Here is a 127,900-nt window from a genome sequence, read left to right on the forward strand (position 1 = left end):
TTATGGCACGTATGCCGCCTCTTTCTCGATGTCCCCATGCCCACAGAAAAATTGCCAAAGGATTGCGAATATTTTTTTTTATTCTGACACGTCTCTCGCCAACCACGCTGGAAGTTGTCTCAAGTGATGCTGTCTGCTGGACTAGTAGTTTGCGTCCAAGTTGCTACACCACCGCTAACTGGGAACGACACCAGGCGCTTTCATCGCCTTAGTTCCTGCGAAGTGCAGCAACCACGCCGACCGACTCTTCAGAAGCCGTACGCTGGTGCCAGCGCGCGTCATTGCGTAATCATGACCGAGCTTTTTCAGACTGTTTGCGCAACGTCTCCATAGAGAAACGTCGGTTGCCTGCATTACCCGGCCATGGCCGCATAATTAACCCTGCGACTTTCAATCGCGTTCTCTCCGCAGACCGAAAAGGTCAGTGACATGCACGAGGAGAGATATTTGACGGATTTTCCCCCGGATAAGCTGCACTGAACGGTGGCATGCCGAGTAAAGTGACGCTCTTGAGTGAGCTTGCAGAAAAGTTTCGGTCCTTCTACAAGCTTCGACGCAGTGGTGGCGCTGACCACCGGTCAGCCTGTCCAGAAGGTCAAGCTGCTAATTAGGCAACTCTTCAACCCCCGCCCTTTCCTGCACGCCATAACTTTCCGTTTTGCAGTGGACAGAAATCCCGCGCTCCTTGCTGTGTGCAAAGCGCGAGCAACGAATGGGGAAAGTGGGACGCTGCTAGATGCAGTTGAGCCGCAGAGTACACGAAGCTCGAAGATGCGGTAATAAGGTGCGGAATTAGGCACACAAAATACGATTTTCGTGAAACTCATGACAATCCAGCACCGGCTGGCTATGTTTGCTTGAAACTTTTGTCTCGAAGGAGAACTATTTCACGTTATTGTAGTCGCAGCGGGATTCCATACGGGTCCCGGAAGATTACTGAATAAGTAAGGGGCGATACAACAAAACTGGACTCCTCACATGTGGTTTTAATTTATACACAGGTGATTAGTTAGCCCCTAAAAAATGAAAAATGAAGCATAGGTACGATGTTCACATTGGTGCATACCCAAAATGCCTTCCAAACGGTATACAAATAACGCTGGTGTCCCTCGATTGAAGCTTCACCTACACGTCTGTGATTCCCACTGCAATATGGGGGGGGGGGGGGGTTGACGGGTAACACGACTCATTTCCACTCCTCGCACAAGTTTGCCGCTACATACGCTATATAACATGGGAGCGGCCATCTCGATGTTAGTACCTTTTGTGGAGGATGTCTTTAGTGTGGTTGAGTCGAATGAGCAAAGCTTTTCATTTTTACGATGGGATTGTTAGTGACCGGCACTCTTCGCAAATAATGTCTTCACTATTACAAACTGTTTGCGGCAACCCTGCAAGCTGCATTAGTGTGCAAAGCTTAGTGAGCACGCGCCCAGGTTCTCCGCCATGGGGCTCGCGTTGGGCGCTTTCTTTCTTTCATCGACTTACGCTTCCCGACATGTTCCGAGACATTGCCAGTCCCCTGCGGCGAAACTTATACTCGACAACGCCTGTAGAGTATCGGAGCGTGGGGAGCCACACAATCTCGCAATTCACAAATTATCTGACGTTCTGACGTTAGACGACCCCATCGCGGTTCGTCCGCTTCTCATTATAACAATTAACATGATGCGGATGCAATCCCCGCATGACGATTGCCAGTCGCGGCCGGCAAATACATACGATAGGTCTTGTGAATTTTTTTTTCCCTCGAACTTTGCTAGTATAACAGTGACTAACAAAAAAAAAATCTGTTTAGAATGAGCCATGGGTCTGGCCACCTACAACCGATTGAAAGGGAACAAAATACTGGTGCAAGTTTAGGAGGAAGGAAGACGGCCGTATAATTTAGAGAAAAAACGGACGCAGGTGGATACTAGCCCAAATAAAGAGGAAGTAGTGACGCTGGCGCAGATAATGTAATGTGTGGAGCAGGCAAACTGAGGCCTACTAGTGTAACAGAATGACAGAGTCCTTCATCCCGTAGTGTACGTAAAGTAGCCGAGAAATTATCAACTTGTCCCTCCCCTTACATTCGTTGCTTTAAAGACCTTCAAGCACGCATAGCGAGAACAATCATATGCTGTGCTATAAGGACTGAAGTTTTCAGCCTGATTAGTCGTGTATACCTGTACTTCATCTTTGTGCGGTGGCTGATTTTCATATGCCAAAGCAGTCAATACAGTAATGATCTACCAATATGAGCATGCTCGGTCGCAGAGGCATACAACCTGCGAAGTGCTGGACGAGCAAAATGCACAGACAGTCTTCAGACAAAAAAGTGATAAGGTGTCTGTTTCAATTTGTCTGCTCTTATTCCACAGCGAGTCTAGATACAAAAGTCGACAGTGTATCTATTTATTTTTTCTCTTTCTTACTCAATAGCCTGTCCATACGAAAGTCGACGTGTTGTTTTTTTTTTCAGCTACACTGTAAAAAATTTCGTTTTTTTTTACGGCAGATATGCCGTAAAATATGCCAAATCTATACCGTAAATTAGAAAGCAGTGCCACCACTGTTAAAAAGCTTCGAGAGCCTGGAGAGGGACGAAGAGAGAGGAGTTTAGAGAGAAGAAGGACGAGCTGCGCGGATGCTCATTGGCGCGCCGGCCGTTCGCGGCGCGCGAAACGCGCATGCGCAAAGGCATTAGCGCGCGCTGTAGAAGGCAAGACGCACGCTACAGCAACTTCGGCCCTCCCGACGCCGCGGCTTTCGAGCCAAGTGGAAATCGTACAAGTGCACACAAAGAAGAACGGTTGGTCGCCTTGTAAGTGCAGGTAGGTCGAGTCATTATGCACGGGTCAGTGGTGTTCTGCGAAGCGTATGCGATCTTGTTTGAGTGTTGAGCTAGCGGTTGAGCTTGCCAAGTCTGCGGTGTCGCCTGCGGAACGCTTCCGCACCACTCTTCGGCTTCGCCATGTTTGCTTTCTCCCGCTTTTGATTTAAACGGGTTTGGCACATTCATTGACTTGCGCACGTGGTAGTGCTGTTGCGAATTGTTCGCTATCCAGTCTGAGCACTACACGTGATGCAGTGCTCTTCGTCACTTTTGCATGCTTTCGTGAGCCCGCTGCCGCCTTTGTTGTGAGCGTTGTGGCCTTGTTCGCAGATCGCGGCGCGGCGGCGGAAGCGGGCGTTGCAGCGCCATTGGGGAAGTCGAGGTGGTTCACGTTGCGGCTTCCTCAACTATGTTTCTCTTCTCCGCCCGTCACCGCAAGAACTCTGGACGTTCTCTCTTTGGTGTGCGTCGCCACGGACTGTGTGCGACGCATTTGCAGCCATGTCTCATTGTAAGACAGGTTGATTTGATTTGAGGACACACCGCTTTCTCCCTGCATAATAGCAGCAGGTACTTACGTGCATTCAACGTATATTTGGCATTTCGTTGGCTATAAATGGTGTCAAAAAGCTTCAATTTTTATTGGATAAAGAAGTTATAATGTAGCAGCCGTATAGCCCCGAGTGTTTTGATGATTTACCTTAACGAATTACATGAGGCACTTGCAGTTATGGGCTGACCTATTACACTGCCATGCTACAGAAAGCAGGCCGTAGTGATGATTTCACCGTTGTACAGGCCTCTTTTATTTACGGAACGGCAGACCAATAAAATTTGGTGTTCACAGTCTAGTTATTGAGAAAAGAAGTCAATATAATGCGAAATCAACGTTAAGACGATGTAATAAACTAAAGTATGTAACTTTTGTTCTGTGTTTTATACCAAGTATAGTGATCGGAAAATTAGGGCTAGTTATTGTTTTAGACTGGCGCATTTTTGGAAATATCTAACGCAAGCACCTAGTTCGAAATATTAGGCTGGAAATGTTTGTGCCAAGTACATCAGCACTGCATATGGTTCTACAACTGAGGCCTCCATATACAAGGGTTTACAAACCAATATGGAATGTTGGTATACTTGAAGCCGATATTTCAAGGCAAGTGTTTTAAACCGCATGCTCTCTCTCTTGAATTTTACAAATATTGACTTACAATAAATATTCACTGGGACCATTTCTATAGTTTCCACATAAGCCGTGAAACCTGTGATGAAAAATATAACTAATGACTTCCTGTGAATATCCTATGCTGACGGTATGTTAGTGTCTCATTATGTTAACGACAGAGCTTACTACACAACAGCGAAAATTAATATTTAGTACTCGGTTTTCTCAGGACAGTTCAGCAACAAAATGCAGCCAATATGTGTTATTATTCCCTTTAAACAGTGATCTTCGTGTGCACCATGTAGGGAAGTATGAGCATGCTATATAGTTAATTTGACTGAAAACAAGTGAAAGAGCATACATTTGATCACTGAGCCTGTTTTTTTTTTTTGCTCTATGCAAAATTTCTGTTGCTGAATTGCAGTTTTAATGTTCTTCCACATATTTTATATAGCAGTTCCATGGGTTACGCAGTCTGCCAACTACATGGACATATCCTTAATATTCAGTTCATTTTCGGGTTGCTTTCTGTTATTCTGTATGCTGCCAGAGAGCCAGTATCTGCATTTTTTATGTGCCAGCAGTCTTCACAAGTAACTAGCAATGGCTTGTAAACCGCTAACTGTATGCAAATGAGTCATAGTCAAGTTTTAAAAAAATTGGGTCAAATTTGTCGCAAATTTATGTCTTTGAATAGGTATGCATATGGTAGACGCTCTTTTTGTTCGAGGATGCCTATAGTTTCACTTTTCTTTATTTAAATACTCTTGATAACTTTGCCCAAAATAGTTTTCAAAAGCCATTTATAGTTTCTTTCCTGCAACACTATTTTGTGGTTTAAAGAAAACTAAAGACCTGTTGGTTTAGGAACAAGTGGCACACAACACTCAGTGAAAATTAGAAAGTGCCCTAGAACGTAACTTTTGGAATGCATATACTTTGCATACGACTGGTAAAGAACAGTTGATGCAGCAGTCCGCCCTATCATCTAAAAGTGACAAGTACTCTTTTCATTTTGTTTAGGTGATGACATCTGGATGCCTGAAGAGTACCTATTGCTTGTTGATGGCCATGTTGTGGCAGCAGCAAAGATGTTCAAGCAAGCATTCCGCATGCTGTTTGCAGCTTACTGCTGCTTCCACATTTGTTATGCAGAGAAGGCGTCATGCACACTTGAATTCATACAAAGGTATATTTGATTTTCTGTTTATGCTTGTATTTGTTTTACATCATGCGCATTAATAGCATATATTATACTGGCCTTAAAAGAACGAAACTGTATACAAGCACCTTTAACAGTGCTGTGGATGTTGTAAATTCAGTGTCCTAGCTTGATAAAAGAAATTGACGGTAGTTGGCAGCAGGAACCAGCAGACATTGCTTCTGTGTAATCAAAAATAACACTGGACGATTTGAAGCTTAGTCCACTTTTTTCAGCTTCATAGTACACGTCTGTAAAGCTGAAAAATGTTGATGCCTAAGTTTCAAATTACACAAAAGTAATGCGTTCCGTTTCCTGCTGCGAGCTACCATCAATTATTGGAGTTATTTGGAAGGTCAAGCTGCTCCCATATTTATAGCAGCGAGATTTATATTCAGTTTGCAAGCCCCCAAGGTAATAAGCAGGTCTAAAATATCCATAGGTAAAATGTGTTCACATTAAAGAATAAAAGCACTTTAGAGATTTGTTGCATCTAAAAGCAAAACCCATCTGTGGCTTTTTTCTATGATGAAAGTCAGTCAGACCTCCCACGTGCACCTTACACCAGATGCACCTGTATGATAAAAGTCAAAAGTCACATCTCCTGGGTGTTAGGTAGAGAAACGGTGCACGAAAATCGGGGACAAGACGAGAAGTACACAGCAGGCGTTGTCGGTTACTAGATTTTTTTGCGCTGTTTCCTATTCAACTTTCTCATAAAACAACTTGTCCAACTTTGAATCCTTTCGTAGGCTGGTGTTCTTTAAAACAAAAAAATGTATTATTTGTATGTCATGCTTGAAATCAGCGTGAGCTGTGGCATTAAAAATATTCCAGATTATCCGAATCATTTCTTTATTGCCGTTATATATAGGCTTTATTGCAATTTTGCCTGCCTTCTCTTTAATGGGGGGGGGGGGCGGCATTTAGGGCATTTTCGGCATAAACCCAGACCGTGGACGGAAGGGCAAAAAAGGAAATGTGGCGGTCAGCAAGAAAGTTCTTGCCTTGGTGCAGCGCATTACTGAGTGTGAATGGAATGTCCAGGTAAGTCTGCCCCATATACCTGCCTTCTCTGTTTTGTGCTTTGAAAATATGTTATAAGTCATTCTACCTTTCATAAAATGCAAACCTCTCTTTTCAAGAGCACTCACATTCTGTGTAAGCACCTCTTTATAGCATTTGGAAGCCCACTGAGTCATTTTTTTTTTACTTTGCCCCACAGCATGGACTAGTTGACCACCCGCAGGGATACTTTTTCGTCTGCCAAGCAGCCCAGAACCTTACAATGCGAACTACAGAAATGGTTCCCTTTCACCAAGTCATCTACACAAGAAATAATTGTAAAGCTACATGAAGTGCAATAAAGTGTTTTGAAATATTTGTTGTTCATTATAAAACATCACTGGATGTTTCCCAGTGTAAAGTTTTCATTCTGTATCAGTGGTGCTTCAAAACGTGAGCTGGCCATTACAATAAGTTAAGCTCCTCGCTTACTTTATTTGTATTTGATCCGTTGACAGGGCTGATATTTTGTAGCGATGCCTTTTCTGATTCTGTACTTTTTCGTGCTTGGCCATTGGTCAGAGCGACGGTGTGCCCTCATTATCAATAGGATCAGACAGCCATTTGTGGTGGATTATAAGAATAGCAAAGAATAAGGCATCGCTACAAAATAGTGGCCAGGAGTATGGTGCCCCTAATTACCTGCAAATTACTGGCAGCTGTCTCAGTATATTGCATATTTCCTCTGATGCGGTATTTGCACTGCATTGGTGCTTAGTTGTGTTGCAGCCTATTTCAGCTTCAGTCAGTAAGTGCGATATATCTTGTTGCAGGAAGGGGAGAGTTCCGCATCCCGACAACCCTGACTAGAACATTCAGATTTGGAACAGTCAGACCGCGTGAAACAAGCGATTAAAAGTACAGAATGCGAATATATTGTTTTTAAGGGACAGTATGTTCAATATTGAAATTAAAGGTGCAGTTGTGCAGCGTCTAGCTTCATTTTCGCCGGCGGAATTGATGCCGTAATGGTGGTATTTAATAGCAAAGTAAAACAACTGACGAGTGATTTTCAGCAGGAACTGTAAAATTTACTGGCCGTACCCGTAAAAAAAATTACGGGTCTGCGTTGTTTTTACTGGAAAGGTGTGAATTTCACGAGCAAGGCCCGTGACTAAGAATAACTGTGATCCGTAATTTTTACGGGAACAAGTTGGCAGCCAAAACTGACGGTCGAATTCCCGTAAAAACAACGGACAATTTTTTACAGTGTACTCCCAGTTTATGTATTGCCTGTCGACAAAAGTTGATAAGGTGTATATTTGTTTTTGCCTATTCTTAATCTAATAATTCCATGTAGCAAAATCTTCAATTGTCTGTTTCTTTTGTGTGTTTTCAGGCTGTACAGAAGAGTTGTTCAGTTTTTCTTTTTAAGTCCATTGCCATTTTATAAAATATGTAGAGACAAAAGCTGCTAAGGTGACCATCACATTTGGTCATCTAATTACATGGCCTTTAAATATTATTTTACCAGCCAATTAAGTGTTTAGGGTCTGCTCGCAGAGTGTCGTCGAGGATTGTACTGGTTTTCGACATGCAACCTCTGGTGCACGAGTCATCATGGTGCATTCACATGCGGGCGAACACTGAGCGGAGTGTTGTTAGAGCGACGCCATCCTTGACGCTGCAGATATATCAAACTTCATTTACCCGAGAAAACAGTGCCAATTATTTCATGCGTCGTCCGGCACGTAGGCTAATAACATGCCAACTGAGAGCAACATTCTAGTTCACCCACGGGCTTTAGCATCGCAAATTGTGGAACCACGCGCTGGTGTACACCGTGTTGCACGGCTGACAAACAACGGCTTCCACAGGCGAGAAAGGAGTTTGTGGCAGTTGTAATGCCTAGCACTGAGGCGTTCGTGGGGACGTCTTCTGCGTTGTTTCGCTCTTCAAGATCAGAGGATGTGCGCTGCAGATTGATTACGTGGATTCCACCCATTGTTTGAATAATGGATCAAACTGAGGCGTGACAGCGCGTAAATGGGCAGCAGCTGGGCAATCTTTAGCTTTCTATTCTGGCAAAAAATGTTGTAGTTAGGCTGGTAGTGCCGAGTAGGGGTGCGATAGCTGGCGCATTATTATTTGTAGTATGCTTCGCGCTGCTTCTTGCGGCATCGGTTAATATAAACATTCTCGGATGTGCACCAATAATGTTTTTTGGGGAAGAAGAAAAATTGGCTGCCAGCACGTTCTCTAACTTAGTCAAATAATTGTGGCCTCGGGACATCAAACCCCATATTCAAGGTGCTGTCTTGCTGTCTCATTCGCCCTGTGCGTTTTCTGGCGGCGGGATGATGGACAGTGCGTCGTGCAGGTTTTTTGATTCTGACGAAACCAAACTACGTATCGTATCTTTTCCTGCCTTTCATTTGATGGCAAAAAACATACTTTGCGTGCTACTTACATCAGGTCGCTGAGAGGACAAACCACTCACAGAAGGTATTGGGGCCATAGATTCGACCATTATCGGCATAGAAAGCAACGAGAGCAGTGCTGCGCGTCTTAAAGATGAGCGGGCTCCGCGGCAGGCTTTTGATTGCGCGGTGAATGCTTTTGAGTGTGTGACCGCATTACTTGTATGTTACCTCATCTCTTTCTCCTTTCCTTTTTCCTCTCGCTTTCTCCTCCCCTATTGTAGGCTAGTGAACCAGCTTCAACCAGGCTAATCTACCTGCCTTTCCCTTCCGCTTCCTCTCTGGCACACATAACGGAGAACGAGCCGGTCTCTACGACGCCAGCAGAAATTCACGCTAAATACTGTCGTCCCTGTTAGAGGGAAAAGGCTGCTGCTATTCTGGTGACTGCCTCGCTCCATTAACGACCGAACCTGCCGCAACAACTATACCATCAAATTGTGCCTGCAAATGTTTCGTGACCTGAACGCAGAAAGGCAGTACGACACCATAAAGGCGCAATTCGTCGAAGAAAGGAACGCAGGAAATATGTAAAATATTAAGTTTCTGCTTAACTAAGTGTCGTGTAAATGCCTTGCCTAATTTTATTTTTTCGTTGGTGAATCACTGACGTACCCACCTATAGAAGCATGTTTCGTATTTTAGGTATGTAATACGTAAAAGCAGCAGAGAAAGAGACAATTGCACACGTTTATTAGTATGCTTCTTTCCTCTAAGAAAACATCTTTTCTCATAAAATTCTAGAACCTTGAATTCTAGGCTAGCAGTGTGCTGCTTAAAACAGGAGAAAGATTGGTGGAAAATATTGACTACGGGAAGCGATAGCTTCGTAGTGTAAACATGCTGAGATGTCCAATTGTATATGTGATGCTAGTGTGTCCCTAACGTCAACGACAAGACGATGGCGGCGACGATGACATACGGAAGGGGGCTTTACGACGAAGAAATGACGATGACAGGCTTCTTTCATATAATGCAGTCAGTATTGGCCGGCTGCCCCTTTTTCGCGGCGTGGCGGCGATGCTCTATTCGGACCCTGCCTTGTTTCTTCCTCTCTTGTACTTTCTGGCGCGTGAGGGTTCTCTTGGGTGCCATTTTAATTGATTTTTACATGCGCTATTTTCGAATGTTAAAGCGCCGCTATATTAGAACGTCCGCTAAGCAATGATCGTGTCTGTACTGCTTTATTTCAATATCTCAATCACAACATGTGCCCTAAGGAGAATAATTCATTTGCGAATCGATGCAATCAGCTACATGGAGTATTGCAATTTTTCATGCGCGTAATTTACACCTCTTTCAGAAATCCCCCTGGAAAGGAGCAGCAGTCCTATGTCAACCAAAGGCGATAAATAAAGAAACCTCTTCGAGCTCCGAAAAAGAAAGAAAGAAAGAAAGAAAAAAAGAAAGAAAGAAAGAAAGAAAGAAAGAAAGAAAGAAAGAAAGAAAGAAAGAAAGAAAGAAAGAAAGAACAGGTTGCACATGCAATCCAGTGCACAGGCGTCAAGGTAACCTCAAACGTACAAATGATACATTCACATTGCATCTCTAGAAGGAAAGGATAGGGAAACAAAAGACCATCTCTGAAACAAACCCAATTTCAAGAGAACTTGTGATTGGTCACGTTGGTCATTTGCGACCATCCATATACCAACTCGCCCAGCTCAGAATTCATCTGATGCAAATCCCAAGTTCTTGAGTGAGCGTGCATCGAGCAGCCATTAACTCGAAGCTCTTGAACTGTCGTGTAACGCGACTCTAGACGCAGCAGTTGCAGTGTCAAATACGGACAAACGATGACTCCGTCTTTAAAGAAGCGCTTGTTCTTGTAGCGCAGCGCGTTAAGCGGTCGCCCTCCAACTTCACCGCCCTCTAACTCCACCGAATAAGAAGTGCCGTTTTCGATCTCTACTGAATTGCAGCGCGTGTGCATAATCCCATCACAAGAAAAGGAGGGGGACGGCGGGGCTTAGGCGAACAGCCACGGCACAATGGTACGCGGAACAATGTGACGGAATCAATGCCAAGGCACGCGTCGAGTGAGGAGGCTTCGGTGAACAACAAAGGATCTTCGGTCGAATTCTTAGGATCGCGGACAAATGTCTTCCTGTCTTCGCTGCAGCACTCGACAATCTCGTTGGACCAGAATAGGTGGCGCGGAGGGATCAGCAAATGAACCAGACCGAGAAAAAGGAAGATACTAAAATACAGGCTCTGCGGCGACACGTTCCGCGGCTGTGCTTAATTTCTTTTTTTTTCTTTTCAGCAAAGCTTGACTGATAGAAATCACGTTAACTTGAACGGTGGCTCGCGGTTGAGCGAAGCCGTTGCCTTTTTTTTTTGTACATGCACTAAAGACAGTACGATTGCAGCATCACTGTAGTGACCGCTGTCTAACTTAAGCGATTAAAGATAGGGAATCGCAGCTTATCCCACTCACGCAACACAAAAAGGGCATGATAAGTCGAGAATCCGGCACGTTATATACCTGAAGACTAGGGGCCGAATCTTATAACGGTTCGCTAGGAGAATGCCAGCAAACTTGAGAGTAGGAAAAATCAAGAGGCAGACAAAGACAAAGAGACAGGAAGGTGGCTGGACTAACAACTGAACTTCATTCATGAAAACGACGTCCCCTAAGTCCGTACTGAACATGCGCAGGCACACCCAAATAAAAACAAAACACAAAAATCACGGTCACCACCTTATCTATACACGTCGACAGCTATCAAGAAATAAAAGCTCTTTCTTGGTTAGGAACACAGATGGCGCGCTTACACACTTCTCGGGGTTTGTTGTCCTACCGAATACTTCGTTTACTAAGAAAGCCAAAGAAGCTTTGGGCAAAAACTTCAATAATAATAATATTTGGGGTTTTACGTGCCAAAACCACTTTCTGATTATGAGGCACGCCGTAGTGGAGGACTCCGGAAATTTCGACCACCTGGGGTTCTTTAACGTGCACCTAAATCTAAGTACACGGGTGTTTTCGCATTTCGCCCCCATCGAAATGCGGCCGCCGTGGCCGGGATTCGATCCCGCGACCTCGTGCTCAGCAGCCTAACACCATAGCCACTGAGCAACCGCGGCGGGTAAAACTTCAAGGCTGTGTGCGTAAAACCAGAAAAAGTGAAAAGAAGTGCCTTGGAGCTGCTGAAAAGGCTTAACCTGGAGTTGTTAGAAAAGACTGTTAAGAAGAGCAAGGGTGATGTATTTTCCGCTTTTTTCACTGTAAAAACGCACAAGCCTGACTACCCCATCAGAACCATAGGGACAGAAGAAGGCTCATGGCAGAAGCCTGTTGGAAGGTTCTTGCAACGTTCCTTGAATGCCCTTGCCACGAAGGACCCATTCGGCATTGACAGTTCAAGGGTAGTGATCGATGCTTTGAGATCGGGTGTGCTAACAGTGAACACGGCCTTTTCTGTGGACATTGAAGAACTGTATTATTCTATTCCGCATGAAGAACTTTTTGTAGCAGTGCGGGAAGCTATCGAATGCCAAGGAGAGATTTCTTTTCAAGGTAGTTGTGGTCTCTCGACTGAGACTTTTATGGAACTGTTACTTTTTTACTTGTCGGCAACTTTTGGTAAATTTGATGGCAAGATGTTTTTGCAGAAGAATGGTATCTGTATAGGGTCAAGTGTTGCGCCAGTTCTGTGCGGTATTTTCTTAGCGAAATTCGACAAGTCTTTGTCAGACGCCATTGCCGATTATCGTGTTGCCCGGGCGTTCAGGTATGTTGACGATTTCGTGGTTCTCTTAAATATCGGACGAAGTGATTGTCTCCCTGATATCATTTGCAGTATTTTATCAGTTTTTCAGCATTGCTATCGGCATCTTAGTTTCACCCACGAGGCACCACAAGAAAATTCCATCAAATTTTTAGATTTGACTCTAACCTTTCACACTCGAGGTCACATTTGCTGGGCTTATAGTCCAAGAAGTAAAAAGACGTTGCTACCGTACCAATCCACTCACTCGAAACTGCTCAAGCGTGGCATAGCCTCTTTGTGCTTGTCCAATGCGGTGGAAAAGAGTTGTAGGCATCTAATGCAAGACAGTGCCGCCCAACAAGAAAGGAGACTGTTAGCGGCAGGCTATCCAAAGACTTTGATCACTGCAGTGGCTGAATCTGTGTACAAGCGTTTGAAAAAGAAAAAAAAGGGAGGATTGCGATGTGCGAGACAATATAAAAAAGAACTTGGTGGTCATGCCGTATGCACGTACATGGCATTTCTCATAGATTGAAAAAGGTTGCGGCAAGAAACGACGTCAGGTTGGTTTGTTCTGCGCCTTGCAAGCTTGCAAAACTTTGCAGCAGGGTATCAGAGCACAGTTCGCGAAAGAGTACGTGCAATACCAAGCATGTCGTGAAGCACCGCACGTGCGAGACATGTGTAGTGTACAGGATCCCTTTGACATGTGGTAAAGATTATATAGGCCAAACCGGTCGCTGTGTCAATGATTGCATGCGTGAGCATGCATATCCAATACCCACAGGCACAGGAGGTAATCTTCCGCTGCATTGTAAGGAGTGCGGTTGTAATCCTATCTTCAATGACGCTTCAATCTTGGTGAAGGCTAAGACTCAGCAGGAAAGAGAACTGATTGAAGCCTATCGCATCTATAAACTTGGCCCCGAGAAATGTGTAAGTGCGCCATCTGTGTTCCTAACCAAGAAAGAGCTTTTATTTCTTGATAGCTGTCGACGTGTATAGATAAGGTGGTGACCGTGTTTTTGTGTTTTTGTTTTTGTTTGGGTGTGCCTGCGCATGTTCAGTACGGACTTGGGGGACGTCGTTTTCATGAATAAAGTTCAGTTGTTAGTCCAGCCACCTTCCTGTCTCTTTGTCTTTGTCTGCCTCTTGATTTTTCCTACTCTCAAGTTTGCTGGCATTCTCCTAGCATAACCATGTACCAACTAGACCAACAAGCCATTCTCATGAACTCATTTTCTTGTTCCTTGGGCTTTTTCCTACATTGTTTTCCTTCTTCAGTCCTTACTAGCGTGTGTGTGGACGGCATAGTTTACTACACGATAAAGGCACGATACCTTTCCAAGTGCATCAAGAACAGTGTTCCACCAGGTGATGTGATTGCGCTATTCGGTGCACTTCCGCCTTCGGAGGGACACTGGAAGAGGATTTTGAAGATTCTAATCTCGGACACATGGAGACAAGTCAGGCACTGGCAAGACTGGCTCAGGTTGACGTGCCTTCAAGGTCAAGATTCCTGTTTGGGACCACCTAGGTTGCGTCAACACATCCACCGAGCTGGATTATTGGTTGAAGCCTTTTGGCGTGACGTGCGTCATCTTGTTCCGAAGCGGAGCAAGGTGAACCCGGGTACTGGACGCGTCTTCTACCTCGACGACGCTTCCGTTCCAGCTGGAGTGCACGACCTACTGGTCAGGGGACCCAAGTTCGCCTTGGCACCGAGCTTGCGTGGTCACCAGCTTCTAGCCACTGTCCGGGAGATATTACGAAAAGAGCCTTCAGAGGAGAAGGAAAGGTGCATATCAGAGGGTATCGAACAACTCCAGTATTCAGGACCGTCCCGTGGTCCCACGGAAAAGCTGATGCGGCCTGTTGTACGTTTCTGCGTGGACAATGACCTTGGACTTCTGCAGTCCGATAAGGAAGGTGGGTTTGTTGTCCTCCCGAATACTTCGTTTACTAAGAAAGCCAAAGAAGCTTTGAGCAAAAACTTCAAGGCTCTGTGCGTAAAACCAGAAAAAGTGAAAAGAAGTGCCTTGGAGCTGCTGAAAAGGCTTAACCTGGAGTTGTTAGAAAAGACTGTTAAGAAGAGCAAGGGTGATGTATTTTCCGCTTTTTTCACTGTAAAAACGCACAAGCCTGACTACCCCATGAGAACCATAGTGAGAGAAGAAGGCTCATGGCAGAAGCCTGTTGGAAGGTTCTTGCAACGTCCCTTGAATGCCCTTGCCACTAAGGACCCATTCGGCATTGGCAGTTCAAGGGTAGTGATCGATGCTTTGAGATCGGGTGTGCTAACAGCGAACACGGCCTTTTCTGTGGACATTGAAGAACTGTATTATTCTATTCCGCATGAAGAACTTTTTGTGGCAGTGCGGGAAGCTATCGAATGCCAAGGAGAGATTTCTTTTCAAGGTAGTTGTGGTCTCTCGACTGAGACTTTTATGGAACTGTTACTTTTTTACTTGTCGGCAACTTTTGGTAAATTTGATGGCAAGATGTTTTTGCAGAAGAATGGTATCTGTATAGGGTCAAGTGTTGCGCCAGTTCTGTGCGGTATTTTCTTAGCGAAATTCGACAAGTCTTTGTCAGACGCCATTGCCGATTACCGTGTTGCCCGGGCATTCAGGTATGTTGACGATTTCGTGGTTCTCTTAAATATCGGACAAAGTGATTGTCTCCCTGATATCATTTGCAGTATTTTATCAGTTTTTCAGCATTGCTCTCGGCATCTTAGTTTCACCCACGAGGCACCACAAGAAAATTCCATCAAATTTTTAGATTTCACTCTAACCTTTCACACTCGAGGTCACAATTGCTGGGCTTATAGTCCAAGAAGTAAAAAGACGTTGCTACCGTACCAATACGCTCACTCGAAACTGGTGAAGCGTGGCATAGCCTCATTGTGCTTGTCGAATGCGGTGGAAAAGAGTTGTAGGCATCTAATGCAAGACAGTGCCGCCCAACAAGAAAGGAGACTGTTAGCGGCAGGCTATCCAAAGACTTTGATCACTGTAGTGGCTGAATCTGTGTGCAAGCGTTTGAAAAAGGAAAAAAGGGAGGATTGCGATGTGCGCGACAAAATAAAAAAGAACTTGGTTAATAATAATATTTGGGGTTTTACGTGCCAAAACCACTTTCTGATTATGAGGCACGCCGTAGTGGAGGACTCCGGAAATTTTGACCACCTGGGGTTCTTTAACGTGCACCTAAATCTAAGTACACGGGTGTTTTCGCATTTCGCCCCCATCGAAATGCGGCCGCCATGGCCGGGATTCGATCCCGCGACCTCGTGCTCAGCCGCCCAACACCATAGCCACTGAGCAACCACGGTGGGCAAAAGAACTTGGTTGTCATGCCGTATGTACATGGCATTTCTCATAGATTGAAAAAGGTTGAGGCAAGAAATGACATCAGGTTGGTTTGTTCTGCTCCTTGCAAGCTTGCAAAACTTTGCAGCAGGGTATCACAGCACAGTTCGCGAAAGAGTACGTGCAATACCAAGCATGTCGTGCAGCACCGCACGTGCGACACATGTGTAGTGTACAGTATCCCTCTGAGATGTAGAGATTATATAGGCCAAACCGGTCGCTGTGTCGATGATCGCATGCGTGAGCATGCAAATCTAATACCCACAGGCACAGGAGGTAATCTTCCGCTGCATTGTAAGGAGTGCGGTTGTAATCCTATCTTCGATGGCGCTTCAATCTTGGCGAAGGCTAAGACTCAGCAGGGAAGAGAACTGATTGAAGCCTATCGCATCTATAAACTTGGCCCCGAGAAGTGTGTAAGCGCGCCATCTGTGTTCCTAACCAAGAAAGAGCTTTTATTTCTTGATAGTTGTAGACGTGTATAGATAAGGTGGTGACCGTGTTTTTGTGTTTTTGTTTGGGTGTGCCTGCGCATGCTCAGTACGGAATTGGGGGACGTCGTTTTCATGAATAAAGTTCAGTTGTTAGTCCAGCCACCTTCCTGTCTCTTTGTCTTTGTCTGCCTCTTGATTTTTCCTACTCTCAAGTTTGCTGGCATTCTCCTAGCATAACCATGTACCAACTAGCCCAACAAGCCACTCTCATGAACTTATAACGTTCGGTTGGGGAACCGTTCCGTTGGCCTCACCTGATTGGCCAAAATTTTGATTACCTCACAGGTCATCAGAGGCAGTGGGCGGTATCGCAATTTTCGAATACGTCACGCATCTGTCAATCATCTTCAAAGCGAACCGGTCGTAGGAATCGGCGAAGGGGTAGTCCGCTTTGGGTTCCGTTGGTGTGGCTTGGCTGTTGGCTCGTGACCCTGGCCGCGCGCGCTGGTCACGCGTTCCAGGAGACACGAGGGCGTCGCGCGCGTGTGCGTTGGTTGCTTCAGAGGCTATTGCCTTCGTCGTCTGCTTGGCGTTGCTCTTTCGGTGTCGACCACGGCTGGAAATGCGATACGCTTTCGAAGAAGTGACGGATAATGAGTTGCACCGCCCTTGCTGGCTTTCTAAGTAGACCTTTTGCAGGCTACGCTATCAAATGGAGGAGACTCGGGTGCGAGCGTACGAGTGGCCATTCCACGCAGAGGAAGGAATATTGCGCGCTGGGGTTCATTGCCACCGGCCTGCAGCTCCCAGAGCTCAGTCCGACGCGAAGCATTCGTCGGCATTGCCTAGATCTCTGCTGCCGGCATTGTCCACAATGTTGCTCTCGCAATTACTGGGTTGGCCGGTTGAAGGGCTGCGCCAGCTTTGCCGTGACCTCAGCTTCAAAGTCAATGCCAAGGAGATATTTGCATGTTGAGAACGAATTCCCAGTGCTATCGCCAGTGTGAATAGCTCGCAGATCACTGTTCAGCAGTCAAAAGGGTTTAACCTAGGCTCGTTCAGCGCTTCCTTCGTTCGGCTGATAGAACTATACAGTCAGGACGGGAAGGTATTGTAGAGCTCTCTTATTTGTCTGCCCTTTTTTCTCTATTTCGGTAGTGCCATACTTTGTTTCTCAATTTCACGGCACAGCGCGCACCGTCAGCACCACACTCTTCGATTTGACTTCGCGCAGGAAATGCAGGGCCCGTATACCGCAATGTTCGATTTAAGTTCCATTGCTTCTATCACGCGACGCGCCGTGGGGGAGATCGCAGGATGTTACGGACTTTGCACCGCTGCACCATGATTACGACTTTGTGGTCCCGAAGCGCTCGTCACCCGTTTCGTGACAGGGCGTTGGTAGCGAAGACTCCGAGCCAGGCGCCGATGAGAATAACAAAAGGGACCTTATACACTATATACAGGTCAATGTACAGGACAAGATCGGTTCGGCACTGGGGCCGAGAGCTCACACAAACGCGACTGTTCCCGCACGGCGACGTCCGGCGAAAACGCGTGACACATCTCACCCCAGTCGGGACCGACACTGTCTCACGGTGGGTCGGCGGATCCGGTTTTTCAGGCGGCGCGCCGCGTCTTTTATAATCCCCGAGGAGCCATTGTCACTCAAACGGCCCAATACAAAGTCAGCACTCGGCGGTCGTCCGAGAGGTCCAACCAGCGACCGCGCTGGCCACCCGGTTCAAAGTTCGCGCGCGCGGTGACCTCCATGCAAACGGAGGTGCGGCGCCGGGCTGTCTGGCACTCGCTGACACGTCTGAACACGTTGCCTGCCGATGCTTCTCCCGCAGGACACCGCTGCCTGACGGCTCAGCATCTTGACTTGTGAAGGGAGAATTTGGGCGCTCGCAGGATAAATTCTGCATCTTGCAGATTCGGAATCCGGGCTTGTGGTAATGGCACAACAGCATCCCCGCCCTCAGATAAGGCGCCGGGAAGACGAGCTGCCTCCACGTGGCTCGGCTGCCAGGCGCGCACGTTCGTCAGGCTCGTCCAAGTTCACGTCCAGTGTCGGGACGCCAGGTAACTTCACGTGCCCAGGTCCGACTCTCCAGGACAGGAGCTCTGCTCACCGCATTGTCGCCAAGGCACCTCGACCTGCTCCACTCGGATCGTTCCTAAGCCCTTGCTTCTCGCCACTGGTCCCGGTTGGTCGTTCTGCAGCTTGCAAAACCGACCGGCAAAAGGCAACACCCAACACGAACAAGTGCCCTCTGTCTCCCGTCAAACACCAGACAAGGCCATAATCCAAATCAACCTTACTAAATTGCTATCCCTCTTTTTGCTCCCGCTGCAACAAGAGGCAGGTGTACGATCTAGTACACAAGGCTCAAACAACCAGTTTTCAACTTAACACAACAAAATAGAAACAATTTATATTATTAATCAGCAATAATAATTACAAATGGAATGGTCCCCTTGAAATCACTTGGACCGAAAACATACCACTGAGGAAGCAAATGAGGTCATTCATTTTTCCCGGCGATATTTTCGCGGAATCCGAAGCTGCTTAAATTTGCGACCCTGCTTATCCGTGTAGCGGCGGTACAATAAGCCAGATTCCTTGTAAAATGAAACCCTCTTTTTTTTCACTCCCCGTTTGACGCTCTTCCTCAGATCGGCTAATGAACAGTCTTCCTGTTGCTCGCGAATCAGACTTTCTCTTTCAACTGCAGCCTGCTCCTGCCAGCTGGCGGAAACCGGAACGAGCGTGGAGCCCGCGTCGCCTAACTGCGGCGTCACGTCCATATAGCGGCTAGCACTGCACGCGTCACTCCCACTCACCTCCAGGACACGCTCGCTCAGGCCAGCCTCCGAGCTCTGCCTCTCCGGTGCCTGCTCGCCACTTAAGTTACCTTGATCAGTCCGTGTACCGCACCGCCTTTCGCTCCCCGACGGATAGTCAAGTTCCCTCGACAGCGGGCGCGCTTTGGATCGCGTGAGCGCCATGTACGCCACGTCGGCAAAGAATGATTTGCCCTGATCCTTCAGCAGCTGCTCCGAGTTATTTGAGAAGAGGTAGGAAAAGTGCTCCGGGAGGGCGGCAGACAAAGCGGCTTCTGTGTTAAGTTTCCCAAACTCTCCTTCAATGACAACCGTTGCGATCGGTAAACAGACACTCTCCTCCTCGGCCACTTGCCGTATCCTAGCGCACTCTCCCGTAAAATCACTCGAGGATACGAAAGACGGGTGGACAACGTCCATAGTTGCTGCAGAGTCCCGAAGAGCTCGGCACTCCTTACGTTTATCGTCAATTCCTGCACATAGGGCTCCAATCGTCGTACGTTTTTGTGCGTTTCCTGTATTGTTGCAAAAGCAATTCTCTCTGGGCAGCTTGCAGCGATGTGCCCTTGCTTTTTGCAATTGTAGCAGGTTAACGGTTTCCATTTTTCAAAAGAACGCGTCATATCGTTTCGGTGTTTCGGACCATCGTCATCATTCTGAGATGCATTCTGTCCTTCCCTTACAGTTTCTTTGGGAAGGGACTCGTCTTCCCGAAACTCGCGACGCGTGATTTGCTTCCGTTCGTCGGGCTTCCCGGAAAACCCATCTCTCCTATCTGCTTTTTCTACGCGCACTGCCTTGCTGTGCAAGCTGCGGCGGGTGTAATACTCTTCCGCTAACTCTGCTGCCTTGTTTAGCTTAACCTCCTTTAGCCTATGTTGCAGCCAGAGCCTGACATCCTCATCAATACAACGGTAGAACTGCTCCAACGCGATGCATTCGACGATTTTGTCGCGGTCGTCGTAAACCTCTTCGCCCTTCAGCCATTCCACCAGGTCGGCTTTTAGACGAAACGCGAAGTCAACATTCGACTCCTTGCCCTTTTTTGCATACCGGAACCTCTGCCGGAAAGCTTGGGGCGACAATTTGTACTTCCGCAGTAGCGCTTCCTTCACATCACTGTAGCTCTCAAACGCCTCTTTCGATAAGCAAGTTATTACGTCTGATGCCTCCCCAGGAAGCAAGGCTAACAGATTCTGTGCCTAAAGAGATAGCTCAATGCTATTCCGTTCGCACACGTGCTCAAATTTCACGAGGTATTTGGCCATATCCTCTCCGACGACAAAGGGTGGAAGTTGATCGCGTTTTCTTGGACCGTTAGAAGTGAGACTAGGCACCGGCGAGCTATTTCGGGTCTCCAACTCTTTCATTTTAAGCTCGTGCTTATGACGCTCTCTCCTTTCCTCCTTTTCCTCTTCGCGACGTTCCTTTTCTCTCCTTTCCTGCTCGCAACGTTCCTTCTCCCTCTTTTCCTCCTCGCGACGTTCCTTTCTTTCCTTTCCTGCTCGCAACGTTCCTTCTCCTCCCTTTCCCGACGTTCCTTTTTTTCCTTTCCTCCCTTTCCCGACGTTCATTGATATCCGCCCAGGCCTCTGCGGCTTCCTCAGCCGTTACGTCCCCAGTCCTCAAGACCTCAAGGATCGCATTCTTTCTTTTGGTTGAGCCCAACTCAATGCCCAACTCCTCACAAATTTCGAGAAGTTCCTTCACCTTGTACTTCTCCATCGCTCACACTGTCCTCCTGCTGTTTACCCTTTTTGAATATACCTGCCGTACGCTACTATAACACTACTAGTAAGACATATGCAAGTATTTCACACACTGCCCTGTTTACCCCCTCAGCATCCCCTGGTTTTCAAAGCACTCTTACTAGGCTTGAAACACACAAGGTTATCACAACGCAACACCAAATCCTTCCCTAAGCTACTATAACCTGTGTCAGAGAAAGTCTGGTGTTTGAGGTAAACTTCAGGCACTCACCGCGCCGAGGTAGCCGATGCCGGTCAATCCCACTGCTGCCACCACTGTTACGGACTTTCCACCGCTGCACCACGATTACGACTTTGTGGTCCCGTAGCGCTCGTCACCCGTTTCGTGACAGAGCGTTGGTAGCGAAGACTCCGAGCCAGGCGTCGATGAGAATAACAAAAGGGTCTTTATACACTATATACAGGTCATTGTACAGGACAAGATCGGATCCGTACTGGGGCCGAGAGCTCACACAAACGCGACTGTTCCCGCACGGCGACGTCCGGCGAAAACGCGTGACACATCTCACCCCAGTCGGGAGCGACACTGTCTCCCGGTGGGTCGGCGGATCCGGTTTTTCTGGCGGCGCGCCGCGTCTTTTATAATCCCCGAGGAGCCATTGTCACTCAAACAGCCCAATACAAAGTCAGCACTCAGCGGTCGTCCGAGAGGTCCAACCAGCGACCGCGCTGGCCACCCGGTTCAAAGTTCGCGCGCGCGGTGACCTCCATGCAAACGGAGGTGCAGCACCGGGCTGTCTGGCACTCGCTGACACGTCTGAACACGTTGCCTGCCGATGCTTCTCCCGCAGGACACCGCTGCCTGACGGCTCAGCATCTTGACTTGTGAAGGGAGAATTTGGGCGCTCGCAGGATAAATTCTGCATCTTGCAGATTCGGAATCCGGGCTTGTGGTAATGGCACAACAAGGGATAGCGGCAGCGGGCGGCGAGCGAGTCATGTCCAAGCCGATGACGAAGGGCGAAAAAAGAAGGAAATTTGATATAGTCGGCTAGTAAAGGTGTCCCTAAGAACCAGTTCACGGTTTTGTCGCGCTATCTATTTGAGAATTGCTGGTAGTGCGTTCCTGTGGCATGCATCGTGCGAGCTCCTGGTAGCAGACGACATAGCGTTGCGCTCTGCCCACTCCGTAGCCAACTTATTTACGCTTACGATACCGCCTGTGGGCTGAGAATGAAAAAGAATGACATTAATAAATTACTTCTGCATTGCGTAAACGCCCGGCACCACAAGTTTATACTTCAAAACTTGGCGTATAGTATTTAATTTATATTTTACATTTCTTTAGCAAGCAGAAACATTCTGCGATTCCTCGATTAGCTCGTCATATAGTGACGTACACTTCATAGGTGGCACCCTCTAATCTATTGGTCGCATCCTCCCCTTCTTGAACCACCGGCTTGGGAGGGGCACATCAAATGACGTAAGTGGCGAAGCGAACGGTTCGTATTCCGAACCGTTATAAGATTCGGCCCTAGGGCGCTGTTCTCGACACACATAGCGGCTGCACGGCCGCCGTTATCCGCCATGTTGCCTCTCTGATTGGCTGTGGAGAGCTCATGTACCTTGGAATTTGTGCCGGAAACAGAACTTTAGCAAAATACAATTTTGCGTTTTCATCAAGATGACGAAACGTGACGTGGAGCTGCAAATTTTATCGACTAATACATTTTTGGGTCCTTGGCAGCTATATAGCGACGTTAGCGCTTCAAAAAGAAAGTTAGCAGTAGCGTGCAGAAGCCAGTGCAATGCATCTGCAATTTGGCGAATATGTTGGGGCGATCCAAGATATGCGATATGCCAGCTTGCTGATTTACTGAAGGAATATGCTGTGGGGAGCGTCACAGAAAGGGCCGATTCGTAAACGTAAATTTGACGTTGCGTGACCTTGCGCAGGGCAGCAATTGCAGAGATTTGCCACCATAATTTGTGGTGTGACGAGCCGTGCCAATTATGCTAATGAGCAGCCATATGCAATGGCGGCCGAGAGGAATGCCTATCGCCACGTTTTCCCCGCCGTTTGGTGCCATGAAAATCTTTTGTTCATAACGCATGCTCATAGTATTTGCATCGCACTCGGGTGGTGTTGGCATTTGTGTTTTGGGCCATCATTTTTTAAAAGAACGCATTTATAGGAAATAATATTGGTTGAACAAAGGAAACTTTCTGCAACGTTGTCCACTTTTCACTGCTGCGTTTGTATTGTAATCAAGATTAATGCCTTTTCGCTAAATCAGAAGTTATGAAGCGGCGTCTTTTTAATTTATAAAAACGAATGTACAGGCTCGTCCACTCTTAGGGTGAACACGGCTCACCGTGGCCGCGCTCCGCGGGGCGCCAGTGCGTCCGGCGCGGCGGCGCATCGAAGCGAAGCGGCGCAGGCGCACACACACCTAGTGGAGGTGCTTCGCGTCGTCTCCTACAGAGCTGGAGCGCGCCGCTCTGGCTTTGCTGTAAAGTACACTTCGCTAGACCCAGGTGACTGAGCGACCGAGGCGGTGTGGCGGGAAGGCGCACTTCACTAACTGGAGCATTTTCCAGCTAGTTCGGTCTACAGCTTGTGAACAGCCTGCTTAATCAATATACATTAACAGAAACAAGCTTATCACCACAGAAATCACTTAGCATGTTTTTATAAGTGATGAGGGTTAAAATACAGTCATTTTTTCGGGCTCTTTATTAGGCTGGGGCGTAGAGGCGACGCTTGATAGTCGTGTCAGAGACGTCACCCAGCCAGAGGCTGTTCTTAATTTCCCGAGCGATAAAGGTCGCGTTGGCAGCAGCTGCCGCAACAATGGTCATGGTCCGGGCTTTACGGGGAGCATCCGCAATTCTTCCATCCTTCTTGTAAGCCTGGACTATTCGATTCACAGTTTTCAGTGGCCTTTTTGTCATCTACGATATAACGCGTTGAGAATAGTTTTGTAGGCACAGATCGACAATGCGTCGTCTTTCTTTTTGCGGTACCCGCGACATGGCTAGTCTCTGAAAGTGCACCGGGGAAATGAAATTATCCTGCACTGTTACAGCGTTTTTGTCGCCGAAGTGCCATTGACAACCAGCAACCGAACAAAATGCAATTCTTCATGCAAGTCGACGGAAATGCGTTTAATGAAAACATCTCTGGTGTCTTTCGATTTGACGAGTCATCCTAGAATATTTAACTCGTGAGCGGCCAGTCATTCAGTTGAGTAGCCGTTGGCTGCACCGCATCTTAATATTAAGCTAAGATGGGGTAGCATGACCTAAGCAAAACAAAATAAAAGGGGGGAAGGGGCGTCGGCGGTAGATCCGGCTGACGCCCATGATCAGTTAAAAAGTAGACTGGCCCGAACATAGCAATCTGGCTTGGGCCGGGCTTGGCTTTTACAAATGTCGAGCCCGTTGGCCGACCACCGGCATGCTGTCGGCAGGCCACACCGGGCCGGCCTCATGACCGCTGGTTTAATTATCGTGGCCACGTTCGTCCAACACACGGACCGGCCACTTCCCCACGACGGCAACAGCATCGCTTGTTCAAGGCAAGGGTTCCTGTGCCGTATTCATATTTGGGTTTTACCCACTCAGCCTCGCCACCCCCCTAACCCCTAAAAAAAGAGAAATCAGTTCCTCCTTTTCTACAAATTTATCCGATGCCCCCCTATATGGCGTAACGCAGAGGCAATGTGCCGCGTAGGGACGCATACCGCACAATTATATCCTAGTGAGAATATATATATGACCTATTCCGAGGAAGTACTGAAATGAAATACAAGCGAGTAACGACTTAAATTACGTCTTGCCGGGTAATTAAGCTGGAAAACAGACATGTAGATTATAGATTTTCCACTTCAATTACGCGGTCGGGCAAGGCCTGACTGTCGCAACGTGGGAGCGGCCCGCAGCGCGCTGAGTCGCGTACCTCAGGACCTTATTATTGTTTTGCATCCATTCATCCATTCATTCAATTACCTATTCAAAACGGACAGAAAGGGCATTCGCATGCGGCATGCATCGACTCCAAGGAGAAAAAAACAAACAACCAAATAAATGATGGCGCCACATGTTTCACTCCACCTAATCGAAGTAATGAAATAACTGACCAATGATTCCTCTAAATAAGAATGCGACTTCTCACGTAAAGTAGCCGTCAAATGACCGGCACCGCTTCGGCGATTTTAACCAATCTGTGACAACAAAAATATGATGTAGAAAGATGAAAAGGGGGAGTAAAACTGCCGCCAAATCAGTTGATATGCAGGGGAGAGCCCTTTCCAACATCGCGTAAAGCACTCCATGCACCCCTACCAGTGACATTAACACGTCAATAAGAAAGTCGCGAAGTAGCGGATGTCACTTCTTAGTTGCTGTCGAAGTAATATTATTGCCCTCCCTAATGGTAAAATTGGTGGCAAACATGATGATGCATGATTGAACAATCGTTCTCTAACTTTCTGTGGAATTTATTGCGGGTTTCGGTCGCTTTTTTAGGTCAATTAAGCAAATTTGTTCTAGCATCAAGACATGCGCGAAATGGCGCGCTAGGCTCATCACATGATGACTCCAACGAAGAAGAGCGCGCCTAATAGGTTTCTCGGTATGCACTACACCAAGTGCTGTGAGAGTAAAATAAAGTGGCACCAGCCTAATAAAGAGCGCGAAGAAATGACTGTATTTTTACCCTCATCACTTATTAAAAACATGCTAAGTGATTTGTGTGGTGATAAGCTTGTTTCTGTTAATGTATATTGATTAAGCAGGCTGTTCACAAGCTGTAGACCGAACCAGCTGGAAAATGTTCCAGTAAGTGAAGAGCGCCTTCCCGCCACGCCGCCTCGGTCGCTCAGTCACCTGGGTCTAGCGAAGTATACTTTACAGCAAAGCCAGAGCGGCGCGCTCCAGCGCTGTAGCAGACGACGCGAAGCGCCTCCCCTGGGTCCGTGTGCGCCTGCGCCGCTTCGCTTCGATGCGCCGCCGCTCCGGACGCACTGGCGCACCGCGGAGCGCGACCACGGTGAGCCGTGTTCAACCTGAGTGGACGCGCCTGTACATACGCCAAGCGGCGCCTTGAAGTTTCTTGCCGCGGTACGAGTAACCAGCGAAGTGAAAAAGAGATGGCAGCGCCGGTGCTTGCTTCACGCTAGCAGATATCTCTGGCGCGCGCAACGCTATCGGTGATACTCGGCCGTTTCTCAGCCAGCCGAGTCGGGATGAGTCGCTTGCGTTTCACGAGATAGCGATAACGTGGCCTTGGACGTGCGCTCATCAGCACTGTTCGATCGCGTATGTTGTCTCGAGGTAGAAAACAAGTGCGTTGGCACCAACGTACGATGACTCATTTCGTTCCCCGGGTACACACATCCTAGCTAGTGAAGCAGATGACGGATGCGAGTATTTTCGACGGGATAATGGTAAGCTTTCAGCTACCTGCTTTTTTTTTTTTACTGGGGAGGAAAGCTGCTTTGCTTTACCGAGGACCTGGATTTAGGTGCCTTCATTTCGGTTTCTTAGGCAAAACTTCAAGTTGGCGTCGCGTTATGAAAGCAAAACGGGGCCATCAGTGCCATTTTGTTCGAGTCTCCTCTACATCATGCATCGAAGAAAATGGCGGAATGTCCAGAATAGCGCCCATAAGCGCTGTAAAAGTGTTTACGTGATTAGGAGTGGTTGTAGCCGTACAGTTCCCCACAGAAATTACTTGAGCTGGCCCTGGCTCAATGGCGTTTACGAAAGGTGGAAATGTGGCGGTTCCGCCAGCATAGCTATGAAGTATTTTGCGTGCATTTCCATGAACTTCATCATTCTGGCCTCAAATGGCTTTGCGGTTTCGCAAGCTGATCAGTGGCAAGGAAAAATTGAGTCATAAATGCAACACTTAGCAGTGATTACGCGTGTGCGTAGAAAACTTCTCGTCATGCGTTTGTAAAAAAAAAAATATTGCTCGAACGTTACGAAATATATACGTAATAAATACCACCGCAGGAAGGTCTGAATCCAAAGTCCCGAAGATTACAGAAATCCTTATACTACACAGTGCTACCATGGTTAATAAATGATTCGAACACCAGAGTCCCCTCTAAAATAATTCTTGCACAAAACTATATGGTTCCACGAGATGTCTATAACTCGCTCCTTTGAAGTAATCAAGGAAAATCAAAAGCCTTTTGATGCACCTGCCCGCCATCGCAAGCAAAGAAAGAAGGAAACGTTCAAGAGCACAGCTGGTGCGAACATTTTGAATGCTCTTCTCAGGAGGCGGCCTTGCATGCTTAGAATTTGGATGTTCATCGCCTTAGTCCAACACGCGCACGTACACGATGAACCACTCGAGCGGTATTCGTATCAGCCGCTACAAAAAATTAACTATCCCAACATACATCTTTTATTTGCGTCCCCGTGATATATCTTCAGCTTTTATTGCATATATGAATTCTATAATATGAAGCTTGAAGGTCGATGGGAGTTGACAGGACGAGCACACCTTTTCGCAAGCCTGTTACAAAGAGCACGAGAACCTGGGGCACTATAACCTAAAACTATTCCAAACTTTTCTATTCCATTTCTGCTATCAGCCCTCCACGATTGGTCAAAAACTTTTTTCGACCACCCCCGCTTCACCTGTCTGTCACGCGACGTCACGAAAACCTCGATAGCTCCCCATCTGATATGATGTGTACGCACTCATTATGCATGATTTGACAGAAAAAAGAAAAACACTTATTTCTGATTCAACCCCTTTTCGCCATTAGCCCTCGGCTATTGGTAAAAAGTTTTCGGGCTGCACCCACATCACCTGCCTGTCACGCGACGTCACAAAACCGCACAAGCTCACTGCGTCAAAGTGACGTGTACGCGACAGAGATGCATTAATATGCCGAACAAAACTGAATTTTCTTCGGAATAGCCGCAGGCTGCCCCGTTCTGAAAGGAATAAAAGATGGCTGCCGCCGATCGCTGCGACGCTGGCTGCTCGCACCTGCCGGGGAGCATGGGTGTATTTGCGTGTAATAAAACTTCTTGCGTGGCCGTTCAGCACGTTCGGCACGTTTAGCACCTCATTCTGCCAACTCTTCTTTGCTGAGGGTCAGTTTTAGCGTCATTCTTAAGCTTCGGTTGCATGCCGCCGCGATTTTCGACCAGCCACCACAAGCAAAGTAAGGAAAAGCCAACCAATCGCAGGCGCCGGCACCACCCTCTTCATCCGGTTATTGATTTTCAGTGCACTGGCTCTGCCCCAGCGGATCCCTCTCTACTTGAGCGGTCTCCTCGCCTTTTGTCAGCCAATTAGATGCGACAAGCCGCTCAGTATAGGCAATGTTATTCGTTTTTCAAGCAAACAAAAGTGACCTCCTATGAACGAGGAGAGTGCTTGATTGGTCTGTACAGACAACCCTGCGGGTGACCGCCCGGTGCATGCGTCGGTGGCTACGCAAATTTGACGTCAGGAGATTGGAATAGAAACATATTGGAATAGTTTTACGTTATGGGCAACCAGCGCTGAAGCTTCGCGTGCCGACAGCAGCGCCGTAACACACAGCCTAGCGAGCGGTAGACACAGTTTCCAGTAGCACACGCAGTGATTTCGTGTCAGCAAATTCGCCGACTTTCTCGAGTCACACTTTTCACGGCTCCTCAAACGGCAGGGAACCGACGTGCTAGGACGTAGCAGCGCATGCGCCCTACGCAGCGCGCATGGCCTGGACAGAACTTAATTGGCTGGCCGCATCGGGCTAGGCAAACATTGATACAGGCGCACGTTTCTTATCGTTAAATATGTCGTGCCATCTTCGTAGCCTCCCTATCGGACGGTTTCAGCATATTTTAGTTACGCATGAAAAATGTCGTAGCGCCTCCTAGCCAGCGCTGGTTCCCCATAGGGCCCCTGTATACAAACAGCCAAGCTGGTCCAATTATACACAGTACCTTTAAAATTATAACTTTGCTATATATATAGAGCAACTACAAAGCGAAAATGCGCACCCGGAGCACTGTCCACGCAGACCCCACACGTGGTGCCTGCTTGAGGATCGCAGTCTCGATACTTGGGTGTCTGTAAATGAATTTACACATACAACGCAGCACATTTAACTCTCCTGTAGTGAATCATACGCCAATTTCAAAGAATCAAACGAAAGTACAAAATCCGGTAACTTTAGACAGTCATCCGATTCAGTAGCCATATCTTCAAAAACAGTTCCAGCGCTGTGGAACTGTTCGGAAAAGCAAGTACCAGCCAATTGTGACATTGGACATAACTTAAGCGAAGGCTTTTGGCCAATACCAACGAGTTCGTATGAACAAAGAGGTATGTAGATTCATTACCGGAAGACATTTACTGCGAGAATAGCAGGTTCTCAATGCCGACACCACCCTCTTAATATACAGAACCTTTAAAGTAAAACTAGCAGTAATTTTAATAATATGGCTATGCTATCCACGCAAATGTTCCTTGCACAGTTGCCTCATGCGCGTTATCAGACACTCTTCGTGAAAAAGTAGGGTCAATTAAGACACAATTAACACAAATGTTAAATTAACTTCTTTGTTCTCCTCGTTATGATATATATTTATAGTTGGTACTTAAAGAACATCGTCTTACAACTTTCGGATACTTCTGTAGAGCCCTTGTGTTCCGATATATTTGACCCAACATTCGGCCCACAATGCGCTAATTTCGCTTACAGAGCGCAAATGGTTTCCAACAAAACATTCTGACACGGACAGGAAGAGACAACGACACACGCTGTTTCGTCATCTCTTCTTGTCCGCGTCAGAACCTTCTGCAGGAAAACAATTGTGCTATGTGCAACCACCGAGCTCAGGAAAACACTATTCTGAACTTCGTTTACAGAGCCACGTGACCGTGGTGACAGATAGTCTTCCACGGGACCTCGCGTTCAGCCGCAAAACATCACAGTTACTGAGCAACCGCGTCAGATACACAGCAATCTTGCTTACTTGCTTGCTTCCATTACAAATTATGGCACCACCTTCTCCCAAACAACTTTTAACCATTCCGCATAATGCCGTCTTCACGCGCTGCAGTATTCCCTGCTGCTCTTTTAGAAATCAATGCACAGACTCTAACAATCTCAGAGTCTTCGTGGCACACAAATTTAATGCGCATATGTCGCATGGTATGGCTCAGTGCTTGAGGTGTCAGGCTCTCAATTGCACATTGCCGCAGGGGCATTTGACGCTTCCCAAGTGGCGGTGATGAGGAATGGTCAGTGTGAAGCTGCGAATGAGCAGTATGATCCCGATGGTGGCGTAACACAAAGCACGAATGAGTGGGCGCAATAAACTCTGCCTCTAGCTTTTAACTGTTGTCACAGTAAGAGCACTTTCTATGATTAAAGTAAATGTTCGAATATTTACTTTTAACAGCGGCGCAGTCTCATCACTTTCATATTGGAGATTTAACGTCGAGCTGTGGATGTTGTCCGTACGTGATGTATCAGTTCCGCGCGCCCCGGAAACAAAGAAACATCTACATGCGTTTGTAAAAAAAAAATATTGCTCGAACATTTTGAAATATAGGCGTAATAAATAATGCCGCAGACGGGTCTGAATCCGAAGTCACGAAAGTTAGACAAATCCTTACACTACACAGTGCTACCATGGTTAATGAATGATCGGAACACCAGAGTTTCCTCTAAAATAATTCTTGCACAAAACTCTATGGCTGCACGAGGTGTCTGTGACTCGCTCCTTTGCAGTAATTTTCCACTTGAAAATTTGCAGATTTCATGCCCGTCGACGCGATCGTAAGCCTGAATGCTATCTCCCGACAGTCTCTTAATGATTTCTTCTTCAAACTTGCCCCTGGACTAATCCATGAGGTTCGCGTGAACTCCTGGAAAAATGTCATTGCCTTGACACAACAGAGGATGGTGCAAACTGCTTGGTTTGTCTGAAAAGTTTGGTGTCCGCACGTGGTCCTACATACCACAGGATACACATATACCTGCTGGTGTCATAATTGATGCCGACTTGGATCTCAAAGATGACATATTTAAGAGCATGATCGTTTTCACGCCACCATGCAAAATAACTAGCGTTCGAAGGCTGGGCTCGTCAAAGTGTATGAAGATATATTTTGCCTGTGGGAAATTGCCTAGTCATATAAAGGCTGGATTTGTGCGCTATCCTGTTCGATCTTTCGTACCACGGCCTTTAAAATATAATAAGTGTTTTAAGATTGGTCATGTTCAGGGCCTTTGCACGAGATATCTGGTCTGTGCCAAATGCGGTGGGAATCACCATGTAGATTCCTGTGAAAGTCAGGCATATCGGTGCCCTTACTGTAACGGTGAACATTTGGCATCGGATCAAGGATGCCTCTCATTGAAGAATGAACTAAAAGCACTAAAAAAGAAAGCCAAAAAGAAGGCACTTGGAGATAAAGGCTTCCGTCGCCGTAGTGCTGCTCCAGCGACTGGAAAAGCAGCGCGTTCAAAGAATGACATACACAACGCATCGGAAAGTACGGTGGCAGACCTTCTGCCTCTCAGACCTATTGTGGCCAGCGCTGCTATCGAAATCGATGGAACAAGTCTCTACAAAGACTTCGCCACAGTGGAAGGCACCGCAAACGCGGTACCTAAAACCATTCTCAGCCAACGACGATGTGCAACTTGTCAATCTTCTGAAGATGCTTGTCAACGTCATTAGACCTCTAATCACCAGTCGCCAGACACCAGCAGCATCAGCAGCACATCTACTTTTGCAGGCCCTCGCTGCAGTCCTCGACGGTCTTCACTAGACGTATTACAGGAAACAATTTTAACAGTTGTCAGCAGCCTCGCCCATTTGTGCTGCAATGGAATGTCAGGTCGATGCCACCGCGGCACGCTGATCTATTTCTTCGACTCATCCCTACGAAGATTCCAGAAGACGTTATAGCGCTCCAGGAAACTAACGTAAGGAAAGACGAATGTTGATTGCCAGGCTTCCTAGGTGTCCACAGGAACACTCGATGCGCGGAACCAGCTTGTGGCTCTTTCCAGTGTGTGGACGCGTCGCATACGCGCAACGCTTCAAAAGCCTCAGTGTACGTATGTGCTGACTTGGAATTCGTGGTTCTTGACACAGACGGCATCTGTGACGATGACTTTGAGTGTGCAGCTGTTACCGTGAGCCTCAGAGGTGTGCCTATGACGGTGGCAAGCATATACAACAGGCCTACACGTTCTTCAGATACCTCACTACTTGAGTGCTTAGTGTCTCGGTGTGGTACATCGTTTGTGTTCTGCGGAGAATTTAATGCCCACCATCCGCGATGATGTAGCCGTCCCGAAAACAATCGTGGCGCAGAGACTAACGAGATCATTATTAAAAACAATCGGCAAATACTGAATGATGGTTCACCTACACTGATATATAGGGGAAAGAAGCATTATTCTATAGACCTTGCAATATCAACGACAGTTGTCTGCTTAGCCTGGTCACGGGAATCTGACCCGTGGGATTCAGATCACCTACTCATTTGATTAACACCAGCACATACTGCGGGCCGCCAGAATGTTGTTTACACAGTGACAAACTGGGACAAATTCCGTCAGCTGATCTCAGAGGCACCATCTCAAGACAGCCTGTTACAACTGATGAGTGAGTGTTTACGAGAAGCTACAGCAAAGCGACAACGCAGTATCGGCAAACCAAACACTGATCTAAAGCTTTTGCGGCTACGGGCATGTCGACGGCGTGCTTATAGGTGGGCACAGCGCTCTAAACGATGCACCGACTGGACTATGTATAATTGTATTGATGCAACCATTCGGCGGCATACAAGACAGCTTCGTCGCAAGAGATACCTAAGGCTTTTCAGCCTTATGAAGTTCATTGCATACTGGAAGCGGTTACGGAAGGGTATGACGCATACTGAAGGCTCTCCACACTCCTGAAATCTGCAAGAACTCTACGGCTGCATGGGGCATAGCGACTCGTCAGTGAGTAAAAATTCTAGCAGATACATTTGCAGACCTTTTCGTCACTCCTGTATCCAGTGAAACCGCAAATGGCGAGCTTCCGCCTTTGAAAAGTCAGAGTACCATAACTGCTTCCTACGGCCCAGCCTGCCAGACGGACGAGGCAGATTTCACTCTTGAGGAGCTGCGACACGCGCTGAGCCTCTGAGCCTCTCCAAACGCCACACGGATCCAGGATAGTGTGACGTATCAAGCATAGCGGAACGTTGATAAGAGTTTTCCTGACCGTATACTGGACGAGCATAATGAAGTATGGAGAACCGGTGTAATCCCTGCTTCATTAAAACTTCTTTCTGGGCGAGTTGGTGCATACTTGACATAAAAATTATTACAGCGCAATCACATGCAACCACAAAATATGAAGGACGGGACACAAGCGCTGACTGTCCACTAAATTTTATTGACGGAAGACGGATACATTATATAAGGGGAAAGCAGAAGTGAAGGGGGAAGGGAGTGATACAATCGGGGGAAAAGACATTGCGCTTCGATGAACGAACGTGCCAGCAGTAAACGGAATGAGGCTCAGAAAAAACAAGAAAACGAAAAACTAGAGAAACACTAGCAAAGGGTGAGGGATACTAACATACAATGAAGCTCTGGCGCAAAAAGCGATAGAGAAGGGGTGCTTACGCACTTGCTGCCATATTTGTGTATGTGGAACGCTTCCAGAGTGACGCGCTCCGTCGTGTGGGCACTCTTGCCGAGAATCTTCGTCTCTCCCAAACGAGCCTCGCATCCTGTGCATTCAATTACGTGCGCGACCAATTGTGCGTACTTGTCCTTTAAGTTGCTTAAATTTCGGGCATGTTCCCCCAAGCGTTCATTATTGCAGCGGCCGGTTTCGCCGACATAAGCCTTTCCACACTTCAAGGGAATGGCGTAGACCACTCCTGTGGAACACTTGATGAACGGCTTCTCATGTTTTAGCTGACAACCTCTTTTTTTAGAGTTGCAGAAGTGTGGGCATATCTGTGCCAGCTTGTTGGGTGCCGAAAAAACAACGGAAACCCCATGCCTGTTGGCTACCTTCTTGAGACTGTGCGAAGCCTTGTGCAGGTACGGCACAACCAAAGGCTTCTCGGTCTTCCGACGGTCATCTTTTCCTCGTGTTCCCAGTTTTAGCTTCTGAAGGAGGGTCTCAGACACCGCAATCAAGACCGAATGGCGGAACCCCGCCGCCACAAGTTGGCTGGCCTGATTCTCAAAACTTTTCTGCATCAGGTGCGGGCAGGACTTCTGAAGAGACGATTCCAAACAGTGCGACGCCATAGCTCTTTTTGCAGTTTTGGAATGCGCTGAATCATATGGTAGCAAGTGCTTTTTTGCGCTAGGGAAGTAGCCCCAGCAAACGTGCTTTTCATGAAAGGTTAGTCTGAGGTCTAAAAACTGTAAGACATCTGCGTCAGGTAGTTCGTGGGTAAAATTTAGCCCCAGTGCATGCTTCTCAAATGCGTTTAAAACTTCACCTACTGTAGAGAGGTAGGTGAAGGCCGTCTGCTACATTTGGTCGCGCACGTAACTGAATGTACAGGATGCGAGGCTCGCTTGGGAGAGACGAAGATTCTCGGCAAGAGTGCCGACGCGACGGCGCGCGTCAGTTTAGAAGCGTTCCACATACACAAATATGGCAGCAAGTGGGTAAGCACCCCTTCTGTATCGCTTTTTGCGGCAGAACTTCATTTTTTGGAAGCGACTGCATACTGATTTCATTGTATGTTAGTATCCCTAGCCTTTGCTAGTGTTTCTCTAGTTTTTTCGTTTTCTTGTTTTTTTCTGCGCCTCATTCTGTTGACTGCTGGCACGTTCGTTCATCGATGCGCAATGTCTTTTCCCCCGATTGTATCACTCCCTTGCCCCTTCACTTCTGCCTTTCCCTTTATATAATGTGTCCGTCTTCCGTCAATAAAATTTAGTTGACAGTCAGCGCTTGTGTCCCGTCCTTCATATTTTGTGGTTACATGTGTTTGCGCTGTAATAATTTACAGGGGGCTAATAACAACGGGACTACAGGTGAGAAAAAAAATACAGGTGTAGGTAGAAAAAAAATCTAAAATAATTTAAACCAAATTAACTGAATCTAATACGAAAAAAATGGTAGAAGCCACGCGAGGCAGCTAGGACAAGAATGCGACTGTGAAGAGGAGCGGAGTGTACTGAAGAGCCACTTGAAGCCACTATGTCGTGATGTATAGATAGATATCTTGCATTTGTGCTTTTGTGCATTTAGAATATAAGCACTGTATGTAGCCCGTGTCTACGAATTAGGGGTGGTTCTTCAGCACGCGCTGTTTTCGCGCGCTGTAGACGGGACGCCTCGAAACGATGATAATACGATCGGCTAATGGAAAATTTTGCGCCATCCTACACGCAACGCCATTATGGAAGTGCCGTTAGAGAATAAAATAATAATGTACTCTTTGAAAGGCGTGCCAAAGAGGCACACGCTGCCCGTTAATGAAATGAGCAGTGATCGAAGTGGACAAGTAATTACTTCTTGAGTTTCCAATCTAGTTATCTACAGGCAAGCACAGCCCGTAATCTAATTTTCGAATCTCATTCAAAGCGAATGCGAAGTATTACATGCAAAACAAGAGAAATAAGTAACGAAGAAAAAGTTTTAGCACACATTAGAAGTACAAACGCAATGGAGTACGTAGGTCTACCTCCTTCTCGCGTCCGCTTCGTATGTACACGCGCGACCATCATCACTCCGCGAGCTACCTAAACTGAGGCGTATAGGCTCCGAAGCGTCGATTTCATTTGGAACAGGGAGAACCTGGAGCTTGAAGCCGTTCGATATTCCTTTCTTGGTGCCTCGTGCCTTACCATCAACAACCAACAACATTTTCGTGAGCAATATATCTTTGATAGTAAACAGGCTTCTCACGTAACTGGTGCAAAGACCTGCAAAATTGTGGTGTGTTCCCTGATGATGAAACCAGTGCCGGCTAGTCTAAAGTAAACAAGCGCACACGGTATAATACAATTGAAAATTTACAAAAAAAAATTATGGTAGTTCTGAAAGAGCACGCAGTGAAAAGTAAAACTAAAGGGCAATCAAAAAAAGGAATTAAAAGGGGAAAACGCAGCTCCTTTGAAGTCTCGTGAATGGCTGAAATGGTCGGTATGGAGAGCGTTTCTTAACACGTAACTGGACCTTTGGAACTGCGATAAGCGTCACCTACGAGAGAACAACTTTCGTATCTGCGCATGTTCGGAGATAGTGGGATCACTGTAACGAGCAGCATATTATGCTGTAATAGCATTTTTTGCTGAAAATAACTCCCGCATTCACAAACGCACGTTGACTCGACAGGGGAGGAAGACTCGAGCGTTTTACTCGTGAATCTCAACATGGTCCCGCAGCTGCTGTTATGCCTCAACACGGCCAAGAGCATTAATTAGACGTTTACCACGAGGCAACCTCACCCATCCATCAGTGCCTATCTAGTAGTCAACGCACTGTTGACACCGACTGTTCACGGGTCCACAAAAGGCTGCTATATTACCTTACAGCCTGAACTAATGATGAAAAGGGCGAACATCGAATGCTACCATGGGAGCAGCTTGGACTTTGGATTACCAGCTACTAGGATTACCAGGATTACGGTCACCTATTCCACAATACCTGAGGTGGAGTGATACGGAACGATGCGCTATCATGGGCGGCCTATTGCGACCGATTCGACGATTGTGATTGGCTGCGATACAGATAATCAGAGTCCATAGTCGAGTCGCCTAGGAAAGACGACGGTATTAAAACCGGAGACGTTTCGTGCAGAGTAGCTGACGGGTCCTAATGTGAACTCAGACATTTAATATGCTCCTCAGTGGAGCGGGCTTCCGTATCTGGAGCCAGAGTAACTAATGCCAAATAAACCCTTTTTTCCTTCATTTCTACTATCGGAGGTAATCATCGACGGGGTTGGTGGATTCCTGGCCCAAACGCCACCTTGAGCCGCAACACTAGCTTGAATCGCTTCTCGAGTGCAGTCAGTACGTAAACATGGCTGCCTTGAGATCTGTTAATCGCCTCACCCGCTTCTTCCGGTGAACACCAGTTGCCTGCGTAACTTTTCTTTCGTTAACGATGCTGCGCATTTTCAAAGGCATCGTTTTACGGGCCGGTGCAATCCTCCGGAGCTCTTCGGCAGAGGAGTAATTCTACTGTAGCGCCGAGACAGATCGACCCTCCAGGCAAGAAGACTGCCCGCTAGTATAGTGATGTGTCGTCTTGTTCTGTGCATGAGCCAGTTGACGGCCTGCATACGGGTATTCTTCGTGCGACTTATAGCGGATGACAGTTCTCTTCCATGGGACTTGCAGAGGTTAAGCAATTGACCGTGGAACAAAACTCAGGGTAGCAGCGTGTCTTGTCCGATCCTGCAATAGGCCAAATGGGGAAGCAGACAACCACAATAGAGATGCTGAAAAATACAGTTTACAGAGCATTAGTACAATTACTTCAGAAAAGCTCAGATCAAAGATCAAAACTATGGCATATTCCTTAATGTGGACTTCCTCATACTAAAGTAGCTTCAGCACACCACTAAAGAGTAACGTTCTGGCAACGTAGGCTACAAGAAGTCTGCATTACAAAATTTCATCACTAAGAAATCTCACGTCTCAACTGTAACACATTTTGGCCAACTCATGACTTCACACAACAAAAGCGTGACTATGCTTTTCAAATCAAGAATATATGACTGTTGAAGAGAAATAAAATATGAATTTGTTTTCATAATGGCATAGATGTTTCATTTTTGTGATTCCCAATAGCGGGGTATCCATTTCGTTATATATTTTTTAATATGGTGAGACGTAACATCAATATTATTCACCAGTTTATGAAAATACGCACAGGCTAATTACAGGGCAGATTAGTCAAGTATTTCTGCAGCATCTAGATTCTTTCACAGAAGTGGGATGGGGCAATACCAATGCGCAGGCATCGTATCCATCCGCACTGTCATGCCTACCACAAGCGTCACTGTGCAGCACAGATGTTCAATTTTTCATCAACTGGTCTTTCCAAGGCCCACCTTCTCCAGCAGAATGCCATAAAAATGATGTACTCATAGCGTTCGTGCACAAAGTAAGGTCAGTGTACCTAAGCAACTGAAATGAAAAGACACATCCAGCTTTAGTGGACACGTACCAACTAGCGCCCCAAGCGGCCCCGGCACGAAGCTAGCGCGTTTTCAATGGAACGAGCGGGTTCTTCGCGAATAACAAAAGCTTGAGGTCGACTATGAAAAAAGGCAGGTGACAGACGTGTTCTGGAAGACAATGCACACGAGCCAAATGCAGTGGTTACTCTATGGCACGTAAGAATTTTGTTTCCACAGCGGTTAAAGATTTAGCAATGGATGCCTATAGGGAAACGACGAAAATTTGTACTCGATTTTTGAGGCGAGAACTGTCCCTGTTATTAAACTACAGCGTCTATCGTAATACCCAGTGCAGCGTATGTAGTCCGGAGACTCAGCTTCCGATTGATACCTATCCCGACTCTCCACACATGGCGTAACACTGTTCCCAAAAGCGTTTTTTTGTAACACTGTCGTGAAAATTCACCTGGTATCTATAAAAGGATGAGCGTACCACTGGGCGAAGCCTCTGAAGCCATCCTGGCAGGCTCGATACGTGTTTTTTTTCCTTTAGTCCTAAGTTATTTTTATTTGTTTTTCGCTGTGAGATTTGGGAGGCTCTGTAAGGAGCAGTGTTGACAGTTTCGATGATCCGTTGAAAGCAATAGCTAGCCTGGCACTCGAGTTTCTCGGATGGCGACTGAACCATTTAACTGCCGTTGACGAGACAACTGATATTGATTTGTTGCCATCCTTTTTAAAAGGGGGCGGTGACAAACAGTCATTTAGCCTGCTTGACTTAACCAGGTATGCTATATATGCCTTTCATTCTAGCATTTTTGTAGGCATCTCAACCTTTTTTTTTTCTCTTCCTCAAGAAACTTGCCCTCAAAACCAGCGTCCTTTGGTGCCGATGTAGAGCTAACTCGCTATGAATTTTGGGCGATTTTTGCACATGATGTGTGTGTTCAGTTTGTTGTGATATTAACAAACAAATAATCCCCAATGACTTCCGCGAGTTTTTAGTTCTTCCTTTCTTTTTTTACTTCTAAAAGTATTTTGTCGACTTTGTCCCGTCAGGCAGGGCGTTAATAATAAGTGCGCGTTACATATCCCAACGTTACTAGATTAGGTTCAGTTTTCAAACTCCTGTAACTGCGTTTCTCACATCTCGTGGCGTTGCTGTCGTCCTTTTCTCGGTCAGCACGGCTCGAATAGCGTGGCGAAAAAATCTCCGCGGCTTTCCACGTGGTTTGGCAGTGTGTGTATAGGCGTGTTTTGCTGCAGCCTCGGTGCTTTTTGCGAAACTCTAGCACGTGTTGGATGCCGTGTACATATTGAAGCGTTTACTGCCCGTATCATCAAAATTTATTTGGTGACGCGAATGCATGTTTAGCGCAGTCCCTGCAGCGAGAACGGGCCTTGATTGTGCAAGCAAGGTTACCTCGCAAGCGAGCAAAACTCATGTAGGTTTGGACATTGCACTTGTACATGTGGTGCTGTGATGAAAGAAAATAGTGCTAGCTTAATTTCTTTCGTGCTGAAATAAAGTGCTGAGAGTGTGTAAAAAAAATGAAGCCGTTGCCGAGTGGTAGAATCGCGCGCACCTTAAGTCGTGGTGGACGCGGTTCGATTTCCGGTTCGCACTTTTTTTTTAAGCCGCATAGGACCTAGTTTTGTAGTCTTTCACTAGATGGCAGAAACACAAAACCCAACATTTGCTTTCGGGTATGGTTTCTCAGCGGCGCAGTTTTTTTTTTAAAAAGCTGCATAGGACATAGTTTTATAGTCTCCCACCAGGCAGCAGAAACACAAAACTCATGATTTGTTTTCGGTTCCGGTTTTCCAGTGGTTCTCTTTAAAATATTATGTTTTCACTTTTTCCTTCCTAAAACATAGCAGTGTCGTGTTCATTTGATAAGTCATCGCATTTAGGAAGATTTGATTCATTGGACATCATAAATAGAAGCTTGCGCATAGCTTTGTGTTAGGAAAAAAAAAAACTTTCGTGCTTTGTAGCGTGGCACTTGGGAGAACAAAATGCCTATTCTTATTGCGTTCTTTTGGATGGTGCGTTTTCTTCGACTTTCGCCTGTCCTTAATGGCACATACTCCGAGCGAATCAGGTCCACCTGGGCCACAATGCCATCCGGTGGCCAGTGACATTCCTATGCAACATTCGTAGGGAACAAAGGGTCTGCTAAGCTGAGTCGCTACCCGAACGTTAATTATTTCTAAAGATTCATCCAAGTAAGAAATGCACCAAGTAGGAAAAGGTGTGCAGCGTGTGTATTAATAGCTGCTGTTAATGTGTTCCCTACAGCCAAGTGGTGTGAATCCGTAGGTGTGGCCGTAAAAAAACCATTTGAATAAATGTCCCGTGGTGTGCCTGCCCCGGTCACTCTACAGAGAAGCTAGCTTGGCTAGCCGTCAGTATTTAGGATCAACATATGGCGTTGCTCATTCGGTGCAGTTGCTTTTAAAGCGCAGCATTCTTTGGCGAGTACCCCAGTAATTTAGTAGCAAAGTCGTGCAAAATCGTGTCTGTAACGCCAAAAACCTTAACGCATTTCACCACATGAATACATAGGTCATTATACAAAGGGTTGGGGTGGCCAACTTGAAATTGGCAGTGGCATCAGCATAAATTTGGGTGAGATACAGGGATGGGCCAAGTTGAATTTGGTAGCTATATAGGAGTGGCCCAACCTAAATTTGGGGTGAGATGGTAATGAGCCAAGGTGAATTTTAGGCGGATATGGGGTGGCCCAACCTAAATTTGAGGTGACATCATCATCATCATCATCATTATCATCATCATCATCAGCCTGGTTACGCCCACTGCAGGGCAAAGGCCTCTCCCATGCTTCTCCAACAACCCCGGTCATGTACTAATTGTGGCCATGCCGCCCCTGCAAACTTCTTAATCTCATCCGCCCACCTAACTTTCTGCCGACCCCTGCTACGCTTCCCTTCCCTTGGGATCCAGTCCGTAACCCTTAATGACCATCGGTTATCTTCCCTCCTCATTACATGTCCTGCCCATGCCCATTTCTTTTTCTTGATTTCAACTAAGATGTCATTCACTCGCGTTTGTTCCCTCACCCAATCTGCTCTTTTCTTATCCCTTAACGTTACACCTATCATTCTTCTTTGCATAGCTCGTTGCGTCGTCCTCAATTTGAGTAGAACCTTTTTCGTAAGACTCCAGGTTTCTGCCCCGTAGGTGAGTACTGGTAAGACACAGCTATTATATACTTTTCTCTTGAGGGATAATTGCAACCTGCTGTTCATGATCTGGGAATACCTGCCAAACACACCCCAGCCCATTCTTATTCTTCTGATTATTTCCGTCTCATGATCCGGATCCACCCTCACTACTTGCCCTAAGTATTGTATTGTATTGTACTGCCTATTGTAAATTGCTGTTCTCTTCCGAGACTATTAAACATTACTTTAGTTTTCTGCAGATTAATTTTTAGACCCACTCTTCTGCTTTGCCTCTCCAGGTCAGTGAGCATGCATTGCAATTGGTCCCCTGAGTTACTAAGCACGGCAATATCATCAGCGAATCGCAAGTTACTAAGGTATTCTCCATTAACTTTTATCCCCGATTCTTCCCAATCCAGGTCTCTGAATACCTCCTGTAAACACGCTGTGAATAGCATTGGAGAGATCGTATCTCCCTGCCTGACGCCTTTCTTTATTGGGATTATTGGGAGCCGCTATAGATATCTTTCAGTATTTTGGTGTTATAGGGGTGGATAAGCCTAAGTTTGGGGGAATATGGGGGGTGGGCCAGCCTGGATGTGGGGATGATACGGGGGTAAGCGAACCTACAATTGGGGGGATATGGGGGTGGGCCATGCTAACCATGGGATGATATGTGGCTGGGCGAAGCCGAATCGGGGGTGATATGGGGATGGGCTAACTTTAACGTAGGAGTGATTTGCGGTGCGCCATCCTAAATTTGAGGGGATAGAGGGTCGGGCCAGGCTAAGTTTGGGGCTGATATGGGAGTGGGCCAACCTAAATTTTGGGATGCCTCGATTCGAAATTTGGAGGATGATTTATGGAAATTCGTGCGTGGACCAACTTGAAAATTAGGGGTGGCCCAATTGAAATTGGGGATTGGGCCAACTTGAAGTTTAAGGCTGGGCGAAAAGAAAATCTGGCTTGGCTGACTTTAAATGTGAGGGTGGATCAATTTAAATTTGAGGGTGTGCCAAGTTGAAATTTGGGGGTGGGCCTACTTAATGTTTGGGGTAAGCCAATTGAAATTTGGGGACCTGTTTACGAATAGTTAGACATATAGTGTTTCTGCATATTTTTCATCATCGCAAAGTACGTATATTAATAATTGTTACCCAATACCCCTCAAGGTGAGCTACCACTCGAGCCTTCCCAGCCCACTGAGCTAATAATGTCACAGGAGTGCTCTCATCGTGACGACTGCGTCGTTCAATGTGGAGACCCACAAGAACAAATCGCAGACAGAGCTGACCGTTTTCACACCAATGTCATCGCTAACACTACTCGCTAGTGCTAGACGCAACACAAGCTTAAAACAATCATAATTCAACTTTCAATCGCACGCTAGTCGACACGTTCTCAGTGCACAATTTCGTCAATCATCTGAATAGGAACCTTGCTGGATGTTTTACTATTAGGTTGCGTCGTTTTTCACGAAAGCCTTCTCCCGCAAAGAGAATACATTTTTGAGATTGACGAGGCTGCTAGTATATAACTCATACCAAGCAAATGTATAAAGGGTTATAGTGATTTTTCAAAAAAATATGTATAAGTAAATAAGATTTCAGATGGTACTGTTTCGACCGGGCATGACAACGATTTCTTCGCGCCTGTCACAGTGCTTTGACCGAAAACCTAATCATTTTGCTCAAACATGTTGCCCCTATACTACTGTGTAGTATTGTAGTACTACTACTGTTGCCCCAGTAGTGTGTACTGTTGATGATATTGCAGTAATGTGGAGTTTTCCTCTTCATAAAAGCACAAAAAGAAAAACAAATATTACAGATAGTAGCTAAGCGCAAAGTACATTGGAAGATCTGAAACCAGTATTATATTTACCTTGCGGGTTGGTCTTCTCCGTTGGTTTTGTTTGTTTTGTTTGTTTTCTCCGCTGATTTTGTTTGTGTGCAACTTCAGCAAAAACAAAGACACTACTATTTCATTGCCGGGACCTTTATGCCCTCCACACACAAAAGAAGGTTACCAGATAATTGACACTATCAGTTTATACACTGATATTGTTTTGCTAATTTCAGTGTAGCATGGTGTCTGCGAACGGAGTATTTTCTTAGTATCAGTCCAGTGTTAGCGGTGAGAAGCAGTTCGTTGTACCATCCCCATGAGGGCATACTAGCCATTGTAGCGCTCTACTCTATGACAAGTGCTAAAAACTTGGTGTGCTTTGTCCTTTCTGCAGGTCGTTCATCCATTCTTTCATGGTGACCATCAACGTTGTGTCCGTCAGGCCTCCTCCTCATTTTTGCTTCACAATCGCGAGAGTGGACAGAGTCAACTCTCGCGGTTGACTTCACAGTCAACCCCAGTGGGTTTCCAACAGTCAGAACTGCTGCAATTTGCATTCAGTGGCTGGGCATGCTAACAACATTGTTAGCTTCACTATGGCTAGAGCGCGCAGAAAAAGAAAAGCTTTGGTCGTTATCACTACCACGAACCCATGTCAATGCAGATATAAGTACGTGCAGGGGCTGGGCATGCTAACTTCTGCGTTACCACCTGCCGCCGCCACCTCAGATTTTCTATGCATACCTGCTTCTTGTTTTCATCGCAGACGCAGGCAGGACAAACGCGATTAAGTAATTGGATTGGATTGGGAAAACGTTTGTTGAGCCTGCAGTAAAGCGCGAAGGCGCGAAGGCGCGCTTCGTACGTGGCTTACGTCGTCATCGTGGTGGGGGCTCTGCGAAGATCCCAGCTCGCCGTTGCCGGCTCGCCAGGCTCCTGCCTAGCCAGCGCCTCGATGACCTGCTGGACGGCCTGGAGTTGTTTTTCTTGATCGTCGCTCCGCGTTGCTGCCTCAAGCTGCGGCGGTATACGTCCTGTGTTCGCTTCGCTTCGATGTTTGGAGCAATCCCATAGCATGTGCTCGAATGTGGCCGTCTCCCTGCAGCACGCTCTGCATTTGTCATGGGGGTGTGATTCTGGGTACATCCTATGTAATAGCGCCGGGCTTGGAAGCGTTGTCTTTTGTAGTTGCCTGAACAGCATGGCCTACGACCTGCTCAGCCTTTGGCAGGGGGGCGGGAGAAGTATGCGGGTTAGCCGAAAGCCTTGGTCAATTCGTTATAGCTGGTCATCCGGTCTTTGGCGCTGAACCACAGCGGGCAGCCGTTGCCTTGGGCCCGGTAGGTTAGTCCTCGCGCTCGGGCGTGTGCCGTTTCGTTGCGATTGGCATGCTTCTCCGACGCTTGTCCTGCGTGCGCCGGGAACCACTTGAATCGAGTCCTCTTGTGGCGGTCTGCTTGTCGGAGCAGGAGGCGTGCCGCCGTTGAGGCAATTCTTCCTTTGGCCTAGTTCCTCACCGCCTGTTTGGAGTCACTGAGGATCATGTGGCATTCTCGGCCTACGAAGGCCAGGGCGATGGCTATTTCTTCTGCTTCCTCCGCTTGTTTGCTCGATGTGCTGGTGGTCGCCCGCACGTCGCCTCCGGAGTCGACCCTCGCGATCGCGAAGCCATTGCGGCCGGCATATTCGGCTTCATCCAGGTATCTAGCACCGGTGTCTTCCGCGTGCAGGTCGCTCAGTGCGTTGGCTCTAGCGCATCTTCTGCCTTCGTGGAATTCCGGGTGCATGATCCTCGGCAAGGGGTCAACCCGCACGTTCCGTCGTACGCGGTCGGGGACGGGGCATTTTGGTCCCTGCTGTTCGTGATAACCGATGCCTAGACTGCGCAGGATCTTTCTGCCGGCCTTTGCTGATGACAGTCTTTCCAACTGAGCGGCTCTTTGCGCTTCGGTGATCTCGTCAAGCGTGTTGTGTATGCCCAGCTGGAGGAGACGTTTCATGTTAGTAGTTTCGGGTAGAGCGAGGGGTGTCTTGTAAGCCCTCCGGATTAGGATGTCTAGCTTGTTATTTTCGCTGTTCACCATTTTGTGGAAGGCTACCACGTACACTATGTGGCACAGTACAAAGGAGTGTATAAGCCTGACGAAGTTTTCCTCCTTCATGACTCCCTTCTTTGTTGTAACGCGCTTGAGCAGTCTGGGGGCGTTGGCCGCCTTACCCATGATGCGGGTGACGGTCTCCTTTCCTGCCGAGCGCTTAGATCGTCATGCCTAGGACTCGGATCTTGCTGACCATTGGTATTGTGTTACCATCCCTGGTGCGGATCTTGATCTTTTCGTGCTTCCTTTGCTTCTTGATTCTACGTTTTGATAGGTTGGTAAAGCAGGAGCTCCGAATTACTTGGGGAGCAACGCAGTCCCGTACCTTCCAGGCTTTCTTCGATCGTGTCGACGGCCGTCTGTAGTGTGGATATTATGCGGGCATCATTGCCATCGTCCACCCACAGCGTAATGTCGTCCGCGTATATTGTCTGCTTCAGTCCTTCAAGCTGGCATAGTCTTTTGGCAACTTGAATCCTAACAAGGTTAAATAGCATGGGTGAGATGACGGAACCTTGGGGAGTGCCCTGGCACCATACTGTCTTCTCGTCTGTCTTCAGGTCACCGGCTCTCAGCTCCGCCGTTCTGCCGATGAGGAAGTCTCTGAAATATTCGTACGACCTCTCGCCTAGGTTTAGATGGGATACCTTCGCGAGGATGGCAGAGTGCGTCACTTTGTCGAAGGCGCTTTCTGGGTCGAGCCCGAGGACGGCTTTGGTGTCCCTGGTTTCGCCGTCGATGCCCTGGTGTTTGATAAGCAAGAAATCTCAGTGCCCTCCCATTCTGTGAAGAAAGATGACCGGCAAAGCTGTGTATGTGGGCCCCTTAATGGCAAACTGCACCTCCACCGTATGTCGGCCCCGCATTGCACTGTCTTGGTGATCGGCTCACGTATGGGGAGTGCTTAATGCCTGCTTCATCTCCGCCGCAGGTCGGCCTGGCATGGCGTTACATTCGGGATCAGCCCACGTATGGGGAGAGCTGAATGCTTGCTTCATCTCCGCTGCGGGTCAGGCCGGTATTACGCTATGTTCGGGATTTTGCTCTACACGCGGCCGCGATAGTGGGGAAAGTTCCCCTTAAGTGGAACCTTTAGCTCTGGTGGTCCTATCTAAATACATGTAAAAGGCGAATTCGCTTTTCTCCACAACCACTGCATCAAATTTTACAAGGTTTGTTGCATATTAAAGAAAAACTGAAAATGTAGTGACTTTTGGTTTAGAATTTTTGATTTAGGTCATCATTAATTATACGCTTGGATACAGGCGAATAAGTTTAGTTTAAACTTGTCAAAAACCAGGTACATAATTTTCAGACCTATTAATCCCTCTGTTCATTACACACTTAACCTATTATACGTTAACACAAAACTGCAACAGGTAACAACTGAGAAATTTCTTGGTGTCTGGTTTAATGAACATTTATCATAGAACACACATATTTCAAAACTTCTTACGGACCTTAGTAAAACTGTAGGTTTTCTTTACCGGATCAGTGATCTCTTGCCCGTTTCCTTAAAAGTGTCCATATACTATGCACTATGTTTTTTCCAAATTGTCCTATTCTGCACTGGTCTGGGGCACTACACAATAACTAATTTTCAGAAGTTATTGCTTTTGCAAAAGAAGGCATTGCGGGCTATTGAGGGTTACCATGGTAGGCCCGAAAACCTACCAACATTACCACTCTATCATAAGCATAATTTACTTAATACAAACCATGTTTACATATATCGCCTGTTACAGTACATCAATCGTAATCGTTTGTATTCCATTGCTCCAAACCGCCCTCCTTCTAAATACCCCCTTCGGCAACGCAGAAACTTGGTCCCTAAAACGAGGACAAATTGCGGCAAACAAATGCTCGATTACCAGATTCCAGTTGTTCGCAATAACCCATCTTTAAGTGTCATGTGTGATCTCCCTAAGAACAAATTAAAAAAAACCATAAAAAAATTACTAATCAGCACTGACTCAATATAATTTCAGTTTTTTACTTAGCGAAGCATCTCTTGTTTTCCTATCAAGTTGTTTATGTGTGTGTTTTCTTTAGCGACCTCATGCCATGTTTATACACTGCCTTTTGATTTATGGTGCACTGTCTTTGTATCAAAAGTCATATTTTTCACGGTAATACTGTGGTTTGATGAAATGTATTTTGCTCACTATCATACTATGATGCAATGTATTTGATGCAATGTGTTTTGTTCACAACCATACTATGTTAATATTTATTTCTGTCTTGCTCACTCCTGTGTCGACTGCTTTGGGGAACTGTGACCTCGTCAGGCTTTAGCGCCTTTTGTTGCAGTTCCCTCTTTCATCTTTGAAGGAAAATAAACCTCAACATCAACTTCAACATTTGTTTATTCAAAATTGGCAAAAATCACAAATTTTCAGAAAACGAAACCGTCAGTTTACAACTCTGTCTTTCGGCAATGAAAACTGATATCACAATTCTGTACATTGCATCTAACAGCACATCTAAAGCGGACAAAATTGATGTAATACGCATGGATCTAAAAAAGTTTAGTAATGTGGAAACACAGCTTTTCCACAACCCTTTTTCACAACGTAACGACTGCACGTAAGATATAAATCAGCATAATTGATTTGTCCGCTTTGAATTGTCTAAAGGATGCTGTTTAGAGAACCGCGATATCAGTTCATGATGTGGAGTTATTAATTTTTAAATTTCGTGCTTCTGTATTTTTCGCACTTTCAAATTTCTGCAAATATTTTACCGAAATTCAAGCCCTAATTGGAAATTTCGCTTCTAATAGTAATTAAATTTTACCTTTCTCTCCCGAATCCAGCAAATTTCATTAAAATCGGCCCAGGGGTTACCTCAGAAAAGCGTTTCGGTGTTTTACATCTATTTGTATAGGCCGCGTCGGAGTTGGGTCCGAGTTAAAGCTTACTCTTGACGACTTCGGTGTAAAAAAGAAAGCAATAAAAGAACAAAAGAAAAAAACGCCTCAGCCGTCAATATGGCAGCTTCAGATTTCGTCATGATGGCACCGCCACCATCGGCACAGCTCCGTGCGCAGCTACCAAGCTGCTGTTCACTTTCGTTATCTCCTTCCCTCGGCGGCAGCACATTGTCTCGATGCCAGCGACGCCGAAATCTGCCCCATCATTCCGTCGTGCATCGCCTCTGCGACTAAGGAAGCTTTCGGCGGCACACGTTCACTCCTGTATTGACACAAAATTTTAAAATGCTTGCCATCGAGAAAGCAGCATGAATAAAAATGGAACGCGACTATGTACCCATGGGGAACATGTTCACGGGGCCAATTTATTGGTGACAGCATCACAAAACGCTTGATGTGGTCAGGTTGACTTTACAGGTTTGGAAGGAATGACTGACGGGCCAGTTGCTTCATTATCATCTAAAGAATAGCGCTTAATGTTAGCGCAGTTTGTGTGTGGTTCCTCCTTTGTGTCCCATTTAGGCTTAGATAAGAAATATATATATATTAAATTGACGCAGCACGAATCCAGAAAGAGCTGCCCACGACCAGCCCAGCTAGGTTTCTTTCATTTCGTACTTCGTCGTAGTGGCTAATAGTAGCTCACGAAGCAGAGCACTGAGTGTGGACGTGGCAAAGAAGGTGTTCTATATACTGTCTCGTCACCCACTGAAAATTTACTGCCGTGCTACTTGGCCATTCCTAGAAAATTGTATATGTGACGCCCAGCCATTTGCAACACAGTAACTCTTTTGCGATGGGGGAGTCCAGGTGAGAGACAGGGTGGTTATGGAGATAAAGACACGCTATTTTCTGCAGTAACTTAGGAATGCGTGAATGAATGCCTTCATTTATTAGAAAAAGGAGGAGCAAGCATTAGTGGAAGCACGTCTCAGCCGATTGGGAAAGAAGCGGGGGACAAAGAGGAAAAGCTGGGGCCCGGGTGGCAAGCGAACTCACAGCTTAGGGGCAAGAGAATATAAGCAAGAGTTGGCGAAACCAGTTGAATTGTAGTGTATATCTGTGATGTGCCGAATTAATGATTGGAGTCACCGCCCAGCATCCGTCCTTTGCGGCAGTATAAGTTCCCGCCGTTCTTGGTAACAAACATTTACTGAAAACCAATCTTCGCAATTACTTATTCATCAGCCATGCCTAGCCATGTATTCCTTAGTGGCAGGGTCTGTGGATTACAACTACGCTGTCCCAACAAGTTGCGACCATAACGTGTCGCTTGCGGTTACGGATGCCATACTTAATTGTGACTCTTACTATACTACTACTATACTGCGCAAATTCTATAAACATGGGTTTACTGCACAAGTTAGTGAACAGACATGTTAGAACCGCGTTTTTCGCCTTACATACGCTGAACGCAAGCACCATTGCAGCATGTTACGGTGCGCGTCCCTTCAAGACAGACGCAAACGCAAACATAAGAACGCGTTAGAAGACAGGGTCTTGGGCCTCGTGCCAAACATATCCAAGCCAACAAAATGTTAACAATCATGCCGTCGTTTCTATGCAAAGAGGTTATGGAGTGACAGTCCAATCCGCCACTTACCGGAGCACGTGAAGCTGCCGGGGGCCACATTGTTAGAGGAAAAGGAGCGCGGCCATAGCACGTGGCTGCGGTATACGCGCGACGCAACCTGTGCTTGCGGTTCTGCGATGAACAAATAAAATGAAACCCCTTTAGGTAGTATATCAGTCCGCCATTGTGTGTCGCTGTTGTCAAAAATAAGATGTCAGGGTGGTGGGTGCCTTGTGTTCTGTGTACAATATGTTGCGAGAACTGAAGAACAGTCCTTTCCTGTGTTCTTCATTCAGTAACCTGCCACGTGCATCGGCACTGTGATGCCCTTTCGTCGATACGTGCTGCCGGCCCATATTGAAACAACATGACCTCAAAATATAGTATCCTCGGCAGCAGCACATCGGACACAATGGTCAGCCCATTCTGCTTTATCGTGCAGGTTCTAGCTTCCTTGCTACAAATGCAAGCACCGTGTGCCTGCGCAGAAGAAGGAATTGCCATGCAGCGCCTGGTCATCGACGTATCTGCACGAGACATTGATTGCCCCGTAGACGACATCTTGCAGCCACTCATTGTGGCTACTACGCCTGCGCCGGCATCGGTGACGTCGCATCATAGGCTTCCACCGGCGGGTATAAGAAGCAGCAGCCTGGCGTTCGGAATCAGTGGGCTCGGCAGCAGCACATCGAACACAATGGTCAACCCATTCTGCTTTATCGTGCAGGTTCTAGCTTCCTTGCTACAAATGCAAGCACCGTGTGCCTGCGCAGAAGAAGGAATTGCAATGCAGCGCCTGGTCATCGACGTATCTGCACGAGACATTGATTGCCCCGTAGACGACATCTTCCAGCCACTCATTGTGGCTACTACGCCTGCGCCGGCATCGGTGACGTCGCATCATAGGCTTCCACCGGCGGGTATAAGAAGCAGCAGCCTGGCGTTCGGAGTCAGTGGGCTCGGCAGCAGCACATCGGACACAATGGTCCACCCATTCTGCTTTATCGTGCAGGTTCTAGCTTCCTTGCTACAAATACAAGCACCGTGTGCCTGCGCAGAAGAAGGAATTGCCATGCAGCGCCTGGTCATCGACGTATCTGCACGAGACATTGATTGCCCCATAGACGACATCTTGCAGCCACTCATTGTGGCTACTACGCCTGCGCCGGCATCGGTGACGTCGCATCATAGGCTTCCACCGGCGGGTATAAGAAGCAGCAGCCTGGCGTTCGGAATCAGTGGGCTCGGCAGCAGCACATCGAACACAATGGTCAACCCATTCTGCTTTATCGTGCAGGTTCTAGCTTCCTTGCTACAAATGCAAGCACCGTGTGCCTGCGCAGAAGAAGGAATTGCAATGCAGCGCCTGGTCATCGACGTATCTGCACGAGACATTGATTGCCCCGTAGACGACATCTTCCAGCCACTCATTGTGGCTACTACGCCTGCGCCGGCATCGGTGACGTCGCATCATAGGCTTCCACCGGCGGGTATAAGAAGCAGCAGCCTGGCGTTCGGAATCAGTGGGCTCGGCAGCAGCACATCGAACACAATGGTCAACCCATTCTGCTTTATCGTGCAGGTTCTAGCTTCCTTGCTACAAATGCAAGCACCGTGTGCCTGCGCAGAAGAAGGAATTGCAATGCAGCGCCTGGTCATCGACGTATCTGCACGAGACATTGATTGCCCCGTAGACGACATCTTCCAGCCACTCATTGTGGCTACTACGCCTGCGCCGGCATCGGTGACGTCGCATCATAGGCTTCCACCGGCGGGTATAAGAAGCAGCAGCCTGGCGTTCGGAATCAGTGGGCTCGGCAGCAGCACATCGGACACAATGGTCAACCCATTCTGCTTTATCGTGCAGGTTAGTGCATACTTACATGCCAAATGTTATCGCAGTGATGACCGTTTCCTACTGCTGCTGCCTTGCCCACTTAGTATAAGAAATTTACTTTCGGATGTGTGTTCATTTAGGAAGAGCCTTTTGAGCTGTGGCGACATTGAGTCAAATCCAGGTCCTACTGATAAGGAAATGTTGGAGATGATTCTTTCGGGCCAGAGTGATATGACAGCTTCCATCAACAACATTTTGACAAATCAAGGAAAGATTGAAGCAGATATCGCACGGCTGAACGAAAAGATGAAGTTGCTAGAGGTTCAGATGGCGTCCTTGAATGAACTAAAAGAGCGAATTTGCGAGTTAAAATCAACAATGACTGAGTTGGAAGATAAAGTGACATACCTGCAAGACAAGGTTGATGAGCTAGAAAACAGGAGCCGGAGGAATAACTTGATTATTTTCGGAATAAAAGAAGAGAGCGACGAAACTGCTGAATTAGTTATCACGAAGGTGAACGAGACGGTGTTCCAAGAAAAACTGGATGTTACTGTTAAAGGCATAGAGAGATGCCACAGGCTTGGAAAAAAGAGCAAAAATGGTCGCCCAGTAATCATTAAATTTTTAGACTACTGCGAAAAGGGTTCCGTCCTAAAAGCTTGCTATAAGCTCAAGGGAACAGAATTTTCGATCACGGAATACTTTTCTTTCGCCATTCGAAATATTAGAAAGAAGTTATGGCAAAGCTCAGCGGGAGAGAGATCGAACGGAGCTAAGGTGAAGCTTTTTTTTAACAAGCTGTGTGTAGATGGTACGATGTTTGCTTGGGACTCGGCGAACAATGCTCGCTACAAAATTTCCGAAAGAAAGAAATGACCACAAAAGAAAAACAAGAGGACATTAACAATAATTAGTATTAATTGTCGTAGCGTTGTGAACAAGGTCTCCCATCTGGAAGGTATGCTGTTAACGCATGATCCGGACATAGCTGTGCTAACAGAAACATGGTTAGATGAAGAAATATTTGATTCTGAGTTTGTGCCAAGAAACTATAAAGTCTTTTGGAAAGACCGCGACAGAAGAGGTGGCGGAGTGGCTATACAGTTCAAAAGCACATTTCAGATTTTAAAACTGCCTGACGTTGCCACAGTTGAAGCTGTCTTTTGTAAAGTATATGCTAACGATTTCCGATATGTCCTTGGTGCTATTTATAGGCCTCCCGGTTCCTCTGTCGCCGTCTTAGATGAAGTAAAGAAATATCTTTATTGCTACACGAAACCAGACGATAAGTTAATTTTAGCTGGAGATTTTAACTTACCAAACATAAACTGGGCTACTTTTTCTGTTCAATCTCCGCACGCTGTAGGAGATGCTCTGCTTGATATCATGTTTCATTTCGATCTCTTACAAATTGTGAAGAACCCTACTAGAATCCAACAAGATTCTTCGTCAATATTGGATTTATTCTTGGTACGAGGCAATATCAAAGAAAACCTTTCATGTAATGTAGTGGCCGGTATTTCTGATCATCAAGCCGTAATCTTGGTAATAGAAGACATATTATTGGACTGAAGGGGTGATATTCGACACTTTCCGAATTTTGCCCGTGCTGACAATGAATCGATTATTGATATGTTAGATCTTCATTATTATAGTTTTCTGCACAGCACTTGTAGCGTGGATGACCTGTGGCTTGTTTTCAAAAACATTGTTCGTGACTGCATTCAGCGTTTTGTACCAGTGATATGCAAGAAGTCAGACAATCAGAATCCTTGGATTACGCGAGAAACTTTGCAATTGCAGCGCAAGCTAAAACGATTAAAGAAAAGAATAAAAAAATCAAGCTCAGCCTTTTTAGAGGCAAAAATTCATGAAGTTTCAGAGAAATTAAAAGAATGCATTCTGAAAGATAAAGAAAAATACTACAATAAAAAACTTCCGGATTTTATAAAAACTGCACCTGAAAAGTTTTGGCGGTCAATTGCACCAGTTTCTCGTTCTACCGATGCATTTATTATAAATGGACAACATGTAAGTGACAATGTCCAGGTATCATCAGCATTTAATAACACCTTTAAGAAAGTTTTCACGAAAGATGACGGGCGTCTCCCACCCTTTAGCATGTCCCTTCCTTCCATGCCTGATATTATAATTTCTGAAGGTGTTTTTAATCCATTATTAAAACTGGATGTTAAGAAATCACCTGGACCAGATGATATTCCGAATGCCTTCCTTAAACAGTATGCAGAGTGGTGTTCAAAGTATTTGTGCGTCCTATTCACTCGATCATTGAAAGAAGGTGTTCTACCATGTGATTGGAAAACTGCTAGAATTAAGCCTTTGCATAAAAGTGGAGAGAAGACGTGTATTGAAAATTATCGCCCTATTTCTTTAACTTCGACAACGTGCAAATTATTGGAACACATTATTCATAAGCATCTAACTAATTTCCTCGACGAGCATAATGTACTGGCAGATGTTCAACACGGGTTTAGACGAGGGTATTCCACATGCACTCAACTGGTCGAAACAATCCATGATTTTGCGACAGCAATCAACGAAGGAAAACAAACTGATGTTATCTTTATGGACTTTCGAAAAGCTTTCGATAAGGTTTCGCACAAGAAACTGCTTCATAAACTCAGTTTTATTATAAATAATAAACAGATATTAACATGGATACAATCGTACCTATCTGATCGCCGTCAGTTTGTCGAACTGCATAAAACTTGCTCCAATTACGTTCCTGTCGATTCTGGTGTTCCCCAGGGATCCGTCCTCGGCCCCCTACTGTTTTTAATATTTATTAATGATATTGTTAAAAACCTGTCAGTACGTGTTAAGTTATATGCCGACGACTGCGTGCTGTATGAGAAAATAAGTTCGACTGATGATCAAATTAGGCTGAATAATGATTTTGCAAGAATAGTTTCTTGGTGTGAGAAGTGGCAAATGTCAATTAACTTTGAAAAAACCGTATTTATGAGAATAACACTTAGAAAGCTCCCTCTTCTATATTACTACACTGCTAATAATAATTTTCTTCACGAAGTCAGAATATAAGTATCTAGGTCTATGGATCTCTGATAACCTTTCTTGGACCAGGCATGTCGACTATGTTTCAGCAAACGCTCTCCGAAAGCTTTTTTTCTTACGATGCTCGCTCAAGCTAGCAACCCCTGGTACACGCCTCCTTGCCTACAACACTATTATTAGACCAATCTTAGAATATGCAGTAATTATCTGGGACCCTTTTACAAAGGTAAACATAAATAAACTTGAAAGAATCCAAAAGAAAGCAGTAAGGTTTATATATAACACTTACGGGCGAGCATCAGTCAGTGACCTCCTCAAGAAAAGCGGTTTACCCTCTATTCCTAACAGAAATCGCATATGTCGCTTAAAGTTTTTCTATCAATTAATTAATAATAATCTCAAAGTTGACACCTCCAATATCCTTACCTATTCCTCGGGGTACCAAACTAGAAATCGCCATTCTCTTTCTATAACACCATTAAATCCGAGAGTTAATTGTTTTAAATATTCCTTTTTTCCAAGGACCATCACTGATTGGAATAACCTCACGGATGACGTTGTCAGACAGACATCATTACATTCATTTCAAGAGCATTTGAATTGATTGCTGTTAATTGACCTTGTCGCTGTATTCTCTTGTTGAATCTCTATGTGCAATTTTGTTTTCTTTGTGTCTGTAATTCTGTATCTCACACAATGTTTCCCACCTGCTATGATCTTGTGTACAAGATCGCAGTATTCATAAATAAAAAAATAAATAAATAAAAAATCCTTATGCCATTTCTTAAAAAAATCCCTATTTGTGTATATGAACGTTTTTGATTTAAACCTAGAAAACAAGAAAAAAATATTTAACGGTAGGCCTCAATTTTGTCCGGCATTTCAGTTTTAGCTGAAAAGAGTCGGTGAAAGCAAATTTACAATAAAGCTAATATGACCCACAATCTGCACGCAGCCGCAAGCCTACATGCGCTCCAATGAGAATAACCTGCCAAAGTTAAGGTCATGTGTCAGCTGGCGGCTCAAGCAATCTTTACTTTTCGTTTCTGCATCCGTTCTGCCTGCGTCTGCGGCAAAAACGTGAAGTGGGAAGGCGGATAAACACAAATTGGTGGATGCAGGTGGTAGCGTAATGGTTAGAGTGCCGTTCTCCCAAATGCAAGATGGTGCATTTGGGAGATGGGCTCGAATCCTGGTGGTTTGTTTGTGCAGACAGCTTTCTGTGCTCTCTGGTGACGGCGAAGCTCAGAATGAGGCGGCAGCTTGACTGCAACGGTCGCCGTCAACGTAACAGAATAAGCGGACGTGCAAGGTCACCCCTAAAGCCGAAAGCACATTCTGAGGAAATACACTATGCTCTTGTCGAAAAAAAAGAAAGAAACGTGATGAGTAACGAGCGATGTTGTTGAGCGAGGCTGTTGACGGATAATGTCACCATAGACAAGAACACGCTCCAATCCCGGTGCTCAGCGGAAATATGCATTGACAGCATGTCAATTAGCGTGTAATTGATATTTCATTAAGGTCGTTGCGTGTTTGTGTTGTGTCTAGCAGGAGCGAGTATGTAAGAGATGACACCGGAGAGATGGCGGTGAGCGAAGCCCGCGAAAACTAATTGAGGATAGCCATATTGAACGTCGACGCCATGTTGAATAAAGCCTGGACTTCAGTTGCTCAGTCACCAGAAAGGCTTGAGTGGTAGCATACCATGGGGTGTATTTGGTAACTACAGTGATAGACACACACTTTGCGGAAGCAAACAGAGGAAAGGGACGTAGTGAGTTGGCCGCCCTTTTTGAGTTATGGTATAGTTTGAAAAATGAATGTGGCGAAGTAGGACGCCATATGTCAACCCAAATGAATCAGCGTGGTTATACTTGCGCGTCATGCCATGGTGGCCTGCCACCAGGACCTCATGAAGTTGCACCGATGAGAGTTTTCATTGGGTACTTGAAAATAAAAACGAGCACATAAGAGACGTCTGAGGGACATTTCTAGGGTACAAGAGCACATCGCCCCCCCCTCACCCTTCCTCTAAAAAAATCACGAATATAAGCTTACGAATAGGGACATAAGATCGAGCGCTACAGCGCTTGTTGATCTTGTTTAGGATGACGTCAGCATTTTATTCAGCGGTTATTTCTGAGAAAATGAGTTGAAGTTCCGTTTATTTGCATCACAATGGCAGGCGTAATCAGGCAAACATTGACACCACTTCATTAGGGAGTGCCTGTCCGCTCTGTGAAGATTACGTATGACAATGACAACAAACACAGAAAGCTTTGCTTAGATCGATTCGCACAACACGGGATCCGCACAATTTTTTCACTGCAGTTTAAATGATTAATAATGGCGCTGATTAACGCAATATTTCCATCCACAGTGAGCAAAAGCGGCTGTCGTATCCACAGTAGAATTGATTTAAATGGCTTTAATCCCATGGACATTATATCGTTGCCAACTTCCGTGGGATTGGAGTCGTCAAAATGGGATACAGTTGACCGGGAAATCAGGAGGTTGATGAACGGCAAGAAGGCAGAAGCTTGCACAAGACCTCCGGGATATAAAATGTCTTTTTGAGCAGCTTGGTCAGGGGGCCACGCAATGGTTTCCACGTCTAATAAAAGTCCTCCAAAATGTGAACACAGGCCGACAAAAATGCGGGCATTTTGGGAATGGTAAAAGCTCTGGAAATTTCAGTACAGCATTAGCCTAAATATAAAAGATGACTTAAAAATAAGAAACCATAACGTTGACAGATGGCAAAACTTTGGCACAACTAAATTGGCTGTTGAAGCAGTTCAGCTGAAACGCAATGGTGCGAAATAAGGCGAGAATGTCGGCAAGTGTTGAACAAAGGTCAAGTAGGTACTGTGGCCGATGCCAGCGCTCGGCAGCTGTCAAGCGACTGCACGTATTAGCGAGATGGCTGGTTGTCAGTAGTTACAGTATGATTCGGGTCTGCAATATTGGACCTCATTCTTGAGGATGGGAACAATGTGTCTCATGTGCCGGCTGTCACCTTCCTCATACTGCCAACATTCCTTCCCCTCCGTAGTTGCTTAGCTTTTATTGGGTTCGGCTGCTATTCACGAGGTCTCGGGCTCGAATCCCAACCACGGCAGTCGTATTTCAATGGGTGTGAAATACGAAAACCCGCGTACTTTGGGTTAGGCACACTTTAAAAAATCCCAAGTGGTCTAAATTATTCCCGAATCCTCCACTGCGGCGTGCCTCCTAATGAAATCGTAGTTTTGGCAAGTAAAACCTCAAAATGTGTTATGTAACATTCGTTAAGGATGTCCTGGACAGTGGCACAGCTCTTGAATACAATTAAGTGTCAGGAGTTGTGCGTGAGGTCTTTGAGTATGTGTATAGCCTTTTGTGGCGTTCGATGGCTGCTAGTCCACATTACGGCAATATAATAAAGGCGGAACGGCAACATGGTAGAGAATGTGGAGAACACTCAAATCCCGCAAAAATTACTGCACAATAATATTAAATAGCGCTCTTGCTTCACGCACGTGGATAACCGCCATAGGAGACTACTTTGGAGACTAACTGCAAGTATACTGTATACGCCGTACCCAAGGGTGTACCTGGCCTGGTGGCCAGTAAATGTGACGTAATATTGCGAGCAGCTTCGGCCATACCATTCTAACGGCGACGAGACAGGCTGAAGAGACTAGCGCAAGAGTGGAGAAGGACAAGCGCAATAAGGACAAGCGCCTAGTTGGAAGTTTACGCTTATCCTTGTCGCCTCTTTAGTGTCCCGTGTCCACTCTTGCGCTAGTCACTTTAGCATGGAATACCAACTAGCCCGGTCTCACACGCTGCGACGACACAGGGACAGTTTGCTCAACTCTTGTGTTGTGACTTTTATGTCAAGGTGAAAAACCAGCATATCCATGTATGTGTCTTAATAGTTCAGCACATCTAGATTGCAGCTTTGGCGGTAGCCCATGAGTGCGCATTGCAATGTTGCTAGTGAAATAATTGTGGGCACCTTAACGAATTCGATGGGGGAAAATCAAAATCCGTCCACGACGGCGTCTCTAGTAGATGCTGTGCGATGTTCGGATGTTAACAACGTGTGCCGACTGAAGAAAGGCTCCCCCAAGTGCTTCTGACGGTTAGGCTAGCTTCGTTACTCCGTAAAAAGAAAAAAAAAGAGGAAGAAAAGGAAAAGAAAAAGAACAAGCAGAAAAAAAAGAACCGCATCAATAGCCCAGAACCAACCATTGCTTGTCGCGACTAAACGCTCTTATGATGACGAGTAATTTCCAGGCGACGAGCGAATACGCTTTATCAAGAACACTGATAACGCCGGCGGGACAAGCATTGTGGCGAAGTTCAACGTGCAGGGAAAGCTTTTGTTATTTTTATTTGTTTGGTTGACGTCATCACGCGTCACCGCGGGAAGCTTGAAAAGTTTAAGGTGAGTACGCCCTGTGGTGGCACTCACGCGAACTAAACCCTTGTGTCCAGAAAAGCAGGATACGCAATGAGACGGAACAAGCACCGTCATTCATCTTTCAATGCTTTCCTCTATAGCTCGTTTTACTAAAACTATGGTCTGTGGTGTAAGGTGTAGGTAATATCGATGAACGATTAATCGGTTAAAGGTAACCCGCAAAACAATTGATCGTCATCGATGTCCACCTTTCCTTAAATCTACTTCGTCTATTAGACATGTTCAATTAATCGTTTTCAAGAGTTTGACAGGAGCGGCGGGAATCGTACTAGAATGGCGGAGCATGAGCAGTGACTGTGCATCTGTGACAGAACGATTGCTGACTGTTTTGACAGTCCCGAGTGATTCCGAGCCGAGCTCTTCCCCTCTCTTCGCCCACATGCCCCCATGTTGCCCTAACGCGGAAACTTGAAATATCTTCCCAAATTCATTGTTTAGTCGCACTACGTGATTTGCCTGGCGAATCTTCACGGTGCTGCATTGCGTAGATTTTTCTTTATAATAAGTTAACAGTTAAAAAATGAAACCGCCGGAGGCATATTGTTTCATATTGCGCAAAGCAATAATTTTGACTGCAATCTGAAGGGGTAAGTGAAAAGCCTCAGGAGATGCGTAGTGTTTAACGAATAGTATTTAAAAGAAACATATCGTTTAAAGAAACAGTGACTTCAACCACAAATGTCCACACACTACGAAAGCGTGAAAAGGCTATGAGCAAGGAAACATTATTCACTAACAAAATAGTTCAATGGGGAGAAACGACGGTGAAAGTGTGGCGATGGAGGTGCCTCTCACCGCCATTATATATCACCGCAGATTAGCATATTTGGCGCGCTTTGCCACACCAATACCAATGACACAAAATGATTTTGATATCAGCCCAGTCCAACGTCACTTGCCCCAATACGCAAGATACAGACGCTTTTGAATTTCGCGTCCATCCAAAAGCAGCCTCCGTGGCACCGGGATTTGATATTTGATCCCGTGCCCTCGTGCTTAGCAGCCCACCTCCACAGGCGCTAAGTTACCGCGCAGGGTAAAAAAAATCAAAGAAATTACAGAGCACCACCCACCATTATGGTGAAATTGAAAATAAATTGCAGGGGTTCCTGCTATACGATTAACTTTCTGTTCGAATCGCTAACATTGTACCTGCGACAAGATTATCCTTCGAGAACATTTACAGCGTTGCGTACCATTTCGTGATCTTGATCAATACGCAGAAGCGATTTCTGCAACGTTTCAGTTTCCCAGCATGAACCTAAAAAAAGCGTGACCGCTTGAACACCTATTAGTGCGTCAAAGTGTCGGATAATGGTGGCCGTGCCACCACCATGACCGTTCAGAGACGAAATTATTCATATATATTTGCGTGATTGGTGAAAATTCAGCTTTCCTCATAACAACCATCATTCTGACCAATCACATAAGTGCAATCGAACGGTTCGCAATTCCAAGCTGTTATAAAATAATGCGCCAGAATATGTGCCCCCAAATGAGATCCCGCCGTAGTCAACACCGAGACAATAAATTCTAAGTGGCCTCGTTTTAAGGCACAGGGAGGCTTTCTGTTCATTCAATATCCATACTGTTACGAACGGCCAGCTGCAGTGCAAGTTTTGCCGGCCAGTTGCGACAGTGGTCGCCACTTTCCTGGAGCGCCGCCGCCAACATCTAGCCACGGCGTGACGAAGTCTACTTTGTGTCGGGAACAATACGTGCGTCCTCCACTCTCCGTCGCTTCAGCTAGGATGCGTTTGACGAAGCACGCTTTGTGCTGAAACCACCACCGTTACGCTCTAGACTCGTCGCCGTTGTGACTGAATGAGTTCGGCGGGCCAACTATTGTTACCGAACCCACCAACGCGGACCTGATTTGCTATGAGAGGGGGAGTTGCCGCGGGAACGTCGTCGGACACCCCTTCCCACGCGCTGACCAAGACGCAAGACGAAGACTACCGGGCGCACTGCGAGGGTCCTCTCCGAGTTCTACGAAATTCGCGTGATGTCGGTTTCGGACGAAGAACCAGTGTGTGTGTGTGTGCGTGTGTGTGTAAACCATCCCGCGGAGTGCGGCGTCTTTACGATGACTGGACGAATGTTTCCGCCACCTTGGAACCTGGGGAGGACCGAGTTTTTATAAACGGCTGTTGTGCGGATGCTCAATAAACTTTCTTAAGCATTCATGTTAGACTGAGATACGCTCTCAAGCAGTCGTGTTAGACTGACGTAGTTGCTCTTGCAGTGATGCTAGACTTATCAGCTGCATGTATATACTGTAAATAAACCCTTATTCCTCGTTCTGGATGACAAGCAGTCCTACCCTTCCTCAACGTCCTCAGCATGGGCCAGCTACCTTCTAATTCATGCCGGACTCCAATCTTGACAACGGGTTACGAGCGATGGGATTGAGCCCCCAATCCTAACAATACCAGCAATCATATCACATTTGACGAGAAGTATTGCTCGTTGATTATGCGTACATTACACGAGACAGTATATTATTCTACTATAAAGTAGTACTAGGGCTGCAAATGTAATGCATTACAATACATTCAGCGAGTGGAAGAAACCAATAATATAGACATATTCATTGAAAACGATTTGAAATACAATCGCATAGAAATCCAGTTCCTAAGCTTTACACATATACATCAGTACAATCTTGTGTTAGAACCGTAGTGCACAGTTCCTATCTGCAACACATGCGATTAAGAAAGGGCCGAGTACAATTCACACTTGCATCCCGCTCCGAAACAGCCAGGAATGCTAAACATCGGGGTTAAAACGGCATCTTAATAAATGTGGCGTACTTTTTATGTGGTTTGTATTAACATCGCTAACCATTCCAAGCATTGGAATGCTGCAAAAGTGAGGGAAGCTTGCTAGAACATTAGCAGACCGAAAGCGAAAGAAGCCCAGCACTTCACGCGCCGTTCCACGGGGCTCGCGAGTGTGGCTCGACCGGCCAGAGCAGCCTTCGTTGGATCGCGGACGGCCGCCGTCATCGCACTGTGGGCGCGGCTGCTCTGGAAGCCAGGCCTGCCACCCGATTCCTTGTCAGCCTCAAGGCGGAGGCACACGGCAGGGATCCAGCGGGAGTGCGCGCCGACGGAGGAGCTAAGCCGAGGGAGTGCGCCGAGCTGTTGCCGCCATGACGGAGCAGGATGACTCAGCCAACGAGAAAACAGCCCCGCCCAAGACATCCCGGGCGAAGCGAAAGCCGGCTGCTGCCGACGATGGGGGCAGTCCATCTGAAGAGGCGCTCGTCGTCAAGCGGCCGCACGGGAAGGCTACGAAGAATTCGTCTACACCAACGACGAGGCCCAGGTCAGTGATGCCGGCAGTGCAGAAAGCCATCACCAACAGGGCTTCTGCTAAGACAAGAAAGGCCTCCGGTGAACCGGCACCAGACGTCAACGTGAACGTCCCGTCCACCAGCAAGGGGCGCTCACAAAAGTCCCCCAGAGTAAGCGATGCCTCTATGGCCACTGCCAAGAATACCAAGCGCCGCCACCGCTCGCGTAGTCGCTCCTCCGGCAGCAGCAGCCACCATGCCAGGAGGGGAAGGAGCCGTAGCAGATCCCGACACTCGTCCCGCAGTGGCCGAGGTAGCCGCAAGCACGGAGGCAGTCGCCGAGGGACGTCGACCACCAGATCGGAGAGCACCCGCGGCAGAAAGAGGAGACGCAGCAAGAGCCGACGCCACCGCTCCGTGAGCATGTGGCGCGACCACCAAGAGTGGCACACGTAAACGGCACCGCCGCGCCCGTAGTAGCCACTCGTCGTCGAACCATGGAGGTAGGCGGGTGAAGTCGAAGAAGGCCGCGAGCAGGTCCTCGTCGAAATTACGGCGGGCCAATCGGACGAGTGCTTCCAATCCCAAGAAAAGTGGCAAGGGCAAGTGACATCACGTTGATCGCGGAAGGGTGCTGGTCACATTCAGCGACAATCGGCACTTGGGATTTACATTGGCTCCACGTGGAAGATCGAATAATTGGAAGGCGTCATGAGTTCATTGAAGAAAGCTTCTCTGGCGTCATTGGAAAGTGATTCACAATAAATTTCTTGATGAAGGCGCTAAAGTGTAGATCAATTATTTCGTCCAGATGTTGTTTCCCACGGCAGGCACGTACCCAGGGGGGGGGGGCCCGGGGGGGCCCCCCCCGAAATTATGCGGCATACCCCCCCCCCCACTCCCCACCCACGCCACAACTCCTCACACATTCTTGAAGCGTCGCCAGATCAATGTTGAGACTTGGCAGCTGTTCATCGGTCAGCATTATGCTGCCTTTTTCACTCCTTTTAGGTGGCGGTAGTTATTGGCATCTCTTGTAATGTGAAGGAAAGTTTTCTCATAGATTCCGCACCCACGCGATTAACTCGAGATGCGTTCACTTGTCACCATCTATTCAACCATCACGCGCATAGCTGTTGCTTTTGTTAGTTCAACCTTCTTTGTTTAGGCTGATTCTGGGACCAGGAGAGTTATGCGACTGTTACTCAGCTGGCCTGTACTCTCATGGAACGAGTTGCGGCTGGAGAAAACGCCAATTGCGTTTAACTTTTGCCTTTGCTTCATTATTTCCTTGAATTACGGCTCGCCGCGACGCTGGCAGATGCCCCGAACCTTATACACGTGATATGGGTTAGATAAGGTGCGAAATAAAATAATGTGAAAGAGCGTCCATCATGAAACCCTGCAATAACCATTAAACCCATAAGCAAGATGACTGTCGCCCGTTACCTTGTCTGTTTTTCCCTAATTGTATAGCACTTTTTGTGCAAAATTGGCAACTGGAAACAAAAATCGCAAGGAGTTGAGAAATTAAGCGATTTACTAAGGGAGAGAGCCAAGGCAACAACCAAACTGCAAGCAAAAGCGAATAATAAAAAAGTTAACCGTTGTTTATGAGAATATTTATGGATCAACATCTTTTTATTTAAAAAGTAAGTAGAGAAAACGCCGCCGGAAGTGGAAAGCAATTACTTGTTTTGAATGACGCTTCTACAGTTATCGGTCGAACCGCCTCACGTAGCCACTTCTCTGCTGTGCTTATGTGGGTGTATTTTTAACCTTTCGCGGTGAGCGCAGTACGTCCAGAATTGCAGAGTCCTGCGCTCTACGCAGTTGTATGGGACTGGCGGCCGCACAGCGTTACGCAATTCGCGGAACTGTCAAAACTGATCCACAAGGCGAAAATAACTGATATTCGAAACTATACCATGAGAAAGACTGAAGAAGCCGTAAAAAAATGAACGCAGCCTGAAATCAGTAAATAAGAAGCCTGGCATAGGACAAACCATGATGTATTCACTAAAATATAAGAAGGATAATATCATAAGCAATCTCGAAGATATAGTAAAAGCAGCGGAAAAATTCTAAGCTGACCTGTATACAGTACCCGGAGGAGTCACGATACCTTATTTAGAAACAGTAATGAACAGGATACAGAAACTCTCCTATAACTAGCGATGAGGTCAGAAGGGCCCTGCAAGACATGAAACGATGAAGAGCGGGAGGGGAAGGTGGAATAACAGTCAGTGGCATAGCTAGGTTGTCTGGCACCCGGGGCCCGTAAGTCTTCTGTCACCCCCCCCTCCCCCGGGGTGTAGCCGGCAGTAAGATGGGTGTCTTCAGACGTATATGACACCCGCCCCCCTCCCCCCCCCCATTGGCCCCTTGCACCCGGGGCCCACGGCCCCCCTGCCCCCCCTGTTGCTACGCGACTGATAACAGTCGATATAATCAAAGATGCAGGAGACATAATGCTTGGAAAACTGGGGGCTCTTTATACGAAGTGTCTATCGACTGCAAGGGTCCCAGAAAACTGGAAGAATGCAGACATTATACTAATTCACAAAAAAGGAGACGTCAAAGAATTGAAAAATTATAGGACCATTAGCTTGCTCCCAGTATTATATAAAATATTTACTGAAATAATATCCAATAGAATAAGGGCAACACTGCATTTTGTCAACCAAGGGAACAGGCTGGCATCAGGAAGAGATACCTTACAATGGATCACATCCATGTCATCAATCAGGTTATTGCGAAATCTGCAGAGTACAATAAGCCTCTGTATGTGGCTTATATAGATTACGAAAATGCATTTGATTCAGTAGAGATACCAGTAGTCATAGAAGCACTACGTAATCAAGGACTACAAAACGCTTACGTAAAAAGATTGAAAAATATTGCTACATGCGTGTGGTATTTGTTTGTTTGAATGAGGTACGTGGGCGCCATCACTCCAGAAAACAGGAGGAAGAACGAACTGGGCTCGCGCTGTGAATCTAACCGGTCAGCGCTGCAACCGCTGTTGTAAATATAATCTGTATATAGTTTCTCGTCTTACTGACTAGTCCTTCGCGTAAGAATATCTACAGAGGTTCTATAGCTACCTTAATTCTACATAAGAAAAGCAGGGACATACCTTGTTAAGAATGGCGAGCCGCTAAGCAAGATTGCCACCTTGCCACCCGATTACGACAAGGGGTGCAAGACGCGCATCCCGCACCCTCTCCGTCGCTGCAGCTGGGAGGCGTTCAAAGAAGCGACCTTTGCGCTGGAATCCGCCGCCTTCCTCCAGCCCCTTCGACTTTGTGACGGAACTAGTTCGGTGCGTGAACAATGATTCCGGAGTTCCCCAACGCGGAGCTGATTTGACACGCATGGACAAGCCGCCGTGGGGACGACGTATTTTTGTGCTTCTCACGGTTCGGAGTGGCACGGAACAACGAGCGACCTTCGATCGGCAACGATAGTTCCCGGAACGGCACCCGCCAACGCCGTCGTCGGGCATCAGAGCGCGGTTGCCTTTGTGTACGTAAACTGGTCTGCAGAGCAGCGGCGAGTTGGTGATGAGTAAACGAACAGTCGCCGCGTCGTAGGACCGGCGGATCGAGTGTATAAAAACTGTGGTTGTGCGAATGCTGAGGACACTTCTCTTGAGCAGTCATGTTAGACTGATTTAATTTCTGTAAATAAACCCTTTTTCCTCGTTCTCGATGAGAAGCAGTTCTTCACTTCTTCAACGATCTCAGCGTAAATAAGTTGGACGACGGCATGGGCCAGCTACCTCCGAATTCATGCCGTACTCCAATCTTGGCAAAGGACCACGGACGATGGGATTAAGCCCCCAATCCTGACAACTGGCTGACAGCGGTGAGATGGACTTTGCGACATGGTGCTGTATCTGCGGTGAGTGCTTGGTTTTTGCTTTGACTCTCTAGGCTTCATTTTGTGGTTGTTCTGTTTAGAACAGTAAGGAAGCTAGATTGTTGTGTGTTAGCTAGGTTGTGTTTTACTAGCTAGATTTAGAGAGCAGAATCAAGGCAGTAAAGCAGCAGTCATGGAATTAAGGACACTGCTGAGAGACGAGTTGTTGATTGTTGGTGAGGAAGTGGGCCTAGATGTACGCAAAGAAATGCTAAAATCGGAATTATTGGAGCTAATTTCCGAAAAGGCCAGTGAGGAAGAAATTGAAATGGGGTTTGAACTTCTGAAAAAGAGAGAAGAACGAGAGAGAAAAGAACAAGAGAGAGAGGAACGCGATAAAGATCGCGAGTTAAGAAAAATGCAACTGGAACTTGAAAGCAAACGTTTGGAGATGTCTCAAGGAAGTGAAGGCGCTCTGGGACGATCAAGTGAGGCAGAATCGTACCGCATGGACAGGCTATTAAATCCATTTGAGGTCGGGACCGACATAGGCTTGTTCCTAAGCAATTTTGAAAGGACTTGCGAAAAGATGAACTTCAGCCCAAGTACATGGCCACAGCGGTTGCTGTCTATGTTGCCGTGTGAGGCGGCGGAAGTAATCGCCAGACTGAGTGTGCAGGATGCATATGATTATGCAAAAGTTAAGGCTAGTCTCCTGAAGAAATACCGCCTTTCAGCCGAAGCTTTTCGGCAAAGGTTGAGGAGCACAGGCAAGAAAGATAGCGAGGGCTATCCGGAGTTTGCATATAGCTTAAAGGCCAACCTAGTCGAGTGGCTTAAAAGCGCGGAAGCGTACGACAGCAGAGACATGATCATTGAATGCATGTGTCTAGAGCAGTTTTACAAAACCATCCCCCAAGCTGTGAAACTGTGGGTGCAAGACAGAGGTAATGTAAACACTGTGGAAAGGGCGGCTGAATTAGCCGAAGAGTACGCAACCCGTAGAAAGTTGAACGCCGAGGAGGGAAACTGGGACGGTCGAAATGAACCGCGGAAACCATTTCCGTTCAAAAAGGGTGCGCAAACTAGACGATCCGAGCCTGTAGACATGGCGGAAAAGCCCGCAGAAAAGAGCGAGGAGAAACTTAACGGAGAAACCGCACAAAAAGAACAGAAAAGAAAATTCGAATCTGTTAGACCAATTCGCTGTTACAAATGCCACAAACTGGGACATATAGCTGTAAACTGCGAGAAGTCTAGCGTAGTTTTTTCCTACGTAGAGGAAAAAGATGAGAATATGGAACTTTTAAGTCCATATCTCCACGACCTGCAAGTTAATGGAAAACCATGCCGAGTGCTAAGAGACAGTGCCGCCACGCTGGACATTGTCCATCCGTCTTACGTGATGGTAGATGACTTCACCGGAGAAGTAGCATGGATAAAACAGGTTGTAGAAGAACACAGCGTGTGTCTGCCCATGGCCAAAGTCAAAATCAGTGGACCATTCGGGGAGCTAGAGACTGAGGCTGCAGTTTCCAAATTTTTGTCACTGCAGTATCCCTACATCTTTTCGAATCGTTCGAATCAGTTACTGCGTGACAGAGGGCTCAAACTGGGAGAGGGCATAGTACAGGCATTGACCCGAGGCCAAGCTCGTAAGATCGCGGCGCTTTCGGCTGAAAATGCTCAAGCTCCTCCAGCGGAAGCAGAAAAGGGCATAACTTCAATACCCGAATCCGAGCTAGGCCCGAGGGACAAAATAACAGTTGAGGAGAGCCTGCCAGCTGACCAACTCAATGAGAGCGTAGCACTAGAGCGTCAGAGTTCTAGCCTGCAGGAAGAGCAAGCAGACGCGCTCACAAGCGAGACAGGGTCGTTATTATCACCGGCCTCAAAGAACTTCGATCAACTCTTACGCGTGGATAGAGAGTCACTGGCAGCTGAGCAAAAGAATGATGAGAGCTTAGCTAAATTACGTGACACAGCTAAAGAAGGCATTGCTAGGCGCAACGTAACGATACATGAGAGAGGAGGATTGTTGTATCGGCATTACAGAGATCGAAAGGGTAAGATTTTAGATCAGTTAGTCATACCTACTAAGTATAGGGAGGACCTTTTGAGTCTTTGTCATGGAAATGGGTGGTCCGGCCACCTAGGCAAAAACAAATCAAAGGAAACATTGCTTATGGAATACTACTGGCCTGGCTGTTTCAAAGATGTAGAAAACTTTGTAAGATCATGCGACGCCTGCCAGCGTTCTGGTAAACCAGGAGAGACTTGGAAAGCTCCACTGAAGGTAGTCCCCTTAATAACAGAGCCTTTCAGACGGCTTGTAATAGACACGGTAGGGCCTCTTCCAAAAACAAAATCAGGCTACAGGTACTTGTTTACCATGCTGTGTCCGGCTACGAAGTTTCCAGAAGCAATCCCTTTGAAAGAGCTCAGCTCCACCGAAGTAGTAGACGCGCTTTTGACAGTGTTTGCACGAGTTGGGTTTCCAGCCGAAATTCAGGCAGATCAAGGGTCAGTATTCACGAGCGCACTGACTTCCACATTCTTGCAAAAATGCGGGGTAAAGTTAATACACAGTTCTGTCTATCACCCTCAGTCAAACAGTGTAGAGAGGTGGCATTCGGTGCTTAAGCGAGTTTTGCGTGCGCTCTGTTACGAGCACAAGGAGGACTGGGAGAACTGTCTGCCGGCAACTTTGTTTGCTTTGCGAACGGTTCCACATGAGGCGACAGGGTTCTCACCAGCAGAACTAGTGTATGGGAGGACACTCCGGTCTCCACTGAGAATGTTAAGAGAGATGTGGGAGGAAAGAGGGGACAGTCCAACTGTGGTTGAATACGTGCTAAATTTACTGGAACGGCTAAGCGCAACCCAAGAACTAGTCGGAAAGAACATGGCACTAGCTCAAAAGAACGCCAAATTCTATTACGACAGGAATGCGAGGCTTCGTACGTTTAACGCCGGAGACCAGGTAATGATCCTCAAACCTTCAAGAAAGAACAAGCTTGAAGTTCACTGGGACAGGCCCGTTAAAGTGTTGCACAAACTTTCAGAAACTAACTATGCTTTGAGAATGCCCGGTCGCAGGAAGGAAGTGAGGATATATCACTGTGATTTGATGAAGCCGTATGTAGAGCGGAGCGGAGTCGCTAACTATACTGTCAAAGAGCCGGATGGCATTGGTACCAAGTTTAAGGAGTATAGGGCAACCTCCAACTCTGAAATCGGCCTAGAAGAAGTAGTAGAACACTCGGTAAGCTCGCATGCTCTAAGACCCGAGCAGCTAGATGAGCTAAAAGGGGTGTTAGGGGAATATCTCGACAGATTCAGCGATCGGCCGGGTAGAACCGAACTGATAACGCATGAAATTGAGCTGACCTCTACCGAACCAGTAAGATCAAAACCTTACAGGGTGTCTCCAAGACAGAGAGAGATTATGGAGGCAGAGATACAGCGCATGCTAGAGTTGGGAGTTATTGAGCCCGCTGAGAGTGACTACACGTCACCGCTAATACTCGTAGAAACCCCTAACAAGGACCCTCGTCCGTGTGTTGACTACAGGAAGTTAAATGCGATCACTAGGGATCAGCTGTACCCGACACCCAACATTGAGGAACGAATTGAAAGAGTTAGCGCTGCTAAATACATTTCAACTATAGATCTCGTGCGGGGGTACTGGCAAGTTCCCCTTTCAGAAAGTGCCAGCCGCTATGCCGCATTCATCTCGCCTGTAGGCACTTTTCGCCCTCTCGCACTCAGCTTCGGGCTGAAGAACGCGCCGTTTAGCTTCTCTAAGTTAATGGATATTGTCCTAAAAGACTTGCAGGAGTTCGCCTTACCTTATCTTGATGATGTAGCCATTTTTCGTACAGCTGGGAACAACACGTATCGCACCTCAAACAGGTGTTCTCACGGTTGAGGGAAGCCGGCTTAACGATGAAAGCGGAAAACTGTAGGTTTGGTTGTTCGCAGGTTTCTTATCTGGGCCATGTTGTTGGTCAGGGCATGAGACGGCCGGCTGAGCTGAAAATAGCGACGATTGGAGATTTTTCTCAGCCGCGCACGAAAACGGACGTTCGTTCATTTTTGGGACTTGTGGGGTACTATCAACGGTACATTCCGAATTACTCGCAATTGGCAAGTCCATTAACAGACGCCCTCCGAAAGGGAGCACCGAGTAACGTACACTGGGATAAGGACAAAGAGAACGCTTTCCAAAGTTTGAAAACGCTATTGGTTTCTCGCCCTGTGCTTCGCGCGCCAGACTACGCAAAGGAATTCATAGTTCAATGCGACGCAAGCGACAGAGGTATGGGCGTGGTACTTAGTCAAGTCGGCGACGATAACGAGGAGCATCCTATCCTCTACGCCAGCCGTAAACTAAATGTAAGAGAGGAAGCCTACAGCGCTTCAGAGAAGGAATGCACTTGTTTGGTTTGGGCCGCCCAAAAGTTGTCGTGTTACTTGTACGGAGCGAAGTTCATCTTCGAGACCAACCACTGTCCTCTGACGTGGCTCAATCAAATGTCACACAAAAACGGCCGCTTGCTCCGATGGAGCCTCACTCTCCAAGAGTACAACTTCTCCGTTAGATATAAGAAGGGAAAGTTGCATAGCAATGCGGATGGTTTGAGCAGGCTAATTTGAATTCTGCGTTTGGGGGTCCCGCCTAAATTTTGGGGTTACTAGTGTTAGCTTTTCTTTAGGCGAAGAAAATCCCCTCTCATTCAGCAGAATTCCCTCCATTAATTGCTGAATGTGTCAGCAAGAATTTGCTTCAGAAATTGGCATAGTGAAATGCAGCATTTTTTTTTGTTTCTGCACTTATGTTGTTGTTTTTTTGAAGCCTAGCGAGTCTAAAGTGAGAGCCAATGCACGTCATCTCGGCGCAGAGCCGTGTTGTGGGGTTCATTTTGCAGTTGCCTGTCCTTGTTGGATGTTTTGGGGCGGTGACATCAATGCACAAGTGGTCGCTGCGAGCCAAGACATCAATCCCCCCCTGACCAGCAGCCGTTCTCTTCCTGCCTAGCGGTTGTCAGCGCTAGACAGTCGAGACTTTCCGGGCCATGGAGGCGCTGTTAAGAATGGCGAGCCGCTAAGCAAGATTGCCACCTTGCCACCCGATTACGACAAGGGGTGCAAGACGCGCATCCCGCACCCTCTCCGTCGCTGCAGCTGGGAGGCGTTCAAAGAAGCGACCTTTGCGCTGGAATTCGCCGCCTTCCTCCAGCCCCTTCGACTTTGTGACGGAACTAGTTCGGTGCGTGAACAATGATTCCGGAGTTCCCCAACGCGGAGCTGATTTGACACGCATGGACAAGCCGCCGTGGGGACGACGTATTTTTGTGCTTCTCACGGTTCGGAGTGGCACGGAACAACGAGCGACCTTCGATCGGCAACGATAGTTCCCGGAACGGCACCCGCCAACGCCGTCGTCGGGCATCAGAGCGCGGTTGCCTTTGTGTACGTAAACTGGTCTGCAGAGCAGCGGCGAGTTGGTGATGAGTAAACGAACAGTCGCCGCGTCGTAGGACCGGCGGATCGAGTGTATAAAAACTGTGGTTGTGCGAATGCTGAGGACACTTCTCTTGAGCAGTCATGTTAGACTGAGTCACTTCTCTCATGCAGTCATGTTGGACTGTTACTCTTTTTCTCAAGCAGTCATGTTAGACTGATTTAATTTCTGTAAATAAACCCTTTTTCCTCGTTCTCGATGAGAAGCAGTTCTTCACTTCTTCAACGATCTCAGCGTAAATAAGTTGGACGACGGCATGGGCCAGCTACCTCCGAATTCATGCCGTACTCCAATCTTGGCAAAGGACCACGGACGATGGGATTAAGCCCCCAATCCTGACAACCTATAGAGAAAGGGGTCAGATAGGAAGACACAATTTCTCCAAAGCTATTCACAGCGTGCTTAGAAGAATTCAAGCTATTAAGCTGGGAAGGTTTAGGAGTAAAGATCGACGGCAAATATCTCAGCAACCTTCGGTTTGCCGATGACGTTGTTCCATTCAACAACAATGCAGACGAGTTACAACGTATGATTGGAGACCTTAACAGAGAGAGTGTAAGAGTGGGGTTGAATATTAATATGCAGAAGATGAAGACAATGATAAATAGCCGGGCAAAGGAACAAGAGATCAGGATCGCCAGTCGGCCACTAGAGACTGTGAAGGAGTACGTTTACCTAGGTCAATTAATCACAGGGAACCCTGATCATGAGAAGGAAATAAACAGAAGAATAAAAATAGTTTGGATCGCATACGGCAGAGATTGCCAGCTCCTGACTGGAAGCTTAGCATTATTATTGAAAAGTAAGGTGTGCAATCAGTGCATTTTGCCAGTGCTGACGTATGGGGCAGAGACTTGAGAACAAGTTAAGGACCGCGCAAAGAGCGATTGAACGAAGATTGCTAGACATAACGTTAAGAGAGAGGAAGAGAGCGGTTTGGATCAGAGAGCGAACGGGTATAGACGATATTCTAATTGACATCAAGAGGAAAAAACGTAGCTGGGCAGGTCATGTAATGCGCCGGAGAAGGAAAGCGCAATCGAGGACGACAAAACACTAAGTGGAGCAATGAAATCAGGAAATTCACGGGCGCTAGTTGGAATCGGTTGGGGCAGGACAGGCGTGAATGGAAATCGCAGGGAGAGGCCTTCGTCCTGCAGTAGACATAAAACATGACGATGACGATGACGATGATGATGATGATGATGATGATGATGATGATGATGATGATGATGGAGGTGGTGGCCCCCCCCCGAAAAAAAATCCTGGGTACGTGCCTGTCCCACGGTGTATATTATAATCTTGTTGGTTAAAATTAATAGGGGATTCCAGTTAAATATTGCGCTCATTGTAAGGCGGGTCAAATGGCGTAAGCGTTAACCCATTAGGGACCGGTTTCTTTTTTTCTTGCTATCTTAAAATTAATCGAATATATTACCTTACCTTTATACTAATAATTCACACGCAAGAAATTATTATTCTTGCCTAATTAGTTTTCGAAATATAGCCCTTGACCATATGGTCACACTGGGCCCTTACGCTACAGCAAAATACGCGAAGATAAAAAACAATTATTTCAAGCCATGAAACATCCCAAAAAACATACATAGCGAATAGTCGAGCACTTATTTAGTGTGATATGGCTTAAATCATGGAATACACATGCTGACATCATACTTTGTGCATTGTGTGCGTACCACGCTGTTGCAAATATCTCATGCACGGCTCCACCTCTTGCTATTAGGTATTGGTGCAACAAAGAGGGCCACTTGGTCATACCGTGTAGCATTCAGGACATCACCAGTGTTTGGGATTCTGCGTCGACCAGGTCCTCTAAGCTTATTGTCCCATCGCATCAGGTAGCTTTGTGAAATTTGCCTGCGGAATTGCACCTGCGTGACGTTGAACCCTGTGCTACGAATTAGGGCCCAAGCGTTGCTAATAGATGCATCACAAAGTCAAGTGAAAATCGGCCTCCACCACCTTTTGCCACGGATTGCAATCCTATAAGCGCCTACATTTGCATCCATCTGGTCTGTACCTCCTATAAAACTTGTGCTGAGCAACAGTGTTTTGATGGGCCACCTTGAATCGCTTCTTCTCAACACGAGAGTACCTGTCTGCAGATGACATTGGCTCTACGCCGTGAATGGTGCTTACGATCGTTACTACGGAATTGTCCATCGAGCGGGCAACAATTATCCCATTGTCACTCAGCACGGTATCTTCTCGCCCGCGAGGTTGCTGCTTGACGAATTCTGGTCACGCGATAGGGCACTCTTTGGGAACACGGTTCTGCTTCACTGTGCCCGTGCCTTCGTAGCCCTGTGCCTTGAGATGCCTGAGTAGCTGCATGCTTGTGAATAAGTTATCAAAATAGAAAAAGAAAGGAAAGTCGTGCGCCTCTGCTGCGAGTTCTTCCACCATTTGAAGAAGGGGCGCCGCTGCTTTTCCGAAGTCCTTTTTCATATTTTTCAGATGTTCCGGGATCCCCTGCTTGCATTGATACACTTTGAAGTTTACAAGGTATCTGTTCTTGGCATTTAGGCACCATACTTTATACCCGAAGCGGACAGGCTTTCCGCGCATTTATATCGAGCTTCTGGCGGCTCGATATAAATCACCACGTCGTCATCTTCCTCTCCGACTATCTAAGCTATTTCTTCCAATATCAACCTATTCAGACAATAAAATTAGAAATAACCACTGCGAGAACGCGCCAGCACCCGTGCAAGAGATGAGAATGCTGTTTAAAAAAAAATAAAAAGTTAGGTAGCCTTAAAGGGAAGCTGAAAAGTTTTCCAGACAAAATGAGTGAACATGTGTACATAATGGTTTTCAACCCTCCGAATTCGATTATCGTATCGAAATTGAGTGAAAGCAAGCGCAAATATATTTTATTTCGACAAAAAGTGCAGCAGCGGACACGCCCAGCTCGCGCGTCTCGTTTCCGCCTGTGATTGGTCGGGCGACCCATGACGTCAACTTTAGCGACCGGCCGCTGCCGCTCCACATGAAGCGCGGTGCCAGGTAGTTTGGTGCCGTAATGGAAAATTGAGAGGTAATAGAAAATTCAGAGAGACTGCGTTTTTCTGAAGAGTTCGGCGTTGCTCCCTACATGTACGAGCCGATCGCAAAGAGCCGGCCTCTCGAAGAAGCAAACGATGCTGGTGCGAGCAGTGCTTTCGACGAGAACGAAAGCGAAGTCTTGGGATCTCCTCGTGTTGGAAATGCTCTTTGGTGAGTATGTTTTTCGCAAAGCGATCTAGTGATCTCGCCGATCATTCGCCGATCTAGTGAGCTCGTTTCCGGTCAAACAACTGCAGTGTAGTGTTCCTGAATGCCTCCTCGTGGAACGTAAGCGGGGATGCGATCGTCGGCATTTGTGCGCTGTCCAAAGCTGTCGGCAACCTACAAAGACGGTTCAAACGCGTGAAAAGCTTCCCGGTTCATGCAGTACGTGTAGTGATCTTCATCTGTGCGCCATCCGCACACTACTCGTAACCGAAGTCGTAAAGGCGGCGAATTCCGTCGGCTACGTGAGACGGTCGGTTTCTCGCTGTGCGCGAGAGACGGGGGGAGCGTAGCGTCCTGGCGTGCGCCGGCTTTCCAGCACATGCAAACTCTACATTTCCACTGCGTTATGGTAGCTGCGTGCAGGCTGTTTTACAACACACGTGCAAATAGAAAATTCGCGGCGCTTTGCGACGAAACCTGCGTCGAGAGCGGGAAATAAACATGCACCTTCCGTTCAGCGTGCTAACATGAAGGAGCTCGCAGTAAATCAAAATCCAGGTTTGGGCGAGTTCGTGTATTCATAAGGCCTTCCAACACCAGTTATCATCAGTCAGTCCGCACTCGTGCCGTCTTTGTTTTCGTTGCTCCGATCTTTTCGCGCTGCGTTTAGAAATCCTGCCAGTGGAAATTCTGGTGATAATCGTCGTCACGGAAGTGGTTGGAGCACACCAGTGTTGTTCTTGAGGGCTTGAAATTCTTTCGCTTTACAGCAGCCTCCCCTTCCTTAAAAGCTTCTTGTCTTGTGGGAAGCAATGGAAGACAACATCGTCGCGGCCGCTGGTGTTCGTGCAACCGTAGGCTGCACGGAAAGACGGCATGATCGGCCCACCACATCAGTTGATGCTGCGCACGTTGACCACCACTCTACATACACACAGACGCACCAACAAAGAAATGCAGGGTCGATCGAAGCAGATTAGGACGGCACGCACGCAGAAACAAGCACGGTCAGTCACGGTCGCGCAGGCTGCGAAGGAGCAAAACACTAAAGCTGACGTCACAACACCGCGGTTTCCGGTCTCCGCTCGCATCGTCAGCGTCAGCAGCAGCGCGCGGCATTCGACGGGGGGCGGAGCTACAGCGCAATTTCAACCGACGATTACGTCGCTCCTATTTGAAAAAAAAAACCCAAATTTGACCTACATGGTTTATAAGGTTCCCGCATCCGTATATGAGCGTCTTATTGAATTCGACAGACTCTTCAGCTTCCCTTTAAGGCCCAGCGTGACCATATGGCAACGCGTAAGATAACACGCTCGTTCATGGATAAATCAAACATTAATCTTTCACAAATGCTCATCGAAGGTCCCATATTCAAACAACAATACGGAGGTAAGGATATCTGACTATTGCTTAAAGAAGTAGTGAAAAAAAAACACACTTACCCCTTGGAGCAATGTATGGCAACGCTACTCCCAGAGCAACACTTATTCCCGCCTTTGCGAGGGGCTCCCACAAAACGACTGATACCTGCTGCCACTTGGTATCCATAAAGGGAACTCTAATCTGTCAAACTGCACGTCAAAGGCGATTTTGGTGCCGTTTTGATAATCTTTAAATTATTGAAATCCACTGTGCCGACTACCGTGACCATATGATCACGCTGGTCTTTAATGGGTTAAAGCAGCTCCTTGTCGAATCTCCGTCGGCCGAGTCGCCGAGTGTTGGCAACGCTGCCTGTGCGGACAGCGCAAGTAAAAATTGGTTACGATTGAGGGCTAAATAAGAGTGAAATGCGTTAGCAGTACTTCGCACCTCTTTGAGGTCCCGCATCTATGATTAAACTGCGTTCGCTATATTGCAAAGTATTGTTCAGGAGCGCATTTGGCATATACGCCCTCCTCCTATACATATGTACGACCGAGAAGAAAGGAAGCCCAGGGGCCCGATTTTTATTGCTACTATCGTAAGAAGCTAACAAACATAGACACCAAGGACAGCGTAGATGAAACTGCTTGTAGTTATTAATCGATAAAAGAAATTATAAATTGACCAAAACGAAAGTGGAATAAAAAACAACTGTTCGCGGATGGGATACAAACCCTCGTCTTCACATCCGACCTGCTGCCCGTTGTTACTTCATCAACTTTAATTTTCAATAAATTTATCATTTCTTTAATCAATGAGTACAACTAATTTCCCCTAACCTGTCCTTGGCATCCTTTTTGTTCTGTTATGACATATATATATATATATATATATATATATATATATATGTATATATATGAATTCAAGGTAGAAGTGTTGGAGGTTGCCGGAAGGTTGATGCACTTTAAAAAAATGTTTCAGAAAATGGAACTGCCCACGAAGCTTTATTGATCACAGTACCAAAAGATGACAGTCGTATCGATATTCAAAACATCAATACAGGTTGCTTATACAACTTGTCCCAAATAACTTGAGCCAAAGTTTTAAAAATGAAAGGCACTCCGGACGCGAGCAACCGAAAACATAATGTTGGCACTGGTCTAGAGTTACTCAGGCTGTTTTTTATTTTCCCCTTAACCAACGCATTAGTTATGTTTAAATAATCAACTTTTTAAGTATTGGCTGCAGACTCCAAGTGTGATACGCAAAGTTGAAGAGCACTTTGAGAAATCTTTCAATAAATTGTTTCCAAAACTATATATCTCACGTGGTCCATTTTCCGCGTGTGTTTACAGCCCAGCGGGGCGTGATATTTAAGAAGTCGCCCGATGTTTGTGAGCAAGAACTAGTGAGACAGGCTGTGAGCGAGAAAATGGGTGGGCTTCTGCTCCTTGAATATCTTACTTTGCCTAGGTACTACGGAGGCGAAGTTTCTTTGCTCGTTTTGAACGCATTTGTCCTTATGCGTGCCGGCATTGCGGAGTGGGGTAAATCGCTGGCCATGCCTATGAGCGATTTGATTTACGCTCTGATGCTGGCTGCCGATGCGGTGAACCAGGTGAAGCAGTGGGCAATAACGCAGCAATGGTGATCGTTGTGTCTAAAGGTACGTCGCACGTACGCGAATCGCAGAAGCTAAAGGTACATCAAACATACTTTTCCGCGCCTGCGGCGCTTGTGATGAGTCAGTCATGCCTGATTATACTTTTTCGTGCATTACAGCGATCTACCTTCCATACAACATCACCGATTTTCCCGGCAGAACAGTAGCGACCATACTAGAGACCGGGCCTGCTCTCCTGGAGCATTATCTCCGCTCGCGCCAGGCTAAAGTTACAGCGGACGTACATGCTTTCTTTCCGTTTAGCGAGCTCCGCGGCACCCGCCGAACGATTTTGGAACATGTTTGTGCAGGAAAACGTTTATTTGACTCAAAGAGGACCATTCAAACTGCGGCTGAAAATGTCATGGACAGCAGCCTGCGAAAAGCTTGGCACGAGCAAGAATACTCCAGGAGAGTAGGCCCAGCCTCTGTTTACAGTCATTACGTCCCCCGAGAAAGTCAGGGTTCTTTTTTTATAACACGATGACGAAACTCGACGCGATACTGCCGCACGTCACTGACGGAGCGAATCTTGACGTCGCTAGCTATCTCCAGCGCGCCGAAGAAGCCCGACAGCTCGCCCGTCAACGGATCAAAAACCAGCAGCGTACCGACAGCCGACACTACAACCTCCGACGACGCTTTGTCGAGTGCCAGACCGGCGAGAGTGTTTGGGTTAGGACCCCGATACGCCGACGAGGACTGAGTGAGAAACTATTGCGGCGATATTTCGGACCCTACAAGGTCATTCGACGTATTGGCGCATTGGACTATGAGGTCGTGCCAGACGGCATTTCGCATTCACAGCGGCGCCGCGCACGAGCTGAAGTGGTCCACGTGGTGCGTCTTAAACCATTTTACGGACACTGACGAACTTCCTAATTTTGTTGTTCTCTTTGCTACGTATGTTTTCATTTATTATTTTCGTTTGGAGCATTGGGTCGATGCTTTTTAAGACGGGGGTATTGACACATGTATACTTGTTTGTCTTTATCGGGCGGCACGTTACACCGCCTAACAAATGTTATAGCATAGCGCAGGACGCCCCTGCATGTATCGGAAGTTTCTGGAATGTTATCGATGCTTCCATCCGCTGTCTGTGACCGAACCTTTTGTAATCTGATCGCACGTGTGCGCGACGCGAATAATGTAGAACTTTGGGGAAGGCACGCGGGTCCCAGCCATTACTCAGGAACATTCGACGACTGATGTGTAAAAGCTGACGCGCTTGACCCGCTGATCAGATTTTCGACAATCGCCGACTGCGCTCGCCGCTGTCACCGTTTCTTGAGTGTAGCCTGTTTTTGAGGGCACAAATTCGCCCAGTAAAACGCTAGTTTCGTCTTTCACAGTTTGGCTGCTTTCTTCACAGTCACTACCACGTGGCATTGAGTGAGTGAGTGAATAAACTTTATGGCAGCCCGGCGAGGACGAGAACTCGTCGCGCACCCGGCTAGTCCCACGCCGGGACCAGCTGGTCTAGCCCACCGGCCCAGTCGCGGGCACGCCGGACGGCCTGGATTTGCTTTTCTAGAGAGGGGCTACGCAGAAGCGAGTCCCACTTCTCCTTGATGAACTTGGGGTAAGTCGACCCGCTCTCCCAGAGGATGGGAGGTAGAGTGGAGGTCTGGCCGCAGGACGGGCAGGCGTCATCGCGATACACGTAGGGGTAAGCCTCGTGGAGCGCGGACAGACATGGTCTGTAGAAGCCTAAGCGAAACGGCTTGCGCCCTATTCAACTTGGGGTGAGGTGATGGAAAGACCCTTCTGGACATGTAGAAATATTTAATAATATCGTTGTGAGTAGCTTGAGCGTCCCTGTGAGCGTAGAGAGGAGGGGAGTTAGTGCTCCTTATAGTGGAAGCGCGGTCGGTGAGGTCACGCGCAGCCTCGTGAGCAGACTCATTGAGGTTCGTGGTAGCACCCTCGACCAACCCTACGGGAGCGGGAAACCAGTGAATTGAATGGTTTGTGAAAGCATATGAAGTCGAGCCGCTAAGAAGACGAACAGCTTCCTTGGCGATGCAACCCTTCTGAAAAGCCCTAACTGCCGTTTTGGAATCACTATAGATTCCAAATGACCCGAAGAAACTATAAATTAATGGAAGTTCAAGTGGATGAAAAAACAACTTGCCGCAGGTGGAAACCGAACCCACAACCTTCGCATTTCGCGAAGGTTGTGGGTTCGCGAAATGCGAAGGTTACGGGTTCGGTTCCCACCTGCGGTAAGTTGTTTTTTCATCCACTTTAATTTCCATTAATTTATAGTTTCTTCGGGTCATTTATTAAACACAAGTAATTTCCCCTATGTTGTCCTTGGTGTCAGCGTTTGTTGGCTTCTTATGATATGATAACAAAATTCGGGCCCCTCGGTCAACCCCCTTTCTTCTCGTTTATTACTTAACGAGGGTCTCGAATCCGGCAACATTGATGCCTTCAGGTAGCATATGTGGGTTTATTGACCAGTTGCCGTCACCCAAAAAGTTCACGTTCTCGTGACGCCTGCGGCAAAAAAGACGTTCCACGTCCGCCGCCAAGGTCTGTGAGTGGTGGCGCTGGCTAAGACTCCCAGGGTTCTACTAGGACACATAAATACCCAATAAAATGGATGGGAGAACGGCGCCGCGGTAGCTCAACTGGTAGGGCATCGTACGCGAAATGCGAAGGTTGTGGGTTCGGTTCCCACCTGCGGCAAGTTGTTTTTTCATCCACTTTAATTTCCAATAATTTATAGTTTTTTTTATTTATTAAACACAAGTAATTTCCCCTATGTTGTCCTTGGTGTCAGTGTTTGTTGGCTTCTTATGATATGATACAGTAAAGTAAGTCGTTCAAAGCCGGAATGGGCATGGAAAACGGGGAGATGTGGATGATGAAGTAGGTTCGGTGATATCATGCACAAGAGAGGATTCATCCGAATGGTAACGAACGCCGTCAATAAAAACATCGCCGTACTGGACCTTCACCATTGCTTGAAAATTACGTAAATCCTCAGAAGTACGAAGAGATGGGACCTTTCGTTTCGACAGGTTTTTCATTGCGTCTATTTTGCTTCAAAAGCCAAATAACCTTATACTCAAAGCACGCGAGCGTTCACTTCCCCTTGTTCTTATGCTGTTTAACCACTCCATTGAAGGACAAACAATGGTGAGCTTTTGGAAGAACTCCGTGCTCGTGTCTTTAAGTAGGACAACATTATCTTTCTCTTGTTCTGTGAGTCTGTGCAACTTGATGTTTCGCCTAGAGTGATTATCTGTATCATCATATTTTGCAATAATTTTTTAAAGGGAGGGCAAGTGCGTATTTAAATCGGAGCGTAACTGACTGCAAGGAGAGCTATCCTCAACGGAAAGGCGGAAGGAGTCAAACACACTTGGGCGTTATTCTAACGTATGGCGACTTGATCATCGGCATTAAACAATTCGCGGAAATGATTTAGGTGCGGTAAAGCAAGATTCTAAAGAATCAGATCCTTTTAGAGCGGAGACAGTTGATGAATACGATGGCTCCAATTATGACACGCGGGAATCTGTGGCATCCCGTCTATCATTAACACATATTTCTGCAACTTGTCTAGGTTGCGAGTCATTTCTTCCCGTAGACCAAGCAAGGCCGCAGATATGTGCTGGGGCTATCGCTGGCCGAACCCTTGCCTGTATTGCCACTTGAAGCAGAGCATGCTTCTTTCTTTCAGCCAGGTGTACTATTCGAACGTGTTAAGCTTGCTGTCAGACTGGTTAGATCGCTAGGGATTAAATGACTGTGCAGGCTGCTGTGGGCCAGTATGGATCTCATCATCTCGACATAAGAGAAGCTGTAGCGGGAAATATAGAGCACTCGAAAGGCGGGAAAACATACTGCGTGGGCAAGGCAGCAACCGCAGACAGTGATCATCAAATCGAAAACAATAATTGCAATAACATACCTGAGTAAACAAGAGCATACGATTAGATACATTGTCGATCGAGCCATTGTCTTGCCCACTGAAGCTAGGGGCCGCGGTAAGACATTTGGAGCGTTTATTCAATGACGTCATGGGCACGTGAACACCCATGAATCGACCATCGCAGGTGACGCGATAAAGGCGAGAGGCGACGAGCACGCCAGCACCTCGACAGGTATGCTGCTGCGCGAGCCGAGGCTGTCACGCGCTTGGGTGCCAGGGCAGTCAATGACCAATAGATCGTGAGCCGCTGAAGGCGAATGTTGTTCTGGCATTGTTGCGGTTGCATGGCGCGTGGAATTGTTGAAATCGGGAAGAGAGGCAGGGGCGTCAAATACGAGACCAGGAAAGCAGCAGTTTTGGCAAAGCAATTTGCTAAATAACGGTATTCATAACTGCGGGTCGGCCTACTTGGAACAGATTCATCTTAAAACTTTTTGTGCGCAAACATACCGGGACGTAGAATAGAAGAAACACAAGGACAAGCGCTTTCTAACAACTGGTTTTATTTTTGAAGAACCACCTGCTTATATACCCACAGATCTGCGCGATGTAGTCAATAGAGCACGCCTATAGCGCATATAATACACACAGATCTGCGCGATCAAGACAAGAGAGCACGTCTATAGTACATATAACGCTTCTGAAAAAAAGACGTGGACCAAAGCCACCCGGTCAACATAAAAATATTAAGGTGCATGAAACACCCACTTACGATAAAATGCGTTAAAGAGGTCATGATAGAAGTGAACTTTCTTTATCCAACAATGAAACAGAAGGATGGCTGATGCATTTTTCTTTTTGTTTTTCAATCCAGTGTGCTTCCGCAATTTCCCTTGCGGTTTGATTCCTATGTCTATACAAAATGTCGGTGCTACTAAGACAAGGTGAGCAATCATGTTCTTGGCAATGCATTGCCAAATGCGTACTGGGGCGACCTTTCAGAATGGACAGCTGTTCCCTTAACCTCGTGTTAAGGCATCTTGCAGTCTGCTGTACGTACACATGACCACACGTCATAGGGACCTGATAAACAACGTTCTTCGCGCATTGAACAAATTGGTTCTTGCGCGGATGTTTAACACTACATTGTTTCTTCACATCATCCTTTCTTTCGAACTTATTTTAAACCTTAGAGCACACACCACCTATTTTGTTTTTCGCCGAAAATACCACTTTTACTGCGTACCTACCAGCCACCTTTTTATGTCTGTGTGAAAGGCCGTGCACATACGGAATCACTGAAATATTGGAAGGTACATCCTTCTGCCTTTGATTCTTTTCGCATTGTCCTTTATCCTATTTGAGTTTTTTCATTAGTCTAGCGCACGGCGCCAGCATCACAGCGAGCGGGAATCCCAGCCTTTATCAACCTATCAACTTGCTTAAATAATGCAATCTTTACAGTGTGGTCACATGAATTCGATAACGCTGACCGGAAACATGAAAAGACTATGCCATTCTTCACAAGCCTGGAGTGGTTTGAGGCATAGTTCCTTAGCGGGTTTCCAGCTCGGGGTGAGAATGACCAACACACATGTTTCGGTAGGAATTCTAACTTGACATCAAGAAATTGTAGCTATTATCTACAGGTACTTCAGAAGCAAATGTTAAGCCCTTGCCGAGAAAATTGAAGGCTTCTACAACCCTATTCCTGATAGCACCCTTGTCTACATGACAGCCTAAAATCAAGTAGTCATCGACATATCTGTATACCTTATTTACTACATCTAAATCTCTGGCCAACTCTCTGTCTATGCTTCCCCCCCAAATAATCCTCATAATCCTCATAATCAAAAAGTGGTTTTGGCACGTAAAACCCCAAATATTATAAATTCCCCCCCAAAATGCTACTTAGGATGGGAGCTACCTTTGACCCGATGCACACACCCCTTGCTTGTATATACGTTTCATCGCAGAATCCTAGATGTGTATTCGTTATATAAATATGCAGAAGTTCAAGGAAGGATTCAACGGCCATGCCGCACGTGTTGCAGAATGACACTTCGTCATTCTCATTTGTTATGCAATCTTTAACACTACACATTAGGGACCCATGCGGTAAGGAATAGCAGAGATGTTGACCATATATGCTGAATCCCCAGCTGCAGCTTGTCTTATCTGATGCCAGAAAAGTCACAAGGCCTTCCGAGTTTTTCAATAAGTACGGATCCTGTACTTCTAAGGAATTCAACATATTTTGCAGGAACTCCGCGACCATAACCTGCCAACACCCTCATTCGAACACAATTGGCCTAAACGGAATTCCTTGCTTGTGGGTTTTTGGTGTAAAAAATATCTCCAATTTCATTCCTTTTGAGTTCTTTACATCTGGCGCAAGCTTTTCTTGGTCACATTTTTCAATAGGTCCACCACCTTCTTTTTTACGTTTTCTACATTCCCGTCACATTTCTTAAAGCACTTGTTCACCGCTAGCAAACCTTTTCTAAATAACAATCATTTGGTAAAACAACCAGAAAGCCTTCCATGTCTGCTTGAACAACACGCAGATTATTCTCAGCAAAATTCTTAGCAGTCCTATCAACATTGGGTCTGGATCTATCGCTTACCGAAGCTTTGGCCACCACGTGCACACATTACACCACACATCGTTCTTTTTCTTTCTCTGGTACACTCCTAGCAATGCCCCTTGTAAGTGCTAACCTGTCGACGATGTCGATCCTTGGTTCCACGCAGAACTTCGGCCCCAACTTTAGTACCTGTTGATGCCGTTCTTTCACCCTTGCACCGCCTAGTAATAGAAGGCGTCCCTCTGGCACTTCCTTTTCTTCTTCTTCGGCAATTTTCGACGAACATCGTTCCAAATAGCCTCAGTCACAATATTTGCCTGTCTGCACCAGTCTCGAAAAGCCTTCACGTTGGAAAGACCATCGGCAGCAGACGAGCAGGCCACCTTTAGACATTCGTTGAAATGTCTAACCTGTCTCCGGCTCTCTGATCGCAAGATCTTGATCATTCTTCTCCAGTGTCCTGCAGACGAGGGCAACCATCCGGTCACCAACAACACCTCATCAGGGCATTCCCTAAGTTTCAGGACCCAGCTTAACACCCGTGCTCTGCACTCACTGACCGCGATAATAGGCACCAGAATTGCTGGGTTGCTTAAGCTATAGTTCGGACCAGTAGAAAGAGGGCCGGGAAAACTAGAAATGAACTAAAGCATAACTGCGAGTTGGCTTAGTTGGAACAGATTCATCTTAAAACTTTTTGTGCGCAAACATACATTAACAGATACATTAACACGAGGTTAAGGGAACACTTGTCCAGTCTGAAAGGTCGCCCCAGTACGCATTTGGCAATGCATTGCCAAGAACATGATTGCTCACCTTGTCTTAGTAGCACCGATATTTTGTATAGGCTTAGGAATCAAACCACGAGGGTAATTGTGGAAGCACACTCGATTGAAAAACAAAAAGAAAAATGCATCAGCCATCCTTCTGTTTCATTGTTGGATAAAGAAAATTCACTTAAATCATCACATCTTTAACGCATTTTATCTTAAGTGGTTGTTTCATGCACCTTACTGTTTTTATGTTGACCGGGTGGCTTTGGTTGAAGTCTTTTTATCACAAGTGTTATATGTACTATAGACGTGTTCTCTTGACTTGATCGCGCAGATATGTGTGTATTACATGCGCTATAGGCGTGTCCTGTTGACTAGATCGCGCAGATCTGTGGGCATTTAATCAGGTTGTTCTTCAAAAATAAAACCGGTTGTTAGAAAGTGCTTGTCTTTGTGTTTCTTCTATCCAAAGTCCCTGTTTGTTTGCGCACAAAAAGTTTTAAGATCAACGGAATTCATTAGGCATGTTGTCCATCCAGCCGCCGGTGTTAGAACTTCCACCTGTTGTTACGGGGACAGAGTTCCGGCGACCATCAGCAGCGTCTGCTTGGAGTTGGAAGCAGGTTGACCATCGGAGAGTGTCCGGCAGGGAAGACGAGGTATGTGAAAATAAATAACAGAAGTTTAATACATCCTTACGGATGAGCGGTGCGCTTCAAGGCAAAATGTAAAGGCACGTTTGACGTGTGTGCTCCTGGACGGAAAGGCAGAGAGAATGTGTTCTTGGCATCTCGCTGGCCTTTTCACACCATTACACCATCCGTGCAACCTCCTTATCTCTTGCTTCCTGGTAGAGGGCCTTGTCAGCGCACCGGTTAAACCACAAAGAGGAATGCGGAGAGAAACCACTGCCTGGCCTAGAGGTAGTGAGCATAGGTCACGTCGCGTCAACGCACTGGTCAACTCACACAGAAGAATTCGGAGACAAACCACTCCTCGTCGTAGAGGGGGTGGACGTAGGGAAAAGGAGAGTATGTAATATCCCGTCGCACACACTTGACGTTCTAGTGTTTTCATTTTGACGAGCATGGCCATTAGGCCGAGTCTCAGGCGCTTGGCATCCGTTGCATTCACTGCCGCACACAGTAACCGTAACACTGACATGATACATGCTCGAGGCATATCTCCGGTATGTGAGACGCCGCAAAGGGGGACTCCAAATTAACCTTCACCATGTGGGAGTCCTCATAGTGCCGCCTACGCACGGTGCACGCGCGTTTTTGCAAATCGCCTCAAGTGAAATGCGGCCGCCGACGTTCAAAATCACCTCTTTCATGTCCAGTCGCTGTCCTCTGCCGCTCGCCGCCGGAACAGCGTTGGAATTATTCCGGGTCTTTCGGCGTTCAATTTGTGTACTTGTGCCCATGTTAGGTGCGCATAGGTTGTGCGTTTTGTTGATCGCGATTAAATATTTTCACATTTTTCTGGACAACATGTCGTTCCGGAAAGACATGCAGCACATGCCGACTACTGGGTGAGAAGGACTGAGTTCGGTGTTGTGCAAACAGTGCGGCGATAAACGCACACCGAGTTCAAAAGGTGGGCGTTATTCTATGATGCTTTTTGACCAAAATCACAATCGTAGTGAGTTCATTGGTCACTATCGTTGCTAAATTGTAAAGGTAATGCATCGAACGATATCTAATCTAAAAGTTCCTTTCTTATTTTACTCTTGCGTAATGTACCACATTCTGATTTAAATTGGATCAGCGTCGATCAGCAGACGTCCATGCATATGTAGCGGGCTGCGTGTCAAAGCAGTTTACTTCGACAAGAAGCGTTTGGTTCATGCAGAGCGCATAATGGCGCTTCGTACTACTCGTCCCTCTGGTGCATAGCGTTTATATAACTATACCGCTATAGGAAAATCTGAAAAAAATTGTGACAAACGCCGCAGGCGGCTGTCATGATTCAATATATCGTAGTGTACAGCACAATTATACTCGAAATAACTCATAAAAATCTAATATGACGCTATAAGTACGCAAAACACAGTGTAAAATTAAGCTTCTTCTGGAGTGAGTGTTAGCTCGACAATTGTAGGCCAGCTGTGGGGACGTCATCATTCATAGCACTCGGCTTGACTGGACTCAAATATGACACGTGGCCCGAGTGTATGCAGGGCAAGTAATATTGCTTCTGTGAATTTTTCACAAAGGAGAAACAGCTATAAAAAATTTGGTCTGCATGAGTGTTCGCCTTTGCAGGCGCCTTAACTGGATGGCACCACTGAATCATAGCGGCTCTGGATCACGCGTTTCCGCTCAATCGCACATCTAAACATGCGCGTATACTGGTTATTCGTACTTGGTTGTTCGTACTGAGGAACGCATGTTCACTCGTACTGACGTTACAAAAGAATATTTGTTAAATTCCGTGAGTCACATTATGTAACGTTATTATTCCTACTTTCAGCTTACGTTGCGCAGGTGTCTGTGCAACTGATGTATATTCCCGGTGCTCTTATGGTTGCCTAGTCCATGGATGGCAGCAATGGAGACGGCTTCCTCTTAAGGTCTGAACGTGAACACCGTGAAGGCAACACGGGACGCAAATGAGACGGAACAAGCGCCGTCATTCATCTTTCGATGCTTTCATCTACAGCTTGTTTTACTAAACCAATGGTCTGCGGTGTAAAGTATAAGTAATATTGATGAACGATTAATCGATTAAAGGTAACCCGCAAAACGACTGATCGTCATCGATGTCCACCTTTCCTTAAATCTACTTCATCTATTAGACATGTTCGATTAATCGTTTTCAAGAGTTTGACAGGAGTGGCGGGAATCATACTAGAATGGCTGAGCACGAGCAGTGACTGTGCGTCTGCGATAGAACGATTGTTGACTTTTTTTTACAATCCCGAGTGATTCCGAGCCGAGCTCTTCCCCTCTCTTCCCCCACATGCCCCCATGTTGCCCGAAGGCGGAAGTTTGAAATATCTTCCCAAATTCATTGTTTAGTCGCACTACGTGATTTGCCTGGTGAATATTCACGGTGCTGCATTGCGTAGATTTTTATTAACAACAAGTTAAAAAAAAGAAACCGCCGGAGGCATACTATTTCATTTTGGGCAAAGTAATAATTTTGACTGCAATCTGAAGGACTAAGTGAAAAGCCTTGTTAGGACTTTGCACCGCTGCACCACTATTACGACTTTGTGGTCCCGTAGCACTCGTCACCCGTTTCGTGACAGAGCGTTGGTAGCGAAGACTCCGAGCCAGGCGTCGATGAGAATAACAAAAGGGACTTTATACACTATATACAGGTCATTATACAGGACATGAACGGGTCGGCACGGGGGCCGAGATCTCACAGCAAACGCGACTGTTCCCGCGCGGCGACGTCCGGCGAAAACGCGTGACACATCTCACCCCAGTCGGGAGCGGCACTGTCTCCCGGTGGGTCGGCGGATGCGGTTTTTCAGGCGGCGCGCCGCGTCTTTTATAATCCCCGAGGAGCCATTGTCACTCAAACGGCCCAATACAAAGTCAGCACTCGACGGTCGTCCGAGAGGTTCAACCAGCGACCGCGCTGGCCACCCGGTTCAAAGTTCGCGCGCGCGGTGACCTCCACGCAAAAGGAGGTGCGCCGCCGGGCTGTCTGGCACTCGCTGACACGTCTGAACACGTTGCCTGCCGATGCTTCTCCCGCAGGACACCGCTGCCTGACGGCTCAGCATCTTGACCTGTGAAGGGAGAATTTGGGCGCTCGCAGGATAAATTCTGCATCTTGCAGAATTCTTGCAGAATTGCAGAATCTTGCAGAATTCTGCATCTAGCAGAACAGCATCCCCGCCCTCAGATAAGGCGCCGGGAAGACGAGCTGCCTCCACGTGGCTCGGATGCCAGGCGCGCATGTTCGTCAGGCTCGTCCAAGTTCACGTCCAGTGTCGGGATGCCAGGTAACTTCACGTGCCCAGGTCCGACTCGCCAGGACAGCAGCTCTGCTCACCGCGTTGTCGCCAAGGCATCTCGACCAGCTCCGCTCGGGTCGTTCCTAAGCCATTGCTTCTCGCCACTGGTCCCGGTTGGTCGTTCTGCAGCTTGCAAAACCAACCGGCAAAAGGCAACACCTAACACGAACAAGTGCCCTCTGTCTCCCGTCAAACACCAGACAAGGCCATAATCCAAATCAACCTAACTAAATTGCTATCCCCTTTTTGCTCCCGCTGCAACAAGAGGCAGGTGTACGATCTAGTACACAAGGCTCAAACAACCAGTTTTCAAATTAACAACACAACAAAATACAAACAATTAATAATCAGCAATAATAATGACAAATAGAATGGTCCCCTTGAAATTGCTTGGACCTAAAACATGCTACTGAGGAAGCAAATGAGGTCATTCAATTTTACCCCGATCTCCCTGTGAACAGGACAGGTCGTCGCGAAGTAAGAGGAGGTAATTAACGAGCAGGAACGAGTAGGCCACTGAAGGAAGCGAGGCCTAGAATGCACGACTTAAAGCATCTGCGTTCGCGTTCAACTTTCCCTTCTTATAACGGACAACGAGGCTGTGCTGCTGGAGGGTCATGCTCCATCTCAGCAGACGGCCGCTTTTAGAGGACATGCTACTTAACCAAGTTAGAGAGCAATGGTCTGTTTCCACAACAAACTTAGAACCGGAGACATAACAAGCCAGCTTCTGAACGGCCCACACAATGCAGGCGCACTCTTTCTCAGAGGGGCTGTATGCCTCTTCTCTACAACTTAGTTTGCGACTTAAATACAAAATTGGTCGTTCATGACCACTAGCATCTTCTTGGCATAGTACCGCTCCCATGCCGCGATCACTCGCGTCGCATTGAATGATGAAACCTTTCGAAAAGTCTGGTGCCGTCAGAACCGGCTTATGGCTTAATGCTCGCTTCAGCATTTGGAACGCATTTTCTTTCTTTGAGTCCCACGTCACCTTAACGGGCTCCGACTTGCGAAATGCGTCGGTTAGCGGGCTGGCAAGGTCAGAGTAGTCTCTCACATAGTGTTGGTAATATCCAGCTAAACCTAAAAAGGCCCGTATATCCGTCTTCGTGGTTGGCCGGGGATAGTTCACAATAGCAGCTACCTTGATGTCGGACGGTCTACGCCGGCCGCGCCCCACTACATGGCCCAAATAAGTCACTTCACCGCAACCTAGGTGACATTTAGCTGGTTTCACAGTAAGACCTGTCTTTTTCAACCGGCTCAACACGACTCGCAAGTGCTCCAGATGTGATTCCCAAGTGTCCGAAAATATGGCAACATCATCGAGGTACGGCAATGCGAACTCGCCTAAACCATGAAGCACTCTGTCCATCAGGCTAGAGAAACAATACGGCTAGTTTTTGAGGCCGAAGCTCAACATGAGTGGCCGGAATGTTCCAAGCGGGGAAACGAAGGCGGCATAGCGGCTAGCCCGTTCCGTAAGGGGTACCTGCCAATAGCCTCGCACGAGATCCAGGGTAGATATATAATTTGCCTTCGACACTGTCTCTACCCTTTCTTCCAGGTTCGGTATCGGATATGTCTGATCTCGGGTTATCGCGTTCAGACGCCGATAATCGACACATGGCCTCGGATCTTTTCCTGGAGCCTGGACTAGTATCAAGGGCGACATGTAGTCGCTCTCACTTGGTACTATAACCCCCAAGTCACGCATGCGCTGAATCTCCTCAGCCATGATTTTTTTCTGCACGGGCGAACAACGGTACGGTTTACTGCGGATCGGTTGATCAGAGGTTAACTCGATGTCATGCTCTAGGACCGTCGTTGTTCCGAGACGGTTCGAAAAAAACCTCCCTAAACTCTGAAACTATTCCCTTTAGATCCTCCTTTTGGGCGGCACTTAGACGCGCTTCCAACGTCAGCTGTTCCACCACTAGCTCTAAACCACATACCTTCATATCAGCCGTCGTAAGGATTTCGGCCCCTTCCTCATCGTCAGCATTTATCGTCATGCTTATAATCGCGCGACGCTGAATGTAGGGTTTCATCAAGTTACTGTGGTAAATTTTGTTGGGCCGTTTCCCTAATTTAACTTCGTAGTTGGTATCGGAAAGCTTAGTTACAACCTTTGCGGGCCCCTCCCAATGAACCTCGAGCTTGTTTTTTTTCGACGCTCGCAGCAACATCACTTGGCTACCTTCCTCGAAGGTGCGTTTTTTTGCTGACATGTAGTAGTATTCCTTTGACAAGGTTTTCGCCGCCTTCATGTGGCTCTCTACAAGATCTTTGGTTTTCCCGAGCCTCTGGAGGAGGTCGAGGACCTACGAGACTACATTTGGGTCGTCGTCACTGCCTTCCCAAGACTCTCGCAGCATACGCAACGGAGTTCTTAGGCTCCGGCCATATACAAGCTCCGCGGGGCTAAAGCCGGTGCTCTCATGGGGAGCCGATCTCAAGGCGAACATAGCGGCGGGAATGCAGGCCTCCCAGTCACAGTGACGCTCAAAGCACAGGGCTCTCAATATTCGCTTCAGCACCGAGTGCATACGCTCTACTGGGTGTTAGATTGCGGGTGATGGATGGAGCTGTGCACTACCTTAATGCCACATCTTTCCAAAAAAGTAGAAGTTAGGCAGCTGGTGAAGACGCTGCCATTGTCGCCCTGAATCTCGGAAGGGAACCCAATGCGTGCGAACATTGAGAGCAGAGCGTCCACGACCTGGGAGGAATTTAGCTCCTTAAGAGGTACTGCCTCGGGGAACTTGGTCGCGACACACAGGGTGGTCAGAACATACCTACAACCGTTCATTGATGCTGGCAGAGGGCCTACAATATCGATTACTAGCCGCCGGAAAGGTTCGGATATGACTGGCACCAACTTCATCGGTGCCTTCCACTTGTCAGTGGATTTGCCAATTCTCTGGCAGGTGTCGCAAGAGCGCACGAATAGTTCGACATCCTTCATACAATACGGCCAATAAAACTCCAGAGCCATTCTAGCCTTGGTCTTTTTCAAGCCAAGATGCCCTGCCCACGCATTTTCGTGCGCGAGTTCCAGTAACTGTCGGCGATATTTCCGAGGAATCAGAAGCTGTTCATATTTGCGACCCTGCTTATCCCTGTAGCGGTGGTACAATAAGCCCGATTCCTCGTAAAATGAAACCCTCTTTTTTTTTTCACTCCCAGTTTGACGCTCTTCATCAGATCGGCTATTGAACAGTCTTCCTTTTGCTCGCGAATCAGAGTTTCTCTTTCAACTGCAGCCAGCTCCTGCCAGCTGGCGGAAACTGCGGCGTCGTGTCCTTATCGCGGCTACCATGGGACGCGTCACTCCCAGTCACTTCCAGGACACGCTCGACCAGGCCAGCCTCCGAGCTCTGCCTCTCCCGTGCCTGCTCGCCACTCAAGTTACCTTGATCAGTCCGTGTGCCGCACCGCTGTTTGCTCACCGACTCAAAGTCAAGTTCCCTCGACAGCTGGCGCGCTTTGGATCGCGTGAGGGCCATGTACGCCACGTCGGCAAAGAATGATTTGCCCTGATCCTTCAGCAGCTGCTCCGAGCTATTTGAGAAGAGGTAGGGAAAGTGCTCCGGGAGGGCGGCAGACACAGCGGCTTCTGTGTTAAGTTTCCGAAACTCTCCTTCAATGGTAACCGTTGCGATCGGTAAACAGACACTCTCCTCCTCGGCCACTTGCCCTATCCAAGCGCACTCTCCCGTAAAATCACTCGAGGAGACGAAAGACGTCCATAGTTGCTGCAGAGTCTCGAAGTGCTCGGCACTTCTTGCCGTTTACCTTAATTTCCCGCATATATGGCTCCAATAGTCGTATGTTTTTGTTAGTTTCCCGTATTGTTGCAAAAGCAATTTTCTCTGGGCAGCTCGCAGCGATGTGCCCTTGCCTTTTGCAATTGTAGCAAGTTAACGGCTTCCGTTTTTCAAAAGAACGCGTCGTATCGTTTCGCTGCTTGGGACCATCGTTAGCATTCTGAGATGCATTCTGTCCTTCCCTTAAAGTTTCTTTGGTAAGGGACTCGTCTTACCGAAACTCGCCACGCGTGATTTGCTTCCGTTCGTCGGTCTTCCCGGAAAACCCATCTCTCCTATCTGCTTTTTCTACGCGCACTGCCTTGCTGTGCAAGCTGCGGCGGGTGTAATACTCTTCCGCTAACTCTGCTGCCTTGTTTAGCTTAACCTCCTTTAGCCTATCTTGCAGCCAGAGCCTGACATCCTCATCAATGCAACGGTAGAACTGCTCCAACGCGATGCATTCGACGATTTTGTCGCGGTCGTCGTAAACCTCTTCGCCCTTCAGCCATTCCACCAGGTCGACTTTTAGACGAAACGCGAAGTCAACATTCGACTCCTTGCCCTTTTTTGCATACCGGAACCTCTGCCGGAAAGCTTCGGGCGACAATTTGTACTTCCACAGTAGCGCTTCCTTCACATCACTGTAGCTCTCAAACGGCTCTTTCGATAAGCAAGTTATTACGTCTGATGCCTCCCCAGGAAGCAAGGCTAACAGATTCTGTGCCCAAAGAGATAGCTCAATGCTATTCCGTTCGCACACGTGCTCAAATTTCACGAGGTATTTGGCCATATCCTCTCCGACGACAAAGGGTGGAAGTTGATCGCGTATTCTTGGACCGTTAGAAGTGAGACTAGGCGCCGGCGAGCTATTTCGGGTCTCCAACTCTTTCATTTTAGGCTAGTGCTCACGACGCTCTCTCCTTTCCTCCTTTTCCTCTTCGCGACGTTCCTTTTCTCTCCTTTCCTGCTCGCAACGTTCCTTCTCCCTCTTTTCCTCCTCGCGACGTTCCTTTCTTTCCTTTCCTGCTCGCAACGTTCCTTCTCCTCCCTTTCCCGACGTTCATTAATATACGCCGAGGCCTCTGCGGCTTCTTCAGCCGTTACGTCCCCAGTCCTCATGACCTCAAGGATCGCATTCTTTCTTTTGGTTGAGCCCAACTCCTCACAAATTTCGAGAAGTTCCTTCACCTTGTACTTCTCCATCGTTCACACTGTCCTCCTGCTGTTTACCCTTTTTGAATATACCTGCCGTACGCTACTATAACACTGCTAGTAAGACATATGCAAGTATTTCACACACTGCCCTGTTTACCCCCCCAGCATCCCCTGGTTTTCAAAACACTCTTACTAGGCATGAAACACACAAGGTTATCACAATGCAACACCAAATCCTTCCCTAAGCTACTATAACCTGTGTCAGAGAAAGTCTGGTGTTTGAGGTAAACTTCAGGCACTCACCGCGCCGAGGTAGCCGATGCCGGTCAATCCCGTAGCTGCCATCCACTGTTAGGACTTTGCACCGCTGCACCACTATTACGACTTTGTGGTCCCGTAGCGCTCGTCACCCGTTTCGTGACAGAGCGTTGGCAGCGAAGACTCCGAGCCAGGCGTCGATGAGAATAACAAAAGGGACTTTATACACTATATACAGGTCATTATACAGGACATGAACGGGTCGGCACGGGGGCCGAGATCTCACAGCAAACGTGACTGTTCCCGCACGGTGACGTCCGGCGAAAACGCGTGACACATCTCAGCCCAGTCGGGAGCGGCACTGTCTCCCGGTGGGTCGGCGGATCCGGTTTTTCAGGCGGCGCGCCACGTCTTTTATAATCCCCGAGGAGCCATTGTCACTCAAACGGCCCAATACAAAGTCAGCACTCGGCGGTCGTCCGAGAGGTCCTACCAGCGACCGCGCTGGCCACGCGGTTCAAAGTTCGCGCGCGTGGTGACCTCCATGCAAAAGGAGGTGCGGCGCCGGGCTGTCTGGCACTCGCTGACACGTCTGAACACGTTGCCTGCCGATGCTTCTCCCGCAGGACACCGCTGCCTGACGGCTCAGCATCTTGACCTGTGAAGGGAGAATTTGGGCGCTCGCAGGATAAATTCTGCATCTTGCAGATTCGGAATCCGGGCTTGTGGTAATGGCACAACAGCCTCAAGCGATGCGTAGTGCTTAACGAATAGTATTTAAAAGAAACATGTCGTTTAAAGAAACAGTGACTTCTACCACAAATGTCCACACACTACGAAAGCGTGAAAAGGCTATGAACAAGCAAGCATTATTCACTAACAAAAGAGTTCAATGGGCAGAAACGACGGTGAAAGTGTGGCGATGGAGGTGCCTCTCACCGCCATTATATATCGCCGCAGTTTAGCATATTTTGCCCGCTTTGCCACACCAATAATATTGGCAGAAAATTTTTTTGATATCAGCCCAGTGTAACGTCACGTGCCCCAATACACAAGATACAGACGCTTTTGAATTTCGCGTCCATCCAAAAGCAGCCTCCGTGGCCCCGGGATTTGATATTTGATCCCGCGACCTCGTGCTTAGCAGCCCACCTCCACAGGCGCTAAGTCACCGCACAGGGTAAAAAGAAAAACGAAATTACAGAGCACCACCCACCGTTATGGTGAAGTTGAAAATAAATTGCAGGGGTTCCTGCTCTACGATTAACTTTCTGTTCGAATCGCTAACAATGTACTTGCGACAAGATTATCCTTCGAGAACATTTACAGCGTTGCGTCCCGTTTCGTGATCTTGACCAATACGCAGAGGCGATTTCTGCAACGTTTCAGTTTCCCAGCATAAACCTAAAAACAAAAACGGGACCGCTTGACCACCTATTAGTGCGTAAAAGTGTCGGATAATGGTGGCCGTGCTACCACCATGACCGTTCAGAGACGAAATCATTCATATCTATTTGCGTGATTGGTGAAAATTGCGCCTCCCTCATAACAACCATCATTCTGACCAATCACATAAGTGCAAGCGAATGGTTCGCATTTCAAGCTGTTATAAAATCATGCGCCGCAATATATGCCCCGAAATGAAATCCCGCCGTAGTCAACACCGAGACAATCAATTCTAAGTGGCCTCGTTTTAAGGCACAGGGAGGCTTTTTGTTCATTGAATATCTGTACCAGCAATCGTATCACATTTGACGAGAAGTATTGCTCGGTGATTATACGTGCATTACACGAGACAGTGTGTTGTTCTACTATAAAGTAGTAATAGGGTTGCCTTTGCATATGCATTATAATACATTCACACAGTGGAAGAAACCAATAATATAGACATATTCATAGAAAACGGTTTAAAATACAACAGCATAGATATCCAGTTCTTAAGCTTTACACGTATACATCAGTACAATTTTGTGTTAGAACAGTTCTGCACAGCTTCTATCTGCAACACGTGCGATTACGAAACGGCCGAGCACAATTCACACTTGTATCCCGCTCCGAAGCATCCGGAAATACTAAACATTTGGGTTAAAACAGACTGTTCATAAATGTGGCGTACTGTTTATGCGGTTTGTATTAACATCGCTAACCATTCCAAGCATTGGAATGCTGCGAAAGTGAGGGCTGCACGCTAGAAAATCGGCACTCCGAAAGAGAAAGGAGCCCAGCACTTCACGCGCCGTTCCACGGTGCTCGCGACTGCGGCTCGACTGGCCAGAGCAGCCTTGGTTGGATAGCGGCAGGCGGCCGTCATCGCACTGTGGGCGCGGCTGCTCTGGAAACCAGGCCTGCCACCCGATTCCCAGTCAGCCTCAAGGCGGATGCCAACGGCAGAGGTGCAGCGGGAGTGCGTGCCGACGGAGGAGCCAAGCCGAGGGAGTGCGCCGAGCTGTTGCCGCCATGACGGAGGAGGACAATTCAGCCAACAAGAATTCAGCCAACAAGACCACCCGGGCGAAGCGAAAGCCGGCTGCTGACGACGTTGGGGGCAGTCCATCTGAAGAGGCGCCCGTCGTCAAGCGGCCGCACGGGAAGGCTACCAAAGCCTACCAAAGGCGACCAAAGCCGTTGGTGTCTACACCAACGACGACGTCCAGGTCAGTGAAGCCGCAGCGCAGAAAGCCATCGCCACCAAGGCTCCTGATAAGACAAGAAAGGCCTCCGATGAACCGGCACCAGACGCCGACGTGAACGTCTTGTCCACCAGCAAGGGGCGCTCGCAAAAGGCCCCCAGAATGAGCGATACCTCTATGACCGCGGCCAAGGAAACCAAGCGTCGCCACCGCTGGCGTAGTCGCTCTTCCGGCAGCAGCAGCCACCATGCCACGAGGGGAAGGAGCCGTAGCAGATCCCGACACTCGTCCCGCAGTGGCCGAGGTGGCCGCAAGCACAGAGGCAGTCACCGGGGGCCGTTGACCACGGGATCGGAGAACACCCGCGGCAGAAAGAGGAGACGCAGCAAGAGCCGACGCCACCGCTCCGTGAGCAGTGGCGCGACCACCAAGAGTGGCAGACGCAAACAGCACCGCCGCGCCCGTAGCAGCCACTCGTCGTCGAGCCGTGGAGCTAGGCGGGTGAAGTCGAAGAAGGCGGCGAGAAGGTCCTCATCGAAATCACGGCGAGCCAAGTGGACGAGTGCTTCCAATCCCAATAAAAGTGGCGAGGGCAAGTGACATCACGTTGATCGCGGAAGGGCGCTGGTCACATTCAGTGACAATCGGCACTTGGGATTTGCATTGGCTCCACGTGGAAGATCGAATAATTGGAAGGGGTCATGAGTTCATTCGCGAACTCTTGTCTTGCGTCATTGGAAAGTGATTCAGAATAAATTTCTCGATGAAGGCGCTAAAGTGTAGATCAATTATTTCGTCCAGATGTTGTTTCCCACGTTATATATTATAATCTTGTTGGTTAACATTAATAAGGGATTCCAGATAAATATAGCGCTCACTGTAAGGCGGGTCAAATGGGGTAAGCGGTAAAGCAGCTCCTTGTCGAAGCTCCGTCGGCCGAGTGGCCGAGTGTTGGCAACGCTGCCTGTGCGGACAGCGCAAGTAAAAATTGGTTACGATTGAGGGCTAAATGAGAGTGAAATGCGTTAGCAGTACGTCGCACCTTTTTGAGGTTCCGCATCTAGGATTAAACTGCGTTCGCTATATTGCAAAGTATTGTTCAGGAGCTCATTTGGCATATACGCCCTCCTCCTATACATATGTACGACCGAGAAGAAAGGAAGCCCAGGGGCCCAATATTTCTTACTACTATCATAAGAAGCCAACAAACAAAGACATCAAGGACAGAGTAGGGGAAGCTTCTTGTAGTTATTAATCGATAAAAGAAATTGTAAATTGACGAAAACGAAAGTACAATAAAAAGCAACTGGTCGCAGATGCGATACGAACCCTCGTCTTCACATCCGACCTGCTGACCGCTGTTACTTCAACTTTCATTTTGACTAATGTTAGGATGTCTTTAATTAATAAGTACAACTAATTTTCCCTAACCCTTCCTGGGCGTCCTTGTTGGATTGTTATAATATGATTGTATATATATATATATATATATATATATATATATATATATATATATATATATATATATATATATATATATATATATGTGTGTGAATTCAGGGTAGAAGGAATTGTCCGAGGTTCCCTAAAGGTTGATGCACTTTAAAAAAGATGTAAGAAAATCGTACTGTCCACGAAGCTGCATTGATCATAGTAACAAGAGACAACAGTCGTATGGATAATACAATAATCAATACAGGTTGCTTATACAGGTTCTCCCAAATAACTTGAGCCAAACTTTTAAAAATGAAAGGCACTCCGGACGCGAGTAACCGAATGCATAATGTTGGCACTGGCCTAGAGTTAATCAGGCTATTTTTTTTTATTTCCCCCTTAACCAACGGATTAGTTATGTTTATTTATCAACTTTTTAAGTATTGGCTGCAGACCCCAAGTGTGATACGCAAAGTTGAAGAGCACTTTGAGAAATCTTTCAATAAATTGTTTCCAATACCATATATCTCACATGGTCCATTTTCCTCGTGTGTTTACAGCACAGCGGGGCGTGGTATTTAAGAAGTCGCCCGATGTTTGTGAGCAAGAACTAGTGAGACAGGCTGCGAGCGAGTAAATGTGCGGGCTTCTGCTTTTTGAATATCTTACTTTGCCTGGGTACTACGGAGGCGAAGTTTCTTTGCTCGTTTTGAACGCATTTGTCCCTAGGCGTGCCGGCATTGCGGAGTGGGGTAAATCGCTGGCCATGCCTATGAGCGATTTGATTTACGCTCCGATGCTGGCTGCCGGTGCGGTGAACTAGGTGAAGCAGTGGGCAATCAGTGGGCAGTCAGTGATGGCGAGCACGAATGGACGAGTGATACGGAGTAAATCAAATAAAGAAAACTCAAATAACCTACTTATATTCTTTCAGTTTCAATGGGATTATCATAATTAAGAAATGGAAGCGAGCTCTCCATGGAAGCCGTATCCACTTTTGGACCAGAAAAATATGCGTTTACCCGCGAAACTGTGACCCGATACATTTAGGCTATCAGAGTGTGCGTGCGCCTGCGCGTGTGCGTGTGTGGTGCGTGTGTGTGTGCGCGCGCGTGCGCAGATGTGCGTGTGTGTGTATGTGTGCGCGCACGCGTGTGTATGCGTGCGTGTGTATGTGTGCCCGTGCGTGCGTGCGTGTGGTGTGCGTGCATGCACGCGCGTGCGTGCGTGCATGTGTGTGTGCGTGTATGCGTGTGTGCCTGCGTGCGTGCATGCGTGTGTATGCACGTGCGCGTGTGCGTGCGCGTTTACGTGCGTGTATGTGTGCGTGCGTGCATGTGGGCGTGCGTGCATGTGTATGTACAGTCGAGCGCCATTTGAAGGTTATCGTGCGAGCGTCAACCAGCCCAGCACTCCAGGCACCTGGCGGCCGGTTTCGGGACAGGAAAAATAATGATTTCGCACTCTTCTCTCCCTCGTTCGCTGTTACATACAACAACCATCACCCCGCGACAAACTCACCGCCCTTTCTCTATATATTCTACGCTTTCCATTTGTTGCGATAAAGTGTGGACTTGGTTACCTCGTACCTTCGCGGGCTTAAGCTAATGTTCTTGGTCACCCATTCTTCCTGGCTCAGCAGCAATGACGTTACATAGGCTAGATACAGCTTCGTAACGTCCAATTTCAGATAATACCGAAGAATACGTCGTGCGCACTGCGATCACTGCCTGTTCGCAGAACCAAAAAAAGAAAGAAACTGATAGCCCAGCAGGGAGTGACGGCTGCTGAAAGAACAGCAAAAAGAGTGAGGGAAGCAGGCCTGATACCTCCCTCGCCTCGGCAGAGAATTCTGGGCCATGGCGCTGTTCGCGTTCCCGGTCGACGCTCGCGCGATAACCTTCAAATCGCGCTCGACTGTATGGACGAGGCAACCTAAAGTTTGCCCGCGCGACACCAGCGCCGAATGCTCCCCTAGCGGACCGATGGAAGTTTCGAGGGTCGTCGCTGCGCTAGCGCGCGCCCGTGTTCGGTACGGCGGGAGTGCTCGTGCGCGTGGTTTTTGCGATGCCGAGTGCGACCTCATCAGCCAGGAAAGGTGGCACGCAATACTGATGTGTTGTTGATTGCCACAGCAGCCTCGAAAACACGAAAGGTCGTATGCCACCCGTGAAATTCTACAGATTTCCTGGGAAGTGGTACGAGAAGGACAGACACAAGTATGGATAACTGCAGCGCGCCGAGACAAGTAAGTCTCATACTTTCGCATTCGCGTGTAATATCTTGAAAGCGGAATAGTCATGTGCCTGTTTTTAGTGCTCGGCCGTTTATTTAGTCGTGTCGCGTTGTTGAATTGTGGTAGCATCTGCCGTTTGTTAGCGGTAAATTCATACGTGTTGCACCGCTAAGCTCTACGACGCGTGCTCGATTCCCAGCCACGGCGGCCGCATTTCGATAGGGGCAAAATGCAAGAACACCCTTGTTACCCTGTGCTTTGATTTTTGTGCACATTAAGGAACCCCCAGAGGTTAAAATTATTCCTGAGACTCCCCATTACAACGGGCCTCATAATGATTTCGTGGTTTTGGCACTTAGAACCCCAGAATTTATTTGATTGCACTGTGCCTTCCCTCGCGATCGGCATGGACGAGCTCAACAGAATTATTTCCCTTTTCCAAACACTGCAACTTAAATTACAAGTTGTGCAGGTAACGAAAGGGGCCGCGCGTTACTTTTGTGTGGTAGCAGACCGTATTTAATGGAAGCCGCCGTCGTCGCGTGCGTCGGGAAGCGGCAGATCGGAATGCAGCCGCTCGAGACGTGCGCGTTATGTTTGTTGTTTGCCCATGCTTTCTAACTATCTAAGTGTGCAAGTGTCATAACTTGTAGTGGTACCACTCTTGTAGAAAAATATATGCACACAATCACAGGAACGTTACCTTTGCAAACATATTATTGGGAGTAATTTAATCCCCACAACAAATAGGCACACATACTGTTTCATTTCTTTGCGATGCAGATGGAAGCGGCGCCAAACAGACCAATGGCACTCATAACAGTCTTCTCAGCAGTCAGCACCACCGGGACATGTGTTTTCGTACTGCAGCGACACAGCTCTTGAGCAGCAACAAGACACGTGTGAAACAGACTCCAGAACATGCCTTTGTGAAGTGACGGAACCGTCAAGAAGCAGCCCAATGGATCTGCAGTCATCGAGTAGTATGACAACAGAAGTTCCTGCTGCCAGTGTGACTAATGTTGTAATTGAAATAAAAGTGGCTAAATTTCTGAACATGGCGCGTACCTCTAACTCGACGTCGTCTACGATCTTGTCGGACACCTGTGACACGCACTTGGCTTTCACTCTCACATCACCGTCCACAATTTTTTCAACGCCGCACACGTTCGGAAGCAGACGCTCCCCTATCGTGAGGTTGCCGCCACGAAAAAAGCTGTCGGCGTCGGCCTCCTTCTTGAAACCGCACGGCAATCTTTGCATCGCTGTTGCGCAAGCAAGCGATCTGCCGCCGTCGAAAACGGAGCGCCGTGAGAACGACCAGCGAAGAAAAGCGCGGACGACACAACGTAAACGAAGCGGAGACTACGCCACGACGCGACCGCGCTGCTTGGCGTTTCCACATTGGGGCGCTTTCAGGAGAGGCGCAGTAGCGCCGCCTGGCCATGGTTTTCTCGTCTATGCGGGCGGGCGCGCGCGCGGTGCGTGTGTGTGCGTGCATGTGTGTACGTGTGTGCGCGTGGGTGTGCGTGTGTGCGTGTATATGTGTGTGTGCGCGTGTGCGTTCGTTCGTATCTGTGCGTGCGCTCGTGTGTGCGTGTCTGTGTATGTGTTCGTGCGCGCGTGTGTGCGTGCATGTGTGTGTATGCGCGGAATGCGTGCGTGTGTGTGTGCGTGCGCGTGTCTGTGTGCGTGTGTGCGTGTTTGTGTGTATGTGTGCGTGCGTGCGCGTGTGTGTGTGTCTGTGTGTGCATGTATGTGCTTGCGTGTGTGTGTGCGTGCGTGTATGTGGCGTGCGCGCGTGTGTGCATGCATGTGTGTGTGTATTTGCGTGTGTGAGGGCGCGTGCGTGTGTGTGTTCGTGTGTGTGTGTGTGTGTGTGCATGCGTGCATGCGTGCGTGCACGTGCGTCTGTGTGTGCGTGCATGTGTGTGTGTGTGCACGTGAGCGCGTGCGCATGCGTGTGTGCGTGCATGTGTGTGCATGCGTGTGTGCGTGCGCGTGTATGTGTGCGTGCGCGTATGCATCTGTGTGTGTGCCCGCGTATATGCGTGCGTGTGCGTGTGTATTTGCATGCGCACGCGTGTGCGGGTGTGTACGTGTGTGCGTGCGCGCGTGCGTATGTGCATGCATTTCTACATGCGTCGATGTGTGCGTGCATGTGTTGGTATGCATGCGTGCGTGTACGTGTGTGTGTGTGCGTGCGGGCATGTGTATGCGTCGCGTGTTTGTGTATGTATGTGTTCGTGCGCGCGTGAGTGCGTGCATGTGTGTTTATGCATGCATACGTGCGTGTGCGTGTGTATGTGTGGGTACGCGCGTGTATGCGTGCATGTGTGCGTATGCGCCTGTGCGTGCGCGTGCATGTGTCTGTATGGGTGCCTGCGTGCGCGTGCGTGTGTGTATGTGTGTGTGTGTGTGTGTGTGTGTGTGTGTGTGTGCGTGTGTGTGCGTGCGTGTGCGCGTGCGTGTACGCCTGCATTGTGTGTCTGTGCGTGTGCGTGTGCGTGTTTGTTTGTGTGTCTGTGTACATGTGTGTGCTTGTGTACGTGCGTGGGAGTGTGCGGGCATTTGTGTGTGCATGTGTGCGTGCGTGCGTGTGTATGTGTGCGTGCGCGCGCGTGTGTGTGCATATGTGTATATGCGTGCGCAGGTGTGTGCATGCGTACGTGCGCGTGCGCGCTTGTGTGTCTGTGTGTGTGTGTGTGTGTGTGTGTGTGTGTGTGTATGTGTGCGTACGCGCGTGTGTGCGTGCATGTGTGCGCGTGTGCGTGCGGATGTGTGCCGGCGACCATATATGCGTGAAGCTCGTGTGTGCGTGCAGGTGTGTGTGCATGCGTACGTGCGCGTGCGCGCGTGTGTGTCTGTGCGTGTGCGTGCGTGTGTATGTGTGCGTACGCGCGTGTGTGCGTGCATGTGTATGTGTGCGCGTGTGCGTGCGCATGTGTGCCGGCGTGCTTATATGCGTGAAGCTCGTGTGTGCGTGCATGTGTGTGTATGCGTGCGTGCGTGCGCGTGCACGCGTGTGTGTGTGTGCGTGTGTGCTTGCGCGCGTGCATGTGTGTGTGTGTGTATGCGTGCGTGCGTGCGCGTGCACGCGTGTGTGTGCGTGCGCGCGTGCGTGTGTGCTTCCTTATGAGAAGGGGAGATACTTTGCTTGCTTCAAAATATAGATTTCGTGATTTTGTGTTCTTTTAATAGGGCATGTCTTTCCCTTTCTAAATGCTTATCTGCTTTCTAAATGCTTTCTGAATGTTCGACTTCTAACCCGCCGTGGTTGCTCAGTGGCTATGGTGTTAGGCTGCTGAGCACGAGGTCGCGGGATCGAATCCCGGCCACGGCGGCCGCATTTCGATGGGGGCGAAATGCGAAAACACCCGTGCACTTAGATTTGGGTGCACGTAAAAGAACCCCAGGTGGTCGAAATTTCCGGAGTCCTCCATTACGGCGTGCCGAATAATCACAAAGCTGCAGTGCAAGTTTGCCACCCAGTTACATCTATGGCAGCAACATTCCGGAAGCGTCGCCGCCAACTTCTAGCCACAGCGTGACTAAAACGACTTTGTGTGGGGGGCAATACAGGCATCCCCCACTCTCCGTCGTTTCAGCTAGGATGCGTTCGATGAAGCAGGCTTTGTACTGAAACCGCCACCAACCTCTAGTCTCATCGCCAATGTGACGGAATGAGTTCGGCGGGCCAACTATTGTTCCAAAACTCCCTAACGTGCTACTCGGAACGGCTCCGAGTTCTACGGGGCCCCTCTGGCGTCAGCTCCGGACCTTCGCACGTGTGTGCATTTTTGTGTGTAGGAGCCGGCTAGTTTGCGATGACGAAACCAACGTTCGCACCACCTTGTATCAGGAGAGGACCGAGTGATTAAATGGCGCTGTTGTGCGGCTGCTCCGGACACTCCCTCTCAAGCAGTCATGTTAGACTGATGTACTTTCTCAAACAGTCATGCTAGACTGATATAAATACTGTAAATAAACCCATATTCCTCGTTCTCGATGAGAAGCAGCCCTTCCCTTCATCAACGTCCTCAGCATGGATAAGTTGGACGACGGCATGGGCCAGCTACCTTCTAATTCATGCCTGACTCCAATCTTGACAACGGATCACGAGCGATGGGATAGAGCCCTCAATCCTGACAGGCGGAAGAAGTTGTGCTTAGGAGGCTTCGGGCCGGGCTGGCCCTTACACAGTCTGAGATCTCAACGTGAAAATGGTCGCATTTGCCTCTGGGTGCTACGTGTCCATACTGCTCCGTCCCAGTGACGGAGGCAGATGTGCACCACTTAATATGAAGGCGTTCAGGCTTACAATCGGACAATCGGAACACTCGCGTCTCCTACTCCAAGCCGGCCTCCGCTACAGTGTTACAAACAGCCATGAGCGCTGGATATATGATAACAGATTCCACAAAGCACAGCTTCAATTCATACACAACACAAGCCTCACAGCACACATATAATACACATATACACATCGAGAATTATGCATTAAGGGCAAAAGCCTTTATTCCAATAAAGAACAGTAAAAAAAAATCCGGCAGCTCCCAGGCCCTGTGGGAATCGATGCTATGCGAAGCAGTGTGCGGGGAGCCTACCAAGCTAATGCAACAACCATGAGAGCACCAAGACGTAGGCGGCTGTTTCATCACATACATGATACGCATGTGATGACATTCATGTCATGACCTATCATTTATATTCGTCATGCACTCTTGTCGTACTATATGCCCTACTATATGCCAAGCTATGGTGTTGGGCTGCTGAGCACGAGGTCACGGGATCGAATCCCGGCCACGGCGGCCGCATTCCGATGGGGGCGGAATGCGAAAACACCTGTGTGCTTAGATTTAGGTGCACGGTAAATAACCCCAGGTAGTCGAAGTTTCCGGAGTCCTCCACTACGGCGTGCCTCATGATGAGAACGTGGTTTTGGCCCGTAAAACCCCATAATTTGTTTTGTATACATACCAAGTTATCGAAATAACCATGAGAGTACGAGGACCTAGGTGGCTAGGTAGATATATGTACTGTCAAAGGTGCAAACGTTCGCGAAGAAATACTTCGCATTCAGTATATGTCCAGAACGACGGATTGGTAGTTGGAAACTCTCGCTAGCGGATAAAGTTTGCATGTTTCCGCAAGAGGACGTACTTTACCAAGGTCTCGCCTATTTTCAGTGAGACACTCGGTAATTCCCCGGCAGCACAAAAGCTTGCTCCGTGGCGAGTACAAAGGCGCGGATAGAGTCCGGCGTTCCAAGCATGCCAGACTATAGGGCCGGCGAAGTCGGATATGTACAGACGGTGACGTGGGAATCGTCGAAAATTGCTGAACGTGGCCCGCAGCGGCGCGGCGATCAGCTTTTGCCGCAGCGCATGCAAACGAGTGCGTGGTGAGTGAGCGCCTTTTCGTTTGGCAAAGGCGCAAACTCAGAGCACTCTTTTCAATGCGCCCGAACTGTTGGCCAACATGCTGCTGGGCAGCGAAGCTACACTGTAAAATAATTTACACCCTTAAGGGTTTTTTTCGGTGTCTATAACTAACCCCCTAGCACCCTTGAAAAAGCTGGGTTTTATAGGGAATTACACCCTTATGATGGTTATTCTATATTCCAATAACACCCTATCCCTTGAGGGTGTTTTGAACAACATATTACCCTTCGACCCATGGGGTGTAAGGGTGTGATCAGGAATATATTACCCCTTCACCTATCGGGTGTAATGAGCAATATAATAGCCCTTGAAGTACGGCATGTGGAAGCGGGTACATATGCACTTCATTGTTTGTTTCTAAGTCTACAGTTAGGCTAGCACACAGAAATGTTATGTATGGTGTGCATACAATAGGTAATGTGTTTACAAACGCACTGCATAGCAACTTTGAGAGAAAACACATTATCACTTGTGAGTGTTCTGCGTGAAATGGTCCCATTTATCACAGATACAGAGTGACTGCATGGAGGGTCATTTATTCTAGCCTCCTGTACAATATCTTGAGCTTGCACTATGCCTTGTGGTGACAAGTCTTGCGGCCGTTCTACATTGAAGAACAGTCTCATTCAAACCAAAGTTCCAGGGCACAGGCGAGGATGATGATGCCTTTTTGTAACTCCATTCCAATGTCCTAAGGCGAGCCATCATAGATGAAGCCATTTTTTCATTGATCACTGTAGCCATCTGCTTCTTTTCTACCTGCAAAATGATTTGTTGCAATTTAATGTCAGGAAAAGTACACGAAACATGACTAGCAGCGCTTCCCTGCATCATTCACTTTAATATTTCAAGATCACATGAAGAGCAGGTTAAAGAAAACAAGCACAGATAGTGCTTACTTCCTGGAAATCGTTATTTCGAAAGAATAAGGCATTTAATCTGCCACATCATGAATGTAGGAGAGACAGGCTACACAACTATATGAGGGCAATTCAGAAATTATTGCCTCCAAGCCCACTACTTTGCCAATATTACAGCAAACATTTTGAACTTTTTATCATTGATGCACTTATGCTTAAGCTATCGAATGTCACTTGCCTCGCCTTCCTATCTCTTCTCGTTCCAGAGTAATCGAGCAATTCATGGCATCCAGTGGTGACGTCCAGTTGAAACAACAGGCTGTAATTGAATTTCTGACTGTGGAAGGTTGTGCGCATATCAACATTCATGGCCATTTGACTGCAGTTTACAGGAATGCCTGTGTTGACGTCAGCACTGTGCAGAGGTGGGCAAAGACTGTGAAAGACCAAAATCTTACCACATCAAATCTCCCGGATCAGCACCGAAATGGATGGCCCACAATGGCTTCTGATGAGGGTCATGAACATCAGCAGATGAGTTGACTCGGTGCAATCGCAGGATCAAGCAACACCAGATTGCAACACTCGCCATTTCCATTGCCTCAGTGAACCACATCATTAAAGACCTGCGTTACAAGAAGACTTGCGCTTGTTGGGTGTCACGGTAACTGACGACTGACATGAAAAAGTCAAAGCATAGCCAACAAGTTCAATTCTTGTAACCCAGGAGGTTTTTAATTATGTGGTTCACTGAACCACATAATTAAACCTCCTGCGAGTGTTGCTGCAATCCGGTGTTGCTTGATCTTACGATTGACCCGATTCAACTCGTCTGCCTGATGTTGATGATCCTCTAAGAAGCCATTGTGGGCTGTCCAGTTCGGTGCTGATCCTGGACATTTGATGCGGCTGGATTTTGATGTTTCTCAGTACTTGCCCACCTACGCACAGTGCTGATTTCAACACAGGCATCCCCGTAAACTGCTTTCAGATGGCAATGAATGTTGAAAGGCACAGAACCATCCGCAGTGAGAAATTCAATTACAGCCCACTGTTTCAACCGGACATCACCACTCGATGCCATGCATTGCTCGATTACTTTGGAACGTGAAGAGATAGGAAGATGGGGCAAGTGACATTCTATAGCTTAAACATCAGTGCATTAATGATAAAGAGCCAAAATGTTTTCAGTACTACTGGTAAAGTAGTGGGTTGTACATCAGTGCACAACCCACTTTTGTGCCTCAGTGCATAAAAGTACATTTTGTTAAAAAAGTAAGTGGAACAACAGTGCATTTTTCCGGCAAGTTTGATGGTGCATATCTCCAAACTGACGCCATTCTGGAAATCAATTCCAAGTAGATACACCTTGTAATCTCACTGGCTATGATTCGTAAATTACAATATGTGCCCCAGATATGTGGTGGCGCTGGCAAACACTCCCAGCGTTCTACTAGGAAGCATAAATACCCAAGAAAGTGATGGGGAAACGGCGCCCGCAGTAGCTCAATTGGTAAAGCATCTAACGCGTAATTCAAAGACGTGGGATCGTTCCCCACCTGCAGCAAGCTGTTTTTTCATCCACTTTCATTTCCATTAATTTCTCATTTGCTAATCACAAGTAATTTACCCTAACTTGTCCTTGGTGTCAGTGTTTGCTGGCTTCTTAGGATATGATTAATAAACATCGGGTTTCTTGGTTAAGCCCCTTTCTTTTCGGTTATATTAGCTATAATGTAGTTCATTCGAAAGATAATAAATTTTTTTAATTAGTTTAATATGTTTCGATTTCTTGTGCTAGATATATCTGCGTGTTTGAATATTCCTGCTCAAGGACTAGAATTATGCTATATGCAACAGGACTATATTTAAAAATTCCACAAGACTGAAAATCATCACCCTGCATAAAAACAGTGTGAATTCAAAAACAAGCTTCAGTGAACCTTATTGAATCAGCAAATGGCCAGTGTAACTAGTCTGATCATCCTGGAAATCTTTTGTAGCTTATAAGCATAGTGAATTTCAATTCCACATTTAGGAGTGCAAATTTTTCTAGAAGTCAGCTTTTTCTTTTTAACAGCTAGCATCCCTGCCAGTTTGCTTAAACCTAATGTTGCATGACTTCAACAGTACTGCACAATCACTTTTTTCTGCTCACAGTGTCTAGTGATGTGTCTTTAGCAGCTGAGATAATTAATGTTCATGCAGATAAACATCAGAAAACATTGCAATAACTGCCAAGAAAATGCAATCATGCGTTTTGTTTACAAAAGAGCATGTGCTCTACCTTCTGCCAGGTTTGTTTTCAGTGTCAGGCTAGAACGGAACTTGGACAAGAGGCACCTTTTGCATCCATGAAGATATTTTATGAGGTTATGGTGGTGTCGAAACATGACATCAACCATAACACTTTAAACTATTTTATGAAACAGGTATTTGTACAAAGATAGAAAAGGCACCAATTTTGAATTTATCACATTTCGTTTAGAGTACCATAGTATAAATGGCTCAACTAGTACAGGTACGCAAACGGGCTAGTTGGTATTGGTCGATGACGTTAGACAATGTGAACTCGACAAAGGATGGAGAAAGAGGCGATAGCATTTGTTCCATTTCTCGCCACTTTTGACGTCCCTTGTACAAGTCTGCGCTGTCTGTCGAACATCATGGATCAACTAGTACAGCCTGAAAAAAATATGTCATGAAAGAAAACTTGACTTTCAACCTCGACAATCCTGCCTGTTAGGTATTATGGTTTCTTTAGAACTTATTTCTTTATACAAAGTCAGACCCATCAAGTAAAGCTTACTGAGAAAGAAATGAAGAACAATGTCAACACCTCTCAAGGCACATGCATCAAAGGAGTCAGAGCATCATACACATTACCTTTAGGTGCAAGAGTATTCTCTTTCTTAGGCAAACTGCATTTCTAGTTTCTTAAAGCCCACATATTTATTTGCCACAGCTATGGGAAAATCACAAGGTGGAAAAGATGTGTTGGTGCAATTTCAACTATTATGTACAACAGCAAAAGGTAAAGCACAGGAAGTCTCACTGCTCCTCTGTCTAAATGACATTCAGTTTCATTTGTCATGTCCACTCCTATCCTGATGGCAGCAGAAACAGGAAGACAGCAGCGTGGTTCAGAAAGTAGATGAAGGAGCTGATATCCTAGTTGACATAAAGAGTAAAAAAAGGGAGCTGGTCAGGCCATGTAGTGCAGACGTGAGACATCATTCACTCGGACGACAGCTAGAAGCACACAGGACAGAACTCTAGGCTTCAGCTGAAATTTTGGCTACACAGAAACATAGGATTCAGGGGATGTGACCTCAACGCATGGAAGCAACATTTATCTTTCCTTTTCCCTGCCTGACACAGGACGTATTGGAGCCAATCGATGGGCAGGTTCATTTCGAGATACGAACACTCTTTTTTGGCGAGAGCAAGGGAGGTGTGCTTACACACTTATCACCCGCTTTTCGATGCAAAGTGCTTCGAATATTTTCATGTCGACCTGCCTCTAGAGCCGCGTGGTCAGATGAGTGCTTTGAAACTGCCAGTGCATGAGCACTTACAGCAATGATTGGCCAGATGGCCACCAGCCATGACAGCTGCCCTATCTTTGTTCCCCCAAGCGGTCGTTTAAACACCGACCTGTTTGGCTTGAGGACACATAGGGCAGCTTTGAGTGCCTTGGTGGCTGGTGGCCACATGGCCAATCATCGCCATACGTGCTCATGCACCGAGCAGTTTCAAAGCAATTGTGTGCTCAGGCAGCTCCAGAAGCAGGTACATAGGGAAATATACGAACCACTTTTCATCAAAAAAGTGGGGAATAGGTGTGTAAGCACCCGTCTCTGGCTCTTACCAAGAATGTTCGTAAGTGAAATTAACCTGTTCATAAATTTGTTCCGATAGCTCCTGTGTTGTTTCTGTCCGTCGACATTCTGTGCATTCCATGTTTCTGTGTAGCAAAAATTTCAGTTGAAGTCTAGACTTCTTTCTTATGTGCTTCTTGATGTTGTCTTTTGCGCGCTAGTTATTGATGTCTCAAGTCTGCAATGAGCACCAACTAGCCCAAGTGCCTTCTTCAACCATGTAATGCATAGGGCAGATAATCGGTGGCACATTCTAGTTAAAGAATGGATGCCAAGAGAAGAGAACGGTAGTCAAGGACGGTAGAGAAGTAGACTACGATGAAGTCAAAAAATTTTGCAGGCTTCACTTCGAATCAGCTAGCGCAAGACAGGGGTAATTGGAGCTCACTGGGGGAGGTCTTCATCCTCCGGTGAAAAAAATATGTAGGCCAATTGTGATGAAAAAAGTATACCTGTCGGGTCAGACGTCTTCACTGTCTTTTCAGCAACGTGTAGGCCCAAGACAGCCAGTCGGTTCCCATGCAATTGTTTCATGCTGACTGCAATTGCTTCATGCTGACTGCAACTGCATGGACACAAGAAAACAACCCACCATTAATACCATTCGAGATTGACGACTCAATAAAAGAACCTCTCAAAACTGCAAATACAATTAAGCATTTACCAGCTTAATAAATACATATATAAAGGCCAAGAATAGTTACAATAACCATACACTTTATAACTAGACATTAAAATAAGGTAGTGAAGCGTACAATAACCGTAGGACGCTAAGTGCAATTCATTTCAGAAATACTGTTCACAACTGACAGGACGCCTTAGGCAGGGTTCAGTCACACAACAAGAAAACAAATAGTAGTAATAAGCACGCCTGCGTGAAACCAAGAAACGAGTACAAGGACGAGAAAAAAATTGGTTAGGCTCGGTGTGCTTATTTATACAAAAAGATAAATTTATAAACAAATAGCGCAACCACGCATTCATCCGCAACAGCACGACAGCTTCTATAACAAACGAGCACAACTTAAAGCGATTGATAAGTACATAGCCGGGACGGTCGTGGTTCTTTTGTTTTGCATTAGTTCTAGTCATGAAACCACAAACACTGCAAGCTGCCTGCGCTATTACCTACCACGGGACCTCCGACAAAAAAAAAATAAATAATAACAATTGAGTGAAAGTACACAAGCGACATTTAATACGGTTGTCACACTGCACACTGTTGGCCGCGATCGATCCTGACTGGAATCGAATTTCTTGACGCGTTTGGCCTCGTTGCACAATCGGTGGACAATTTCGATCCAGAACGCGCTCAATCGTGCTCGAAAGTGGCCGTGTGACACCGGTATAAGTCTGCGCCCATCTTTGGTAACAGAAAGAACCAATTAGTCAAACCAAAGTATTATTTCCCTGCCTGCGCCGAATACTGACGCGTAGCAGTACCTAATTCTCTACAACTCTAGTTGAGGACACGTGAACAATGAAACATTCATTTTTTTTTTCTTTTTCACATTCGGTGCCCATAGGCTACGCCTGGAGTACATATACTACACTCGCATCCAACACACCTTGCGCTGTCCTTTAAATTACTACCACAATGACGCACCATAAAAAACGCGACGCTGAACGTGGCTACGTACGTACCTTTTATATGAGCAGTTCATGCGCCTTGCAAAAGGCCCTCGGTTTGAAGGCGGAGCGCTGTCACGATCTGTACTCTGGGCACGCCGTTTCGTTTACGTAGTGGATGGACCATGTTGACGATGCATTCCGCCGAAAAACAAAACGTCCACTTCATCACTGTTCAGGCCGAATGGAAGATGTTTTCTCCGTCGCCACGAATGACGGCCGTCGTAGGCGTAGTAAACACACTGTCACAAAGAAACACCGATGTCGTAGGCCGCTGCTGCCCTTCTTTCTCACGCACAATCGCGTCGTCTTCACTCCGGACGCTCACTTCGCGTCGATGAGCACAAAAGTACACGAAAACAACGAGGTGGTACAACCTAAACGCAGCAAAAAACAATCTAATTATTCACAACTTCAAGATTGTCACGGAGAACACACACATGTGCTCCCGGCGGCCCGCCGCGAGACGCAGGAAATGACGTAGCGGCGATAGCGGCGACACCCATCGGGGGAAGTTATTTCAATTTCGGTTTCGTTTTCAAGGCATAAAAACAAATATTCTTTTAAACTACGTGTGTGTATTACTTTCAAAGCTATTTATTTTACGCTACCTCTAAGCCATTTTCTGTGTTTACGGGTAGTTTCACTGGAAATTTATTTCCAGAAACATGGGCTGATATCAAATCAAATGGGGCAAATGTGGGCTGGTAACTGCGTGTAAGTGAATTTATTTGTCGATGCTTTCTTTTTTGTTTGTTTGCTTGAACGTTCATTTGTAAAGAGACGTGGCCCTTCCTGATTGTATAAGATACAGAGGTACTTGCGAGTCTGTCTTTTCTTTTATGCACAGAGAAACAGAGAGAGAAAAAAAGCTTTAATTGGCATTTTCAAGAAGTTCACAATGCTCATATTTCTGAACTGGAAAGCTCACTCAAATTTTAAATAGCTTGGATTAACGGCAGATATAAAAGTACTTGCATAATAGCTTTCTAAACGTATAGGCGACACCACGAAATTTCACATGTGCAGAATTACACGAAAACCTTAAGTTTCCAAGTACGAAAAGTCTTTCTTTGCCTGCTGTCGTGAAAGTGCAACCGAAGCGAATCCAGATCTCGGGGTTTTTTTATTTCTTTGTTTTTATGAGCGGGTGAGCGAGTGGTGCCTATGACCGCTCAAAAGAAAAAACAAATATAACAACGATTCCCCTCTGGTGGACAGCACCGTGAGTTGTCGTTGTCATAATCTGATGTCGGTCTTTGTCTTACTGCAGTTGCTTATAATAGCAGTTTGACGGGTAATGAGGAAGATATATTCAAAATCGAGGTATTTTGTGCATGCGGTAGACAAGTCATTTTCGACCCAACTACGCTCGCCCTCAAACTACCACGAGCAGAGCAATTTAGTATTGTTCCCATTCAATAGCTGTGCCTATACCATCGCCGAACCCCTTTGCTCGGTGAGGGTGCAGCTGTGGTAAAGGCTATTGAATGACAACAACAATTTCCTGGCAAAGTGTGGGAACTGTGATGACATTTCGTCTGGGTGTTGGCTTTAAGCATTCTCTTGTCTCCCCTTAGTACCATACTGTCTCTCCTCTGCGCTGTTTCATGTGAGTACAAAAAAGTAAGTGCTGCACCTTCTGCACTACTTTTGCGGTGGGTGGGGGTGGGCAGAAGGGGGCTAACGCGTAATTAGTCTTCCAGAGGGCATTGTGTCGATGGCCAGGGTGTTTCAGTGGGCATTATGACGGTCAAAGAGGTCCAAAGAGTATTGTAGCGATGCCCACGAAGTTCTCGCTAAAAGGACTCGCACACGCCTTCCCCGCGTCCCTCTCATGTTCATTATGCACGCTCTCAAACCACCCACCGACGCGGCTGGCAAGCCAGTGACAGCAGCAGCAGCAGAATTGGAAAAAGTGAGGGAGGAGGCATAGAAAGTTTCGCTTTAAAATCTGGCAGAGCGCCCCTGTGCACGCTGTAACCTGCAATCCAGAGCTCTGGTGTTTTGACAAAATTCAATTTCATTCTGCAAAGTATTTCTTTCCCGTATTCAGCATGTGCCCCTGTCCTACCCGTTTCGCGAGGGGAGACAGGCGAGTCTCGCGCAGGTCTACATATGCCAAGACATCGCGAACGTACTTGGCAGGTGGGCAGTAGCGCGCACACTTGAAAAATGCCTCACCACTGTTCCGTGAACAAAGATTGGTCTGCAAATGCCCCGCCAATTTCTGGAATCTCGGTATATCTACAATGATTGGCTTGATATCCTATTCATGCATGCAATAATACTGTCTCCAATTTGGGAGGGGAAATATTTCAGTAAATACCGTTGTTAGTCGGTGTTGTAAATACTTTATGCATCGCAAGTTGTACGTTGGTTCTCTATACTTTCTTAGATTATTCTCCCTTTCTTTTTGAGCACTCCGTTCAGGCAGCTGTTTGTAAGCCAGTAGAACGTTCCCTTACTATACAACTATAAATTTAATAGTTTCTTTTTGTACAGCCAGCTTCGTAAATTGACGCAGACGCGAATCCATGAGCGTTTTGCACGGCTCTTTCTGCAGATGCTGCTTGAGCAAAGCATTGTGGTGGGTGAGAAGGCCCAAGTTTGCCAACGAACCTACCTTGTTTATAAACTTGAGAGAAGCAGAACGAATTGGGGTTATTGATTCGGCGAAAGAAGGTCAGGTGGGGTCAAAGCTTCTCGAATCGGCGTATCTTTTGTCCGCGTATGGTTCGTCGCACCCTTTTCTGCCTGTTTTGTCATGCTTGAAAGAAACCTAGACGACCGCACTGCTTTAGAGCAATTGTGGCGCGTCCAGCTGCATGCTGTCACGTGGCCTATTCATTTTGCTAGATTCCTGGCGTCCCAAAAGCGAGAGCTGCACTAGTTCTGCCTTGCTGAAAACATTTTGAACATTCTTCTTTTGGTTAAGTATTCAATACTAAAAAAAGTAGGTGCGCGCTTTTGGATTCCGCGGAATTTGTGCGTGACGACATTTAGGAACTGTGTGCCACCTAGAACACTGTGACATAATAGATAGGAGTGCTTCAGCAACAGGTTTTTCCAAGGACATATTTAAAATAGCTTATCAAAACAGACAGTGAAACGGAGGGGGACTCTCTTCAGGAGTTTTGTCGGCTTTGAAAGCCCGACATGGGGGGGAAGGGCTTGGGGTAAGGCAGGGCCCATTTCTGGATCCGCCACTGGTTTTTAGTGCCGTGGGACACGCCGTCTCTTCGTGCAATTGTATGTTTGTGAATGTGATAAAAACAAACAAAAACACCCTTGCACCCACCCCCAATATTCTTAGTCAGTGCACCCTTTCGGTGGGTAAAAGGGTGTTATGGCATCTAGAACTGCCCTATGCTTCGCAAAAAGTCATGATGATGGGATGTTTCTTGAATGAAAACACCCTTCAAGGGTGTTATGATTCGCAATTCTCACCATCAAGGGTGTAAATTATTTTACTGTGTAGCGCGTGATGCACACTTGCTTAACGGCTCTGGCAAAGACAGGACATGGGGTGCTATGCAGGATGCGCCGAGTTTGGTGAAACTCGGGATCTTCACGAGCTCTGGCGACACCCCAAGATGAAAGCACGAATGGTACCGAGACACAGTTTATCTTTCGACAAGCCTCCAGTTTCATTGGTTTATCTAGATTCACTCTGGCTGGCTATCATTCCTTGGGCGTTGCCTTCTGGGCGGTCGACAAACTGGGGCTCACGTGATCATACCGTCGGTGCATGGTCGTGCCTTCTTTCACTTGTTTGTCGTTCCACCGAGTGCATTACATGCACAAGCGAGTTATAAAACAAACGCATTTAGTACAATATTATTAGTTAGTTTAACGTGGTTTAGAAGCATATTAAAGCTTACAACATGTACACTGAATGTGCATTAGACTAATTTCTAATTTAGTACGCTTCGCATTATACCACGAGGGAACGCTGTGGTGGCGTCATCACATCCATTCACCGGGCGAGCATGGCGGCTAAGCATCGGAGGCGCCCAGTGTAAACAAACTCGTACAACGAGCTTGCAGTGCGCGATGTCGTGATCAGGCGCGACGATGACCACTATTTCTTGGATAGTTCTGTTCCTCCGTGAGCAATCTTTCCGTGCACCCCGAAAGACTGCCAATACCTTCGGCGATTTTACAGATCGCAACGCGCACCTACTGTTCACGGCGCAGTGCTGAAGAAACAACTTGTCCGGTGCTGCTTCTGCGAGCGTCACGAACACTACATAGTGTTACATGACATCCTATATAGCTACGATGCGCCAAGGAGGTGGTACCGACGATGGATCTCGCTACCAACACAGTGAAGGAGACATCGACAAACTGCAGATAAGTATATTTCTACTGTTTCATATTTAGCATAATAAGTGTGCACGTATTAAGTCGCTTTCGTAGTAACGAACGGAATGTCCAGCAGTTTAAAGAAGGCAGTGAGAACCAATGAGTGTTCGTGCTTCTAGATGCAAGTGGGCCCACGAAAATATGGAAAAGATGAAGGTAACCTTCACTAACTTGGTGAGATAACAGAAATTCATGAGTGACATTAAGCCCGCAAAATTTATGGAAGAGTATCTTTATCCAGGTGAAATATCAATAGCAGGTACTGATATAAAGCAGGAAACTTATACAAAAATTTCACGGGTTGAACAGCACATGGAAGGCATTAACGAATCGTGATCGCCACGTTACCGATATCCTTGAAAAAAGTTTAGAAGCATTCCATTCTTCCGGTTATGCAATATGGGACATAAACCTGGAGGTCGACAAAGAAACTTGAGATGTCAATGACTGTGCAGAAAGCGAAGTAACAAAAATTGTTGGAGATAGCATTAAGGCAGGAAGACAGTGGCGTAGTAAACCGTGGCAACTGATATGCTAGTTGAGATTAAGAAAAAAAAAGGAATCGGCAGGTAGGCCATGCGCGTAATCGATCACTTGTTGCCAATTCATAACAGGTGATTACATAAGCGTGACAGAATGGATGTCAAGGAGAGAGAACTACAGCCGAGGGTGGTAGAAAATTGCGTAATGGGACAAAAATATGTTTGTAGGCATAGGATGCAATCAGCTCGTATAAGACGGGATTGTAGAGTGAGGCTTTTGTTTTGCAGCGAACAAAAATAGGTTTGTGGTGCTGACAGTAGAGACTCGTGAAGTTGCGGGGCCACCTTAGCTGCTGGCACAATAATCAACATGAGAATTGGCTCTGAAAAAGAAAACCCCAGTTATGAAAAATAAAGCAACGTTGTCCCAACGCATTGCTTTATTATGCATACTACACTAGAGGTTTCCACAGTTAAGGGCACTTAGTACTCATAGTGCAACGAGCATTTTTTTTTGTAAATAATGCTTTGTATGCGGCTGATGTGCATTATTCTACTGCTTAAGAATTAGAGCCCCATTATGAGACGAAATTATACAATTTACCCATCCAGAATAACGCCGCCCTCCCGAAATAAGAAGATACACTGAACCTCTGGCACATGCATAGACGGTGAACAGAGCAAACAATCTGAAGTATTTTCTTCATGCAAGCCAACACACTAAGGGACAGACAATGAAATCTTCCTTACCTCAGTAAGGAAGCCTTCATTGCAGTGAGGCTACCTTATGTCACTCTGAAAGCTTCCTTACTGAGGCGCCCTCGGTGAAGGCTTCCTTGGTGGTTCCTCAGCATAAGGTAGCTCCAAAGCTACCTTCATGCGTCCTTACGCCGCTCCTGTCCCTGAACGAGCGCTTCAACTCACTGCTTAACCACGTGGCATTCGCTTGCGCATGCGCACTGTCGCCCACCTTCATAGAAGCGCGAGCACGGTACGTCTTGCCAGGCATGTTCGTTTCAGTCACGCGTGCGGCATGAAAGCATTGCTAGGCGTTGCTAGGCGTTGCAAGACGCCGGCGTGCCAGCGTTGCTGGAGCACATCAAGCTTTGCACTGTAATGCGCAACTTTTTTTAACTTTAGCAAACAAAGCTACAAGAAAGCATCCACGCTTCTCTATATTAGCTATTCAATATAAAGATTGTGCGACGATACAACATTTTTAATAGAATAATAGTGTTCACGGAAAGATTTGAAGAGATAATCTCGAACCCACGCATGCGGCAACCGCTCCTTAGGTGAGGGCGGGTGAAGGGAGCTTTCAGAGTACGCTTGCTTCCTCCATCGGTCGTTCGCTATAAGGAGGCCTCACGTAAGGTTAGGAAGCGCTCGAAGGAAAGGAACGTTTCATTGTTTGGGCCTAAGATTCTGAATGCATTTTCATTTCGCCACAAATGCATAGGCACAACCGGCTTGGCGCAACATCCACATCTCGCGCTGCAACAAATTGTGCAATGCCTCGCTGTTTCATAGTGCGGCCGATAGATTACGCTTGACTAAAATTCAGCATTGTGCATACTAAGTAACTTCACCAATGAAGAACCCCAAGTTCTTTATGAGATTAGGATTCATAGGTTACTTCACACAATTTGTGATATCCATTTATTAATTAATACTTAATTAACCTCTTTCCCAAGAAAGTGAGCCATTTGGAAGGCACCCTGACAGACAAGTAGAACAATCGGCAAAAAGTCATCAACCAGCGAAAAAGTCAGTATCATAAGCAGCCGCATGTGAGATGTCGCTAACACAAAATTTAAGTCGGCTACACAGAAGTGATGAATTTGGCAATATGGCGTGTCTAAACATTGCTTTAATGTTAATCACAGTAACGCTGACATTGAAGGCGCCTTAATTCCTACGTAGGTTCCATCGACACACCCGACTACGTTCTTATAGTTCCCACGAAGTAGGAAGCATTCTTTTATATATGCCCGCTCAGCCGCAGTATTCTGGAAAGCTAGCCACCGCTTACGCACTGCCGCATCGATAAGCGCGTCAGACACATCTCTGACCCAGTGGCTAACAGTAGTTTGATGGCGTCCAATGTAACGCTCGGCGCCGACACTTCTCTGAAAACTCCCAGTCTCGTAGAAACGGAGCGCACAGATGACTTGCTCTACGACGGTGAGCGAATGAAGCCCGCCACGCTGTCTCCGCAGATGAGAGTCTTCACCTAGCTTGTCACACAGCCAGCGCACTGATGTCTTCGACAGGCGAAAATGACGCTGAAACTCCCCGTCGGTCATGTAGGTGAACGGGTGCCGATGGTCATACTGACGCTTGCTGCCGCTGGATGCAATGAAACCGGCTGCTGCTGCCGCCGCCATGTTCCCGAGTTGAACTCGGAGTGAGTTTCGCGATGTACGAGTTTAGCACGAGTTCGCCTGTCAATCAAAACCAGAGGTCACACCCCGCGCGAGGCATGTAACTCTTGTGCGCGCACCCACTACAGTTGGGCCACGCCCAACTTATCTTCCGGCAATAGCGACGCGGTGTCGAGCTGAGAGGCATCAACAATCTTGACCGCCGACATAAAACGCGCACAACGCACTGTCATCGGTGATGTACTGAGCACCACTATCAAAAACAAAGCGTTGACTGTCGCTGGCTTATGCATACATCTTCTCGGGCTGAGATGGCAGCACAACACGGTTTCATGGCCTGTATTGTGGCGCGTAGCGCACAGCAAATAATTATCGGCACGTCACTGTAGCTGCTTACAAGGCGTCGATGCGGTGAGGGGGACGACGATGCTGAGGAGTGCGTATTGCAGCAGTTCTTTGAGATGGCTGCTCTGTCATCGGTGATGAAACGGAGTCACAGCGTCGTAAACACGATCAGCGTCTGAGAATCGCTCGGTCTTCTAGACCCAATGCAATGGCATTTCTTCATCACAAGCACTGCGTACTCAACAGTTCCAACACCTCTCTCCGTTCGAAATCTGATTTGATAACTGCACACAAGAGCCCTCACCTGCCAAAATGCGAGTGCTGCGGTGTCGTTACGATATCCATCTGCGATCGCTGCTGGCTCCAGCAGAGGTAATCTGCAAGCACCTTCGACTGCGCAACACACTCATATACTGCGTAGATGCGCTCAGAGGCCCCTTCACTGGGAAAGCGATGACAAGCGATGAATTGTGTCGCTGGGGCAGCACGCACTTTTCGCAATGTATCGCAGAGGCTTCGCGCACAAAGATAAACTGGTACATTTTCAGTGAACTGCGTCACTACGCACTCTAAAATAACATACCGCCATTTCGCAGCGACAGCCGTTGTGTCGTTTTTAGTCGGTAAAGCGGGGGCAGGCCTAGTGAAGCGCCTGCGATGAAGAGCCGTACCGCGGCGCTGCGTTTCTATTCCCCTAATAGAGAAAGAGTGGCCATGACCCTCCATGGATCATGAACGACAATATTGAGAATAGCTCTACAGCGCTCCTAGGCGACTTATCACCGTATGAACGCCCTCGTGCGTGCGACCCGCTTCAATGTACCGCTTCTAAGCTTTCGCCTCACTGTCGCCACTCGCGGCAAGAAGTGAAAAATTTAATAATTTGCTCGATCTCCGTTTGTCATCACAAATTTCTAGCGTTGAAAACGAAAAACAGATACTTAGAGAAATAAAAATGTTCGTTATTTTATTTGTTGTATTTTAACGTATTCGTTTGAGTGAAAGCGTAGATGCAAGAATGCGCCGCATGTACCCTCTTCGCATTCGATGGAGGAAAGAAAGATAGTGCCCGAAAGAAAAGGCACGCCCTTGACGCGCCCGGGAAAGGCGTGGCAAGCGGCTCACGGCAAGTGTGCAGACAGACAGCGGGACAGTCACGTTATCGCTAAGTTGCGATAATCCGTTGATAACAGTACGTGGCGTTGGCGCGTTTCGTTGTGCAGCCTTCTGCGCTTGAAACGTGGAAGCAGCGTGCCGCGCAGGGTGCGCTCATGTTGTCATACGCGGCTTTTTGTCTACATATTTTTTTTGCCTGCACCTTCGGCGTGTTCCGCGCTATCTCCGTTCACTGACTGCCGTCGAGCAAACTCGGGTAAAACTCGGGTGAACGAGAAACTCGGCGCATCCTGCATAGCACCCATGTTCTATACATTCGCGCGCCTGCCACTGTCGAACAACCAAGTTCATTTAGCGATTCCTCAGAACGCGCAGCATTTTAACCCATTTGAAATGGTTTTGTAAGAGTAAGAAAACATTGATTTTGTGAGAACAACGTGAACTCTATGATTGACTGTGGTGCGAAGCCCAATTACCATGTGAAGACTGCCGATGTGAAGGCAAATGTGGCTTCCTAGTGGTCATGAAGCCTACTCGTCATACGGCGAGTTTCGGTCGCTTACATGTAGCCTATGAATAATGAACTACGCTATAGACAGTCATTTTAGAGCGCAGCTCTTAGGCGCCCTGTCCTGCAGCGAGCGTCGGCGTTGACCCTTGGCACCCTCATAACCGAGCGAACGAGCACAGCGAAGGCTGAAAGAGCGAAAGCGGAGCACGGATGAAAAAGACGGCGATAGCGAAGAGAGCGCAAGGATGAAAGCGGAGGAGTATGGTGCACCGGAAACATTAGGCGAAAAAAGGAGGAGGAGGTATGGCGAAAGCGTGAGAAAAGCCCAGTGCCACGCAAGAAGGTTTTGCGGCGACCATGGCTACGAGATGGCGCCACATTAGCGCGCGTCGTCTGTGTGGAAACAAAGCGCTAAATGAGTCGAGGTCTGTCTGGGGCGGTCGCTGTGAATCGCGCCCATGCGTCACCCACGCGCTGCCTCTCGCGATGTCTCGATTAGCGAGGTAGTATTGCCACACTTCGCTCGGTTTGCAACGTGCCGCATGAGCCAGAATGCCTGCGAGTCAATATATCACGAAATCAAAACGCTGTATAGTTGCGCTCAAACTTCGCATTAGGGATTATCGGAATCGTCGGTGAAATTTTTGAAACAACTTTCACAACTTCGAAGTCACTAAAATGTCACCATTTGTTCATGCCACCAAAACACACGCCAGTGGCCAAATAGAAAGGTTTGTCGATGAACAAGCGAGAAAGTCACCAAGGGTGCTATAACGTAAAACTTTTCCAAACTTTTCTATTCCAATTCTGCTATCAGCCCTCCACGATTGGTCAAAAACGTTTTTCGACCACCCCCACTTCACCTGCCTGTCACGCGACGTCACGAAAACCGCGATACCTCGCCATCAGATATGATGTGTACACACTGATTATGCATTATTTGACAGAAAAAAGAAAAACAGTTATTTCTGATTCGACCCCTTTTCGCCATTAGCCCTCGGCTATTGGTAAAAAGTTTACTGGCTGCACCCACTTCACCTGCCAGTCACGCGACGTCACAAAACCGCAAGAACTCACCGCGTCAAAGTGACGTGTACGCGATAAAGATGCATTATATGCCGAACAAACTTGAATTTTCTTCGGAATAGCCGCAGGCTGCCCCGTTCCGAAAGGAATAGAAGATGGTTGCTGTCTATCGCTCAGACGCTGCCTACTCGCACTTGCCGGAGAGCATGGGTGTATATGCATATAATAAAACTTCTTGCATGGCCGTGTAATGTTTTTGAGCACTTTCGGCACGTTTACTTCCTCATTCTGCCAACTCTTCTTTGCTGAGGGTCCGTTTTAGCGTTATTCTTGAGCTTCCGTTGCATGCCGCCGCGATTTTCGACCAGCCACCGCAAGCTAAGTAAGGAAAAGCCGACCAATCGTAGACGCCGGCACCACCTTCTTCATCCGGTTATCAACTTTCGGTGCAGTGGCTCGGCCCCATCGATTCCCTCTCCACTTAGATACGACAAGCCGCTCAGTGTAGGCAATGTTATTCGTTTTTCAAGCAAACAAAAGTGACCTCCTATGAACTAGGAGAGCGTCTGATTGGTTTGTTCCGACAACCCTGCGGGTGACCGCCCGGTGCTTGCGTTGGCGGTTACGTAAATTTGACGTCAGGAGATTGGAATAGAAACATATTGGAATAGTTTTATGTTATAGGGCCCCAAATCTATGGACAAGTTTACTGAAATGGCAACACGTACTTCACATCAGTGAACTCTAAATTGCAAAGCTGCTTTTATAGGCGTACATACCCCCCCACCCTTCCGGGTAGGTAAGCCTATAAGCAGTTTTCGGCGTTTCGTGGTGTGCGTAGCAAAATCGTTGACGGCGTCTACTAAGCTAAATAGCGTAAGCATCAGGCAAAATCGTATCTGCGTATATGTCCCAGCTGCGTTTGAGGGCGGGTGTGTCGAAACTGGTGTTGGATGATGGTTTGATGCGTTGAGGTTTGCTCTAATACCGATAGCGTAGCCGTTTCACTCTATGCCTTACTGACAACTTGCGAGTGCCTTGCCGTGGAATTTGCCGACTCGTGTGCCGTACAGACTGGGGACGGGATCGTTGTCGCCACCGTATACGTTCATCCCGGGACGTCAAAGAGGACCTTGGCTTTATGATCGACACATTTGGGTGGACCCTCACGATGGACCCCAATCGCATCATCAATGTGGGTGATTTTAAGATGGAAAGTGGTTCTTGCCGTTTCTCTTGAGAAGGTTCGGCCTTCAATGTTACACCAAGACCAATGTCTCCACCATGTGCCATCGGTCGTGCATAGACATTTTAGAGCGCAGCTCTTAGGCGCCCGTTCCTGCAGCTCACTCACACTAGACAGACCCGACACAGATTTCGGTCTGCCGATCGACTGTCGGCGATAGCGTTTTTTACCTTCGTGTCGGCGCCTCTGTCACACTGTACCGACGCCGGGATCTCCGCGAACCGTCGGCAGATTGTCCACGTCGCTACGGTGTGACAGAGGCACCAACAGGAAGGTAAAAAATGCTGTCGCTGACAGTCGACAGACGCAAATCGGTGTCGGGTCGGCGTAGTGTGAGTGAGCCTTAAGACGATCTCCAGTGTCATCACAGATCCTATGGCCGTCTATCATAGCGACCATAAAGCTTTAAATACTGTGGTGATGAGCTAAGCGTAAATACAAGGTAACATAACGTGTATATTTGTGTCATCTTGTTTTGCTGTTTTATTTTATTTATACTTATATACAGCTCCGCTGGTCATCCACCTTCGCAATGGCTCGGATTTTTTTTATTTACATCTAGCTCTCCCCCGCACACAATGAGCGACGAGTAGGATAACGAGCGTACGTTAGGGCGTGTTGGTATTCCATAACTGAGGTTTTTAGTGGTGGTGGTGGTGAAAAACTTTTATTGATGAGAAGGCCAAAAGTAAAAAAAAAATTAAAAAATGGCTGTGGCTTAGGTAAGGTTAAGCCCAGGATGCGAAGCATACTAGCCTTTATTTTAGTTGTTGAACCACTGTTTAACCTGGTGAACTGCTGTTGCTTGGCTATATTTGGTTCGGCTAGATGAAGAAACAACTCATGCGTTACTCTGCTTCGCCTTCAAGAGTGGAGCGCGACAGCGTTCCCGTCGACCCGCCAAGGGGTGTAAGACAATGGGCTACAGGGCAGCGACTACGCGCCCCGCATTGGACGCGGTGAGCGTCGAGCAAAGCAGCGTTCGGCGCGGCAACGAAATGTGCGCCTGAGCAAGAGACGCACGCCTTAGAAACAGCTCGTTTCTAAGGCAACACCGCATTCACTAGAGGCGCTTTTGTACCGCTTTGAAGCATCGTACTCGTGGCTCAGTGGTAGCGTCTCCGTCCCACACTCCGGAGACCCTGGTTCGATTCCCACCCAGCCCGTCTTGCAAGAGTTGAGCCAAAGCCACTTCTCCTCTGTCGTGACGTCACAGTGTCACGTGGTTTCATGGCGACACCGCCGCGCCTGAGGAGCTGGGTTGAGCTCTCGTAATATGCTTCGCATAAAAATTAAAAAGCAGCGTTGTGGGCGGCCTTCAGGCTGCCGGTTGTGGCGTCCAGGCCATGCCTAGTCGCGACGTCCTCCGCCCAGTTCACCAGCCGGAGTTGGATATCCGGCTCGGTGCTGGACAAAGCAGCCTCCCACTGCTGCGGATTGCTTAGGCGCCAAGAGGCAGGGGGCAAGTGAGCCGGGCAGGAGAATAGGACGTGATCGTAATCGGTGCGGGAGCCGTCACATAATCGACAAGCCGGCGAGTGCGTCCCGGGGTGGAAGAGGGCAAGACGTGCGGGAGTAAGATAGGTATGGGCCTGAAGGTGGCGCCATAAGTGTTGGTGGGGTTGGGAAAGGGATTGGTGCGGAGGGGGGAAGGTGAGACGAGAGAGGCGATAGTGCTGCGTGATATCGCGGTACGTGAGGAGCGCGTCGCGCGTATCCATTCCCGGCGGGGGCGGGCTTGCTCGGTCAGTCGAATCTCGAGCGATGGAATTGGCCGCCTCGTTACCAGGATGGGCCGCGTGAGCAGGCACCCAGATGATTTGGATGGGGCGAGAGGGAACGGTATCGGAACGCAAGATTCCGATGGCCGGGTGTGCCACCCGTCCAACCGCGTAGTTGTAGACCGCAGGTTTAGAGTCGCTGAAGATGTACTTCGCGGAGGTTTGCGTGATGGCAAGGGCAATAGCTGCCTCCTCGGCCTCGACAGAAGTAGAAGTGTAGACTGAGGCAGTAAGAGTGGGTCGGAGAGAATTGTGCGTGACGGCAGGGGCATGTGCTGGGTAGCGGCGGTACGGGGCAGCATCTACGTAAGCCACGGCGGCCTACCGTTCGTACTGACGCCAGAGCGCGGAGGCTCGCGCTGCTCTACGAGAGGGGTGGTGTTCGGGATGCATATTTTTAGGGAGGGGTTTAACGGTTAGGAGGGGCAAGACATGGGAAGGGATGGGCAGTGATGTGGGAAGAGGAATAAGAGGGGAGAGATTAAGGGTGGAGAGAAGTGCACGACCCGAGCGGGTGCGGGAGAGACGGAGGAGCTGGGCCGTGCGATGGGCCTCCGTCAGATCCGTCAGGGAGTTGTGGACGCCCATCGACAGTAACCGAGCCGTCGGCGTAGATGTGGGAAGGGACAGGGCTGACTTATATGCGTGGCGAATGAGGCTGTTGACTTTGTCTTCCTTGGTACGAGAAACTGTGGTATAAACTTTTTTAAACAGGGTTGAAGTACCTCAGACAGGCTGGCCAACGTTTCGATAGGTGGACCTATCTTCGTCAAAGGCGGCCTCGTCATCCTCGGCGTGTTAGTTTTAAAGGGTTAGTGCAGTGACGTCACGTGCGGGTGTTGTCGCTGGCGGCTGGTTTTAAAGAGAGAGATTACAAGAGGGAACAGGCGCTGTCGTCCTACGTCTGTGAGCCTCATTCTCAAGACGAAGGGACAAGAGCGTGAAAGTGGGCACGCGGGGAGGAAAGAAAAGAAATAGAAGCAGAAAAAAGGGGAAAAGAAGGAAAAAAAACAAAAAAAAGCAGGGTGGTGCCAGGGCCGTACCAAGACACAACAAAGGGGGGGGGGGGTGAAAGATAAAGAAAGAGAAAAATGAAATCTTTAAGAAATACGGGGGCTTGGGAGCGTGTTGGGGATGCGAAGGGTTGCCTCAAAAACATGCCGCCAACGACTCCCCCGGATTACCCCCTAACCCTTCGCATCCCCAACACGCTCCCAAGCCCCCGTATTTCTTAAAGATTTCATTTTTCTCTTTCTTTATCTTTCACCCCCCCCCCCCCCCTTTGTTGTGTCTTGGTACGGCCCTGGCACCACCCTGCTTTTTTTGTTTTTTTTCCTTCTTTTCCCCTTTTTTCTGCTTCTATTTCTTTTCTTTCCTCCCCGCGTGCCCACTTTCACGCTCTTGTCCCTTCGTCTTGAGAATGAGGCTCACAGACGTAGGACGACAGCGCCTGTTCCCTCTTGTAATCTCTCTCTTTAAAACCAGCCGCCAGCGACAACACCCGCACGTGACGTCACTGCACTAACCCTTTAAAACTAACACGCCGAGGATGACGAGGCCGCCTTTGACGAAGATAGGTCCACCTATCGAAACGTTGGCCAGCCTGTCTGAGCTACTTCAACCCTGTTTAAAAAAGTTTATACCACAGTGTGCCATTCCATCTGCCAGCCCCTTTCTTGTTTTTGGTACGAGAAAGGTAGAGATACGGAAGAGAATAAATGAAGCGGCTGAGAACAAAGGCCTGGACCAGGCGGCGGAGGTCGTGTTCGCGCATGCCGTGGTGGCGGTTTGCAATGCGGCGTATGAGGCGGACAGTGTGGTGTACAGTGTTTTTGAGTCGAGTGATGAGGGTGGTGTGCTTGCCATTGGACTGAAGAAAGAGTCCGAGGATGCGGAGGGTAGAGACGAGAGGAATGGGTGTGCCGTCAAGGTAGACGGTGAGTGGAGAAGGCGATAGGGGGGCCATCCGCCCAGGCCGAAGGAGCAAAAGCTCCGATTTGGCCGGGGAGCAGCTCAACCCGATGGCCCGGGCGTGAGTTGCTACCGCGTCCACACCTGCCTGTAGAGTGGTCTCCATGTCGCCAAGATTGCCGGTGGTCACCCAGAGGGTGATGTCATCGGCGTAGAAAGCATGAGACAGAGCTGGGATGGCTCGTAAAGCACGTGCCAGCGGGAAGAGGGTGATATTGAACAGAAGAGGGGACAAGACAGAGCCTTGGGGGGTACCTTTGTT

The 127,900-nt window shown here is 47.4% G+C and overlaps 2 protein-coding genes and 2 long non-coding RNA genes across 5 annotated transcripts; 3 read left to right on the top strand and 1 right to left on the bottom strand.

Annotated features, from left to right (window-relative positions):
• Positions 1–5,010: 5,010 nt before the first annotated feature.
• LOC139052488 (uncharacterized) lies at positions 5,011–6,502 on the top strand. Its single transcript, XR_011509930.1, has 3 exons — positions 5,011–5,172; positions 6,115–6,231; positions 6,410–6,502. It is a non-coding gene; the product is annotated as an uncharacterized lncRNA (long non-coding RNA).
• A 43,569-nt stretch (positions 6,503–50,071) lies between these two features.
• Positions 50,072–87,793, top strand: LOC135909096 (uncharacterized). Its single transcript, XM_065440931.1, has 3 exons — positions 50,072–51,400; positions 85,627–85,746; positions 87,563–87,793. Exons 1-3 carry the CDS (start codon positions 50,231–50,233, stop codon positions 87,590–87,592), a joined length of 1,320 nt encoding a protein of 439 aa, XP_065297003.1. The 5' UTR covers positions 50,072–50,230; the 3' UTR covers positions 87,593–87,793.
• Positions 87,794–97,086: 9,293 nt separating this feature from the next.
• On the top strand, positions 97,087–97,524 carry LOC139052471 (zinc finger Ran-binding domain-containing protein 2-like). Its single transcript, XM_070529587.1, has one exon. It carries the CDS (start codon positions 97,087–97,089, stop codon positions 97,522–97,524), a length of 438 nt encoding a protein of 145 aa, XP_070385688.1.
• An 8,625-nt stretch (positions 97,525–106,149) lies between these two features.
• On the bottom strand, positions 106,150–112,867 carry LOC135909097 (uncharacterized). 2 transcript variants are annotated; one of them, XR_010566571.2, is made up of 3 exons: positions 112,424–112,867; positions 111,232–111,344; positions 106,150–106,797 (listed from the first exon to the last, which is right to left on the bottom strand). It is a non-coding gene; the product is annotated as an uncharacterized lncRNA (long non-coding RNA). The 2 variants fall into 2 exon arrangements; XR_011509920.1 differs by lacking the exon at positions 106,150–106,797 and adding an exon at positions 107,993–109,583.
• Positions 112,868–127,900: the final 15,033 nt, after the last annotated feature.

This window comes from Dermacentor albipictus, unplaced genomic scaffold (assembly GCF_038994185.2).
Source record: "Dermacentor albipictus isolate Rhodes 1998 colony unplaced genomic scaffold, USDA_Dalb.pri_finalv2 scaffold_24, whole genome shotgun sequence".
Lineage (NCBI taxonomy): Eukaryota > Metazoa > Arthropoda > Arachnida > Ixodida > Ixodidae > Dermacentor > Dermacentor albipictus.

Excerpts from the sequence above, each read along its gene's own strand:
- LOC135909096 (XM_065440931.1), top strand. The coding sequence starts at position 50,231 with ATGGTCAACCCATTCTGCTTTATCGTGCAGGTTCTAGCTTCCTTGCTA. Across the intron at positions 51,401-85,626 it reads CATTCTGCTTTATCGTGCAG|CCGCCGGTGTTAGAACTTCC; the intron begins GTTAGTGCATAC and ends TTGTCCATCCAG. Across the intron at positions 85,747-87,562 it reads TGTCCGGCAGGGAAGACGAG|CTTACGTTGCGCAGGTGTCT; the intron begins GTATGTGAAAAT and ends TCCTACTTTCAG.
- LOC139052471 (XM_070529587.1), top strand. The coding sequence starts at position 97,087 with ATGAGCGATACCTCTATGACCGCGGCCAAGGAAACCAAGCGTCGCCAC.